This window comes from Esox lucius, chromosome 13 (assembly GCF_011004845.1).
Source record: "Esox lucius isolate fEsoLuc1 chromosome 13, fEsoLuc1.pri, whole genome shotgun sequence".
Classification (NCBI taxonomy): domain Eukaryota; kingdom Metazoa; phylum Chordata; class Actinopteri; order Esociformes; family Esocidae; genus Esox; species Esox lucius.
Genome location: NC_047581.1, coordinates 18686576 through 18808471, shown reverse-complemented (window position 1 = coordinate 18808471; position 121896 = coordinate 18686576). Strand labels below are relative to the sequence as shown.

The 121896-nt window shown below is 45.5% G+C and overlaps 2 protein-coding genes and 1 long non-coding RNA gene across 9 annotated transcripts; all 3 read left to right on the top strand.

Moving 5' to 3' along the window:
* Nucleotides 1-688: 688 nt before the first annotated feature.
* LOC105014266 (phosphatidylinositol transfer protein beta isoform) lies at nt 689-25109 on the top strand. 5 transcript variants are annotated; one of them, XM_034296439.1, is made up of 12 exons: nt 689-823; nt 4743-4773; nt 8263-8408; nt 9650-9741; nt 9964-9971; nt 10527-10601; nt 10708-10791; nt 12586-12663; nt 15225-15335; nt 18271-18393; nt 20261-20325; nt 20389-20712. In XM_034296439.1, exons 1-12 carry the CDS (start codon nt 804-806, stop codon nt 20576-20578), a joined length of 1023 nt encoding a protein of 340 aa, XP_034152330.1. In that variant the 5' UTR covers nt 689-803; the 3' UTR covers nt 20579-20712. The 5 variants fall into 5 exon arrangements, with proteins under 5 accessions (XP_034152330.1, XP_034152329.1, XP_010874739.1 ...); XM_010876438.4 differs by lacking the exons at nt 20261-20325; nt 20389-20712 and adding exons at nt 20719-20797; nt 22490-25109 and having other exon boundaries at nt 696-823; XM_034296438.1 differs by having other exon boundaries at nt 20261-20712.
* A 5490-nt stretch (nt 25110-30599) lies between these two features.
* Nucleotides 30600-46995, top strand: mn1b (meningioma 1b). Of its 3 annotated transcripts, none has more exons than XM_010876442.4 (3): nt 30600-35272; nt 40602-40672; nt 46732-46820. In XM_010876442.4, exons 1-2 carry the CDS (start codon nt 31708-31710, stop codon nt 40655-40657), a joined length of 3621 nt encoding a protein of 1206 aa, XP_010874744.2. In that variant the 5' UTR covers nt 30600-31707; the 3' UTR covers nt 40658-40672; nt 46732-46820. The 3 variants fall into 3 exon arrangements, with proteins under 3 accessions (XP_010874744.2, XP_019908427.2, XP_010874743.2); XM_010876441.5 differs by lacking the exon at nt 40602-40672 and having other exon boundaries at nt 30601-31499; nt 31630-35272; nt 46732-46995; XM_020052868.3 differs by lacking the exons at nt 40602-40672; nt 46732-46820 and adding an exon at nt 35971-36171.
* A 58600-nt stretch (nt 46996-105595) lies between these two features.
* LOC114840704 lies at nt 105596-114090 on the top strand. The gene is made up of 3 exons (XR_003782809.1): nt 105596-106195; nt 113783-113877; nt 114051-114090. It is a non-coding gene; the product is annotated as an uncharacterized LOC114840704 (long non-coding RNA).
* Nucleotides 114091-121896: the final 7806 nt, after the last annotated feature.

Genomic DNA, 121896 nt, shown 5'->3' with positions numbered 1-121896 from the left:
GCCATCTGCCCGACATCTGCTAACCGTTAACTGATAAATAATAGCTTCATTATACAAATCACACTTTCCATCTCCCTACATATGCACATCAACTGTAAATAATTGTAAATTAATGTATAGGATGTATTCTCATCTCTTACATGCTGTGCCTTCATATCAAATGCTCTCCACACGATTTAAAGATAAATTCTGCAATTTTTGGCTGTAAAAGTGGAGGTGTCAGGGTATACAGTTTTATGTACATTATGTGTTGATATGTGCCTCTTGTCATCAAAACCACTCATTTTCAGTTTGTTAGTGTTTCTATGTAGATTATGCACTTATAATGCACATATAAACAACAATATTAATTGTCCATTACTGATCCAAAATGTTTTGTTAGTTGAGAAATTTGCATCTTTGTATCTTTAAGTAGGTTTAATGTATTCTGTACCAATGTTCTCGAGCATTAGCAACACCTTCACACCAATTAAAATTCGGGGAATGTGTAAGTGTACTTAACGAATAAAGGAGATTAATTCTAAGCAAGCGGCTTACTGGTTAGGTTGAAGCTTATTTACAGGTTAGTTTGTCAGGGCTCCCCTCCTTCACACAGCTTTTGCCCCTGCACGTTACGGGTGAATCCCCGGTTCAACACGGGCTTGCTTAATAAAACTCCATCAATGAATGTAGCTCACTTCGCCCTGAAAGGCAACTCGCATCTCCACTCACCAATCACAGACGGTGAGAGGAGGAATATGGGAGTTGTTATTAAGGGCATATGACGTCAGCGGTAGTACGTAGCCGCTACCCAAAAACCGACGATGGTTCTCATCAAGGAATAGTAAGTATTTTATTTTTATTACTTTACTGTACGCACTAGACTCTGATATATAATATTTTAATTCCCCTATTATTTATTCAGGCTCTACCAAAGTAGAACATTGTAGCTAAGCTTGGGAACGCATGTGTTTGGAAGGTGGGATTGTTCACACTTTTCAGGTCTGGCCTTACTACCGGTGACAGCGAGTCAGCAGATGCTAGCCGACGCATCTTTCTGATTTTCGCTGCTAATGTGCTAACTAGCCAGCCGCTTGGATAAGAAACTTAAAACATGGAATATATATCCAGACTAGACGTTGTTAACCATTTAGTGAACGGTATGGTGCATTGTATGGATTATGTCTTCTAAGACGTGTACTTGTTTGTAACTGACTGTTTATAACGGTAACTAGCTTAGCTAGCTCGCTAACATTAGCTAGTTAGCGGAAGGGAGACTGCCTGCCTACCTCAGAGACTGTAAGTAGTGGGGTGCACGCCTAGGCCAATCACATACTGGAGTCACACGGATTTTAGCTTCAGTAAATCTGTCCCTATTGACGCACACATTTTCAGGGTTACACAACGTCCACTCTTCTCCCCTACAACCTTTAATCTTCCGTCTTGCTATAACGCTTTCGTTTAGAAACTTTAACTGAGAACGCCTTGTAAACCTGCTCAAGTCATTCTTACAGACTGGTGATTCATGAACTTTGACCGAACTGCTGACTAAGGAAAATAAACTTGTCAATAAAATTACAATCATTCCCCAAACAGTTTTAACCGTCCAGTTGTGTGCAGATTATTTTCAGTCCCAATGTTCAATAGGCCAACGCCTAGTCGAGTATGACTCAGTATTTTGTTTTTACCTCATGTCTAAAGAGGTAGAATGTGCCCCTATTTGTGTTGATGGTCAATTGGCCACTCCACTTGTATTTGACTTAATGGGGTCTATATCCTTCAGTTGCCGCTAATACCTACCTAGTAGGTTGGTGATACTGTGTTTGCCATCACCTTGACTTGAAAATGAAACCGTGTGTGTTTAAGTTTTCAGTTGATAATGTATGTTTGCAGTAGTTGGTGGTTATAGTCAGATCCTCTGGATTTACCTCGCCACATTCCCGAATACAGAACATTTCTCTAGAGAGATTATTTTGTTAATCTAGGTAACACTAATCTAGTGCAAATTTGAGCAGCAAACCGTAAAGCATGGAATGTGCTGAACATGTCAACAAACAAATTAAATGTGACTGGAGGGAGTGTGTAGCCTACTGTAAAATCCACATTCTCACTGAAAGTGGTGTAGTCACACACGTGTTTTTTTCAACAGTGTTTAATAATTAAAGTGATTATAATCAGTCACTGGAGAAGGTGGTGGTCTCGTTGTTGTTGCCTTCTGCGGAAGTACGTTCCTTGGGGGGGGGGGGGGGGGGGGGGGGGGGGGGGGGGGGCTTGCAGTTTATGCTTTCTAGAAAAATACATGTAAAGTGTTGGTCAGACATTTATCATACACACACACATTTTATCTAACATTTGTGTGCACCCATTTCTTGACATTTCTGTTAGTTAGCATTTCTTCTGTCCTAAGGAGCTGAGGGGAGCAGGGAATAGGACCGTTTGCAGCCTAGTTGACTCACACTAGCCTGATATTTCAACTAACTGCTTGTTATGCAACTTTTAATTCTACGCTTTCTCCCCTTCTATCCGTTTTGATTATTGTTCAGTTTATATTGTAAATTCATCTGGATTTTGTTTTCTTATTCGGTAACATAAAATGTAGGTTAAACGTTACCAAAGTGATCATGTGGAGTGATCAGTGCGGATTTTGGTTATTTAGCTACATTCCAATGTGATGGCTGTGTCTGGCTAGGTCCACTTGCTTTCAAACCTTGATGCCTACCCTCTCTCACGTTGTGACAGCTGAATTATGTTGAATCCGCAGTTCGTAGAACGTTCTCATCAGACAATAATATTAGGAAAATCACAGCTAATGAATCTTTTCAAGTAACAACAGGAAGGCTATATGCTTGCATATGAAACAGAGTTCTGTTCAGCAGTAGGAAGGTTAAACCACACCCACCACAGACGGCCTACACTGGTTGGTGCAGGAGATGTGATGAGAAGTGACGGCAGGCACGTTTCTCATCATGCACATCTCTTGCACAACACTTGTTTCTCCACAGCTTACCAGCCACCAGTCGTCCTAGTTATCAAAACAATACTTTTAATTTGTTGCCCCTCTTTGGCTCTGATTTATTGTTTTATGTATTGCCTGTGTCTGCCCGTGTCTGCCCGTGTCTGCCCGTGTCTGCCCGTGTCTGCCCGTGTCTGCCCGTGTCTGCCCGTGTCTGCCCGTGTCTGCCCGTGTCTGCCCGCCTGCATGTGTGTCTGCCCGTGTCTGCCCTTGCCTGTCTGTGTCTGCCCGCCTGCATGTGTGTCTGTCTGTTTGCCCGCCCGCCTGCATGTGTGTCTGTCTGTGTCTGCCCGCCTGCATGTGTGTCTGTCTGTTCGCCCGCCTGCATGTGTGTCTGCCTGTTCGTCCGCCCGCCTGCATGTGTGTCTGTCTGTTTGCCCGCCTGCCCGTGTGTCTGTCTGTTCCAACCTGCTGAACTCAGCAGTGCCCTGATTGCCAGGCAGTATGTTATAGCTGGAGCTGTGTCATCTGACTCAGGAAGTGTGACATGGACTCATTTCCTGTTCCCTTACACTGCTGAAACCTCTCATGTGCTGTGTTAGAACCTGTCATTCAGTTTAGTCCCCTACTCCCATGATCAAACAGGCTGACAGGGATTTAGGAAGTTGTGAGACAATGGCCTTGCATAAAGATAGATGACTAACAACAATAAAGAATTCTGTTTTTTTATTAAAGTAAGCTGGCCAATTTAGAGCATACTGTATCCTCAGGATTAACTTACAAGTGGGCTTGTAGTACAGCCTCGTTGTAGATAAGAAGTATTGTCATTGGGTAGCTGGAAAAAGTATTGTACTGGTAATCTGTAAAGTTAAAATGCATTCTGACAGTTGTTTTGGGGTACTGTGGATGGGTGCTCTTATCTTACAACATGTCCCACTAAGTTCAATACAATTCTTTTAAATGTGGAATTTAATTTGTCTGGATTCTGTCTCTGTTCTCTGCATTGCAGACATATAAAGCCGTTTTGGATGTGGGAGCTCCGTCTCCAAAGCTGTGTACTGTAGCTGGTAGACATGATATAAAAACAAGCTATATTGTGATAACACTCTTTCACCAACTTCCAGTGCTTACCATTATATCAGGCGAAGTAAGCCCCGGAGAGCCCACCACAGAACGCTGTCGGCGTGGCGCGTGGGCGGGTACTCACCTCTGGAGAACTAACCCGGTAGCTTTGCTCTACAAACGCGTCTGAAACCGCATCTCGTCTGCGTTGCCGTATGTAATGGGGAGGTCCATGTGTGGTGTAGGAGCGTCAGTCAAGAATTAGCCTGGGTCAACCGGGAGGCTCCTGCAGTTTACCAGCTGAGCCGATGTCTGAAAGGTTTTCTTACAGGAAGCCCTGAACAAAACTCACTATCAGGGACAGTAGTTCTCTCAACAACGCCAGTGGCCCTGCCAAGTGCTGTACCACAGATACGTTATCACTGTGTCCCTTTATCCAGAACATTCCGTTAAACCGACTATTAGACATGAGTAAAAGAACCATGTCATACGTTGTGCTGAGCTCTCATTTGTGGTCTAAATTGGCTTTAAAGCAATTGCATCGTGTCTCAATCCTGAAGATTAAAGGAGGCCTCAAAGGTGTTCATCAGATTAGCAACCAGCTGGGAATCCTAGTAGCCTGGAGGAGTAGCCTTGTTCATTGTGATCCTGTTCCTGTCATGGGAATTTGAAGCGTAAGCCTAGATGTGATTAAGATGTGTTTGTCATGGGTCCATATATCATCTCTCGATCCTCTCCTCTTTTTCAGCCGCGTGGTCTTGCCCTGTTCCGTTGAGGAGGTGAGTACAGCAAGCAGCTTTCCCTCATTCACCACTTATGCCTACTAATTACTGTGTATATCATTTCCCCACGTCAGACCTGTCCTGTCTTCTAATCTGGATTGGTAATCATTGTTTGAATTCATCTGGTCATGAGTAGCTTGCCATGTGGAATAACACACACCACACACACATGCAATTTTTTCCATTGCCAATTTATTCTGTGTTGTCTAAACTACAGAGGGGAGTTACTTAATGGAGACCAATGTCAGAAGCCCTTTCTCTATATCTGTCTTCGTAGCCAAAACCAATGCAAGTCCAGTGCATGACACTACAAGGTCAGCGCTAAAGACAGTATAAAGACAGTATAAAGACAGTATAAAGACAGCGATATACTGCAGCAAATATTTAAATATAACCTAATGCCTAAACTACAGCCAATCCGCATAACATTTGTTTCAGATGACGTCTAGTAGAATCACAGATTTTTTTTTAAGAGTTTGCGAGACAGATAAAGATGACTGGTGAAAATGCCGGCTTCTGACCCCAATTATATATGCAATATACAGTGTAAAAATATACAATTAACATATTTGTCACTAAAAATATAGATGAGCGCAAGCAGCATAGCCAAGAAGCCTACAGCTGAAGGAATTCGAGAGAGGAGGATAAATACAAGGCAACAAGGCTGTAATATATAGACCTACAGTTCTGATGTGTTTTTAATGCAAGTCAAATGAACAAGAACATGGTATAATAACGATAATAGACAACAATCACATGGACCGTGATTAATCATAACTTGATGGGTGATTTCATATTTTTTACATAATTCCTAGATCTTCTAAAAAACATTGTTTTGATGCTTAGTGGCAAAATGTTTTTGGGTGGCTCAGACATAATGAAGAAGGAATGATATTCTCTGTATGCTAGAAGCATTGTGGAGCCAATGTGTTTGAGCCAAGCAGAAACTATAGGCTGGATGCACAAAAATCCTACATATGTAAAAAAAAAAAAATAGATTTCTTGCTTGTTTTTTGGTTGCTTTTGTATTAGGGAGGACATTGTAATGTGCATTCGCTGCTAAAGTGGACATGGACAACAGGGCAGATTTAACACTAGAATAGTTTTCTTTTTCAAGTGGCAAGATATTATATAAAGAGTACCATAGGGGGGCATCTGGTAGAGTGCAGGGCTGCAGGGGTTGGGGAACCACCTTTGACAAATGTTCAGCCAGGAAAAACCCTGACAAATGTTAGTGTCTTTTCAGTTGTCAACTGACACTGGGGATATAGTTATAGGCAATGCACCAGGTTATGCCCAGTGTTCTGGGTGTTAAGTACAAGAGACTCATTCATTTAAACTACAGTGAACGACATTCAAATAGGGAAATGTCTGTTGACAATAGGCCTAATGAGGCCTTGAGTGATGTGTTTTGAAGACTGCTGGTGTGTTTATGCCAGCCGTTTTATGAATGCGTTTCTGCGCACACGTGGTGTTTATAGTATGGACCCTGTCACTTGATAAAGCTCACAGAATAAAAAGGCAAAGTTGTCATTACTCAATCCAAGTCCTATATTCCATGGGCTACTACATGTAGGCCCCTTGTTGGATCAAGACTGAGATGGTTCTGGCTTAAAATGTGTTTCATCTCGGTGAAATGTACTTGCTGTCTTTAGAATGTTTTTACCAAGTTTTAATGTAGCGCTGCAGTGAGTGTTCTGTGTGAGAGACAGACCGTTTAAGACTGGGCACCTCCCTCTGATGATCTGTTTCTGTGGTTCTGGGTTTGTGTTGTGTTCTGGGAATCTGACCGTGTTAGTCATTCCTTTGATTCCTTAGTATGAAGAGGGAGGTGGGGGCTCTGGTTGCTCTGTTTGTATTAGTTACACTATATAACATTTGGACACGCACTGTGCCCTTATATGGCAATGTGTTCACTTGGAGGCAGGTTGTTTTTACAACCAGAGTATAAAGCCATATACTAGGTATTTTGTCATTTCCCTATTGAAATGATGACCTGTTTTCAGATATCAGACATATCTGCCTGAACAGAATGATGTAAGTTCAGAGGGCAGTATAAAAGACCACAGCAGAAAGGCTGCTTTTTTGCCTAGCAGTGAAAGAAAGGTATGATGCTTACCATGATTGAATCAATTGAACTATTTCCACACAAAAACTATTTTGTGCTCATACGTAGAGCTCATAACTGCATTCAAAGGTTTGTTTTAAATTAAGAGTTTTGAATGGCATTGTTTTTTTTAACAATTTAATTCCTAAAATGCCCGTAACATAAGGAAAACCAGGGTTCCGATTCAGGATGTTGAATCAATGATTATCCTAAAGCAAACCTCAGCAAATGACTGAGGTCAGCTTTAGGCCTCAGTCGGCTTAATGAGCTGTTGATCTGAATGGGCAGCGGGTGAAAGAGCAGGAAAGAAACAGTGCTGCAGTGTTTATCCTGAATGACTGGTTTAATTAATTGCACAAATGTTTATAAACAGTGATCAACTGTAGTTAAAAAAAAACAGGTGCTTGTTTGCATTTCTTTGTCCAATTCAGGACAATTAGTTTGCCTCGTTTAATCTGTGGCCCTACTGTTGGTTCGTTAGGAGAGTTGGCTAGCGCTGTGACTGGACCTGCTCTTGCTTGCAAGAGAGGTTGTCTCTGGATTTAAATATTCATGTTGCATCAGCTTAAGTTGGATGCTTACTTGGGTTGCACGATATTGGAAATAACTGTTATTGTGATATTTTGGTTTTCTGCGTTATGAAAAAATATAGAGAAAGAGCTTTGGCTATCAACCTGACAGTATGTATCCTTCATTCTTCCCCAGCCCCATCCTCTACAATTCAAATGGATGAAACTCATGAGAATTGTTGAAAAACGGGTTGCTAGGTAATAATATGTAACAGTAATAGTATATCAATAGCAACAGTAGTAAAATGGAATGTGCAATTGGGCATCACTTATCAACTGCAAGATGCAGTCTGTGGCCAAAGCACTGCAATCTGGTCCACTTGTTCAGGTGCCCACCTTCACCATGTTCACGGCATTGTCTGTTGTTATACAGACTAGACGACTCATCTAGGCCCCAATCAGCTCAAGCTTCTCTCCCAGTTTGCAAACAGTGACTTTTCAGGTGGAAGTCCTCATTAATAAAGTGTACTAACAGACTTATGTAGGGCTCCGTTGTCTGGCTGGACCACAAGTCTGTTGTTGCTGTATAATATTCCACTTATGACAGCTCTGTTTCAACTTGTGCCTTGCATTTCTCGTACAGCTCTGGGATGGCAACTTGAGAAAAATTGTTGCGTGATGGCATTATGTAACACTTGGCAAGCCTCTAAAAAACATAAATAAATATTCCAAAAATATTTCCATGACGATGCATTTCTTTTTGCCTGTTCCTCGCTCATCATTTTGTCATGTTGTGTTATATAAAGTTAAGTGTGTGTGTGTTTGTTGTGTTATGTAAAGTTGTTAACAGTTTGTGTTTGTTGTTTTCAGTATCAAGTGGGCCAGTTGTACTCGGTTGCAGAGGCCAGTAAGAATGAAACTGGCGGCGGAGAGGGCATCGAGGTACTTAAGAATGAACCCTATGAGAAAGAGGGCGAGAAAGGACAGTACACGCACAAAATCTACCATCTGAAGAGGTAACACACACACACACACACACAAAAGCAAACTATTTTGTGTCATGCACCACAAAAATCTGAGGCTGCGTAATCAACAACAATATCGATTGGTGTAGTATGCAAGTAGGAGTATTTATTTATCCATTACCTGAGACCTGGAGTTGTAATCCTCATGCCAATTATAAATAACAAATATCTCCATTCTTCATTTTTAGAACTTAAATATATACATATTATTGGACCGGAAGGTAGTGAAAGGTAGTTTTTGCTGGAAAATAAGTATTTCTGTTAGGTGCAAAAGGCCCCTGCTGAAACTCTACCATGTGAAGAGGTTATACACATGATCAAAGTCCTGGGTGGTATCAGACTGACATACCGCTGTCATACAGACCTGGGAGGTATCAGACTGACATACCGCTGTCATACAGACCTGGGAGGTACCAAACTGACATACCGCTGTCATACAGACCTGGGAGGTACCAAACTGGCATACCGCTGTCATACAGACCTGGGAGGTATCAGACTGGCATACCGCTGTCATACAGACCTGGGAGGTATCAGACTGACATACCGCTGTCATACAGACCTGGGAGGTACCAAACTGACATACCGCTGTCATACAGACCTGGGAGGTACCAAACTGACATACCGCTGTCATACAGACCTGGGAGGTATCAGACTGGCATACCGCTGTCATACAGACCTGGGAGGTATCAGACTGACATACCGCTGTCATACAGACCTGGGAGGTATCAGACTGACATACCGCTGTCATACAGACCTGGGAGGTACCAAACTGACATACCGCTGTCATACAGACCTGGGAGGTACCAAACTGACATACCGCTGTCATACAGACCTGGGAGGTATCAGACTGGCATACCGCTGTCATACAGACCTGGGAGGTATCAGACTGACATACCGCTGTCATACAGACCTGGGAGGTATCAGACTGACATACTGTGTGAAATCCTTTTATATTCTGTAATACCAGCACTGAACACAAAGGGTGCAATTTTCAATCCTACTGAGCCTCTGTTATCCCTAAGTTAGCAATGCTAACAAGTTCATGTTAAATCCTAGATTGAATGCTATTTAAATGCTAATGAGGGCCTACAACCTGTTTTCCCCATTTGTAATAACAATTAGAGTTACATTGAATATATCCCATTCTAGAACCCATTTCATTAGTGTTGGTCTGTAAGTGACATTGTGTGTTTATCCATCTATGACCCATACCTCGTCCCTGGCTTCCACAGTAAAGTCCCTGCATTTGTCAAGATGATTGCTCCTGAGGGCTCCCTGGTTTTCCATGAAAAGGCCTGGAATGCTTACCCTTACTGCCGAACTAGTGAGTCCTCTCCTGCCTGCCTGCCCGTCTGCCTGCCTGTTTGTCTGCCTGGCTGCTGTCTTACACCCAGTGCACTCTGATCCAAAGCCTGCTTTATAGGAATGCTCTGATAAAAGGACTCGTTGTTGATGGAACCAAGAAATTATTGACATGCATTGTCTGTTTCTTTCTTTTTTCTTGTCTGTCTAACATGATATCCCCTCATGCTTGGTCCGGGCCCAGTTGTAACGGTGAGTCATTTTTTGTGAATCTATTTAACAATTCATGCCTTTTGAATTTGGCGGGGGTCTGTTTTCATATATAGAACCTGATAACATACTGCTCTGATTACAGTAGAATTATATATAGAATTTAGCAGTTAAGCCCAAATGCTTGTGTACATACGTGAATGATTTGGTGTTTATATAGTGAGTCACATTTGCAGAAGCACAATACTTGCGGTTTTGATTTATGAAAGGTAATATTGCTGTCATTTGCCATTGTATTTCTTTACTGGGTAGGTTTGGAGACAGATATAACATGTCCCCCTTGTGGCCGCTGTCTGTAAGTGCGTCCAGATGTCAGTATCCACAGTACAACTTCTTATTAATAATCGTCCTTTCCCTTGACCAGCCACCTCTGAATGTAGCCTGGGAAACAGACATCAGTGTGTTCATGGATGCTGTGATTGACTTGTTTAGAGAGTTTGAGTGGCTGGTTGCTAGTTGTTGTCCCTCACTTTTGCTTTAGAAGGTTTGATGGTTATGCTTTGAGCTACAGTATTAACCCCAACCTCTTTCTTCCAGAATGAATATATGAAAGAAGACTTCTTCATTAAGATTGAGACATGGCATAAACCTGACCTTGGCACCGTAGAAAACGTGAGTACCTTCTTTGTCATTGTGATCGTATCCCAGATGAGTCTTCAGCCAGTGTCTGAAGTGTACCTCAGAGGTTCTGACCCAGGGGCCCGTGCTTGATTGACAGGTGCACCAGCTGGACGCGGCCACTTGGAAGACGGTGGAGGTGGTGCCCATTGACATCGCCGACGGAGAGCAGGTGGCCCCAGCCGTGAGTACTGTCCTCTAACGCTATGCTACGCTACAGCCAGCAGCAGAGTGCTTCCTCTGAAGTCAAGGGAAACTGTTATACTGTCCATGTTGCTTCAGGTCCACGTTTCTTCAGTTCCAAGCTGAACAATCTCAGATGATTGCTTCTTGATAGCTAATGTGCATGGTCACCTAATGAAGACGGGTTTCTGGTTTGGCAGGTAGCGTGTCATGTTGGCATGATGCTGATGGTTAAGTAGCAGGATTCTCACAGACAAGGCCACTTCAGTCCTGGAGGCCCAAAACACTTCTGGTTCTTCTTACTACCTGCTAGTTTTTTGCTCTTAGTTCCCCAGGTCTCCCTGAGTCTAGCCTACTCAGTGCTGAGTTTGGCTCCACCGTGTGGAGATACATGGGTATTACAAAGCCAAATATTATTTAGGTCTGCTGTGATGTGTAACAAACTGCCTCCCTACACTCCATCCATGTGATGAGTTTCCAACATCAGTACGATGTTGGAAACTCTGCAATTAGAATAGCTATTGGTTAAATGGATCTTCCTTCAGAATCCATAAGATTGCTGGTAGTGTTGCCTGCCTGCTGTGTGTGTGTGTGTGTTTGCCTTGCGGTAGATGTCTAACGAGGCAGGCAGGTTTGCCTTGCTAGGGGAGGCTTGTATCTGAGGGCCCTATCAGGTCTGGGCCTCTGGCATGGCTGCAGGGCCTGGCCCCACCGAGGGACCACAGATGAGTTTGTTAGTGTAATTAAGGCTCACAGTTCTCCACACTCTGCGGAGCGCCCACACACATACACACACACACACTCCGTCAGTGAACAGCAGCTCCTCTCCTCCGCCCAGCACATTGATTCTCAGAGCTCATTAGAGCAGCACTGTCTTCTTCTGGTGGTGGAGCTTTCAGCATTAAAACAGCTAGATGAATAAGTAGGCTGTGTGGGTGTGTGTTTGTCTGCTTGTTTGCCTCCCTCCTGTCGGCCGATAGCCCTGAAAAGCAGCTTTTAGCTGCAGGCGCATCATGATTTATTTAAAATTGCTGGGCCCTTGAGCTGTTGGTAATTTGAAAGGTGTTTCATTTATCTGTTATTTTTTCACACTAGTTGTTTCAGGTCGACTTTGCACATCTCTCTCTCTCTGAGCTCTTTACAATGAATAATGCAACCCCAACTGGAGACTGACACCATTAGCAGTGAGCATGTATTTGTCTGTGTGTGTCTGTGTGTGTCTGTGCGTGTGTGTGTGCGTGTGTGTGTGCGTGTGTGTGTGCGTGTGTGTGTGCGTGTGTGTGTGCGTGTGTGTGTGCGTGTGTGTGTGTGTGTGCGTGTATTATGCTGCACGTTGTGTCAACTCTCCCACTGTTCTACTAAGTTAGGGAAGAACCACTAGGTCATCTACTGCCAACAGGCTGCTGCCCAACACACACAGAGGCAGACACACACAGAGGCAGACACACACAGAGGCAGACACACACAGAGGCAGACACACACAGAGGCACACACACACTGTGGCATCAGCCAGCACCTTCTGCCTGTAATCTCAGCCAAGCCATTTGCTGGTGGCATCAACAACTTGTAACCTAACAGCCTCCTACCCCCACCCTGGCCCCTTCTCAGCCCTGGCAGTACCCGGGGGGGGGCGGCGGCATAGGGTGCACGCAGGGCTGAGTTGGGTGGGGGGTGGATGCCTCCTCTCTGCCAGGAGGGGTCAACAGTAGTGCAATCAGGGGGTTTATTTGACCTCGTAACTGCAGACCGTGGTCAGGCTGTTGAAGCCTTCTTTGTTCTTCTATTCCCTTTTCAGGACTACAAAGCCGAGGAAGATCCGTCTCTGTTCAAGTCAGTCAAGACGTCTCGAGGGCCTCTTGGACCCAACTGGAAGGTACCCCCTCTCACTGTGACGCTGGGATTGATCGTGGGAGGGTTAGTTGCAGGTCAAACACAGGAAATAATGTATACATGGTACAGTTGTGACCTAAATCCAAAGTAGCGTGTGAAAAGGAGAACGTGAGCCTGGGGAGGGGAGAGGGCTATCTTAGTGGCAAAGCTGCAGTTTGATGAAGACAAATCACCTCTCTCACTCTGCTAATTGGCTGTAATAGAAATCACAAGTGATCAGGCTAGATTAGTCCCTGGTGTCTTGGCCCTATCAACAACCTCACACACTCCCCTGTCAGCCACCCTAGAGGATGAATGTGTGTTTGTACACGGCTGTCTGGATGAAAGGCGCGTGCGTGCGCATGCATGTGCGTTGACCCTGGTGTAGAAATGCGTTCCTCTGCTGTCTTGTCCTGTCATTATGTTTCTCATTTTAGCCAGTAGAAATCAGACACGACTTCCTCGGTCTAAAAGCCCGCCTTTCCCCGTGCACTTGGTGTGCAAGTTTCCATAGCAACAGTTTTGTTCTCCTATTGAGAAGCGGGAGTAAGCTTGCTTCATCTGGGTAACATTACTTTTCCTTCCCCAGCTGACAGAAGGTGTGTGTTAAATAGTGTTGAAGACCTGGAGAAGGTGTATTTCTGTGTATTTCTGTCTGGAGAAGGAGAAACAGGGGATCTCATTTACAGTGTCCTAAAACAAATTCTGCACTGATGGTTTCTATCCTTAAGGTGATTGCCTGACAGCTGTGGTATATTAGTCCGTATATCACAGGGATACATTTATAAAAATGACCACTGTGGTAACTACATTAGTAACCGGTTCAGAAGAGCATTGAGGCATGTCAGGGTTTTGTGGTATATTGTCAATAAACCACGGCCAATCTCTGACCCAACGCAACGGTTTTGTTTCCGTAACAGCTTAGCTGTGGTATATTGTCAATAAACTACGGCAAATCTCTGTCCCAACGCAACTGTTTTGTATCCGTAACAGCTTAGCTGTGGTATATTGTCAATAAACCACAGCAAATCTCTGTCCCAACGCAACTGTTTTGTATCCGTAACAGCTTAGCTGTGGTATATTGGCCATATTCCACAGCCCTTCATGCCTTATTGCTTATTTAGAACACAAACAAGTACTGCCTGTTCCTGTGGACTGTTGATTGTGTACGTGCATGCCTGCCTGTGTGCGTAGTCTCTTAGTTTGTTAGAGCAGTACAGTGTAATGAGCATTGATGGTATTTCTTTTTAAAATAATGAAAACGGGGCTCCTCCTGTGACCATACAGTTGTTCTCCCTAAGCCCTCCGCTACAGCCCTTCATGAAGGCCAGGATCCAGACCACTTAGAGGTCCACACAGAAACTGAGTAGATGGCAACCCTCTGAGTTCACTCTGGGAATGTTCCTACTCTCCGACATCTCGCCCAAATAAAAGCTGGCTGAACAGCTTTCTAAAGTCTGAATAAAGCACAGCAACTTTTTCAGTTTATTTTTATAAGATTACTTTCCACCCCCTTGGACATGGAAACATGCCTTTTAGAGAGAGAAATCACAGTTAAATTGATAGAGAACACAATTTGTGCCAGCTTCTCAGTGCAGGGAAACTCTTGCCTATCTCTGCATGCACAAATGCTTCCGTATTGGGACACTTTGTATTTCTGAAAACTCCTGCTCCTTTGAGCGGGGCGACGGGAGAGGGAGAAGAAATGTCACTGTAAGTGTTTTGATGTCGGATCCGTTTTATGTGAAGTTCTCCTTTAGCTGTGACAACTTTTCTCGCTAAACCCTACGCAAATTTAGAATGTTTTTCATCGCTCTCTCTCTGTGTGTGTGTGTGTGTGTGTGTGTGTGTGATAGCATCAAACAGTGGTGGAATGGGGGGTGATTGCAGCAGGTCTGTGGCATTTCTCCATGCGCGCAGCACTAGAATGAAGTGATTAATTAAATAGGGTTTCTGGAAGTGTGCGTTCTGTGGGCGAGCAGATCCTGGGTGTTAATAATGGAAGCGGCTTTGCGCTGAGCCGCCGTTATCGCTGCGTGATGTGAGCCCCATTTTATCTGCCTTCCCCGGCCACAAAGGCATGCCTGTCGGGAACGGTGTCACTGTCAGGGTGGAGCGAGACAAATGTCCCTTCATCTGGAGTTTATCCACTTTGCTCCCTCTCCCTCCTCCTCATCGCCCCTCTTCTTCCTCTCAGGGAAACAAAGTGCTCCATATGGATTTAAAACACTTCTGTAGATTTGAGGACTTTCATCCACCTACTGCATATTCTTGTGTCGATAATTATTTTGGCTTTGTTTCCAGCGTGTTATGTATTAATGACATTTTAGTGGTTAGAATGTCACAGGTTTGTCTAAACCCTTTTCTTTTCTTCAAACCGCACTGGGCTTTCTTTTCTTTGAGATTTCCGTTATTGGAAAGTTGGCATGAACTTTGCTTATTTCCATATTCACAGTTTTGTAATATGTTGTGTTAATGTAAATTATTTGGTGCTGGATGATTTGGTGTGTCTTCTTGCTGTGCAGTAATGTCTCTGTGTGTGTCCTGTTGTGTTGCTGCTAACAGAAGGAGCTGGTTAGTAATGCTGACTGCCCTAGGATGTGTGCCTACAAACTGGTCACAGTCAAGTTCAAGTGGTGGGGACTGCAGAACAAGGTAGAGAGCTTCATTCACAAGGTAAGGATGACGTTGTTTTAGTGTGTCTAGAAGTGTCCTTTATAGTTTTTTACTACACTATGTCAATATGGATTTGTTAATGTTTTTCTGCAGAACTAGTGGCAGTTCTGAAACTTGAATAAAGGTCTATGTTTGGAGGAGATGCGGTGTTCATGGCAAATAACGCCACTGCAATTAGATGCTCAGTTTATATTATTCTTGTATTTTTTTCCTCTTAAACCATATGTCCACTGAAAACCCATTGACAGTAAGGACAGAGATAGAACTAGGAATAATATGTACTGGGCCCTCCAAGTTTATTGGTGACAGGATTCGGGAACGGGGTCCTATCGCAAACTTGTAGTTGGGCTTTTTCTTCCATTTTATAAAGGTCCAGATTCCGACCCTTGTAACGGTATAAAATATAATACTGTTTGATAAGGTTATGGGAACGATATGCTGCTTTAAAAATGTATAATCTGCTCTACTTATTTCTGAGACAAAAGGCTTGAAACATTTTCTCCTGTGCCAGAGAGCTGGTCGTTGTTGATGCCCATTCAGCATAGTTCACACCCTCTTGGGCCTTAACCCCACCCAGCTATTTAAGTATTCAAATGGGGACACTGGCCTTATACTGGTCTGGTTAGTCTCTAATAAACACATACTATATGAAACAAAATTAAATTCGTTTTTTCACATGCACTTGATACATCAGGTAGAAACACTACAGTGAAAAGTGTCTTTGCCGCAGGATTCATGATAAATAGTAGCAGCAATGTAATTGCAGTTAGAGTGCAAATGGACAGCCACTGAGCCGTTTAGCAGTGTTACTGAACTGATGGACCGGGTCGTCCACATCTCTCTTTAGAATCAGATGCCAATGCTGTCTTACTGTACTGATGGACCGGGTCGTCCACATCTCTCATCAGAATCAGATGCCAATGCTGTCTTACTGTACTGATGGACCGGGTCGTCCACATCTCTCATCAGAATCAGATGCCCATGCAGTCTTACTGTACTGATGGACCGGGTCGTCCACATCTCTCATCAGAATCAGATGCCCATGCTGTCTTACTGTACTGATGGACCGGGTCGTCCACATCTCTCATCAGAATCAGATGCCCATGCAGTCTTACTGTACTGATGGACCGGGTCGTCCACATCTCTCATCAGAATCAGATGCCCATGCTGTCTTACTGTACTGATGGACCGGGTCGTCCACATCTCTCATCAGAATCAGATGCCCATGCTGTCTTACTGTACTGATGGACCGGGTCGTCCACATCTCTCATCAGAATCAGATGCCCATGCTGTCTTACTGTACTGATGGACCGGGTCGTCCACATCTCTCATCAGAATCAGATGCCAATGCAACAGGGGCTTGTTGTTTATCATCTTGATCCTTAAATATGAAACCTGACCTTATAAGTAAAACCTCCAAGGAAAAACATACCAACATACTTCAAAGAGGGTAGTCTTTTTTTCTTTTTCTTTTTGCTTGAGGTTTATTCGGTTTGTTGCAAAATCTATTTTTGTGTCATTTGAACTGGGAACTACAATTTTGTCTGGGTTCTAAAAGGTTTATCAAGTTCCAGGCACTGACGCTTATATGTTGAGAGGCTTTCTTCTGACAAGGTGTTCAGATTGCTCTGTGGCATGGAGGTGGAGTATAATCATTTTTATTGGAGACTTGGTGATTCAACCAACTTCTGCAATTCTCTAGCCGTGATCGATGATCTTGGCGTGGGGCAAAATCCATTCTATTCCAGGCAGAATGGAAACCTGGCCGTTCCCTTCCCGTAACTTCTTAGTTCTTGCCTAAATAGTGAAGATGTATACTTCCTGACACTGGTGTAGTGTGGTGACAATGGGCCCGGGTGTAAGATGTCCTTACGGGCACCTCCTGCACACCCGATAGTTACGCCACTGCTTTCTGGAGTGTAGCTACACATTTCTCCAATCATTGCTTAATTCTATGAAGGACTGCGAAGTTTAATCTATTTATAATATTTCGACATTGCAACGTTTCAAACTGCATTAATTGTGCCAGTTGCATCCAGTAGAGGACATCGTTATGCAACACAATGGACTGTCGTGTAAACAATGGTGAACTCTTTAAATTAGTTTGAACATTGTTGCACCAATTACACAAATGATATGTAGGCCTGTAATGATTCTAACGTGTGAATTCCGCCATCCTATGGCAGTATAGAAAGTTGTCTATACATGAAATGAAAGTGCATTGTCTTAACTAGTATAATTGTGTACTCTGAATTAATTGCCTGACGATCTGGCAATTAATCTGACTACTTTACCAAGTTTACTTTCTATTTGTTATTTGACAAAAATATTCATATGTTCTATAATATTATACAATGTGTCTGACTTTGGAAAATGGTTTCCAGTCAGACGGAGCTGTTTGACAGTGGACTCCGCTCCATAGGCTACTGCGGGTATTTTGCACATGCAGGTTAAGTTGGTCAGTGCTCCAAGATTCATGTTACATATCTTGTAAAGCATTTTGAGATGTAGATGATGCTCTGCTGCTATTTTTCCTGTGGAATTCAAAGGAGGCTCGTGACACTGCTTTGTGTGTTCCACCCCATTTTCTTAATTTACCAAATATGTTCAAATGTCTTTTTTCATTTTTTCTAGTCACCTCAAACAATGTAAATTGCCTTATGGATAACACAAATTCTTGTTCGGTTTTATTGTATTATTGTTTATTTGTATTGTTTATTTGTGTTTATTCTAATCGTGTTTACACATTTAAATAAACATACATTGTGCAGATGAATAGCTTTAACCCAAATGAGTTTTTTTTTGCTTTTGATTACCTGTTAATAACAGAATATTTTGTTAACTTCACTGAAGTATGGTAGGTTTGCAACTGTATTCTTGGACATTTTCTGGTTTTACCTGAACTTGGCTCTATCCATCTTGTTCTCTCCTCCAGCAAGAGAAGCGTATCTTCACTAACTTCCATCGCCAGTTGTTCTGTTGGATTGACAAGTGGGTGGAGCTGACCATGGAGGATATCAGGAGGATGGAGGCGGAGACACAGAAAGAGCTGGAAGAGGTATGTAGGGGACTACTGTTACAACTGGTGGTCGGTCAAATACTGACCTGGGCTTCATTAACTCCAAACCTCAAACTTCTATTCCTAGTGTGCCATCAGGAGGAAAACATGTTGGCGTTGTCTTTTTCGAAGATCCTAGCATTTAATGCTGCAATAAAGTGTTGCTCTGGTGTGGTTTTTTGCCATAGTTTGAAAGCAGGCAATCTTGATCTGTCTGTGGTGTCATTCCTCTGAAGGTACCCACATCATAGGCTCTGTTTGCTGCTAGCAGAAGTCAGCTAGGAGAATGTCTGTGCCTCGCGTACTCCTTAGAAAACACCCTTGCTTGAAAAACAGAAATCAGAAAAAACATGTATTACTTTGTTTCTTTTCAGACACCATGCAATAACTTAGTCAGTCACCCCAAATAGTCCAAATGAATCTAAGATGAATCTCGAGGCTTGACAAGACCAATGCTGTCACTGCAATTTATTGTCTGTAACAGCACTGTAATGTTTTTGAAGCGATTGTTTCATCTCTGCTTCTTGTGGAACAAAGATGTTTAGGGACAAGCAAGACACTGAAATACATGTAAAAACACAGGAAATATTATTTTATGCTACAAAATTGCATACATTTCCAAATTGCATACATTTCCAAATTGCATACATTTGACTGGTTTTCAGGAAATGAAAAGATGTGAAAACAGCCAAAAACATTTAGTACCAAAACATGCCAGTGTGTTCAGGGGAGTTGAAGATCAAGGTCATGCCCTATTGAAGATTTTTCCTATAATGCTGTTCTACTGCTTATCGCACTGGTAGCCAACCAGGATATAATGTCTATTCATAAGCCCTTTGATGCGTATTTTATGTGATTGACATGCTCTCAGCTTTTGAGGCAGAAACAGACCCTTTACAGGCAGTTCATGCCTAACATATAGCATTCCCAAAGAAAGGCTGTTTTACTGCAGCAAATGCTTAATTCTGCAGGGGCTGATATAATATTAGGCTTTATAGTTACTGTTATAGTTACTGTTCCAACCAGTGGAAGTTGACGATAGGCAGATAACAGGGCAGGCCTTATTCTGCTGTCTGTGTATGTCTTCAGTGAGACATCTGCTTTCTGACAGGTCGACAGGTCACACACCCATTGCTGCACCATGAAAACCATGGTGACCTGGTCTGGCTGCTATACTCCTCACTGGATTAGTCTGTTGTGTGCCCTTTAACAGGCATGTTTAGTGCAGTATTTCACTGATTGAGAACAAACCCTTGATGACATGAATCCAGTCCATAGTTCCTGTTCTGCCACCTACCAACCAGATTCTCCATGACTCCAGACTAAGGAAATATGCAGGAAAGATCATAGCCAACCTCTCCCACCCAGACACCCCCCATTCCAAACATGACCCTCTGGTAGGCAGACACTACCGGTCAAACATGGCCAGTAGAATCTGTTTCTTTCCCCAGTCAGTGACCCTCCCAACTGACCATCAGGGGCATAAGAGACTAATAGGACCATGCTCACCACATCAAAAACCAATTCCAAATTGTAGCAGTCTCCAGTTGGCCTGGTAGTGATTCTGGTTGGTCTGTTCTTCATTAGGGATGCCACTAATACCCACTGCATTGACTCCATTCTTTAAGAAATGAAGGATGTCCTCTTTCACTTTACAGCTTTTCATGTGTTGACGACAAACTCAAACCATGTTTGATTTCATGACATTGTAATTGTGCCGGTCTTATTTATTGCATACTTTTGCAGTATTTTTCAGTATTTGTCTGAAGCCTGATGACTACCGTGTTGACTGTCTTGTGTGCCTCCTCTGACGGATAGCTTTTTGTATCCCGTTTGTTTCCTTTGACCATGTGTACTAACACTACAGGCCAAGAGGGATTTGGTGCTGGAATTCAACATTCCTAACATCTGCTCCCTTCATTCCCTACCCTGGTCTGCCTGTCTGTCTGTTCGTCCCCTGTTAACATCCCCTCTCAGGGTTCATTCCCTACCCTGGTCTGCCTGTCTGTCTGTTTCTCTCCTGTTAACATCCCCTCTCAGGGTTCATTCCCTACCCTGGTCTGCCTGTCTGTCTGTTCGTCCCCTGTTAACCCTCTCAGGGTTCCCACATGTGTATTCTGAGGTGCTCAGGAAACAAACATTTGTTATCTCAACTGTGACGAGAAAGAACAATCATTATATTTAGCCGACCACTTCGTGTGCAATTAGGCCTCTGTTTTGGAATCTAGTATTTTTCCCCATTAAGCATCATGTGGGAACCCTGTCCCTTCTACTCCAATCACTCACTCTACCCCCATACTCATGATTCTATCATTTTACATCTAGATGCGTAGGAAAGGTTCTGTGCGAGGCACGAAGGCTTCAGACGAGTAGCTGCTCCAGGTGTAGGTCTGAGGGAGGCTGTGTAAGTGCAACTGGTAGTGGAGTTGAGCCGATAGCAGCCATATTGGCTTCTCCTCCACTACCTCCCATGGATTCCTTGTCTTCTTCCACTGGGTTGTCTTTGCATTACTGCATGGCTACACTGCTTTCACTCCATATATGTTTATAGCTGTGTGTGTGCGTGCGTGTGCGTGTGTGTGTGCGTGCGTGTGTGTGTGTGCGTGTGTGCGTGCGCACTTCTCATGTGAACTTCCATAACTCTGATTGTATTAGTTCATCAATAACACCAGATCTCAGAGAAATATGAAGCATTTGCCGGATCGTTAAGGTTTTTGCTGACATGGAGAAAAGCTTTCTGCCTTGTGTAAGTGCCTACTCAATCTCCCCATGTGAAGCCAGACATCTGTGCAGCCTGTTGTTCGAACCGAGGAAAGAGAGCAGCTTTTCAAAAGGCTCTGGCAGTTAGTCAAGGCCCGACATAAAGTCAGCACCGGTTTTTAACCTTGTGTCTGTAGAAACGCCATGGAGAATATGGAGAACAAACACACCAAAAACAGTTAATTCTGCCACTGTGGACTCTTGTCTGTTTATCACATTCTTAGTAAGACCTCTTAGCCCCTTCAAAATATTAATCAGAGCTCTTTTGGCCGTGTAGAGAAATGGAGGAATCCGGGCTGGACTGGCTAAAGTAGACCCTGCTCGAACATTCCTTACCTGGCACCAACGCCGATCATTTGAAGCTCTGTTTCTTCCCCCCTCTACTTCTCGCCCAGTCCTGCATGTGTTTCCCATTTTCTCCTGGACTAAGAAAACAGGCGGGTGCCATCGAAGAGGCCCTCGGCCTGGAGAAGTGCCTGGCCTGGGCTTCATAGCTGAAGGGTTTCCGGGGTCACTACCTGTACTGTGGGGCTCCAGAAGGGTCACCAGGGTTTCTCACATCACCTTTAAACTGTACACACGTGCTAAAAGGGAATCAGGCTCAAACAAATGTTACCTAGCATTGGCATATCAGGATCTCAGAATAAAGGTGTTGTGGTTCGGTTAGTCTGTGTGTGAAAAACCATGTTTTGTAGATGATGCACTAACAGGCTTGTCTGTTTGCTTGTTTGCTAATATGTGTGGGGTGGTGGCGGTGAGTGGAGAGGGGAGGTGCTGGGGAGGGAGAAAAGCCTCTTCAAGATGGCTTCCTCTGCCTCATTAACATACAAATGGAATTCTGCAGTTGAAAAGGAGCCTGTGCTGTGATTGAGAGGGAAGGAGGGATGTTGTGTGGTAGGTAAAATCCTCATGCCATTCCATCAGATGTCTGGTCCTATGTTTAGGGCCAGTGTATGGCTGGGCTGAGCTTCTATTAAGGTATGCTGCTATCAGATTTAGCCATTAATTGACTTTCTAAACCATCAGCCTTAGGGTGTGAGGGCCTTAAACCAATGACTTGAAGACAAGTAAGGGCCTTGATGAGATCCGTTTTCGGGATATTCATCATGTAGCTTAGGGAGCTTCATTTTTGTCTTTGGACAGTTCTATGGGCATTCAGGGCCATATCCATTCCAGTCTCACCAAGTGACAAGCACATTTTCTCCCAGCAGAGTTCCACTTGTTGACGCATGCTCGTTCTAAACCCGCCTCCAGTTGTTTGGTCTGTAAAGATGTAATAAAGGTCTGTTTATTTCTCCCTCCCTGCCCGTCCCCCTTCCAATCTCCTCCACCTCAGCTTCGCAAACACGGTCAAGTAAGGGGAACCAGTGCTGCCGACGCTGAATGAGATTGAGAAGCGATGAAGAGTGAAGGTGATGATGAAGAATGCGAAGCGGGCTCCCTGCGTGCCATCTTTCCTGATTCAGGATGTGGAGGATGAGGGCTATGTGCCAACTGATCAATAGACCAGCCCCCTGACCTACCTGCACCCAATCATAGATGTTCTATCCACAGAATAATTGATTTGTAGTGACACGATCCCAGCTGATAAGGCTCCAGTTTATTTTGATCTCCTGGGCTAAAGACAATATCAATGACTTTGTTAAAGCCACCACCACCACCACCACCATGCTGTTGAAAGACCAACACCTCTACTCTCTCTGTAGATTATTACACATTTTATTGGTTGTTGATAGAGGTGAATCTTATCAAAGCATTCTATTGGCATGATTCCATTATGGCAAGTCTTGGACGAAAGAGTTTGTTTCTCCAATCAAAGAGGGTCCTTCCTCTGTTGCTTTGGCTGTTGTTTGCTTTCGTTTTGTACCCTTGAATATTTTCTCCAGATCATTCCTTTCCCTCTGCTCATTCCTCAGTCCTTCTGGTTGCTCAGAACTCGGTGGGTTTTCCATTACCTGGCGATGGAGAGTCTGTCAGTGTGTTCTCCATATACATGTCCCTTCCTGCCATGGTGGTCATTAAGAGATTACTGACACTGTTGGCGCCTGTGCCCACCCTAATCTGTCCCCCTCCCTTTACGTCTTATACACACTGACAGTCTTGTCCACACAGGTACTTCAGTCTCACTGCCATAGAAATGAACACAAACACATGCCCATAAACACCAGCACAAATACAGGCGTGCGCACGCACATGCGCACAATCACACACACGCATGCACAAACACACACACACACACACGTAGGTGTGAATGCTTCTGCAGTGACTGTTCTGTTCAAACCTAAAGCTGGGCAGATCCATGCAGGCTCCTTCAACTGAAGGGGAGTGGCTGTTGTTGGAGTGTTTAGTCTCACTGTTTCCCCAGCCCTCCCCATCCTACACACACTCTTACGTCCCCGCAGAGAAAATGCACTAAAATACTGTCTCCAGTCTTATTCACACACTGCTCACCCCACCTGGCTCTCCTCCCCACCTGGCTCTCCTCCCCACCAGGCTCTCCTCTCAGTAACCTGCCTGTCTTACTCCTATGACTCTCTGGGTGTGTGTTCTGGTGCTGGTCGAATCCTGCTGAGTAGGGGCAGCAGGTAGACAGAAACCCAGGCCAGGCCACCAAGCCAGGCCTCTACTCACTCAACACCTCACTGTGCCTTACTGTACCTCCAGTCTCTGAGCTGCCCCAGTCTGGGGGTCTGCCTCTGGGAGCTAGCTAGCACCGCCTTGCCTTTCATTGTGGCTCCACAACCTCCAGCCAGGAACCACAACTGGGACAATGATCGGCAGGGTCTTCATCCATTGTAGACTGGGGAGATGAGGCATTATCCATTTGCAATGACTTTATTACTCCTGTGTTTTAACTGAATGCCACCATGTTTTCAAGGTCCTGATACATGGCACTGATGTGTGTCACTTGGGCTGTGATCTGGGGACGCCCCCCTACAGAGACACTGTGTTTTTGTAGACAGATGAAGTCTCCAGCAGCCAGTCTGTGGGACAGGGCCATGCTGATTCTGGAAGGCTGCTGTGTTCATGCTTTTGGGACAGTAAACAATGAGTGCATCTTACCTTGGCGTTCAACCTCAGCCATTCTGCCTTTTTTATATATACATGTATATCAACAGTCATGCTTGCAGCCGAGACAGATGGAATATTTTTTATGACGAGCTTAGTCTTGATGGTATATTTTTTTATATTGTATAAGCCTCACAGGGGGATGTGAGAACCTTCTCAGTGATGGGTTTAGTGCTCACCCAAAGAGTATGAATGGATCTGGGTGATAGAATTCGTTTACATGCTTTGTTCAACCCCTGGCTCTTACCTGACAAACACTTCCCATGGGCAATACGGCAATACTGACCTGCACCCTGTTTATACCTGCTGTTAACGCATCCTTTGTCTGGAACTTGTCCAGATTTTGACAATTGAATGAATTCAGATCAGATTGTGATCAAATCTTATTAAGTGTAATCGGACAGGATCAGGACAAAGGACCCGGGTATGAACAGGGCTTTAAAAGGCCAACTGAACTCTTCCGACATGAAAAGTCAAGGCCATAACAGGACTGATTAAGTCCAGTTTTCGTCAGTGACTGTGTATGCAAACTGCATCCTCTGTCTTACATTGGATGGAAAACAGAAAAACAGAATCGACCCAGCTCTCATATCAGAGGACATAATGGTTTACCATCTGTACTGTAGAGACAATGATATGCTGAACGGACAGAGGGGAGGTAGTCCTTACAAAAAACTGTGTGATCATGATTGATAATCTATTGTTTAAGTTCTAGAAGTAAAAGTAAATGTGCTTTTAAAAAATGTCTGATCATCCATTCAAATTCAGGGGACATGGTAGTGAATGTTTTTCATTTTGTTTAGCCTTTTCTGTCTGTAGGGTTTTGTGCTGTGGAAAGTACACAATGTAACTAGCTAAATACCTAATAAATTTCAACACAAAATCAACTGCTTCTGCTTTGATTATTCTGCCCTAGTCTGATGTTGGTTCTTTTGTTTTTCGCTTTGTCTCTTTCGTAATTTTGTCTTTGACGGTATAGGTTTCAGATTCAGAAGAATGCCAACTAAACAGGTCTTGAAATTAGAGAACTGGGTGGTTTTCACTAGAAGCCAAACAGAAGAAACATGATCAACTGCGTCAACCCTGTGACGCTGTGTGCTGCTAATCTTCATGGCTGACATTCAGGTGAGTGATGCTACATAGGACATCTGTAGCAGTGTTTAAGTCCATTTTGGAACATATTTGTTACACTAATGCCTCTTTCTCATTGTTTTTCTGTCTGTCGGTATTCCCCCCCCCCCCACCGACAGGACTGGACGGTAAGGGCTGCCTGTGGTACCAGGGAAGATGGTTTTGTTTTCGAACATATAAAGAAAGTGACAACTTTTTGTCCCTAATATGGAATTCAAAGTCAACTGAAAATGATATTCCTGCTCTGATCTATTTTCAGCTGAAAGTGGAAACTATTAATGAACTCTTATATACAGCAGTGAACCTGAAGGATTCCTTCTCTTTTCCTCACAATAAAAAGTGCCAGCCCACGTCTGGTTTTCTTATATACTTCCTTGGGTTAGAAATGATATTTGTGGTTTCAGAAAGACTGCAGAGTGTCACATCCTGGAGGTCAGTTGTGTCACACAGCAATGGGGTCTATACTGGAGAGCAGGAAGAGCAGCCTGTCTGCTGGCTGAGATATCCGCTCTTTTATTCTTGTTTGTGGAGAATGGTCACATTTGCCCGGTGCACGGAAACAAGTCGTATCTGCATCAGAACAGGCAAATAATACTGTTTCCAAAAGGGGACGTGGGCAGAGTCAACCAGACACTCCGGCAGCTCACGCCCATGAGCACGCACAGGCAAACAAGAATGGACCAGGCATTGATGTCTGTTAGAGGCCACCAAGGTTGAGGCCACCATTTATAACACCCCTGCGAAATACACGATTCTGGTAAGAAGTTATGGGTTCACCACTTGTCTCCAGTCTCAGTAATAGATCTGAAACAGCAGCACACAGGTTATTTCTATACATATGTAACAAATACGTAGTATGAGAGACTGTTCAGAAGAGGAATAGGCAGGGTGGGCCTTGGTCCCTGCATCATGATGCCCTGTTTGTCTAACCCCCCTGAGACCGGATTGGCGCAGGGGCCACAGATCTTCAAGGGGTGGGAAGTTATTTTTGGCCTGTGTTGGATGGCAATGATGTCAGTGTTTCCTTGTCTTCCGGGCGGAGCCTAGCCCCAGAGATTCTCCTGAGGCTTTCCTGTTGTGCAGAAAGGGGTGGAAGAGGTGGGGACCTTTAGACAGACAGAGAGCTCTGCCCTCCTCCCCCCCCGACACAATGGCGTTCCTCTGGATGACAGATGCTGCTTAACCCTGGTGACCCTGTGTGCTGAGATGGCCAAGCTGACTGACAGGACAACCAAGGACAGGGAGAGACTGCTTCACAGATCCCCACTGCACAGGACGCTGGCCCTAGAAAGGGAAGGAACTGTCTCTTTGGGCAGCCCCCTAGTGATGCATGTCTATCTGAGGAAGAGCTGTGTTAACACCATGCATTAAGTGGGGAGAGGAGGGACATTCGCTTTGGCTATCTTGTCTTATTGGGCAAACTATTGAGACAAATTGACTCTTAAATCACAATAGAAATGAGTCTTGTAGTGACAGTGGTGACAAGCCTCAGGACTGTCCATTGTCATGGGCTGGGCTCAGCAGAAGCTCGGAGCCGGATTCATCCTGGGGGAAAACGACTTGTTCGGATCACTCATCATGTCAGTTTTTATTTGTGTTTGGCAATTCATTTGAGCAGTTGTGAGGCATGTTAGAAATACTGAAAAATAAATGATCATGTAAATCAGCGTAAATAGACATTTCTGGATTTTGAAAATGACTAACTGTTAATCAACCACTTTTATATGACAATATTTCAGAGTTGCTCTAAAAGCTCTCCCCGATAACACTGTGCCACGTTCACTGTTTGATCAGGTGGAACAGTAATATAAGTGCATCCTGCCGACCCTCAGAGATCATAATGGGTGAGGGGATTTGGTGGCAAGGTGAAGCAGTGGGAGAGAACAACATCTTAGAATCCTTTTCACTGTTCCATCAGCCTTCATTCTAGTCATTTCATCATCAACCACACTCCAAACACCCTGACATCCAGCCCCCCAGTCTGATATGCCTCTACAGCTTTGCCTTTTTTACACTCTCGCTCACATCTCTCGCTTTCTAGCGTTCTGTCTCTCTCCAAGCGCAGTGCTTCTCCCCTTCACTTAACATCCTGCCTGTGCCCCAAGCACCCTTGAGCCAGCCTGCTTTCTCCCCTGTCCCTACCACTGGCAGCCCCCTGGTCTGTCCACCACTCTGCTCGTAACCCTTGCCCTGGCTCACAGACCCCTCCCCTGGGCAGAAAGTGGGGTCTGGTGGAGGGCTCAAGAACTAGATTTTATTTTTCTTTAGAGTAATGTCATGAGACAAAATGTGTCCAGTCCTGCTATTGTTCATCCTAGTCTGATTGTTGCTTTATTCCCTGTCTGTTGGGAGTTACAATCCTCATAGACATGTTAAAAGGAAACCACATATTTTATCCCTAGCCTGACTTTTACCAGAAAAAAAGGTTTTGTGAAACCTCTTCCAGTTATTTAATTATATGATTACATTTATTTGGGGATTCAGTGTGGATAAAAAATGTGTTTGGGCAGAGTGATGTTTGAAAGGAGCAGGAAACCTGACAGCACTGACTTACTAGCTTCGCTCGCTCACACGCATACACAAACGTACTAAAAAGAAGAGCCAAGCTCCCCAAGTCTAAACTGTGTCAGTCTTTGTGAGGTATATACATGGTTATTGGTTATCATTTAACATTTAATGTCATCACACAGATGTAAAAGTTATTGAATTAACTGTATGCAACCTTTTATGACTTGTAAATATGTAAATATCCTCCGATAACATGGGTAAAAGGACTAGCAAAATAATCTCACAATGTATGGTTGTTCTCGCGTTCAAAATGACAGGCTCTTGACGCTTTTCAATACATTGTTCTGATGTCTAGCGCTAGGTGGCACTGTGCCTTTTTTATAGAAGTGAAATATCCGCTCCTTTTCACCCCTCGAGGAACTAGTCCTATGGTGACAAACATTTCACCGTACCCTAGAGAAAGGCACAAGGATGGATCTATTAGGCATTCATGTGTTAGGTTTTCCACTGTTTATATATGAAACACGTGAATGCTTTACAAGCTATATTCTTTGCCTAGTAATTCGCCTATTGGTAAACACTATAATATCATATGAAAAGCAAATATGCAACACTATATCTCTATGCGTTCGAGCTCCATAACAGCAAGACATTATATGAATAGAATACCTTGGGGAGTTGTTCAGAAATCCGGATATGAGTACTGAAAACAGGCCTACCACGGAGCTGACAAGTTGTGTTGATGTGTACACCTGTACGTCATCTTTTGCAAAGCTACGTCAGTCATATTTGGTTTCATGTAGCCTAGCCTAATCCATGTCTTTTGTTTTGTTCAGGGAGTGAAAACATCCTCAATGGAAAATAGGGCTGTCTACTTGAAGAGCAATCACAGCCAAATCAATATTTAATCACCAAGCTGAATTCTTAAGTTGCAAAGGGAAAATACCAAAAGTCCCTATGTGTCTGCGTGTGTGCGTGTGTGTGTTTCTGTAACTACAAGGCAGGCGTCAGACCATACATTTATTACGTGCGTCTAGGTAGGCTACTTATCAAATGGGATGCTGTATTTCTGTCCCACAGAGCACTCTTCGCATGCCACGCGTCAGAGAACGCCAGATCAGATCCCACGCACGCCACAGGAAACAAAGCAGATTTGAGTTGTTTAATTTTCATCATTAGGCAAACTATTTCCATTAATCCTCTTAATTTATTGGACGAAGCTTTTTATGATCTACCTAGTGTAGTCAGTGTAATTGCGGAAGCCCGTGTCTAAACTGATATTTAAATAACCCATTAATTTGGGCAATTAGCTGGATGTCATTTGAATTTCAGAGTTGATTTTATAAAAACACAAAGGTAGGCTAAATAGTTTTGTAGACTTTTGAGGATATTAATGGAGGCTACAAAAGTTGATAAGAACAATTAATTTCTAATTGGTGCCCTAGCTTAGCAACTCGTAAAATAACACAAAACTAAAGCCAGGCTAATGAATATGTCGATCATTTCATGGGTCAAATTATGTTCCCAGTTGTCCATGATCAACTTACCCCGGCGTTACGCCTTTGGACTGTGCACATTTCTATTAATAAAATACAGCCCAGGGGTAGCCTTGTAGTTTATACATTTATCCCCGAGATGAAAACGCTAAATGTGAAAACATTTAGCCAATAGATAAAACATTCTGAAGTGCAAAAGATTGTTATTGATTATGGTATCATTACCATACTATTGTATAACAACAAAATCAAGTAGATTTTCGTAGGGTAACCATTCAATTCTCTCCACTCTCGCCATGCACACAACGTGGCTCTCTCTTTCTCCTTCTCTCGCTTAGTTTATTTAGTATATGACAGAAAATACATGAACATGCAATTTCCCACAAAGTCTATAATAATAAAATAACAACAGTTACACAGCCTGTGGTTGAAACAGATGTAAAACCTTATTTAATCTCAATATATCACTTTTCAATGGATCTTGTTTGTTTTTTATCTGATACATCTTATCTCTAATGGAGCAGGCTTTAAATAAAAAAAAACATATTGTGCTCAACAGTCCTTTTAAAAGAGACCATCGTCGCATGATTAGCTTGTTTGCGTATGTTACGCTTATGAAAAATCGTAAGGCACACAACCTACATTTGATAGTTATTTTCAAGTAATTGTTACAGTAACGAATAACCTAAGTTTAAGAAAGGTTGAGTAAGTCCATTATTTTGGCCACCCCTCCCTTCGTGCCAATAAACAGAAGATAAATGGCTCTTTAATTGATTCCTTTATCAAGTAAACTGAATTATGGTAGCCATAATGGTTAGTCTGAATGGAAATGTTAATTTGCTGTTTAAAGTGAGTTGACAATACAAACTCAGGGCCAGTCATGTGCCCCGACATTTGTTTAACCAAAGCTATTGTGAGACCATGTCCCTTTCATTGAGCTTAAATTAATGTCATACATCTTCATTTCTATCAACAATTAAGGAAATAACCAAATAAAGGCTACTAACATTCACACATCTATTCAATAGCATATGTGGGTCAATGTGCTCTAAAACAACAAACAGATTGTGAAATTAAAAGTTAAAATGGACATTGGCTACTTAGATCGTATATTTAAAAAATATTGGAGTAAGTAACACACCTGACGGTTGGGGAGAACTGCGCCCTTGATAAGTTGATGTTACTCGCTTTTTCGGTTTCTCATCCACATCTTGGACCACCTTAAAAGATGGTCCCTCCCTCCGCACTGGTGCTGCACAGCCTCCGATTGGCGAGGACTTCATGGATGGAATTGGTTGCAGAAATGCAAAACTTGTTGCTGGTTCCCTGAACGCGTTGAACTCACACAGCGCCAAGCGCCAGACAAGAGTGTGATCTATCTGTGAATCGCTCCCAGCTGGAATAGACCACACCAGACTCCGGAGCAGAAGGAGTGCGTTATACAGTGTAAGAGAGCGAGGGAAAGAGCCGATAGAGGTTCTGCGCCTTCTGCGCGCTTGGAGGGCACATGACCAGGACCGGTTGGACTATGCTGCCAAGCCGCTCAGTGGTGGTGGAGTGCGGGTAGTGCGTGCCCGAAGCTCTGGAACACGGTGGCGCAAATACGGCTCCCCAGATAGCCTTAATGACAGGGCTGGATTTTCCCTCCGGACTTTCTTTCAGACTTGTAGAATTGTTAATGGTGTAGTTTGAAGACATTTCATCCAGAACTGTGGGACATTGTTTATTTAGTGTTTAAAACTACGACCAATTAACATTCTAATTGTGCAGGTTGCCGGTGGATTTCTCTATAATGGGATCTCGAAAAGACACGCCAAATTGTGCGTCCTGACTCCTGGGACATTTAACAAGCAACTGGAATTATAAAGTGGACGAAGAAAAACTATCTATGATCAATTAGGGAAGTATTTTTATGAAGTTTGTAAAGAAGAAATGTGCCCAGAAAACTTTGGAATATGATATTATACCGAAGTAACATTGCAAGTGCACACGTTTTGTTTTATTTGTAAGTTGTAGGAATAAACCATACGCCACTAAACACACGGGAACGAGTAAGCTTCATTGCAAATATGTCCCTTTTTTTCGTCGCCACACTTGATGGACACATTGGATATTCGAAAACACAATGAGTTTACTACTTGGGTGAGTGAGTAGATTTAAGATCCATTATCTAATTTCTAAATCATAGGTTTTTATGATATGGAAATAGCCTATATGGTCTCCTGAGACATTCTTTTATATTCGTTTTTATCCTCTTTTTTTTCTTGTGGAGACGGACGGACAACATATTTAAACTAGATTACCTAAACCAGGCGTGCTGGCGGTCATGCGGGATTGATAGCGTGGAAGTATGTTTGGGCTGGAGCAGTTTGGTTCTCAGATTATTAGCAGAAACCCTGTCCAGTCAGAGAGAAACACAAACCAGCCAAGACTGAACATGAGCTCCCATTACAAAAGCCCAGGCTTTCATGCCGGAGTCCCACCGAGAGAGCCGGGCATGGGCCCACTGAACGAGCCTCCGATGCTCGGGCTCAATATGAACATGAACGGAGGGGAGCAGTACGGCGGTTTTCACCCACGGGGCCACTCGGACATGCATGCAGGCAACGGACTCCAGCAACAGCAAGGACCCATGCATGGATTTTTTAACAACCAACAACCTCATCAAGGTCATCCTCATGGCCACCAGCCTCACCCTCACCAACACCATCCTCATTTCAGTGGGAACTTTGGCGGCCCAGACCCCGCCTCATCCTGTCTGCATGGTGGCAGGCTTATGGGCTACAACAACAATGGCATGGGGCCACAGCAAGGCTTTGGAGAGGGCTTTGACCCCCTCACTGAGGGCCAGGCAGGGGACAGCTTCTCCCAGCAACAGCAGCAGCGATCTGGGAACATGCCTGAGTTCCAGCACCACGGCCCCCCCAGCGGCAACCACGCGGTCCCTGCCCCCTGTCTACCTTTGGACCAGTCTCCTAATCGGGCAGCATCCTTCCATGGTCTGCCTTCCTCCTCCTCTTCCTCTTCAGAGACCCATGGTCTGGAGCCTCGGCGGATTCCCAATCAGGGTGCTGTAGAGGGCTTAGAGTATAATTTCCCCAGCGAGCCCCCATCTGGACATTTTGACGTACCTGTATTTTCCCCCTCAGAATCAGAGTCTCAACTGCCCCACTTTGGGGCAGGAAGGCCAGTGGCCGGTGGCAGTTTCCCTGGAAACCCAGCCATGGCTCGAACACCGGCTATGCAGGGCATCTCCAAAGGGCACCAGCAGCCGCCCCCACCGCCCCAGCAACCTCAGCCGCCCCCACAGCACGGTGTGTTCTTTGAGCGCTTTGGGAATAGCCGTAAGATGCCCGTGGGGATGGAGCCAGGGGTCAGCGCTAGACATCCTCTCATGCAGCAGCAGCCTGGTTTGATAGCACGACAGAGCACATGCCCCCCTGGCCTCCCCCGGCCCCCCCAGTCTGAGCCGGGCTCCACCAATCCCAACATGCTGGACGGTGGCGTCATGATGCCTGGCCAACACAACCAGTTTGAGTATCCTATTCACAGACTGGAAAATAGGGGCCTGCACCCCTATGGCGACCCCATGTTTAATATGCAACAGCCGGCTCCACCTCCTTCCGCCCAACAGCCTCCGAATCAGAGGCTGCAACACTTTGACTCTCCTTATATGAACATGGCTAAAAGGCCCAGGTTTGAGTTCCCCAACTCACATGGAGGGGAGAACTGTGGCACCTGGGGTAACAGCATGCACAACGCACAGGGCATGGAGAACCACCTCTCTCCCTCGGCCTACCCCGGTCTACCTGGGGAGTTCACCCCGCCAGTGACGGACGCTTTCCCCCCGGGTCCGCTTCAGCATCCCGGGCCAGACCAGCAGTCTCTTCAGCAGCGTCAGAATGCGGCCATGATGATCAAGCAGATGGCCTCTCGGAACCAGCAGCAGAGGATGAGGCAGCCCAGCCTGCAGCAGCTGGGCCACCATGGCGACGTGCCTCCCGGCCCCATGGTTCACGGTGGCCCAGTGGGGAACATGGCTCAGCCCAGCTTTGACAGGGAGAGCGGGGGACGGATGCCAAACTTCGAGGGTCAGAACCCTCACATAACTCAGGAGACCTGGTTCCCCGGGCCCCACCCACCTGGAGAGATCATGTCACGGCGTATGGGAGGAACGGGAGGAGAGACCGGGAGCCACGACATGGGCCTTCCGCAGAACGGAGCTGGAATGATGTTCAGGCCGGGCATGAATGGGATGGGCATGCAGGAGGCAATGAGGATACCTGTAGATGGCCACGTACAGGCCCTGCACTCGCCCGGCATGCACTCCCAGTTTGGCAACAACATGGGCAACCTCTCCCAGATGCAGTCCCCCGGCGCCGGACACCCCAACGCCCCTTCAGAGAGGCGGCCGGCTGACTTCCCTACTGGCCCACCCATGGGAGCTCAACCAACGTTTCCTTATGGAGGGTCTAATCGGCAGGGGGCACCTCATAGCAATCCCCAGGGGGTGAACACCTCACCGGGGACCTACCCTCCACAGCCTGAGTTTCCACCAGGTCAGCGCTCCTCTGTCAGTAAGCTAGGGGCGCTCTCCCTGGGGAACTTTAGCAAAACCAGCACTAAAGACAATGTTTTCGGTCAGAGCTGCCTGGCGGCCCTTTCCACGGCCTGCCAGAACATGATCGCTAGCCTAGGGGCCCCCAACCTGAACGTAACATTCAACAAGAAGAACCAAAACGAGGGCAAACGAAAACTGAGTCAGACGGAGCAGGACATTAATAGCAGCACAGCTAACGGGACTGGCAGTGCTGGTCCTGAATATTTTCAGAGCGGCACTGGTACTACCCAGAACGGCCAGATGCCTGGCCCCGGGAATAGCAACATAAAGCCTGCAGGTCAAAACCAGACGGTGCAGGGGGAAGCCAGTGCCCTCTCCCCAAATTACAACATGGACGCTACCCCATGCAATGAGGGGAAAGCAGCAACAGGGAATGGGAGAGGGAGAGGGAGGAGAAAAAGGGACAGCGGCCACGTGAGCCCCGGAATCTTTTTCTCTTCTGACAGCGGAAACCCTGTTGTAAGTCCAGGCCAGCAACCCCCTTCAGCTGGCATTGGGGAGAGGGGTGGGGGTACGCCCCATGAGAAACCCCTCCCGTCCCCGTCCTGGGGAAAGGGAGGTGACCTGATGCTGGGGGACCAGGCGGACTTGATGTCGTCTCTGGACAGTGGTATTCAGAGTGTCACAAAGTCTAACAGCAGCTCGCCGCACGTGGACTTTCACGACGACGTTAGCGCCCACTATGGCAACGAGGATGAGGTGTCCTCTAGCTCAGACGCAGGAGGTGCTGCCGTCTCCAAGCCCAACCGCAGCCCGCACATCACCAGCTCACCCAAGCTGCAGAGGGCTGAACATGGCCTGGTTAATGTCCAGAAGCCCCTGGGCATACAGGGCATCGCTAATCACACTACCTCAACACCCGACAGCTATGGACTGAGTGCTGGTGGGGGAACAGTGGGCAACGGGGTCGGTCACCCGGGTACACCTGGGATGGAACAGGTACGCACCCCATCCAGCACCTCTGGCCAGGATGAGATCCACCCTCTGGAGATACTGCAGGCCCAGATACAGCTGCAGCGGCAGCAGTTCAGCATCTCCGAGGACCAGCCCCTGGCCATGAAGAATGGCAAAAAGGGTGCCGACTGTCCCTCACAGAACGCAGACAATGAGTTGGCGAGCTGCAGCCCGGATGCTGGGAAGGGCTCAATGGGCACTATTGACCTTGACACTCTGATGGCAGAGCAGCATGCCACCTGGTACGTGCCCAGCGACAAGGCCATGATGGATGGGCCGGAGGATGACAAGGCCATGGCACCCTGGGAAAAAACTAAGAGCCAGAATATCAGCAAAGAAGGTAATTGAAAAAAACGTATTTGCCAGTTTGACTATTTGTCTGTTGCTGACTTATTACCACACAAGCATAGTTTTCATTCAGAATATCAGCACATATTCTTGTTTTGCATCTTGGATGTGTGGAAAGTGATATGAACGCAATAGACTGCAATGAGTCACCACGACTTCCTGTATGTCTGTTGCCTGATTGACAGCAGTTATTTGGAAATGTGTCAGGGGATATGATTGTCTTAATATGGTATTTTAGTATGGAAGAAATCGGTATATAGGGCTCCCGTGTAATTGTATACGTTTCTTATTTTAAGTTGCATGAGTTGAGATGAAGACCAGCAGGGTCACCGCCGTTTTTTTTGTACCGAGACGGCATGAATTTTCAGAAAATAGAATACGAATTATCTATTTTTCACATATTGAAATTGAAACATATATTATTATATAGATTTTTATATATATATAGAAAACGGTGTGTGCATATGCACAAGGGATGGACGGTTGGACCACAGGCTATTTAACGAAATGTAATTACATTACTCAAGAAAATCAAAAAAAGGAACCTAGTAAGAATTTTTTTTCTAGGCTAAATAATTCTTAAATCATAATTTGGTGCATGTTATGGATTATTGTCTTGTAAAGGAACTTCAAAAGAATAGCCCGAGAAAAGTAAACATTTCCTGTGGTTTTTTTTATCTGGGTTTTCAGGGTGAACAACTACACGGAGAAGATTAATAGGTTTCAGAGGAGATGCGTTTTCACAGCGGGGTTTCCCTTCTACACATCTGTTTGTTTTGCTATTACTACGGGATAATACAGGCCTAAGGGTCTGAAGACAGTGGATTGATTTTAGATTAGCCCATATTGGGAAGGGCGGCATTGCCAGCATGGATGAATAGTGAAATTATTATAATAATATCTAAAGCTTTTATTTATTAACTTTTTTGTTTCTTAACATGTCCTCGAAGGAACAGATTTGCATTGATAGTCCGTACAGTGATAATAATTACGACCACTACGTAATATTATTAATAATAACAACAATGCAGATATTCAGGCTTTATAGGGCCTATGTATATATTTAGAAACTAATTTTTTGCTTGTCTCTTTTCGCCTCAATTGGTTCAAGAAAAATGACCTCAAGACAATGCTTCTTTCTGTGTATAATTTCGCGAACAAATTCAGATTCCAGTATGCCACGAAAATTATTTTCTTCTGTCTGGATTACAGGTCACATTCCCAAGGCGTGTATTTTATTATTTCTTAAGCAGAAATTGAAATAAAAGAATATTGACAGTAGTAATAGTATTTATTATTATTACTAGTTATAATAATAGTAATATCAATAATCATAATAATATGACGATGTCCTTGTATTGTTTATTTTAGGACTACAGTATGTCATACCAACAACAGGGATGTTTTCTAGTTTGGTTTTATCGTGTGTTAGGGACTTTTGGTTGACTGCTCCTCCATCAATCAAAGAACGAACGTTCATATTGGCATTTCAATAAATGCAATTTTTCTTGTTTATATTGGCTTATAATCGTTATTTGGAGTATGTTTCTTTACAACTGTAATTTCCTTATGTGTCCTAAAGTATTTTCTGGACCACGGTACGATATTACAAAAGCTATAGGCTACATAAATGGAAATTGTAGTCACTGCTGCAAAAGGCGGTGGTCCGCGGTGAGACACGCATAATTAAATCCCCACGGCCCCAGACGAGCCACCAAAACGCCTTTTCTCACGTGAATAGGTAGCCCCCAGCGCGTATTCACTGTCTCTTTGTTCTGGCTAACTGCGGAAGCAGAGAGGGGTGGGAGGCACAGGGCACGGAATCTGAAGTCAAGACGCATTGTTTAGGAGGCAGAGCAGTCAACCAGTCCAGCCACATTCTAGCTCTGTCCATAGTTCATAGCCTACGTCTGAGAAAGGCGCACTTATTTTACAGAAAATGTACAGCAAATGCGGCCACCTCGATTTTGTTAAAGGATTTCTCTCCCGTCCCTCCTCATATCTCCGCTCATATTTTCTCTCTCTCTTCAATTCCCCTCCCTGCAAGCATAAAACGCATCCCGCTCGGGCGCAATCAATAGCACAAATCACGGCTCTTGACAGTTTCTCATTTGAGTGCTGCGGACTGCAAAGATGAAAAAGGGTTGAGGTGTGTTGCTGGATTTTGAGATCGAATTGGATGCGTTTCAAGAGACGCGCAAAATTATAACCAGCCAAAACGAAAAGGTTAAGTTTTAGAAAACATAAAACGGGCCTAATGATTTTAGTTACATGCTGTAGGCTAAAGTATACATCTTGTCGCAATAAAGGAAAATGTATTACCTTATTTAACATTCTCATAGAAAATGCATAAAAATATATTTTCAAGATTTCTTAACTTCTAGTGTTCTGTGTTAAATTTGAAGTTAAACACACTTCAATGAATGAAGTTGTGTAACCTATCTATCTTTTTACTGATGTCTAGCTGCAAGTCCACCAGCTGGTCAACAGATGAACACTGGTCATTGCCTGTGCTTGGAGTCCGCCCATGTTGCTAAGTTACAGTGACAGTAGATTACATAGTTCTGTAGTTGAGCTAGGCGATATGGGTAAAACCAGAAATTCCCAGAATGTATACTCTAATGAAAAATGGAACAACACTTTTCTAATATTATTGTTTTCCATCACCCTGTGAAATACTTGTTTGATTGTTGTAGACATCAAATTACCTTTGAACAGTTAGCCATATTAATGAACGTTTAATTTCAAACTGCCTATTTCTATCGTATACTTGTGTAATGAAGTATATCAGCATAATGTCTTCCATAAGATAAGTGGTCTGTATGGTCGGTGCTATGGTGTGCATCAATGAGTTTCTATTTGTAGTACAAGCTTTTCTCTGTAGATTTGCAGTTCTGTAATTCTGTAGATTATTTATTTTCAAGCTGTGTTGGTAGTTATCAAGGTTCTTATTAATAGTATAAGCATGGCAAACTTATACATTAATAATAATAATCGTGATTATGCTAATTATAGGTCAACAATTTAGAAATCCCTTTAAACTTTTTAAAATTACGCAATTTGATCATTTTATGATGCAGTTAATGAATTAAAATATTTCAAGATCATATTTCACTTGGCAGCACAACACATCTTTCTGTACACACAATATAATCTGAACCTATTTCTGTATTGTATTCAAGTAAGGTTTTTTTCTCCTGCATTTTGGTAATTATTTTATATCACCCTCTAGGGCCGGGAAGACACCAGTAATGCAATGCTCGTTAGTATTGTGTCAAGGACACAAACGCTAAGTGGATTTAACGTCTTTAGGAAAACAGCCCTAATGTTTGAAATAAACATAATTATGTTCTCATCCAGTCACTTTTATTCATTTTCCAAGCTATGAAACGTGATTTTACATACAGTAGGTTTGAAAAGGACCAAAGAGTTTAGTCCTCCTTATGTTTTCCTTTTTTCCTTGTAGACATATTGCGACACTGGTATTGTCACACTCAGAGTAGATCATATGACGCCCTTCTAGGTGTTGTGCACCAGTGGTACATCATGTTCATTTAATTTAATGTTGTTGCTACCCGCTCCCTTCTCACTGATTCTGAGGCCCCTGTTCTACCCCTCATCAGTGTCTTGAGGCTGAGGAAACTGGGCTGGAGGTGGGGGTCTGCGTAGGTCCTCCAGACACCCTTTAGTAGTGGGAGTCCTGTATGATTTCGTTAACTGGGCACTTTATAGAGTCAGTGTTTTTACTGGAGATCACGTTTTACCACTTTATCAATACCAGTGGGTTATAGGCCTGTGTGTGTTTTGGGAAGAGAGAGGCAAGCAGGGTCATTGGTCATTAGGCCTCCCTGTGTCTGTAGCAGGTGGTAGTTGCCTGGGAGAAAAGGAACTGTGGTGGTTTGTGAGTAGGTGCAGCGTGTGGACATCTCAGAACCAGCCTTATTCTCTGGTATAATGGTAACATAGACAGAGGAGGTCTTGGTGTTGCTTTCTGGGCAGGATCTGGTGCTTCATAGGATATTGACAATTTATTAGTGGAATTGAAGCATTGTGGAGGCTGTTATAGCGTAGCGTCTATGGTGTAACTATAACAATACTGTCCAAGGAAATTACGAACAAAGCGTGTTGCATTTCTGTGTTTTATGTCTGTTCACACAGCGTCTTAGCTTTCACACTGACGTCCCACATTGGCTGTTTGGATAGTGACATGTTCTGCCATAATGCCTCCGGTTGGACCCGGTCTGTGTGGGGCGTGCAGCCAAGACACTCCTGTAAGCATGGGGCTGAGACCCCGTTTTAAATAAACCTAGCCTCCATTTGCGCAGTCTCAGTTTCTTCTTGTATTTTTGTCCCTCTCTGTGCATTATCTCACAGCCCGGACCTGCCCGTTTAAAAAAAAAAGAAAGATATGCACATTCTTGATAACAAGCGCCTTGCCACCATAGGAAATGAGTCAGTTGGCTGTACTTTTATTTTTAGAGTTTTCCCTTCAGTTTGACCCGACTGTGAAAATAGTTGTTCTCGTTATTTGTGGGGTTTTTTTTAATCACATTGTACATGCTGTGTGAGGATCTCTCCCGTGAATGAACATGGTGTCCCGTGCAGCGTGCCACACAATGATGGCTCTACTGTTGCTGGAGCCGACACTTAGTTGGTGCATGTTCTGGCTTACTGTTGGCAGACAGGAGAATTGTGGCTGGAGGGGATGTGTCATGCTTACACACCCTGATTAGGAGGCAATTTAATCAAATGCAACAGGCATATTGACATGCCACCTAAAGAGACCTGGAAAGGAATCGGAGAATATTTCTGCAAATTCCCACCACTGTTGGCCTGTTCAAGCCTATTTCACTCTGGTGACAACTCACAAATCACGTGAATCATTTTTATTTCTTATTTTTTCTTACTTAAAGCCGAAAGTAGATGTGATTGACATTTTCTTGACTGAGGAGAAAACAGCTCGGGGCGTTCCATTGACTTCCTTAACAACACACACCCAGGAAGCATAGTGCTGTCTGCACTCTTCCACACTGCAGTTCTAATAATTATTATTATAATCATAGTGATTAGCCCTGGTATAATTGTTGCCAAAATTGCCAGTTCATCCTCTGGCACCTCCTGTGAGTTGACTTTATTGACATATTCTGAGAGGTTAGCAAAGTAGAAAAGTAAGGTGTGTGTCTGTCTTTGTGTTTTTTGAGGAACCGATCCATAGCCGTAAAAGTGGCAAAAGTATAGACTTTGAGAAATGTGTAGTTGATTATACCTTTTCTGGTATAATGTGTTCATTTTCATTTGTGTCTTTGTGGATTGATCCCTAGGATTTAAAGAATATCACACAATTCCTACGCTATCAGCCAGAATCCGAGGACATTAGGACAGCTTTAACCATGTAAGTGTACGTGTGTATGCACATTTTTGTATGAAAGGACATTTTTATTTCTGTTGTAGATTGATAGATGTTCAGTTCATGCAGACTTGGTCACAGACGTTTGGCTTCAAACCTTTGCTAAGGTTTCTTGTATGTTGAAATAAACACTTGAAAAGGCTAAAATTGCGGGTGCAGTTTTAAATTAGTTCTGTCAGGGTACATCACAACTTATTTTAGCTCTAACTTTCACTGGGCCAAAATGGCACTCGTTTAGTGTTGGAGAATGGTGTCCTGTTCTTTCACTGTACACGGTCTCCTGCAGCTCATGGCTTCTGTATGTAGCTGTCACTATAAAATCCAGTTTGAATATTTAGTTTCTACTGGATGATAGTGCTCATGTGTGTATCCACTGTGTGCTGAGGCCTTTGCTTCGCAAGACTTTAACCACCAGTGAAAAAGAAGACTCTTTTAAACGTGTTTAACTGTCAGGGACAAAGGGAGGAACAAAGATGTCAGGCCTTTTACTCGCTGGATTTCGGACTCTTCAAAATAGCAGCTCATCTGATGTTTTGTTTTCCCTGGGGATGAGCGATGAAATAAAATCAAGCTGGTCTCAGCGTGTGTGGGATGAATTTGTGTGTGCTTGTGTGCATGTGTGGTGAATATTCTCTTGAATGGAGTATGGAATGGAAGATGGGGAGGGATGAGGTTCTTAATAGCCCATTCCTCAGAGAGGCTTGGAAGCTTCCAATATTACTGTAAGAATCCAGAAAAGTGCCAGTCCGATCCTAATCTGAATGATTATTAGCTGATTGATAAGATTAATCAGGTTTCCTACCACTGGAGAGAAGAGACACAGGTCGGAGAAACAAGTTGCTCTGAAACATACTGTAATCCTTCACACTCCCTCTGTTCATCAGAGGTGTGCTGTGTTAAAGCGTGCGTGTGTCGTGCGTGTGTCATGCGTGTGTCGTGCGTGTGGCGAGTGTCGTGCGTGTGTGTGCAGCGGCGGGGGGGGGGGGGGGGGTAGTGTATTGTCACGCTGCCAGCAGCAGTTATGTTATTTGGCATACAGGTAGTCATCAGGCGTCTTTAATTTGTATAGAAAAATTGACAGATGAGTTTTGACACCAGAGCTGTTTCTCCTGGGAAAGAGGCAGAGAGACTGATGGAGTGATAGTGATAGCAAAAGCGAGAGATGGGAAGAAGTTTCCTTTCTTTCCATGAACATCTTAGGTTTCGCTGGCGGGGTGCGCAAGATGATAATGGTTGTCATTTGCATCACTATAAAGAGAGAAAATAAATCTTTCATTTTCTCCATAGTTTCATTCTCTGGACTCTTATATTTAGCTCATTTTTTTAGGTCAGTTTGGATGTTACAAACAATAGTTCAGATTTTTTTCAACAATGGAACTGTCATCAGTGATGCTTTGTACTGTCATTATCCAGTACACTTCAAACCCCATTATTATAGGCATTTGGTTTACTGTTTAAGGTGTTTTTTACATAGCAAATTTTAATACTTAGTAAATTTGATATAACATTTTCTGGCCATTTTTTTTCTTTTGATGCAGTGTTCTTTTGAATACATTAGTATATTCATTTCTTTATTTTCTTCTATTAAATATCAATTTATTCAGTCATTGGGGGATTATTGTTTTAATTATTTTTAGAAATCATATATTCTTAATAAAAAGCTAACTTTCCCAATCATGGACTAGGTGAATTAAGGATTGTGTTTTAAATGTTGTGCCTGAATCCCCCCTGCAGCCACTCTCTAACAGATGCTTGTAATCCCTAAATTCTCACTGTTTCATGTGGGGTTCCCAAATAGGTCAAAACTACATAAACAGCGTGTGTAGTGACGGGCTGAAACAAAATGAAGAGCAAGAAGTAGATCAAAATGTCACCTTCTCCGATGACATGGAAGACAGGTCTTGGACATGCTCTTGATTTATGCTACAGGCACTTAATCACTTCCCACCTTCCCATTTGTTTCTAGTTTCCTGAGCATGCATTGTGGGCTGTGGGAGGGTGTATGTGTGCAAGGGGTTAGCTAAGGGACGGGGGTGTACTAGTTTGGTGAGCGGGAGCAGAACCTGCCTGCCCCAGCGAGGTTCTCCTTCTGGTCGGAGTCCAGGGAACAGAGGATATTCAGACCAAAATAACCCCTGTGCCCTCGCAAGAGAAATGTACCCGCTTCTCCACAGGTCACTCTGTTTCCATTGGGTGGAGTCAGGGTCAAAGAACCCCCCCCCCCGGACACCATGGGAGCCAATAGATCATACTACTGCTGGGTTTGGGTGAGCGTAGGAGCGAGAACACAAGTCTCAGGATCTCAGGTCGTACTCTTTAAAGACCTAAACAACCAGTCTTTGAGCTATAGTGAAGTGGTAGTGGTCTAATGCTTTCTCAGCGCATCCCTGTTCCATCACTCCTCACATCAGGGAAATTCAGACTCTTCTGTGTGTTCATTGTGCTTTCTAACATAGAATCTTCTCTCATGGCCTCAGTGTTGTTATGCTAAAGGAATCTGACCTGAATTCACACAGCCATAGGAGCAGAGGCCTTTGGGTGTTTTTGTCAGAGCGTAGAGGCTTGATTGGACTGGCTTGTGTTCAGTGAGGACGGGGGTCGAGCCCCAGGGAGCGCAGGGTTAAAGGTGAAGTGTGGTCATGGATGTATAGCTTAGGATAGAAAGGGCAAAGGGCTACCGCATGGCATTCTGGGGCCTGGGAAATCAATGTGACGGCTAGAACTCTGGCTCTGAAAGAGAAGCCAGTGAATGCCAAAATCCACACATACAAACTGTCTTATTCTTGAATTTACCCCTATGCTTGCCTGAACATCCTAATAAACATCATACTAATTTACAACATTTTTTTTTTTTTTTAACATAGTTTGGTCTTGTAACTGAATGGTTGCTAGTTTTAATCCATTGAGCTGACAAAAAGGTACAAAATATCTGTTGCCTTGCCTTTGAGCAATGCACTTGACCCTCTATAGTCTGGAGCAATGCGTCTGACTGAAATGTAATAAATGTGTTCTTGTTCAGTGAGGATTCTTTCCCAGGTTTGTTTACGGTGACGGTATAATGTTCACCGGTGCCCCGCGTCGGCGTCAGCCAGTCAGAGGAACCACAACAAAGCAGGGCTCTGTGTGTTCTCCTCATGGGACGCTAGTGGAAAGCAATGTTGATCTGTGTAAATAGTCAGTAGAAGTGTGGTTGCGCTTGTGAGACTGTGAACTTGTAGGAGTCACACTGACAATTACACAGGATTACATCACCTTCAGAGAGAGGAGGTGAATAGATGTGTTATAATATAACTGAACATGTACATTGGCGTGGTAATATTCTGTAGGGTGTAATATGGTTAGTGATGTTTAACTGTGGATCAGCTTATAGTTGCGGTGTTATTGTTTTATTTTTTATGAGGCATCCCTCAGCGTGTTGATGCTAAACACTCCTTCTCCAAGATGAATAGCTTATCACTGAGATATTACTGGAGATATGAACAGTAGGCCGCATGGCAATATAATGGGAGTCATTTAACAGCCTTTACAAGATAGGTTTTATTGAAAAAAAGATCCCACAGCTTGTAAAATGTCACAGTGATTTGGGATTTAGGCCTGTGTGATGTAGAATTTCACACTGCCGTTTCCACTTTTGAACAGAATTTGTGCCATGGATAATGCTTAACATTTAGATTTTCCACCAAAATCCCATCTCTCAGGGCTGCACGGGTATTACTTATAACCATACATAGATAGCGTAATACCATCTGGATTGGAATACTATGGCCTGGTTAGAGATTGTATTTTTTCAATCAAAATGAGAAAGATATATTTATTTGCTTATAATATCCAACTTGCGACGGGCATGGTTTTAATCATTCAGTCATTCTGGAGAAATCACACCATTATTTTTTACCGTTAATAACTGTAATAATTACATTTGGATGAAGGCCGGTCACGTGTTGGGCCTCTGTTTACTTTCCTTATCCTGGCGTGTATGAGGCTGGGCGCCATGTCAGTTTGAGTCGTGTGTGTGTGTGGGTTTGTGTGTGGTGGGCGGGGGGTGGTGTGTGGCAGCAGTAGTGGCAGTGGTTGGCGGTGTATTTTGTGCCTGTGTTGTCAGATTGCTGTGTGTCAGCAGAGAGCCAGGGGAACGCTTGGCTGCCTATCCAGGCCGGTACAGACCCTGCTGTGCCCAGCTATACTGAGCTGTGGGTGGGTGCTGGAGGGCACCGTTCTGGGGGAGGGAGTGGGCAGGAGCGGTGGTGGTCCAGGCTCACCCAGTATGGGTGTCAGCCATGCAGAGGTGTATGTCAGGGCCCCTCTGGCCAACGCTGGCCCCTGCCACCATCGCCACTAATCCCTACACCTCCCTACCTCCCCGCTCAGTCCTCCAACCCCCCACTGACGCTCCTCTCAGTCCTTTGGCACTTTCTTTGGAGGAGGGGAGAGCTTGGCTGCCTGACCTTTCACCAAAGCCTTCCGCTTTTCCATTCCAGTGGTCACAGCCCAGATTGGCTGGGAGGCAAGTGGACTCACTGTCCTGCTAGTCTGTCCACTGTGCCTGACTTTCCCTGGCTCCTCTCTGCCTCCTCTCTGCCTCGTCCCCGGCTCCTCTCTCCCTCCTCTCTGCCTCGTCCCCCGGCCCCTCTCTCCCTCCTCTCTCCCTCCTCTCTCCCTCCTCTCTGCCTCCTCCCTGGCCCCTCTCTGCCTCCTCTCTGCCTCCTCCCCGGCCCCTCCCTGCCTCCTCCCTGCCTCCTCCCTGCCTCCTCCCTGCCTCCTCCCTGGCCCCTCCCTGCCTCCTCTCTGGCCTCCTCCCTGCCTCCTCCCTGGCTCCTCTGGCTGTGTGTGAAAAGTGTCATAGATGCTCTAAGGGGAGAGAAATGTATACAGAGAGGGAATCCAAAGCGTGTTTGGAAGAGAGCGCTAAATGTGTTGGTGACTCAGAGACGGGGGTTGGAGGTCAGAGGATTCTTGCAAAACACTCTTCCGTCACTTTGTTGGGCAGCGAGGTGGACCGGTGTTCTGTTGATGTTCAGGCCCTGTGCTCAGAGCCGAGTGTGTATGATAGCCTGTCTGTTTGTAATGCCTGGGCTGTTTAGTGCCTGTCTGTCTCCGTGCCTGTCTGTCTCCGTGCCTGTCTGTCTCCGTGCCTACGCTCAAAGGCCTCAAACGTCTTTGTCAGTAGTACCTTAACAGGGCAGAGGAACATGGCAGCTTAGTGTTTTGAGACCTTTGGACGGATGGGAATCACCCAATTGATTTTTAAGGCAGGAATTCCGGCACGTTCACACACACTTCCTTTTGAAGGCTCAGAGCGGGCTTTGAGGCAGACACCAATAGGACTCGCTGAAACCAGTCTGACAACCTCTGCTCTATCTCCCTGGTTCTCTAACTCCTCGCCAGTCGTCTTACCCCCCTCCCCCTCCAACTCTGGCAGTAGGCTGTGGGTCTATACCACGGCAGATGATGCATGACGCTGTGCTTTTACGTATAGTTTAGCCTAGCACTTTTTGTCCTCGTCAATCTTCCTCTCGCTAATTTTTTCTTACGCAGCACAAGCGGTTTGACTAGGAGGGTGGGCCATACATCTCCCCAGCCGACCGTCCCGGGTCCCCACAGATCCGCGGGGCCGATTTTTATACGACCTTCGATAAACCTATGTATGGATTTTCCGGAAGCTTTGGTGCCACCATTTAATATGAGCTTTGACACCATCGTGACGTGGGGTCGATAGCACAGCAGGGCCATTATACCAGTAAACTGGGTCAAGCAGGGTCGGGCCCCTGACTGCCCTCTGACCTCGTGACTAAGGAGCACAAGCCATTTGCGCGGACGACCGGGGCTGAATGTGTGTTTGTGTGGTCACCACAGGCGAGGCGAGTCGGAGGTGGAGGATGGCTTCAGAGCAGTGCTCCGTCTCAGCCTGGGGGATTGGGCAATTCTAGCGTGGTCCACGTATTGACGCCCGATATGTTCTTCATGTTGTTTGCTGATGTTTAGATCATTTCTTTTAAAAAGCGATTTCACTAACCCCTCCGCCTGGGCTGTTTCTTCTGTTGCAGAATCGGAGCTGTCTCAGAGCAAGGCCGGGGCGGGGCCCCCGGGGCCTGGAGTGGGCTCCGGAGGGAGCCACCTGCAGTGCCTCTCCGTCCACTGCACAGATGAGCTGGGGGACAGTAAGGGCCGAGGGGGGCCCGTCTCCTCCTGGCGCTCGCTGCACTCTGACATCTCCAACCGCTTTGGGACCTTTGTAGCCGCCCTGACCTGAAAACAACCAGGCCAGTTGAGGAGATGGAGGGAACATCCAAGGAAGAGAGAGAGAGAGAGAGAGAGAGAGAGGGAGAGATGGAGAGAACATCCAAGGAAGAGAGAGAGAGAGATGGAGAGAACATCCAAGGAAGAGAGAGAGAGAGATGGAGGGAACATCCAAGGAAGAGAGAGAGAGAGAGATGGAGAGAACATCCAAGGAAGAGAGGGAGAGATGGAATCAAAGGCAGATGAAAATGACGACGACAGCAATTATGATGATAGTAATGTTTATGATGATGATGACATAATGGTGTTGATGAGAGGACTGTTCAGGGAGAGAAAGACATTCACACTCATGCACACTAATACACATCAGCACGTACACACTAATACACACGTCGACACGTATACACTCATGCTCATATACACACACGTACACACACACACGTACACACAGCTACTCTTGGACACACACTCATCCATAGCACCGCTGGACTTTACAGCTTGGGCACTATTCAGTGGAGCTGGAAAACCTCAAATTAGTCTTTTTTGATTTTTTTGTTGTTTTTTTTGAAGAAAACAGGAGAAATGTCAATGGAGGAAACAAAAGAATAAAAAATTAAAAAAAAATACTAAAATACAAAATATTGTTGGCTGTATTGGGATAGCAGTGTTGAGTCTCTGTTAGGTTCTGAAGACATGACAACAGCCTGATAGTATTAAGGACCTTTGTGATGAAAAGTCCATTCTTGCCATTCCAGCTGTTCCCTGTACCTTTTCATAGTGGCTGTGTCTGTGGGCTGGTGGTGGTAGAGGCCCCCACTGAGCCTGGCCCAGCCAAAGTCCCCCTGACCCAAAGTGACCTGCTGAAGGACTCGGTGGGTGGGGGGGCTTTGGCATCCAGACTATAGAGGACGTGTGTGTGTGTGTGTGAACCATGCTCTCAGTGATGGAGGGGGGCAGCCCGTTTATCAGGTCCTCTACCCTCAAACCACCGCTCGGACCGAGGTGTTCTGTTGTCAACCAGAGACCGAGGAACCTGAAGAGTTGCTGGCCCTTTGAGTCACTGTACCTCACAGCCACAGCAGGACACCCTCCTGGTCCAGAAGGACCCTGAAACGGGGGTGGGAGACAGGGCGGGAGGGATGGGACGAGGGAGAGAGGTGGAGTGATACATTTTGTTTTTCTGGGGGTGGGAGAGTAAATCATCAAAAAAGGGTTTTCTGAATACAAATTTGTCTCTTTCGCTTCCATTTAGCCCGGGGTCCAACACAGGTATACCACACAGCCAAGAGGATCTGTCGGGGGTCAAGGAACCGTTTAATAAGGGAATTGGAAAAAGAGTATTGGTATTGCACATGTAAAATAAGAGAACATTTGCTGTGTGTTAGGCAATCTTGTAATCTTTAAATAAAGCTTCTGTTGAATTTGAACTTCTGAAACAATAGATGGAGGACTGTGACGGCAACTTACGAACTGAGTTTCTTTTTTTGTTTTCTTTTTTTAATAATATGTAAAGTGCAGTCGTCTGTTTTCCTGCATATTGTATATATCTGTATATGTTTTATTGAGTAACTAAATAACAATAAATATGACGTTAATGGTGAATTTGGTGATTTGTTGTTCTTATTCATGCTGTGTCGTACTATATGGCTGTCGTTATGTCACAGTCACAGACTTCATATAATGTTGCATTTGAGTATTGAAATGTAAATACTTCTCTACTGACGATATATCTCCCCCTGGAGTAGGAAGCATAAAGTTTGACTGGGGGGAGACTAGTGTAATATAGCAACATAAAATAGCAGAATGAAGCTGCCGTTAGAATGTTACAGAAGGTTGGTAATTATATAATTGATTACAGAACACCGGTGGTCCTCACTGCCTGTCTCAACATCATTCTTCTCTGCCCCACCCTCCACCTCACAGCCTCCCCCCTCCACCCTGCAGTCTGTCCCCCCCTCCGCCCTGCAGTCTGTCCCCCCCTCCGCCCTGCAGTCTGTCCCCCCCTCCGCCCTGCAGTCTGTCCCCCCCTCCGCCCTGCAGTCTGTCCCCCCCTCCGCCCTGCAGTCTGTCCCCCCCTCCACCCAGTCTTCTCTAACTCACCTGCTCTTTATGGGCCATCTGCATGGATGGTTAATGGTAATCAATAGCTCCCCAGTGTGCCAGCCCTGAGGTGGAGACGTCAATGCTGTCTCACAGGGCTGCTGATCAGCCTGCATCCCTGCTATTGGCCTGCCTGCCTACCTGAGGGAAACACAATCACATTTTGCTATCTTTGTGGGGATAGTACAAACATTATTCCCATTCAAAACCAAACCTAACCCTTTTCACTGAACCCAAGTCTGTGAGGTAATTTCCCTTAATTTTGCCTTAATTGGTGTGTACCAAGTTAATATATGGAATGCCTTTAAGCTGAATTTACCACAGAGCAATTGATCAATTTTGAATATGTAGGTTTCCTTTCCAAAATGGAAAATAGTTGATTGTAGTGAAATAGCCTTCTGTATTGTTCGGCATATACAAATCTACAAAACCATTGATGTGTTTCCCCAACAGATTTGCGCAAAATAAATCTAGGTCAACTATTACCCTTCCAGATCCTCTTTACCCAGTAGTTCTACTGACCTTTCTGTTGACAGAACAAGTTGAGGGCGTCGTGCAGCAAAAACGGAGATTATTCTAGAAACATTTGAGGTTACTTATTTTTCTAGCTCCAATAACACTGTACACACACACACTTGTGTTATATGTAGATACTTATCAGTGTTTGGATGACAGTGACATTTCATACATTTATGTGTTCTTGGGTATGAGGCTTACCAGTTATTTTTAGCGGTGTCAATTCCAAAAATAGGCCTATTAAAAGGCCTATCAAAACATAACGTGTAAATGCATTGTTTGGACTAGTGTGAAATGGGGGACAACTCCATCTTGTGTGTTTAGTCATGTGTAAGGACAAGAATATTGTGACAGCCCTGGATATTACTGGTTTGACTGGTATTTAGCAGTACTGGTGACACCTGCTTGCATAGCATAATGTTGATGCCTCCAAACATACCAGTCAGGGTTGGCTGAATGCTGCTCTATTGTGGACTACTTCATGCCTGCTATTTCGTGCTAGATGTCGTCTAACGCTGTATGCCGACCAGCAGACCTGTCTCACTTTACTGTGCCTGTCTGTCTGGTTTACATGTCTTACCTCACTGTGCCTGTCTGTCTGGTTTACCTGTCTAAGTATGCCTAGCTGTCTGGATTACCTGTCTCACTGTACCTATAGTGGCAGTCACACATTGTACCACCAATTGTATTATGTTGTGCACATAGGAACACTGAAGTAGCCTCTCATGTACCTTTTCACAGCAAGCCTGTGGTCTGACGAGTCTCCTCAAGTACCCCCGTCCATAGTCCCAGTACCCATGGTAGGGGACCCCCATTAAATGTCCCCAGCTGACAGAAACATAGTAGCTCAGGACGTGATGGATGTCTCACTGATGACAGCCTGCCTGGATGCTGGGCTTGGAATATTGGCTGATGTCTGGGTGTTTGGGTTTCCTTCAGTGGTCTGGGCTGCATGGCGGCCATCTTGGGAGGGAGAGACTGCTGTGTGGTAAGCCTGAGAACTCTGCTGTTTCCCAGACAACACGCATCTAAAGAATAACAATTTCACTAACCATGAAGACGATCCATGGAGCCAAGGGGCCGTGGCCACAAACCAGAGCCCAGCCAAGACTCTCCTCTCAGGCAGCTCTCCGCGCACTCCTATAAATATATCTTATTTGTACAGAGGCGATATGCATCTTTGGGAAAATGCCACTGTGTTGACATTATTTCACCCTCCTTGCCCTCTTCACTTTCTCTCCTCTGTCTCCTCTTCAATCCTCTCCTCTTTTCACTTTCCCTCTTTTCTCCCAAGAGAACAGGAGAGAAATAGAGAAAGTGGGTGAAAGCATATGTGATAAAACGACAGAAAAACCAAGTCGACCGTAGAGGAGGAGGGGGAGAAGGAGAGGGGATAGATTGGAAGGAGAAGGGGAGGAGGAGAGGGGTAGATTAGAAGGAGGAGGGGGAGGAGGAGTGCGAGAAAGTGTCGTCCTCTCTGAGGCCTCCACGGTCTTTAAGCCACTATGCCATCCACTAGAGCCCTCTCATACACTGGTACTCTGAAGGCCTTTGTCCTGTGAGAAGGGGGTTTGGCTGATTTGGGGTGCATGTGGATTGGGAGGCGGGCTGGTTTTGGGGTGCTTGTGGATTGTGGGGGGGGTGGGCTGAGCTTGGCGTCATATATCTGGCTCCCACGTCTCCATCACTGGAATGGCCCGGCAGCGGGGGAGAGAAAAGGGAGGTCGAGGGGCAAGGGGGATCTGTTTTTTTGGGAGAGTGGTTTGGACGTCTTCCAAACGGTGCCTTTTTGCTTTCAAAGAAAGGTCCACTTGTGCTCTTTGTCCTACGACTATTGTTTGAATAGCATTGTGGGCTTTCTGTGGGAGGGGCTTGGGTGCGAGGGGGCCGTTGCGGGATGCAAGGGGGGTACACATAAATGGTTTGACTGAGGAAGATGGGGTTCTGGAGGGATGAAGGTGCATGTTCTGGTTGCTGCACACACACACACACACATACACAGACGTCAATTACACAGACACACGCAAATGGACGCACTTACGCACGTGCGCGCACACACACACACACACATGCACACACACACATGAAACAGACAGACACACACAAAGATGAGGTACAGCTGTGTAAAGTTCACAGTGGTTTGATCCACCGTCTGAAGAATGTGTTACATTAGTAACGTGGTAACAGCAACCTCACATAGATGTCATCTTGGATCTAGAAGAAATAAAACAAGAGAAAGTAAAAGAGTAAAGTTCAGCAGCAGTCAGAGATTGAAAGTACAATATTCCCATTACCCTAGGCTAGGATTCCAGACTTCACCAGCTGGTAACAGATAACAGGAGCCCTGCACTTTGCAGAGTGTTTTCCACTGTGGTCTTCACCTCCAATGGCTGGTATGATGGAGCTGGCTGCCTGGGTTCTCCTATAAAGGGGATTCATATCAGAGATGAGTGTCTGGATCCGTTCACTAAAGGGGATCGATGACTACTTCCATCTGTCTGCTCTTACAAAACATGTCTGACAGGTTGAGAAGAAACACAGCATTTGCATGTAAGAGTAATGTATGCACCATTTACTGAGAAGCAGTCTAGAGTGTGGTCACTGCGGTAAGTTGATGTAAGGAGAAAGAGAGAGTTTTAAAGTGAGAGCTGGCCTGCCCTCAAACCGGAACACAGAGAACCACTGATTTGTCTTGTTGGATCCCCTAGTTTGTGGTTCTACACTTCCAGAGCTAGGGTCCACTATTTTGTGGTTCTAAAATTCCAGAGGTGGGATCCACTAGTATATGGTTCTACACTTCTCTCTTCCTGTGTTACATCCACTTCACCCATCTTATTACATCGGCCTACAAGAAGAGATGTCAGCCCTGGTTGTGAGTGTATGATCGGATCCCTCTACTAGCTGGACCTGTACACCAGCACCCAGTGTGTCAGGGAAAGGTAATTGAGCAGAGCACCATGCTTCTGCTCCGTCCGTCTTTGTACTTGGGGACGTGTGCCTGTGTCAGGGACCACAATTAGTGGGGCGTGTCCGCTACCATTAATCACTGCACTGACGCCACTGACACCAACTCTGCCCCTGACTCGGAAGCTGGCTCAGGACCAATCAGAGCCCAGGGATACGCTGACTCCCTGTTAGAACAACAACCATATATTAACATTCTGCTCCAACAACTGACTAGCTTGTTACGTCAGCCCCTCACACTAACCAGCCGTTAGCAGTTATCGAAACTGTAATTAAGCAATTATGAACAAATTAATACAATGGGTGGAACAATTAGCAACACCCAAACACCTTGTCTGAATAGCATGCCAGCACTCACCTGCACTTCATAGACTGCATCATGAATTAATTTTATTGTTCTCACACAGATTATGACGAGAGAAGGATACACAAAATCAACGCACTTGGCTCTTATACCTATTGGTTAATACTTTAATTGTTTGCTAGATGAGTTGACATTTTTAAACTTTACAAATGCATTGAACTTTCTTTAATTGAACCAAACCTCCATACCCACAGACATGTCTTTATTCTATCTCTTGTACGAGTGTCAAGATGTTGCGATAAGACCCCAAAGACACGTTCAGCTTCTTACAGATGGAACAGACTGAAAATATTTCCCATTGAGCCCGTTTCAGCCATTACCGAAGTATGTTTGATAGGTCGTTACAAACAAGCAAGCTACAGTATTAAGGAGTTGCTGTAGTAAAATGACAGAAATCAATCCAACAAGGTTTATATTAAATGGATTTTGCAGGAAAAAGATATCTGAAAGAGAAAACTCCTACAGTGAACAGGACATGATTGTTGCTACTCAAAGTTTTAGTGTGAATTTCTCTTTCACTCTGGGTATTAGAATCAATCAATCAATAATTCAGCAGGATGTTAAATATTTGTCATGGGATGATCACACATCGATGGAAGCAGTCAATACATGATAAGAAGGAATAAGAACAGGCTAGCTGCTTGTTTAGCCTGTTCCTCAGGGAGGGGAGAGTCAGATTCCTGTCTGACTAGGGCTGAGATTGTTCCCTAGACGTACACATGTCTGCACACACAGTTTTCCTGTCTTTCCTGCATTTTCTATACATTTTTTATTATGGGGATGCATGGATTTCACTCTCTGTCTCCCTTTCATTCTCTGTTTCCATCTCACTCTCTGTCCCTCTCAGTCTGTCTCCCTCTCCCTCTCTGTCTCCCTCTCACTCTCTGTCCCTCTCAGTCTCTGTCCTTCTCACTCTCTGTCCCTATCATTATCTGTATCCCTCTCACTCTCTGTCCCTCTCAGTCTGTCTCCCTCTCCCTCTCTGTCTCCCTCTCACTCTCTGTCCCTATCATTCTCTGTCTCCCTCTCACTCTCTGTCCCTCTCAGTCTGTCTCCCTCTCCCTCTCTGTCTCCCTCTCACTCTCTGTCCCTCTCAGTCTCTGTCCTTCTCACTCTCTGTCCCTATCATTATCTGTATCCCTCTCACTCTCTGTCCCTCTCAGTCTGTCTCCCTCTCCCTCTCTGTCTCCCTCTCACTCTCTGTCCCCCTCAGTCTCTGTCCTTCTCACTCTCTGTCCCTATCATTCTCTGTCTCCCTCTCACGCTCTGTCCCTCTCAGTCTCTGTCCCTCTCACTTTCTGTCCCTCTCACTCTCTGTCTCCCTTTCACTCTCTGTCCTCTTACTTTCTGTCCCTCTCACTCTCTGTCTCCCTCTACCTCTCTGTCTCCGACTCAGTCTGTCCCTCTCACTGTCTTCTCTCTCCCTCTCACTCTCCATCCCTCTCACTCTCGGTCCCTCTCACATTCTCTTTCACTCTCATTATCTGTCTCTCTCACTCTCTGTCTTCCTCTATGTCTCACATTCTGTCCCTCTCATTCTCCATCCATCTCACTCACTGTGTCACTCTCACTATCAGGCCCCTCGCAATCTCCATCCATGTCACTCTCCGTCCCTCTCACTCTTTGTCTCACTCTCTTACTCAGTTGCTTTGTAAAAAGAAAGAAATGAAAAGCAGCCAGATGGCAGCTAAGTCCAAATAGAAAATCAATAGGCTCCCTCCTAGAGAAGGTTACAAAAAGAACATTCAGACACTGAATGCCAAAACAGTGTTCTCTGGTCTCTTTCTCTCTATGTCTATACCTTTCTCTCTCCCATTCTATGTTTTCAATCTCTATCTCTGTCTTTCTTTCTCGGTCTCTCTTTCTGTCTCTATGTCTATCTTTCTACCTCTAACTCTGTCTTTCTACCTATATGTCTATGTTTTTACCTCTGACTCTATCTTTCTCTGAGTCTTCCAGCACAGGCAAACACACATAATTCACACAGGCACAAGCACATGTACACACTCAGAAACATTCACCCCCCCCACAATACACACTGGTCTTCCCCAGCCCTAACTTTTCTTCCCCAGCCCTAACTTCTCTTCCCCAGCCCTAACTTCTCTTCCCCAGCCCTAACCTCTCTTCCCCAGCCCTAACTTCTCTTCCCCAGCCCTAACTTCTCTTCCCCAGCCCTAACTTCTCTTCCCCAGCCCTAACTTCTCTTCCCCAGCCCTAACTTCTCTTCCCCAGCCCTAACTTCTCTTCCCCAGCCCTAACCTCTCTTCCCCAGCCCTAACTGTCGGAATTGCTCCTCCATGACGTTCCCTTGAGAGTTAGGAAGGAGCCTAAAGTTGTATGTTTCAGTATCAGAATTTAATGACTTGTCGTTGTAACACAAACGGAGTGAGGGAGGAGAAGATACCTTCTTTGAAAAGGAAGAGGTTCAGGCCACGCAGAAGTCATTACACTAATAATAATTAGTACAATGAGTAAGCAGAGGGACACGAGGGAAGAGGCCAATGGGAGTTGACTTGTCACCTGTTTTCTGACATTCCACCTAACAGGGGACCATGGCATTCTGGGTACGTCCCAGCTAACAGGGGGCCATGGTGTTCTGGGTAGGTCCCAGCAAACAGGGGGCCATGGTGTTCTGGGTAGGTCCCAGCTAACAGGGGACCATGGTGTTCTAGGAACGTTTCAGCTAATAGGGGACCATGGTGCTCTGGGTACCTCTCATCTAACAGGGGACCATGGTGTTCTAGGAACGTTCCAGCTAACAGGGGACCATGGTGTTCTAGGAACATTCCAGCTAACAGGGGACCATGGTGTTCTAGGAACGTTCCAGCTAACAGAGGACCATGGTGTTCTAGGAACTTTCCAGCTAACAGGGGACCATGGTGCTCTGGGTACCTCTCATCTAACAGGGGACCATGGTGCTCTGGGTACCTCTCATCGAACAGGGGGCCATGGTGTTCTGGGTAGGTCCCAGCTAACAGGGGACCATGGTGTTCTAGGAACGTTTCAGCTAATAGGGGACCATGGTGCTCTGGGTACCTCTCATCTAACAGGGGACCATGGTGTTCTAGGAACGTTCCAGCTAACAGGGGACCATGGTGTTCTAGGAACATTCCAGCTAACAGGGGACCATGGTGTTCTAGGAACGTTCCAGCTAACAGAGGACCATGGTGTTCTAGGAACTTTCCAGCTAACAGGGGACCATGGTGCTCTGGGTACCTCTCATCTAACAGGGGACCATGGTGCTCTGGGTACCTCTCATCTAACAGGGGGCCATGGTGTTCTGGGTAGGTCCCAGCTAACAGGGGACCATGGTGTTCTAGGAACGTTTCAGCTAATAGGGGACCATGGTGCTCTGGGTACCTCTCATCTAACAGGGGACCATGGTGTTCTAGGAACGTTCCAGCTAACAGGGGACCATGGTGTTCTAGGAACATTCCAGCTAACAGGGGACCATGGTGTTCTAGGAACGTTCCAGCTAACAGAGGACCATGGTGTTCTAGGAACTTTCCAGCTAACAGGGGACCATGGTGCTCTGGGTACCTCTCATCTAACAGGGGACCATGGTGCTCTGGGTACCTCTCATCGAACAGGGGACCATGGTGTTCTAGGAACATTCCAGCTAACAGGGGACCATGGTGTTCTGGGAACGTCCCAGCTAACAGTGTGTCAGTTCTGTCCACTCTGGCAGAGCTGTGTCCCTGGTGCCTGGGCCTGCAGTCAGGGTGACAGATAGTCTGGGGAGGGAGGGGACGCAAGGCTGTTTAGGTGATCATTAAAGAGGTTTTATCTTAATTTGAGCTGCTACTCTCCATCCTCTCCTGTGATTTATGAGGCAGTGGCCAGGCACTGCTCCCCTGCTCTGCCCCTTAGCACTGGTGACAAGAACAAGAGGCACACTCACACAAACACAGACTGCCACACGGTGCCGGGAAACACAAACACTTGCCTCTGGGTACAAACACACATGGACCCAAAAACAGACAGACCACAAAGATGCTTACAATTACACGCATTTACTGGCTGAACTGTAATAAAGAACATGATGTTTTGCTGCTAACACCTATATGCATTGCATTCCGTGTTTGATCTCCTTAAGCTTTATGGTAATGAATCACCCAGGCAAGCAGGCACAGACTGCAGCGTTAACCTCTTGCCTACTGACCCAGGAGACACAGAGGAGAGGAGGATCGGGTTCCAGCGAGGTGGAGTGACCGCAGGCAAGAGTTAACTCAATCTTCAACTGGGTTGGGTACTGGGGCGGGGAAGGGGCGGGGGGGGGCAAACAATGCAGGCCACTGTTCTCCACCTAACATCCCCCCAGGGTCACCGAGTAGAAGACAGGCTGGTGCAACCTCATCTACCACTGTCTCCTCCTCTGTGGTGTCTTTCCACACAGCCACTGGTGTGCTGGCCTGTTTCAGAGCCTGCCTTTATAATCCTACAGGTATTTGGCTGGAGGGCGGAGGAATAGTGTTCACACCTCATTCTGTGGAAGGTGGTGTGGGTGTGGACAGAGGCAGTAGCCAGGTGAAGATGTTCGTCACAGAAAAACAAGAACTCAATCTGCTTTCGTATCTCTCGGCTTCCTGTCGGTCTGCATTCAGGGGATGTTTCTAACACCTTCGTGCTCAGGTGAGGGAGTGGGACAGAAGCTTCAACTGCAAGGTGCTGTGTCATGAGCTATTTAGTGATAGAAGATTATTTTAACAATGGACAGGAAGTATACCGGCATTAAACCACATTATTGTTGCAAAAACACACTTTCACGCTGATTAATAATTTCCTGAAATGTATCAGTGAACGACAGTAATCCATTAGCATAACTTCATGGGCTGGTTTGCAGACATAGATTAAATCTAGTCTAGGACAACAACAAAAAACAAGGTAATTGAACTCGATTTTTTTAGTCCTAGACTAGGCATAATCCGTGTCTGCCAAACCGGCCCTATGTGTATGGATGTTTTTAAGTGTGCGTGAGGGTGGGATAGGTGCTGCTGGAAGTTCTTGAATTGACCCTTGACCTCCCTAAGACAGGGACCTGTTTGTTTTTCCAGACCTGTTCCTTCCTCTCCGCCCTTCTTCTCATTCCTGTTCTTCCTCCTTCTGTCCTTCCTCTTCTCCTTCCTTCTCATTCCTCTACTTCCTCCTGTCTTCCCTTCTTAGGGCTTGTTAACATTACACTACATTTTCCAAGACATAACAAATAAGACACAAGACGCTAGATTATGATGTTATCTAAACTTGCAGATATCGATAGCTCAAGGTTGCGTGCGCCACATTTTCCATTGAGCCCCCCAGAGTTTTGCAAGTGTGAAGAAAGATCTCTTGGAACTGGATGAAGTTTCTGTGCAGTGCACACACATATCACATGATTTTCCTGCAATTCACGGCCACAATCCTGCGTGATACGTCTCGAACATGCCGTGTAAACGCTTTTGAAATGATTATGCAAACCATGTTATGTCTAGCACTTTACTCTCTTTTAATGTAAACAAGCCCTTAGCCCTCCCTCCTACATACTCCTCTCCTTCCTCTCCTCCCTCCTACATACTCCTCCCCTTCCTCTCCTCCCTCCTACATACTCATCTCCTTCCTCTCCTCCCTCCTACATACTCCTCTCCTTCTTCTCCTCCCTCCTACATACTCCTCTCATTCCTCTCCTCCCTCCTACATACTCCTCTCCTTCCTCTCCTCCCTCCTACATACTCCTCTCCTTCCTCTCCTCCCTCCTACATTCTCCTCTCCTTCCTCTCCTCCCTCCTACATACTCCTCTCCTTCCTCTCCTCCCTCTCCTCCCTCCTACTTACTCCTCTTAATTTCTCCCCCGTTCCCTCTCTGAAACTTAATTTCTCCCCCGTTCCCTCTCTGAAACTTAATTTCTCCCCCGTTCCCTCTCTGAAACTTAATTTCTCCCCTGTTCCCACTTTGAAACTTCATTTCTCCCCTTCTCCCTCTCTTTGACTTCATCTCTTCCCCTCCCACTCTCCGAAACGTAATCTCTCCCCCCTCCCTCCCGTTTTCCATCTAGACTCTCACCTTTCACCCCTGAACCGTCACACCCTCCTTCGAGCTTCAGCAACAACAGAAGCAGGAGATTAGGGACACGTAGAGCCCATGTGATGGTAACTGTCGGTTCAACTTGATCTGTGGCCGAGGTTTGCTTTCAGTCTAGTTTGTGTACACATGTTGGTCCTGTTTTGTGGACCCAGCTCAACAGCAACAGTAACAAAGGTACTTCTAAAATATTGACTCTGATGTAATTCTCAGACAATACATAGAAACCTGCAGTTTTAAAGTACCCCCTGAGAAATAGGAGTCGTCTATCCAGAAGAGGAGCGGCTACTGTTTGTGAAGCCAGCTGCCTGTCTGTCCCCTATGAGCAGGGCTCCCTCTCCTCTATGGAGACATCCATCTCAGACAGGAAGTGGAGAAACGGCACACGTAGTCAGAGGAGCGAGTGACTCAGGGGGCAGTCTGGCCCCAGAGCCCGGCAGGAAGTTGTCACTGAGCAATGCCACACAGGGCCCAACATGCTCGCTGTGGCGACCCACAGGTGATAAAAGCTTTAACTGGACACCAGGCTGAAATGAAAGAGGCTACAAGATGTCTGGTCACTGTTGAAGATAAACATACAGGGCTCAATCCTATGAACTCCAGAATTTTTTTGGGGGGGATAAGTGAAAACGCAGAATTCCTTTTAAATCTCGCGAGGGAATGTTTAGATTCATCCAAAATATTTTTTTTGTTTGTTTCTGTGTGACGACAAAATAAATGTAAGGAAGCACATATGAATATGTATTTATGTAAGTTATTTTCTTGCAGAATTTATGTTGCTCTTAATTGTACAACTATACAACAAGCTTTGCAACATTTGGCCCTCCATTTATTTTTTGGTGGGGGTGGGAGTAAAGCTAAAAACTTAATCAGCTCTGCAAATGTAATTGTAGCATTGTTTTACATCTTACCAACAATATGTAACCAAACAATTGTATCCCCACATCCAAGCAAAGAGCCAAGTCTCACACACCTGCATCTACTTATTATGGTCAAATTCTTCTTCCAGCCCTTCTCGCTCCTCCCTCTTTCACTCTCTCTCTTTCCTCCCCTCCATGTAGGGCCACCTTGGCTCAGGGATTCTGGCCGTGTGTCAAGACTGTGTGCTGGACCCTCCACAAGCACGTCTGCTAACCGTTAAGCCGTTTAGCCCCTAATACCGACAACAAACAGTCTTTCTGTGCTGGGCCTGGGCACAGGCCACGGCGAGTGAGGTCAGACATCTCTATAATCTGATTCTGCCCGTCTGCCCTCTGTTCAAACACACCCGATGGCAAGCCGCTCCGGCTTCTTGGCAGGAGCCCTGTAGGACACTGGGATTCATATGCTTTGTGGTGACACTGGGCCATTCATTAAAGAGCTCAGGCTCCAAATGATAATGTATACCTCACTGAATGGTTCGGATGCTGTGCATGTGCGCGTGTGGCCTGTGTTCGTTCGTTAAGGCGTGCGTGTTTAGGAAGTGCAAGTTTAATTTGACACAGACTTATGAGCGCGCAGAGTGGCATCTCGGTAGAGATGCCCCCCCACCCCCCAACCCCCCAGCCCCCCAGCCCCCCAGCCCCCCAGCCCCCCCAGCCCCCCAGCCCCCCAGCCCCCCCACCCCACACTGGAGCTGATTTTAGTGCCTCTCCCCTGGATCTCAGGATCCAGCTGGTGTTGCGTCTCCACTCCGCCTGTAGAGCATCTCTCCCCTGGACGTGCTCCGCCAAGCACTGCTCCGTGCCTCCAGGGCGTGTGGCGTTAGGAGGGGGAGGAACCTAGCGTTCCATGCACCCAAACACCACCAAGGTTTCATGGAAACCGCCTTCTGGTGAACGAGCTTCCCTGTCTATCTTTTCTCTCCTTCCATTTCTGTTCACTGAGATGCGTGTTGTTCTCCACGCGACAGTGTGAGCTGCGATGTGATTGGCTGCACCGGGTCCCTGGCGGTCTATTAGCAGTCAGAGGTAATGCCTAAATCACTGTGGAACGTTCAAGTCTGGATAATTTTGTACTTTCTGTTGCTGAGATGAGACAGCCCTGCTCCAAGTGAGTGAACACACAAAGCCCTTTTAACTGCTAATTTCAACCAAACTGATATTGTTTTCAGTTTTCCCAAACAGGGACACGGCCAGTTGCTGTGGCTTACAGCGATGCAGCCTGCCTTTGTCACAGGTCTGATGGGACACTTCAAGGATTTAGTGTTCGCTTTATACTTCAGCTGTGGAACATTACTCTTCTTAGCGGTTTCCTAGTCAGAAAGATACGGTTACACAATCACGGATGTTTTGTCTTTTGCCTTTCAAATTGGAAAGGTTTTAAACTTTGGAACCTCAAACAAATCCCTCAGTAAAAAGCTACAACAGCTCAGGAAAACGAAAAGACTTGGTATTATCTGATTTTTTTTGTTTGTCCCCATGGGTTTGTTTGTTGTTTGTTGTTGTTGGCATGTCGTTCGTGGGCCAAAATGCAGCATGTCCTCTGCTGATCTGTTCTAATAAGCCCGCTGGGTCTGAAGCATCTGGAGGAGACCAACTGGACCTGGCTGAAAGCAGCAGGGGAACAAGAGAGGTACTGACAGCAAACCCTTTGACCTCTGCCCCCTCCCCCCACCCCCGCTCCCTGTCTTCATTCACTGCCTCTGTGGAGAGCCTGTTAGAATGAAAGTCTGATTTTATAGAGCCAAGAGGACAGTTGTACTGGCTGTTTGGACCGAGCAGGCATGAGGTTCATGACGTGGTGGTCGGAGGTGCTGAACAGCCACACCAAACCTTCTAAGGGAGGGCTCATGGGCCTGGGGCCACCTCCTCTCTCCCTTTACCCAGGGTCACTACAGCTCAACACAACCAGGGAAACAGTAGAGGGAGATTAACTGCATTGTAGCAGTATGGGTTTTTGCATGTGCTTGCTTGCCTGTTTGTGCAGCATGTCTGTCTGTGGTGAGCAAACTGTCAGAAAACATTCCAAGTGAATGAGAGTGAAAAAAAGCTTGTTGTCCTCCTCTTTTTGTAACCCCCCCGACCCTCGACCCCCCCCCCCCCCCCCCCTCCCCCCGACTTGCCTGAGGAGAAGGTTTCCGGCCGCTGCTCTGGCCTGAGGTTCCCTGTTTGTGCTCCGTCAGACACAGTTTCTCTGTGCTGGGAGAGAGTGAGGGCATGGAAGGGGGACAGAGAGAAGGAGAGAGGGAGAGCATGGAAGGGGGACACAGAGAAGGAGAAAGGGAGAGCATGGAAGGGGGACATAGAGAAGGAGAGAGGGAGAGCATGGAAGGGGGACATAGAGAAGGAGAGATGGAGAGAGGGAGAGCATGGAAGGGGGACATAGAGAAGGAGAGAGGGAGAGCATGGAAGGGGGGCATAGAGAAGGAGAGATGGAGAGCATGGAAGGGGGACATAGAGAAGGAGAGAGGGAAAGCATGGAAGGGGGACATAGAGAAGGAGAGAGGGAGAGCATGGAAGGGGGACATAGAGAAGGAGAGATGGAGAGCATGGAAGGGGGACATAGAGAAGGAGAGAGGGAGAGCATGGAAGGGGGACATAGAGAAGGAGAGAGGGAGAGCATGGAAGGGGGACATAGAGAAGGAGAGAGGGAGAGCATGGAAGGGAGACATAGAGAAGGAGAGAGGGAGAGGAAGAGAATGAAACAAAGCCAGAGAGGCAAATAGAGAGAGGGATAGTGTGGAGAGAAGAGAAAGAGGACACCTCACTTTCCTGCTCTCCCTCTTGTTCTCTCTCCCTTACTCTCTTTCATCTCTCTCTATTCAATCTCTTACTCTCTTCTCTTTCCTTATTCTCTCTCCTTCCTTTCTTTTTACCTCATGCACTTGCTCTCGTCTCTGTTTTGTGAGATGGTGCTTCTCCCTCTGTCTATTGCTTGTGCTCTCTCACTCCACTTAGCTTCATACACACAAACACATAAACAAACTCAATTAGCTAATGACACTGGGCTGGCCATTGGGTGGTCCTAATTAAGGTTTACAGGCTGCCTAATGTCAGAGAGCTCTCTGTCAGAGATGAATAATGCCTAGTGGGTGCCACTGAGCCTCCCTCCCTCCCTCCCAACTTCCCTCCCTCCCACCCTCCCAACTTCCCTCCCTCCAAAAAGGATGTAGTAGTGCTAGTGTCACAATAAACTACTCACATATATCATATGAGACTTATGTTGTGGATGCATTTTTCATTTGAGAATGTTCTGTTCTGCAACTTGCTCACTGTACCTGCCTAGAAAGGAATCTACAATTTATCAAGCGATTGAGTGAAAAAACATCATTATTCAGTATCACCCCACATGTCAGGCACCATCGAGAGGAATATTCAGTAACATGATAATAAAAACACCTCCTCTGTCAAAGGCACAACAGTCTGGTGGTGACTGTTATGTGGTGCAGAGGTTCTCCCCAAACGTATTTGTCCCAGAAGATCCTGTAAAGACCCAACCAATCTGAGAACTAGGCCTATGGGTTCCTCCTAAGGGAATTATTCTGCGGAGTCAATCAAGGGTTAACGTCTGTTGGACTCCCAGACTCGCTGTGCGTGACGCACTGTCTCGATGAGGGAAATTCTAACAGGAAAAGCAGTCTAAAAAAGGTCCCTGTGCAGCCAAAGCCCAATGCACGTTTTCTTTGGCCCTCTCCTCACATTTTTGCACTTGTTTTTCCAATTTGCTTAACTACAGTTCAATGGTTTTCGGATTTGGAGATTGTAGAGGGGTTCCAATTTTTATTCCGGCGACGGAAGCCTCGTCTTTTATTGCCATTATGGGATTTACTCTGTTTTCTGCAGGTTTTTGGCGTGGGTCCCTGTTGCCAGCCCTCCGAGTCTGCTGTGTCGTACTAGCTCACACGTCCAGTCCTCCGTTGAGCAAGCCACAATCAAAAGGGTTTCATATTGGAGTTTAGAGCTTTATGGAGAAATGAGCGTATAGTGCCTGACCCAAACACTCACTGCGTGTGTGTGGATGTGAATGGGGTCAGTTGGGAGGGTGGACAGAGCAGTGACAGGGCTTCATATGTTAATATGCTGCACATGTGGCTCTGGCATTGGAGGCCTGTCAGGGTCAGAATGACCCCCCATCCATTCCCACCCCATCCCATTCATCCCCTCTGAATGTGGCTCTCCATTCACGCTGATTTCACAGAGGAGGGAGGAGGCGGAGTGGGGAGGCGGGGGGGGGGGGGGGGGGGGTTGGAGAGGGGAAGGAGGAGGATGGAAGGGGGGGACAGTGGCCCCAGGGAGAAAGCGAGGTGGTCTTTCTCTCCTCCCTGGCCCAGAGAGATGGAAAAACAATTGGTGTGCAAATGGCTCTCTCTTCTTAATTCCAGAAGGATCCGCCCCTTTCCCTCCCTTCTGGAGTCCCTGCATGTGAAGGGAGAAGAGGAGAGGGAGAGAGCTTCTCTGTGGGTTTCTCTCTGTCTCTGTGTGTGTTGGCCTGTCAAAGCTGTGCAGCCCCCAGTGTCCTCTGAAATGTTCATAGGTCAGTGGTGACAATGGCCACTTTAATGGAGAAGCTGTGGAGATGGAAATCAGCAAATGGAGGGAGACAAAACAACTGTCCTCCCCCTCCCCCATCTCCTCAAAAAAGAGCAGAATTTAGGTTTGAAAGAAAGAGGGAGCAGGACACTCCTCTTAAATGTGTATGTGTGTGTTGAACCAGCGGAGATGGTGTCCCTTTTAGTGTTAGGGTTTTTATGTGTGGCAGATAGGGGGTGGGGTTGGGATGTGGGAGGCTTGGAGTGCGGGAGGAATGATTTCAGCCTGTCTGTTTCATCCTTGGGAAAGTTTGTCGCATCTTCTCTATTGCCAGGCACCTGGAGAGGATCTCTGGGAAGCGGGACAATGGCTGTGGGGTTGGTAGGTCGTAGGAGCATGGTCCTCCTTGGCTGAAGACAGAGACACGCTCTGGGCCTCTGGTAATCTCACTACATTCACTACATTACCTCCAGGCGTCCCCAGGGATGAAAAGGCACTGTGGAGATGGAAGGGAGGACAGCGTCCTGCACCAGAGCCCCGTTTAGGTCAGGACATTGAAAATGCTTGTGGGTTACAGACCACATTTGATCAATTCTGTGACGTTGGGGTTGAGGAGGGCTATGTTACACATGAATGAGGAGGGCTATGTTAAGCGTGGATGAGGAGGGCTATGTTACGCGTGGATGAGGAGGGCTATGTTACACATGGATGAGGAGGGTTATGTTACATGTGGATGAGGAGGGCTATGTTGCGTGTGGATGAGGAGGGCTATGTTACACATGGATGAGGAGGGCTATGTTACATGCGGATGAAGAGGACTATGTAACACGTGGATAAGGAGGGCTATGTTACACATGGATGAGGAGGGCTATGTTACATGTACTGTTATACCGCAGTCTGAGCTGTGGAGCTGAAACAGAGAGACTCCGATGAAGGCACACAGTAACACATTAAAGACCAAACAAACCCATCTATGCGGTCCAAAAGAGATGATCTGCAGGCATAAAAATACCACTACTAATGGCTGCGTGGCTTTTGTGCCCTGGGGAAAAGGGTGGATGGAATTCTCTCTGTTTCTGAGATGGGCTGACATGTTGCCTATGCGTGTATAACTGCTGGTTGAGGGCATGAATGGGCTTGAGGGAAGCCCAGGAACGGTACAAAGAGCCCGGTGAATGTTGACGAGCGTTGAGTCACACACATATATCTCCACATCCTCGCATGAGGTTCTCAATGTAATGGTGTAAGCATGAGGCATTGGTCAACCACAAGCGTGTGTGTGTGTGTTTGTGTGTTGATGAGTGCGTGCGTTGATGCGTGTGTCCATGAGTCCAGGGAAGCAGCATGTTAGCAGGCTGGGGCGGTGTGATGTTGTGCGTGGGAGTAGGAGGGAGCGGTGAGGCAGGCAGTGGCCGCTGATGAAGAGGAGAAGACCCAGGGGACATCCAGCTGACGGAAGAGCTAGGGATCTGTCAGAGGCTGGTCGGACAGGTCTATGAGAGAGCTATATGAGGCCTAACCCAAACACAGACAGCATCATCATTGACTGGCTGGAAAAGGTCCGCAGAGACCGTGTACAGTTTAGTCTAAAGTATCTGAAGCTGTATGATATTGAATAACTTATGCTGACACATTCTTTGATGGTGTACAAATTAGAAACATGTTCTCATGCAACCAAATTTTAATAATGATCATAAACAGTTTGACCGGTTTGAGATTTCCTGTTGGAGTGAACAAAAACAAAGGGGTGAAAGCACCTGTGTGAATGACTGGTAGATAACTTAGTTCCAGTGTGAGCCAAAAACCCTGAGGATGTTCTCCAGTGACGACGTGTACACCACCTGTGGGAACAGTCCTTTAAACAGCCATACTGCTGATGACTAATGGAGACTGGCACGAAACAGGGGCAGTTCAACACAGTGCAGTGTACTGAATGTGCTTCATTCAGTGCATCTTGTTTCTAAAACGCTTATTAAAACCCTATAGTTCTGTCAGGTCCAGAGTATCATTTTGTGTTATTGATAAATGACTTTACAACCTTTATGAGGAGCAGTTAAGTATAGTCTTCAGCCACTGGGCATAACAAATGAACATTACTTCACCATTTAATGTATTGCAATCCCCCAGGAAGACCCAGTTAAGGAGTCTATGGTGTCATCGTTTTTTTTCCTTTAGGTGAGAAAATGTAAGTTGCCTAGCCAGGTATTAAGGTGTTCACAGACCAGGACAGGGACAGAGAGGTAAAGACAGAGAGAAAAACGGTGAGACAGGACATTGACAGAGACAGAGGGACAGAGAGAGAGAGAGACAGAGAGAGTAACACAGAGACAGGGTGGCGGGCCGTGGTAAGCTGTGTGAGAGTTTGTTCAGTGTCCATGTTCTGTGGGAGAGTAACACACAGAGAGACCTCTGTCTGAGGTAGCTGAGGAAGAAGAGCAGCAAAACCATGGTGCTGAGGAGTCATGAAAAAGTGTCTTTGTGTCACAGGGTTGAAAAACAGCCCATTTGGAGTGGTCTGCCTATTAACTGAACAAAGGAAAGGATCTGTTTCAGAAATCCCTTGCAAAGACTATTTAGTATGTATACTGTATCAAGGAGGAAAAACAGGATCTTCTCTTTGCACCAGTCTCTGGTCGTAACCCCCCCCCCCTTTTTGTTCAGCAATGTCTTTTCTCTTCTCTGTCCTGAGTCTGGGACCAAGCTCTCCCTTCCTCTCTCCCTTTGTTGTTATTTCTCTCTGGTGTGCTCTCCATAATTTCCCTCCAAATCCTCAGAATCCTTGTACAAGGATAGAACAGAACAGTACATAGTAGACCAGTACAGTATAGTACAGTACGTAACAGAACAGAATAGTACAGGACAGATGTATTTTCTATGAGGCCCCAGGGCAGATATGTCCTCTCCCTACCCCTGAACTCATGCAACGTTTGCACACATAAACAGGGTAGATTCGAGGGGCCCTGGTATGGGTTGAGGTGGAGCAGAGTGGCCCGGGTATGGTTTGGGGTGGAGCAGAGGGACCATGGTATGGGTTGAGGTATATTTGAGGGGCCCTGGTATGGGTTGGGGTGGAGCAGAGGGACCATGGTATGGGTTGAGGTATATTTTAGGGGCCCTGGTATGGGTTGGGGTGGAGCAGAGGGACCATGGTATGGGTTGAGGTATATTTGAGGGGCCCTGGTATGGGTTGGGGTGGAGCAGAGGGACCATGGTATGGGTTCAGGTATATTTGAGGGGCCCTGGTATGGGTTGGGGTTGAGCCCTGGTAGTCAGGGGGCACTTGAAGGTATGAATTCAACAGCAAACAATCTACACTGATTTCACTATAGATTGTCCCAAGGGGCATCGGACCATTAGGGGGCTCGGGGTACCTTGTAGCCTGAGGACCCTAATGGTCAGAGGACCCTAATGGTCAGAGGACCCTAATGGTCAGAGGCCCCTGGGGCCAGGCCCCATTTGCTTGGTCCTTAATCCGATCCTCTATAGAACAGTAGAGAACAGAGCAGTACAGGACAGAACAGTACAGGACAGAACCCAACAGTTGGTGATGGTGTCCCCGGAGGTGTCTGCTGATGAACCCCATCTTCCTCTCTCTACCCCTCCCTCCCTCCCTCTCCCCCTCTCTCCCTCTCTCCCTCTCCCGTTGTGTACACCCTGTTCCTTCCTCAACATCCCAACATCCCCCTGAAGCTGGTCCATTCCTTTTTTAGTCAGCTCAAGCCAAGAAGGTCCAGACTTTACAGTCCCTGCTTGTAGCGATAAATGACAAGTGCATTGGCCTGTCATTTCCTTGACGCAGACGTCTTTGAGGAGCCAGAGGACGTTACTGGTAGTTTGTGCCACAGCTGTGGCCTGTGCTGTGTAGCATCCCTGACATGTTTATTGACCACAGGGCACTTCAGTCATGTCTTCAGATTGTTTACTTGTGGTTACATGAGTGTGGCAAGGAGCCCACTTCTCAATAAATGTTTTGTAGAGGAAATCACCTCATGTTGTGGGCATGTTGATTATGTCAGAGCACGTCTCATCCCAGGACCTACAGTAGTGATCAGGGAAGGCTGGCCCAGGAAACAAAGAAATATTCTTATGATGATGCAGTTGGCAACATGTAACTTAGCAGGGTGGAAGGGTGCATGCTTTGGCTATGTACCCATTGATTTGGAGATGAGGCTTCAGAATTGTTTGGGCTCAAAGTGTTGTGCCACACCTTGATATGACTTTTGAGATAGAACCCATCCAGTAACCAATGATTACTGGATCACACACACACACACACACACAAAGTTGTGCCAGAAGCTGAGAAGAATTGCGCTGTGAGAACAGTGTGAATACACACCAGTTGTGCTCCTGGCTGTTGACGTGTGGACACCTGCTACAGCGCCACATCCATGTCAGAGGATCAGCATCTACCAGGTAGCCTGCGAGCTTCTCAATGTATTATGGTGTTTTAAATGTGGAGGATTTTTTCACTTTGCCTCACATTAACTTAAAGGAATTAAATCGTCTGTAAGAAGAAACACCGCAGGAATGTCAGTTGAGTGTGTGTGTGTGTTTGTGTGTTTGTGAACGAGCTAACAATATTTGCGTAGCATTCCACGGTCTCCATTGCAGACGCCTCTGTATGGACTCAGCTGTGACTAATTAGTGGTGGCGGCAGAGAGAGGAGGCAGACTATCCACCTCCTAATAGGATCCTGGAGGAGTGGAGGCTCAGGAGGTCTGTCTGCCTGCCTGTCTGTGTGCCTGTCTTTGTGTCTGTCTGCCCGTTTGCCAGTCTGTCTTTCTGTCTGTCTGTGGGCCTGTCTTTCTGTCTGTCTTTCTGTCTGCCAGTCTGTCTGTGTGCCTGTGTGCCTGTCTGTCTGTGTGCCTGTCTGTCTGTCTGTGTGCCTGTCTTTGTGTCTGTCTGCCAGTCTGTTTGTCTGCCTGCCTGTCTGTGTCCCTGTCTGTCGGCTTGTCTGTCTTTCTGTCTGCTTGTCTGTCTGTCAATCTGTTTGTCTGCCTGTCTGCCTGCCTGTCTGTGTGCCTGTCTGTCTATCTGTCTGTGTGCCTGTCTGTCTGTCTGTGTGCCTGTCTTTGTGTCTGTCTGCCTGCCTGTCTGTGTGCCTGTCTGTCTGTGTGCCTGTCTGTCTGTCTGTCTGTGTGCCTGTCTTTGTGTCTGTCTGCCAGTCTGTCTGTCAGCCTGCCTGTCTGTGTCCCTGTCTTTCGGCTTGTCTGTCTTTCTGTCTGCCTGTCTGTCTGTCAGTCTGTTTGTCTGCCTGTCTGCCTGCCTGTCTGTCTGTCTGTCTCTGCATCTCTATACTGATGATCGTCTCTTTCCCACACTAGCTTTATCTATTCACAGGTTAGTCTTGTGATATGCCTGCTCGCTGAGGTAGGAATAGCCTCCACTCCACCACACACAGCAAGTCAATGTGGTGAGCTGTTTGGCACATAATGAATTCGCTCAGGGCAGTAAAAACCTCCCCAGCAAATTGTCTTGTAAATGTTTTGTAAGGTGAGCATTTTAGGATAAAGATGTTAAGTACTGAAGTTATGAAAATGCTCTAATGGTAAACAGACCATGAAAGTGTGTCAGTTTATTAACGTCCAGGTTTCCATTGAGTCCAGTGACTTATTGGTCAGCGACAGAATGTGGACATGGGGAGTGATTAGCTCTATAATGTAAAATGCACTGTCAGATGTCACAACCTGCACAGAATAATCTATACCGCTTCTCCCGATGATTGTCCACCCATCCACCCACCCACGCACCCACTCACCCAGACAGACACCCACCTGTCCACCCACCCACCCATCCACCCACTCACCCAGACAGACACCCACCCATCCACCCACCCATCCACCCATCCACCCATCCACCCATCCACCCATCCACCCATCCACCCACCCATCCAACCACTCACCCAGACAGACACCCACCCATCCACCCACCCATCCAACCACTCACCCAGACAGACACCCACCCATCCACCCACCCATCCACCCATCCACCCATCCACCCACCCACCCATCCAACCACTCACCCAGACAGACACCCACCCATCCACCCACCCATCCACCCATCCACCCACCCATCCAACCACTCACCCAGACAGACACCCACCCATCCACCCACCCACCCATCCACCCATCCACCCACCCATCCATCCACCCATCATCCTTCCATCCACCCATCCACCCATCCACCCACCCACCCACCCACCCATCCACCCATCCACCCATCCACCCATCCACCCACCCATCCATCCACCCATCCATCCTTCCATCCACCCATCCACCCATCCACCCATCCACCCATCCACCCACCCATCCACCCACCCACCCATCCATCCATCCATCCATCCATCCAGTGGCAGAGCTTATAGAAAAAAGAACGGGGATGAATAGGAATACGCCAGAGAATAGAGGAGTGGGTGACGGAGTCCTCTCCAGAGTGAGTGCATGAGAACATGATGTTCACTTATGTGGTTTGTAGTTCTTCCAGTTGCCCTTTATGCTCATAGATTTTCATATGATGTTAGGAAAGGAATCAATGGGACACAGTCAGGAGCAGGAATGCCAGTCCATTGGTGGAAAGCTGCAGTTAGATAGTATTGGGAAATAGATTTTCTGCAGTTCCTCTCCATCCCCCTCTCAGCCCTTCCTTTCAATACACACTGCAATTAATTCACAAGCCATGCAGAAAGACGGAGGACGACTTGGCAGAGAAAATGTGAGATTAGACATGAGTGCTTGTGTGAGAAAGTGTGTGTGTGTGTGTGTGCATGTGTGCGTCTACACGCTCAGGTGTGTCTATGTGTACTCAATCGCAGATGTGCGTTCACTTCCATAACAGTTTTTTTTAAGGATGATGATCAGTTACCTTGCTATTTTACTTCAGATTACTCACACAACACACATGAATAACAACAATGAGGACATTCAAAAACCTTTTTCGGTAACATTCCAAACGTGTTCAGGCATGTGCTTTTGCGTGCGCACACACACACACGCGCACACACACACACACATACACTGTCCCCATCTCTCTCTCTCTGCAGCTCGAGGCCTCTGTCTTCCATTCTCCTCCACTAATTCTCTCAGCCCTTATTCCTCCTCTCCTGCTTCACTCTGCAGCAATAAATTACACACAAACTCAATGTACATCTCTTTGTTCTCCCTGCCAGATAATTCAATTCATTTTAGCCAGGCTCTGCATTCCCAATGATGAATGCATTGACTATGTAATTAAACAGGCCTATGCATTAAAGCGCTCCTACTGCACTCCTGCACACACACACTTACATACACACACTCGCTCACATGCAGATAAAAACTCAAATAGACACAAACACACATGCAAACACACATATACACAAACAAACACACACACACACACACAGTTATTCACACACTGTCACTTACCAATTCTCTTGTAACACACACTTATTCATGCTCAGGCAAGCATACCTTGTACAGGCGTGAACAGAGGGTTGTGGCTAAGCAGGCTACAGTTCCCTCCCCAAACTTATATACAACCATGACATGAATGCACTCAGGAATGTCATTTATAACGACGATGGAACATTAATAAAACCTCGCCCGAACCACATTCAACTTTCAGTTTGTCAAACAAACCCTAAGAGTGATGTAGTAACTCAGACCACATGCTTGTTTATTGCTTACACCACTTTTTGGTGAACAGGAGAAAAATATCGGACATATCAAAAGGTGCTTCTATTCTGCACCATTTCTGTCCAAAAAGGAGTATTTGTGGAGGGATAGGGTTTGAACGAGAACCATTTTATATCTCAAGAGCCCTGTTTTGGAGAAGGGTTTTGTAAGTCCAAGAATTCTATTTTAAACTTTTAACTTCCTAAGAACCATTAATGGATAAACGTTGATGGATACAAATATGTGATCATTCTTTGGAGGGAAATAGGTATTCTACATAAAACCTTGTGCTCTACTGAATGGGGGATTTTCTTAAATTAAAAATAATTACATTTTTATGTTTAAATATCTTTACTTATCATGTAAATTGATTTAGGTGATTACTACTAACAAGACTACTAACAGTTTTCTCTCCAATCAGTTTGTGGTTAGATTTATTGTACCTGCTACAGAGATCTTTGTTCCAGTTCAGATGCTTGGGCATACAATGTCCCCATACCCTGTTAGTCATTTGAACGAATGTTGTGGGTAATTAATTACACTTTTCTACACCTTGACTAGAAATGGCCATTCAGAGTATTTTCAACGAGTATTTTCATCTGGCGTTGAAAGCCAGCAAAATGTAACTAGCCGGCCTGATGTGACCTGTAAACCTATTTCACTATGTGGAGAGGTATAACAAGGTCCTCAGAGAACGACCTTACGATATGTAATGCATTCTCATGAATCATTTTATTTTTGCTAACAAGGTTGCTGGATACATTCTTAGAGGGTTCTAGTAAAAATCTTCTACGTACATGGAAACACGATTCAGGACATGCATTCAATGAGGATTCAAGCAAAAGTAAATGAAAAAGTAGTTAAATGAATTCAATGAAGGGTTTTACGTAGAACCATTTGCGCCCTTTGAAGCTGGCACCAAAGAGCCATAGGTGGGGATGGGTCCAGGATGAGGATGTTCCATTGGGATGGTCTGTCTAAGCCCTGGATTTACAGCATTTCAGTTGGTTTTCTATATGCTTCATTCAGGTCTGTGACCGTGGGTGGACTGTCTGAGCTCAGACTAGGTCAGAACAGTATCATATGCATTTCTGAAACCCACTTATAGCCCAGAGATACATATATAAGCCGTGGACAGCCTTGGGAGGAAGAGATACAAGTGGAATCAAAAAGCAAGCAAAAGGCCAAAGGTCCGGGCATCTCCATTAGAAGAGAACAGAGATTTACACTGGCACCCGAGCAGCTCATTGTCCCCACCACGAGCACCCACTTTAAATGCTGGAGGATTGTGGGAAGGTAGTACGTGATTAATGGGGCGTGTGTAAACAAAGTCCTTGAAACAAAAGCCAGAGTGTAAGAAAAGAGATAAGGCTCGACTCCAGTCAAGTTTGGCATCATCCTTCTTCCACTAACGACCTCTACTGTTGCCCAGTGATGGCGGGAGCAGCGTGGATGAGGGGGGGAGCGTGGAACCGAAAAGAAGAGAGAAAAAGACACCCTGACGCACACATTCATTCTTTAAAGGAAAACAGATAATTGTGAGGAACTGACCTGTCTTCCTTCTTTGAATAAATAAAAACGCATGACCTGCTTGAAATATGGACAATGGCATTACTGATTTAATTTAAATAGACCACTTGTTATTGTACCGCCCAGTGTCTTGCTGTGAATGCTAAAATGGCTGACGTGAGTTAAAGCAAGGGGAGGGAGATAGATCCAATCTGTGTAGGAGGAAAATAAAGTATTGCAACAGTATGCAAAATAAGAAAAACAAAAAAATCATATTAAAATGTTTCATCTTACTCTGTCACATAAGCTAACAGTTCTTGAAGTACGTGAAGGTGGGTAAAAAAAGAAAAAAAATTGTGCTACATATTGTTTTCCATTTAAGGATTTGGCCAGCTTCAGATTATCTGTACTTGTTGGAGAGGACACTTGACACACACTTCCTGTGTGGATCTGAGAGTCCTTCCACTGGATGGGATGACTTTCTGGAAGATCAGGGAAATCCTCCCTGTTTGCCCGTTATCTTTGGTCATGTGTGACTAATGTGGCCGGAGGCATCTTGGATCACAGGTAGGCTCAATATTCCACTGTAGAACCGTAATGCTAAGAATTTAAAAGTGCCTCCTTGTCAACCTGTGGTTTTATAGCTTGGTGTTTACATAATGACATAATGGAGGAGATAGCTGCCATGTCCTCCCTTTCAAATTCTTTAGATAGGGCCCCTTTCCACTCCCCCTGGTCCATATACTCTATCTTGGGGCTTTGTGCCTCATTCCGCCCAGCGGTGCTCCGCACATAGCAAGGCAGCAAAATCATCCGCAACGCATCACGGCTAATCCCCAGGAAGGTCTCATGAACTAGCAGGTCAGATTGGGGGGAAGTAATTCTGGGTCCAAAAAATGAGATTGAAATAAAGAGGTGGAGTTGCTCAGGCTTAGAGCTGTAGCCAGCCGGCTACCTTTCTTGTTGACTGAACACTAACATTAGTTGCATGGATCCTGCCATCTCCGTCTCCCGTGCCTCTGGCGTGCTCATGTCAAGCCTGGCAGGTTCACAGCCAGGTCAAGGAGAAAGCGGAGCAGCCATCTTATTACCACATACAGTGATAAAACATCCATCCCAGCTCTAGGGACAGTGCTTTGATCAACACATCACACTGCACCACTTATGTTTGTGCATTAAATCCCATCGTATTAACCGTGCAGCACTGCTGACTGACTCTGGCCCCTGCCCCTTGGTCCTAGATGTCTCTGACCTTGTTGTAGGAAACTCACTGGTTTTCAAACCTATCCGACACAGCAAGCTGCTACGTAATTAACACCATATTTATACTGTCCCTCATTTTTCTATTAGCCATTATTGGCCTAAAATGGCAAAACCTAAAACAATATCCAGAAATTCATTTCCAGCTAAATTCACAGCAAGACCCATGAATACCAAGGAACTCTCTGTAGATATCATAGATTGTGGCGAGGCATAGATCTGTGGAGAGCATTGAGCCCCAGGAGCTACAGTGGGCTCTATTTTTGTGAAATGGACTACGTTTGGAACCACCAAGACTCTTGGTAGAGCCAATCATTTGGCCAAACTATGTAACTGGGCATGAAGGGCCTCAGGAAGATAACCAAAACCCACCAGCCACCAACCACTCTAACGGAGCTTCAGAGTTTCAGAGTTTCTATGCAGAGGTGATAGAACGTGCCAGAAGGACAACCATATCTGCAGGCTTCATGGTACAAATGTTAGACGGAAGCAACTCCCGCCACTACTACAAGTCCTGAATGCCAAGCCCTATGTCTGGAGAAAACTACTGCTCATCACCTAGCTAACACCATCCCTACACTGAAGTGTGGTGGTGGGAGCATCATGCTATGGGGATGCTTTTGGCATGGACTGGGACTGGGAGACTGTTCAGGATTGATTTAATTGAATAATTAATGGAGCAAAACGCAGATGTCCTTGAATGCAGTGTGCACAGAACCTCAGAGCAAAATACATCTTAAAAACAGTCTGAAGAACACAGACTGAAGAACACAGACAAAACAATGCTGGACTGGCTTTGGGACAAGTCTGTGAATGTCCCTGAGTGGTTCAGCCAAAGAATGTACTTGAAACCCATTGAACATCCCTGGGGAGACCTCAAGATTGAGGTTCACCAACCCTCCGCATCCAATTTAACGGCTTGAGATGATCAACAAGGAGAATGAGAGTAACTGCCCAAATTCAGGTGTGCAAAGCTAGTATAGACATACCCAAAAAGACTCAACGTTGTCATCGCTGCCAGAGTACTGAACAAAGGTTCTGAATACACATGTACTGTGGCATATTTCTATAAAAAAAAAAAAAAATCACAAATTTCTAAAAATTGTTATGTCTGTGACACATCAAAATGTGGACAAAGAGAAGGGCTCCAATGACACTGTAGCCCTGTTAGCGTAAAGCCTGTTTGAGTGGTCATTTCTCCATCGTTCCATGTTTTGCCAGGGTTACGATAACCATTCCGTGGGTTGACAGAAATACTGGTCATAAAAAACTGCAAAGTAGACTTGCTTGCCAGTACTGTCTATCATGACTAAGGATATCATTTGTATGTGTTATTTGTTCATTTTGCAAACGTTGCCGTGAAATTAGCTGCAGCAGTGCAGAATAATTATAAGACCTCTACATTCCTCTCTCGCTAGATGAGCAGCAGCAGTAAAGAACCATGGCTAGTCCTCTACACTCTTCTCTTGCCAGCAGAACAGAACCATGGCTAGTCGCCTGCATTCCTCTCTCGCTAGATGAGCAGCAGCATTCAAGAACCATAACTAGTCCTCTACACTCTTTCGCTAGATTAGCAGCCTTTCCATATTGCTAACAAGGTTTGGGTTTTTCCGGTCCTGCAGTGTCAACCAGCCAGATGAATGTGCATTATCTCCTTGTGATCGGTTCCCTACTGTGAGTGTCCTGAGACAGGACCCCTGTGTGTTAGAGCGTAGTGTGTACAAACACGGCCACCAGATTACTGCTCTATTTATACCAGGTCAGAGACAACACACTGCATTAACAATCACTGGGTCTGTTGCTGAAAAGAGAAATGTGTCTGCTTGGCTGCCCCATTCCTTCTGGGTACTTTTCACGCGTAGAAAGGTCTGCATCTTATTCATGGCGTGGTAAAATTGACCGCGTTCAGGCTTAGTCTGAATCACAAAAGGGGTACAGTATTACTCCTCTTCTTCTCTTCTATAAACTTCTGATACCTTCTGATGTCGTGTGTTGCCACGCATGTGTTGTATGTGTCAGTGCGCTTCAGTGGAGCGAGCTGCCCGTCCAGCCGACCACTTCTCACATCCACCGCACAACGTTTCCCGTCTCTTAGCAACAGGACAAGTGCCTGTGGCCGGCTGATACCTTTTTGGCCCGGGCCCTTCTCCTGCTTAGAGTGAGGTGACTTTCATGTTTGACTTGAGTTTTGAGAGATCCCTCCCTCTCCATCCTTCCCACGCCCCTTTGCAGTGATGCTGCGGGGGGTGTCGTGGGGTGGGTGGAGCAGCCTGTTGTCGGAAAGCATTGGTTCTGATTCCTGTTCTTCATCTCCCCAGTGGCAACAGCTCTTTGAAATAGGCAAGACTTAAAAAAGCACGATCACAGTGTCTGTTCACTGACGCTATAACTAGTGTTAGTTCTGAGAAGCCCACTGAGGAGTCAGGCAGGGGATGAGAGGGGATGGGAGTTTGGAGAATAGAAGCAGCCAGAGATGAGATGAGCAGAAAGAGAGTTTGTATCTACATCTTAAAATCAGTTACTCCAAAGGCAGTTATCTGGGCTATAGCAACAGTTATATGTCCATATCAGCTGGCCCGTCCTGTTGAAAGGAAGTAGTACTGAGGAATGGAAGAGCTCTCCGTGGCAACGGACATTTTCCTCACTTCATTCACACCAAAGAGCCACTTCAATAATTCATCACTCAGTCTCCTCACAGCCCCTCTCTCCAGCAGGCTAATAGTTTTCATCACCCTTTAAACCCTTCACACACATGCATGCGTGTACACACACACACACACACACACGCACGCTAACGCGCACACACACATACACAGTAACCGTTTTGCAGGAAGGAACAGAGGAATAACCTTAGTCATTAACCTAACTCTAATGCTAACCCGAGCTTCATGTCCGCACCCTGGATCAACACTATACAGTAGCCATTACCCTACTATTACCCTACTGTTAGTTATACTTCAAAGAAACAGTTAATTACCAATCCAGTAGAATTGTATTACCATAAAAAGTTACACAATTATTTGTATGTGGTTGAATTACATTTGTTGACTGTACTCAAAGCCCCACCTGACCAAAACAACCCAGGATGTATTTCCAGTAGACCTGTGGTGTCCGAATGCACTGTTAATTAAACCGTTGCACCGTACTGCTGTCATACCTCTTTACATATACTATCTAGATGGAACTGGATGTCTGATAATATGTACATCCAACAATCCCTTAGATCTTAATGCTCTCATTGCCTTGGCCTCATGTCCTCCCTACTTGGTGTTATGTATATAAAATGATCAACTGAAAGTAGATTTTGTGCATCCTGTCCCTATACATTTTCTACTAAGTAAAATTCAGAGTATGTGTAAATGTAATTAGCTATTACAAGCAATTCTGATTCTGATTTATTCGCAAATTGGGAAATGCTTTTCAGGTGATTCTATGTCATTTTACATACCTTGACACTGCAGAATATTTTACTTTGACACCTTTGACACCTTAACACTGAGAAACAAATCAAAATGAAAAACAACATGGTCTTGAATGAATAACCTGGTACTAGAGTCTACAGACTCACTTTGTGTGCTAAAATCTAAAAAGGATTGTATTTGAAACACTGAGAAAGGCCTGCATGCTGTTCACTGAGAGATGTGTTACACTTCCTGACTGTAGGCTAAGCCTTGTGATTGGGCTACACACAGTTTACATCTAGTTTATTTTATTGAAAGTGGCTATTGATCCTCTGTGGGAAAATTAGAGGCCTACTCCTGGTATGATACTCTAAATTATTCTGGTTGTATAAGGAAATAAATGATGAACTGCTGAGGAGATTAGGGTTGCAAGCTCATGTCAATCATGCCGTAGAGCATCAGTGCGTGTTTTATCTGAATAGTCATTTTTCTTTCCTTTGTGAAAAAGAAGTGTGCATGCTTTTTTTCTATCACCACAGCAACGGCCACACGTTGGTTTCAAGCCTATCTATTGTTCAAGTTAACGAAGACTCAACTCAAATGAACTTTGGTTGTTTCAGAAGCCCATTCACACTGGTTTTCTACATTACATAATTTGTCCTGACCTTGTTAGAGTAGTTGTATTGTAGTGTTAGAGTAGTTGTAGTATGCATTGTTGTGGAGGTACAGTGAGTAGAAGAGGGGTGAAAGCAGGTTTCCATGCAGCACTCCAGTGCTGAGGGATAAAGACTCTGAAATAGACTCGCCCATCTTTGCACGTAATGACCTGTGTGATTCAGGAAGTCATTCATGGACATGTTAAGCTGGAAAGGTTTGTCTTGGTTTTGGGATGATGGTGTTGAACACAGAGCCTTTGGGTTATGGTGGAGTTTGGGGATGTAGAGGAGGTCCAAGTTAACAGAACACAGGCCAATCACATTTGATCTTTTCACATCAGATTTTTCCAGAGCCCATCTGATTGGTCAAAAGCCCAAATAGTGAAATAAATATTAAAATTGGGATGCCTGGGAAAAGGCTGCTATAGTAGAAGACATATTTTATGGCTATCTTTGAAGTGCAAAACGGTCCTGACAACAAAAGCATATGCTTTACATTTTGCCATCGATCACACTGACAAATCAGGCTGCAAATGTTTTCTCAATTCTAAGCTATCTATGATCCCACCATAAATAAGAAGATAATGGCCTTCATCAAATCATTTCTAAGTGCTTCATCCATACTAAAACAAATGAGTAAATGAGTGAAGACATTTCCATCCATTTTTTTTTTGTACATAATTTTGTTGGCTTGAATTTGGGTTGTATTAAACGCTACCGGATTATAAAGGAATGGAAAAAATAAGTATCAACTTTGCTTTAATATGTACTAAGCAAATGGACTAAAAGATGAGAATTACTTGTGATCTCCTATGAGGCTTTGTCTCCATCCATCATTGTTCGCCCCAAAACATTTCACCCTGGTTCATTTTAAATGAACTTAAATGGTTCAGTTTGCATACAGGTATATCAGTCTATTTACCCTTAATTAAAAAAAAATAACTTTTGTAAGGATATATCACAGATCATTGATTTGCTGTTGTCCTACCATCTCAATGTTTTTCCTCTGGTCTCATTTAGGCCGATACTAAATAAGATGCGAGAGCAGCTAAAATAAAAAAACTGTGTGACAAGTGCGACACAACAAGAGAGCAATGTGACAGGTTATTTACAACACAATATTAAAAGAATATAAAGACTAATACGAAGACAACATAGGCCTAGACGAACAAACCTGCTAAATCCTTTGTGGCATTCTGAGATGCCAATTTCTGATTCAAGACCAATGTGTGTATAATGGCCTGAGTGTCATTTTAATTCATGCTCTGTGTTAGTAGGATTTTATAGACACTCAACTCATTTCTGTGGGGAATCTTTTAAGGAGCGGGGAAATTCTCTGTATATTCATTTGTAAGGCTGTGGAAAGGTAGAGCATTGGGATAATATTAAGTCTAATCTTTGATCATTGGATAACAAAAATAGATGGTAATGATGAGAGTAGTAATCTATAGAAGTGTGCTGTTTTCTATCAAGACAAGTTGGAACAATTTGCATAAAGTAACTAACCAGGGAATCTGGTCATAATGCATCAGTGTGCCGATAAGAGAATTATTTGATCATCTAACTGCTGCAAATTGTGATCAGATAGTAATTGGACCCTCTTCATCTGATGAAGATAACCTCATGTTAATACAAAGTGCAGAAACAGCCAGAGTATCATCTTACTGTCCAATTGGGCTCGAGGAGGCTCAGGCCATGTTCAGCCTTATTATGTGACTGTACAATGTGCCGGGGGGATATGGCTTTGGAAAAGCTCATTTGGGTATACCAGCCACACCGAACTATCATTCTGTTCATTATAGCAACAAGCCACACACACATAAAACACATACACACACACACAAAAACACACACCTAAACATGCAATAACATTACACAAACAGTACACACACACACACACACTACACACACATACACGCAAAACTGTCTCACTCAATGTGTGTGTGTTTTGTAAATGAACAGTGCCATGGTGTCCCTAGCTGGTTGTAAAGGGCTGTGAGTATCTCTGTCATCTGATCATGTCTCACAGCTTAACCTCCCTCAACTCTCCAACATTCATCAATGACTGCAGCACTGAACCCAACATCAAGGCCAAACCAGTCTGAACCCGCCATGTGACTGGCTCTCCATGTAAGCGTCTACTGCATGTGCATGCCTGTTGGTGAGCCATTTCCGCCAATGTTTCATGGGTTAGAGAACACGATGGTAGGGTTCACATATTATTCCAACGAAATGTTACAATTATGGGCTGCCGTCTTCCATTCGAACAACAGGTTTTTCTGTACAGGCTACACTGCATGCAAGGATGTCCTCTGCAAATGCAAAAAAAAAGGAATGCAATTTGCTGCTAAGTAGGCTGCTAATATTAGGAGCTAACAGTGGACATTGTTTGCATGTCATTTATCATTTGAGGGAGAGTGCTAAACAAAACAAAAATCATCAATTAGTTTGAGGCACTACAGAAGCAGTATCACTCTTCTGCAGCATTAATCTAAAATAGCGCATGAACAACACCATCCCTACTTTGCTCAATTCAATGATCTGAGTCAGCTATTTGCAGTCAGGTTTGATAACTCACATGTGTTTTACGGTTGGGATAGACCACCCATTCGAAAGTGCGTGATGAAGTTACTCTTGTACTGACTGTAATTACGTTGCTATTGAACTTGCAACGCAAATTCTACAAGCTAGCTATTGTCTATTTAGGTATTAGCCTGAAAAACAATAAGCATTTATCTGTGTATCTTTAATGCTGGCTAACTACATGTTTTCAACCTGATAGCTGTGAACCCAAGCTGATAACAATCAACATCCATAGCTAGATAAATATTTAGAGCCAGGATACATATTCCTCATTCCAAAGTTGGATATTCGCAGGGCTACAGCAAATTGGCAAGTCAGAATACAGTGAAGGCTTTTAAAACCAAAAATATCTTGTTGATTTTAAATAAAACACATATTTTTGTTATACTCAAATTGATAGTTAAGATTAATGCATATTTTGCATCAAGTCATAAAGGTAAATGTGTGTGTTGATTGGAATTAGGATGATAGTCATGGAGAAGTGTAGAAATTAAACTACAGAGGGATAAGCCAAGAATCACCCCCTCTACTAGAACATCCATAGGCAAGGCAGAGGCTTAAACAAGTTTAAACTGACCCAAACCAGCCTTTTTTCAGATGACAAAGTGATTTTTTTCTCTTTTTCCCTTTCTTCAGTCAGAAGGCAATTTTTTACTCTCTCTACCTGTCACTCTTTGTTGTTTAAACAGTTGCTCCTGATTAGGGTTCAGTCAGGAGCTCTGGAAAGGTTGGCGGGGGGAGTATGGAAGCATCAACGCCACAAATAGCTTTTCACTCCTCTTTTCCCCCCTTTTCTCTTTCTCTCCCTCGTACTCTCTTCTCTGCCGTTTCCACCTCTCTCCATCTGCAGTCTGACCTCTGCTATTCTTCACTCTGATTCTTGCGTGTTCAAAGGCAGCAGGATGTCAGTAATTGGAAGGGATGTGATGGAGCGGGGGGCCCCTCCTACGGGTTGAGGGGCCCCCAGCGCTGGAGAGGTCAGGGAGAGCCTGTCTCACTCTGACATGCAGGCCCGGACGGCAACAGCCAGCCACAACAGGCCGCAGGCAGATAGACAGACAGGCAGGCAGGCAGTCAAGCAGGCCCCAGGCAGACAGACAGACAGGCAGGCAGGCAAGCAGGCCCCAGGCAGACAGACATACAGGCAGGCAAGCAGGCCGGTGAGCATGTTTGTCTGCAGCCGCCCCTCACCAGTCAAGGATTAACTGAACCTTTGAGAGGTTTTATGCTGTATTCTGTTTTCTGTTCTTTTCTCTATTCGGGGTTATGCTGAGAGCCAGGAGGAGATAGTCTGGGTTATGCTGAGAGCCAGCAGGAGACAGTCTGGGTTATGCTGGGAGCCAGGAGGAGACAACCGGGATTATGCTGAGAGCCAGGAGGAGACAGGAGACAGTTGGAGTTATGCTGGGAGCCAGGAGGACAGAGTCTGGGTTATGCTGGGAGCCAGGAGGACAGAGTCTGGGTAATGCTGAGAGCCAGGAGGACAGAGTCTGGGTAATGCTGAGAGCCAGGAGGACACAGTCTGGGTTATGCTGGGAGCCAGGAGGAGACAGTCTGGGTTATGCTGAGAGCCAGGAGGAGACAGTAAGGTAGATGAGCGTAACTACTATTATTCCCACACACACACACTTATGACCACTCCAATACAGATGCAAACGATTACAGTAGCTGAGGCTCTTACTACGAGTGGCCGATGCCATGTTAGCCACATGCTAATGCTGCTGTCTCTGCCCCCTTGGTCCCCTCCCTAAGATACGGCAGGGCGATTAGCACACCTCTTCACAGAGGCTTAGACCACAGAGGCGTGGAGAGGCTGGTTTAAGAGATTGCCTAACCACATCGGCTTTAAATAATGATGTCTGTACTGCATCAACATCAACAAATACCCCTCCTGAGCACACACACACACGCTGCCTTCAGCATATGTCATTTCTAGCAGCTTGTTGAGGTTGAGGGCTGATGCAGGATGAGGCTCCATTAGGAGAAAGGCCTGGCCATGCCTCTCATCCAGAAAACCAGATACGGAAACATAGAGAGACAGTGAGACATGGTGAGACACAGACAGAAATACATAGAGACAGACAGAGACACAGACGAAGAGACAGAGAGACAGAGATGTAGAGACACCGGGAGACAAACATACGGCGACAGAGATACAGAGACACAGAAGGAGAAACAGAGACACAGAAAATGGGATAGATAGCGAGAGAGACACAGGGAGATGGACAAACAGCCACCACATACTAAACGTCACCTGGGGGCGTGTCTAGGTTATGTCGAACTACCCTGGGACCATGTTAGCACCATCCTACACCCCCGAAAAGGTCTGCTGCTGTCTGGCATTTACACGAGGACAGGGTGAGGAGAGGAAGGGAGTCTGGTGCCTGGCACCGTTAGCATCATGTTGCCCTTCCATGGCTATCTCTCTCCCTCAAGGACATGCCGAACTGTCCCCAAAGACCCCCATGAGGAAAATGCCTCCCTCCCTTCCGAGCGTTCATCCGCTCACGTCAACCAGTTGACCCCTCAGAGTCTCCGCAGATTCTCTCTCCTAACTGATTACTCTCTCCCTGTCTTGGGATGAACGGTAGGATATGGCCGTTTACTGTGCAGTTAGCCTGTGTACATGTCATTATATATCTGGGTTTGTTTTAGAGCATTATCAAGTACAAGGCCACATGGTTTATAATTGTTAGATGTATTAAGTTTCAGAGAGTCTCAAATGTTTCTTCTTTGTCAGGCCGGCCGTTCATGCTGAAGACCGCTGATGATGGCACGGTATGGATGACAGGCACAGGAGGGCAAAGTGTGAGGCATGTTACACCCTTTGAAACAGGAGCAGAGGGGCTGAGGGAATTCAGGACACCCGAGCCGGAAACCTTAGCCTGAAAGAGAAACCGTTATCCCAGGGGAGGGTGGACGAGGGAGGGGAGCTGGGTCCAGTTTAGATGGGACAGACTGGGGCCAACTGCAGGGGAAGGCCATGATGATTGCTTTCACACACACACACACACACACATGTACGCACACACACGCAAACACACACACTCACAGACGAACACTGGGTTGGGGTTTCAAGAGAAGAATATTTTTATTGGGGGCGAGGTAGAGTTGCTCATTACAAACTTACACACACACACACACATACACACACAGTCACATACTATTCTCATTCATACCTACATACAAGTGCAATAACTTATATTTCCTTCTATAAAATTGTTCAGACAAGACGTCTTAGTGGTCCAATGCTGTATGAGACTGTATGAGACTGTATGAGGTTATATGAGGCTGTAAGAGGTTGTGTGAGGCTGTATGAGACTGTATGTGACTGTATGAGGTTATATGAGGCTATATGAGAATGTATGAGGCTGTGTGAGGCTGTATGAGGCTCTATGAGGTTGTATAAAACTGTATAAGGTTATATGAGCCTGTATGAGGCTGTGTGAGGCTGTATGAGGCTCTATGAGGCTGTATGAAACTGTATACGGTTATATGAGCCTGTAAGAGGTTGTGTGAGGCTGTATGAGGGTGTATGAGTCTGTATGAGGTTATATGAGGCTTTAAGAGGCTGTGTGAGGCTGTATGAGGGTGTATGAGGCTATATGGGGCTATATGAGGCTGTATGTGGCTGTATGAGGCTGTATAAGCCTTTATGAGCCTGTATGAGGCTGTGTAACGCTGCATGGGGCTGTATGAGACTGTATGAGGTTATATGAGGCTATATGAGACTGTATGAGACTATATGAGGTTATATGAGGCTGTAAGAGGCTGTGTGAGACTGTATGAGGCTGTATGAGACTGTATGAGGTTATATGAGGCTATATGAGCCTGTATGAGGCTGTGTGAGACTGTATGAGGCTCTCTGAGGCTGTATGAAATTGTATAAGGTTATATGAGCCTGTAAGAGGTTGTGTGAGGCTGTATGAGGCTGTATGAGACTGTATGAGGTTATATGAGGCTGTAAGAGGCTATGTGAGGCTGTATGAGTGTGTATGTGGCTATATGGGGCTATATGAGGCTGTATGTGGCAGTATGAGGCTGTATGAGACTGTATGAGCCTGTATGAGGTTATATGAGTCTGTATGAGGCTGTGTGAGGCTGCATGAGTCTGTATGAGCCTGTATGAGGTTATATAAGGCTGTATGAGGCTGTGTGAGGCTGCATGGGTCTGTGTGAGTCTGTATGGGGCTGTATGACAGTGGGCTATATTGGAGTCAGTGAAGCAGAGAGAATGTGAGGTATGTTCAGGGAGCTGGTGCTCCCTCAAACACTTGAAGAAAGCCTTGTCCTTTCCCTCAGTGTCTTCCTGCTAGTTAGGGTTCTTCACAAATGCTGTCTCTCGCTCACTTTGTACGTTTCTCTTTTTGTATGTTTCTCACGAAAGCATTTATGTACAAACACACACACACAAACACACGAGCGTTCACACTGCAAAAAACAGCAAAAGTGATAATTATATAAAACGTAATTAGTTTCCGGGGATTAAAACTGTGCTGATTTGGTGAGGGAAGGAAATGCTAACAGCTTGGAACCATGATTGCGTAGGTATAAACTGGGGTTAATACCTGAGATTAAACAAATGGCTTAAAAGTCCCAAACCTCTTTGAGCCTGACAGGGGATTCCAGCTGCATACTAAATACAGTGCCAACACAACAGCAACACACAATACAGAAAATGCACTATTTACTCAATAGAATATTTTTATTTTATGTGGCTTAATGGACCACTGTACTTCAATTGCAGCACATAAAAGATGATAGATTGTATGTTTAGTAGTATCCTGCTGAGCTGGAGGAAACACACCACATGGTTCAATGATGAATGTGGCTTTATTTGTTTTATTCTAATTTTGCCTCAATCCTCTTTCTTCTGCCATTCTATCCTTGTTGGTTGTGCTGATTTAGCACTGAGAAGTCTACATGCAGTGATTCAGACATTAGGTGGCTCATTTGGTTAGCTCATTGACTGCTTTCAGATGACAGGTCAATGACCTTAATGACCAGGGAGCAGCACATACCAAGGATGGAGAGGAGGAGGAGAGGAGGAGGAGGAGGAGGAGGAGACCAGGAGGAGGATAGGAGGAGGAGGAGAGGAGGAGGAGGAGATGAGGAGGAGGAGTGCAGGAGGAGGGGAGGAGGAGGAAAGCAGGAGGAGGAGATGAGGAGGAGGTGTGCAGGAGGAGGGGAGGAGGAGGAGAGGAGTAGGAAGAGAGCAGGAGGAGGAGAGCAGGAGGAGAGGACGAGAGGAGGAGGAGGAGAGCAGGAGGAGAAGAGGAGGAGAGCAGGAGGAGGAGAGGAGTAGGAGAGCAGGGGGAGGAGAGCGGGGGGAGGAGAGCACGAGGAGGAGGAGGAGGGCAGGGAGGGGATGATGTGAGATTGGGTTTGTTGCAATGTGTTGTGTTATGGGTGTTATGTTCACCTTTGTTTTGTAGTTTGTTGTGGGTGTTGTGGCATGTTGTGTTGGGTTGTGTTGTGAGTGATGTGGTCACTTTTGTCTTGTAGTAAGATGTCGGTGTTCTAGTGTGTTGCAGGTGTTGTGTCAGGAGTGTTTTGCGGTAAATTGTGATGTATTATTTAAGAGGGGTTACGGCAAGTTTTGGTGTGTTAACGTGTGATTAATTACGGGTATTTTTTGTGTTGTTTTGTGTTATGGTTAGTTGTGTTAGAGTGGTATTCTGTTGGGTATAGTGCTATAGTTGTTTTGTAGTGTGTTATGTTGTGTCAGATGTTTTGTAGTGTATTTTTTTTTGTGGTGGATTGTGTAAGTGTTTTTTTGGTGTGTTGTGTCAGGAAATTTTTTATATGTTGTGATGTTTTATGTTGCAGGTGTATTGGTGTGTGTTTGTGTGTTGATGTGATATGAGATTAGTTGTGTCAGGGTGGTGTTGTTTTAGGGGTGGTGTGGTGTGTTGTAGTGTGTTATGATGCAGGTGTTATGGTGTGTGTTGGTGTGTTGATGTGATATATGGTTAGTTGTATCAGGGTGGTGATGTTTAAGGGTTGGTGTGGTGTGTTATAGTGTGCTCTGTTGGGGGTGTTAAGATGTGTTATAGTGTGCTGTGTTGGGGTGTTGAGGAGTGTTGTGGGCTGTGTTGGGGGTGTTAAGATGCGTTATAGTGTGTTGTGTTGGGGTGTTGAGGAGTGTTGTTGTGTGCTGTGTTGGGGGTGTTGTGCTGTGTTATAATGTGTTGTGTTGGGGTGTTGAGGAGTGTTTTAGTGTGCTGTGTTGGGGTGTTGAGGAGTGTTGTTGTGTGCTGTGTTGGGGGTGTTGTGGTGTGTTTTAGTGTGCTGTGTAAGGGGTGTTGAGGAGTGTTGTTGTGTGCTGTGTTGGGGGTGTTTTGGTGTGTTTTAGTGTGCTGTGTTAGGGGTGTTGAGGAGTGTTGTTGTGTGCTGTGTTGGGGTGTTGTGGTCTGTTTTAGTGTGCTGTGTTGGGGTGTTGAGGAGTGTTGTTGTGTGCTGTGTTGGGGGTGTTGTGGTGTGTTTTAGTGTGCTGTGTTGGGGTGTTGAGGAGTGTTGTTGTGTGCTGTGTTGGGGGTGTTGTGGTGTGTTTTAGTGTGCTGTGTTGGGGTGTTGAGGAGTGTTGTTGTGTGCTGTGTTAGGGGTGTTGTAGTGTGTTTTAGAGTGTTGTGTTGGGGTGTTGAAGAGCGTTGTTGTGTGCTGTGTTGGGGGTGTTGTGGTATGTTTTAGTGTGCTGTGTTAGGGGTGTTGAGTAGTGTTGTTGTGTGCTGTGTTGGGGGTGTTGTGGTGTGTTTTAGTGTGCTGTGTTGGGGTGTTGAAGAGTGTTTTAGTGTGCTTTGTTAGGGGTGTTGCGATGTGTTGTAATTTGTTGGGTTGGTGTGGTTGTGGTGGTCTTAGGCCATTCTCTTTTAATCATTAGCATGTTGCTGATGGGGGGTCAGCAATTGAGTGGCAGAGTATAGAGGGCAGAGCAGCTCTGCTCCTGTCAGGCCAGGTCATTAAGAAAACGATGGGTCGGGGAATATAGGAGACAAGGTTTATTGGTTTTCTGCAGCAGTCAGCAACAAACAGACATACAGATCACAGCCTTGCCTTCCTGTCTGCAGCATCTCCTTGCCTAGTGTGCAGCACCGCAGACCTGTAGACCTGGAAAAGACAGCGCACTGTCTTCACCCTGACCGGGGCAGAACCTGCAGTGGTCACGACAACAGCAGCATGGTGTTACCTTGAGCCGGAGCTTGGGGCTCAAAAGGGTTATCTAGGCCTTTGGTGCAGTCTGTCTGTCTGAACTACCTGTCTACCTGTCATTCAATCTGACTGACTGACTGTCTCACTGTCTGTGTTTGTCTTGCTTTCTGTCTGTCTGATTGCCTGTCTTACTGTCTGATTTGGCCTGTATTTAATGTTTTTAATAAGTGTTACACGTGAATGCGTGTTACCAGAATATGTACAGTCAACGTGCTATGAAGGATCACTACACAATATCCTGATTTCCCTGTCAGATCATTTGGAAGTGAAATCATGATTAAAAAACTGTTGAGTTCAAACCAGTTACCCCACTACCAGACTCCTGATACGTCAGGATTTGGGATACTGTCTCAGCTATCCCTATGTAGAGGCTGAGAGAAACCCTGAGGTTAACAAAAGTTTTCCTCAAAGGTCAAGCCTGGGTTTGAGTTGGGTTGTGTTGTGGTTGTGTGGTGTTTGCGAGAGGAGTTGGGGGTTGGGAGGGGTTTTTCATGCGTGCATGGATGCAATTCTACTGTGCATCCATCTTTGCCGTGTCGTCTTCTGTGAATGTCAAACCCATGGGGCTCTGACACGCTCTACCCCCCACCTCCCACATCCCTACTACCCAGCCCCCGCCACGCCCAATAGCTTCCACGTTTTGAACCCCTCCCCCCTGCCCCCCTGCCCCTGGGTACCCATGATGCCTATACCAGTGTTACCTCAAATGTCACATGCATGGGTATTGAGGTGTGTGTTGAATGGGGAGTGGGGCTTCTTCAATACAGTCCCCCCAACACGTACGCACACACACACACACACACGCGCGCACTTTCCCTTATTGAAATAATCAAGTGCATGAATGTGTAAATGTACCACTTAACACAATATGCTCGTCAGTAGACAGGGACTAGATCCTGACGGACAGATCTTTTCTGACTGACAGGTTCCTGTTGTGGTCTGGCTGTGGGTATCAATGACACATCCCAGATCCCCCACACCCAGGACACTCTCACCCGCTGACATTCAGACGGACAGCCCTCACAGCACCTATTGACAGGCAGTCATGATAACAGTCACACACCTAGCAGGGATTGCTAATGCACAATACTCTGTAATTGCTAATAGGTCCTGTCCTGGAGGTGAAGTGGTGTTAAGTTCTGATCAACCCCAGGTCAAGTTCTTATGAGCCACGTGGAATTAATTAGGCTTCTCCATCTTCATCATTGGCAAACAGCAGGTCTGGCAATTTCCCAGCCTTGACAATGACAAAGAGTGAAGCAGAGGGGAAGAGGCAAGATACACTCCTCTAGGAAATAGAGGTCTTTCCTATGTCTTGTATTAGACTCACTGACACTAGTGATAGACAATCATTGCCTCATGTGGGGGCTGCTGATTGGTTATGTGACAATGATCCTGGTGAAGTCCCCGCCCAGCCAGCCGGTAGGCCCCGCCTCTAACAGACGGCATGGTGGTGGGACTGTTAACTCACGGTGGCCGCCACAATAAAACACAGCCCACCAAGTGGCAATTAAGCTGTTAATGGATAGCTTCATAAAGCCTGGAACCGGAGGGAGGGAGAAAAACCACCGACCCAAACCGCAACAGATTTCCAACACTTCTAATTAATAGGAGCACAATTAAAGTGTAATTCAAGTGTTTCCCTCTGTAGCATTCCTCTGATCGCCTTTTCTCACCTCCCTAAAGCGCTGGAGAATTATAGCACTTCTGTGTGTTTTATTTCTCCATTATGGGCCCAGTTGCTGACACCCCTGACACGAGCCCACAGAATACTGAAATGCTTTGTTATTGTTGAGCCTTTTAATGGTACAGGCCCATAGATCCACCATTGTCTGCGTGTCTCTCTCTCTCTGTCTTTCTGTGTGTGTGTGTGTGTGTGTATACCCAGTATGTATTGTTGTGTGTTTGTGTGTGTGTATGTGGTGTATCAACAGGGCAGGCAGTGTGGCAGGGCAGGTGAATGATAGCAGACTGTAATTACTGAGGCGGTGGCTCCTGCGCGGCCCTGCTAACGAGCCGACTCGTCAGGGATTCCACGGGGCCGGGCGCAGTGGGGAGGACGCAGAAAAACAGCTCTAATTGGTGGGGGGCTATTTATAGACAAAGCACCTTCTTCAAGGTTGTGGGTTAAGTCTGTGCAATCCTCTATGGGGGACAGTCAAGACGGGTGGCAACAAACAAACTGCTGCCAACACAACCTCCACACGCCCCACCTCTCTGGGGTGCACACACCCACACGCACACACACGCACACACGCACACACACACACACACACACACAGACCACAAGCACAACACACACACACGATCATGACAAATCCCATACTCTCAGACTGCCATGTACAGAACAAGGCCTCATGGCCTCCCACATAGTCTCAGCCTTCCTGTTGACACTTGTTTTGGTTGTGGCTGGTTGTAGGGAGGGAGAGAGAAACAGAGAGAGTGAGAGATGCACAGAGAGATAGGGGTGGGTTTTAAATGGGTTAAATCCCTCATTGAACGTGTCTTCATCTGGCCGATCCTCCCAGGGACTGCTACTTCTCCATTTCATTAGTTTGTCAGCCTGCTTGGAGTATTGTGCATTAGGCCTTTAATTTAGTTGATAGCCAGGGGCTTTCTGTCTGTCCAGTGCTCCTGCTCAGCTCCTATACACTGGAACCAAAGATCACCTCACCTCAGCCCAATAAAGCACTGTACTATTATTATGTGTAAATAATATACTACCCCAACATATGTAATGTGCATGACTATGCAAATTAATTAACGAAGCCTATATAAGACTTCAAACATTCTAATGCCAGGAATGGTCACAAGAATAGAATAATTTAAAAAAAAGTATTATTTAATAATTTTGTGTGATGATTGATTTCATTAAACAAGGCATACAGCTTAAATTACATCAATTTCTTAACAAAGTATTGACTTACCAGAAATACAGAGGCCTATAAGACTAGGAAAATATAATTTATAATAAAACCTTTCCATGGAGAACAGCACTAGAGAGTCTGCCCTGTTTGTTCAAAATTCAATTGTTGACATACAATAGACCAAACCAGAAGTAATACAATTACAATATCCAACCCAAATGGACTGGCTGACATTCTCAGAAAAGGGGTCACAGCTTTTGGTATAGAGGAACAGCTGCTGGCTGGTGCATTGAAAATAACCTGGAAGTCAACAAACAACAAACAACCAGTTTCAGACAGAGACCAAATGGGGATTTGTTAGCAACGCTTGAAATGGTATAAAATAAGTGCAGGAACTGACAAATCGCACATTAGACCATGTTCATCAAAATGTATGTGTTAATGATGCTTGTTCCATTAAAAATGCCTTTTTAGCCCAAAAAGGAACCGGGACACTGTCTGCCTAAAATTAGAAGTAGCCGTTCTGGCTCAAGTCAAGTACATCTAGTACTATGCTGTAGTATCATCAGGTAGCCTGTTCTCCTCCAGTACTACAGCTCCACAGAAAATTAAGAGACCACTCCACCTTTTTATTTCCTTTCCAAAAAAGTTGAAAAGGAAAGTTTTGAGTGAGGAACAGAAGGGTTCAATTTGCAGGGGTCTCTAAATTTAACCCTTCTGCTGTTCCTCACTCAAAACCTTCCTTTTTGAAATTTTTGGAAAGGAAAGAAAAAAGTGCAATGGTCTCTTAATTATCCTCTGGTGGGGGGGCAGCCCTGAAAGTCTTCTGGCCAGGCTGGGGGAGTTTGAGATGCAGAGGTGACAGAAATCACATATGTTAGGGCCGCACAAAACACAACACCACACCTCTCAGAAATATGTTTTTACAGTTCAGGTTGAGTTACAGCAGGAGTTCACCTAGTATCTTTAAAAAAGACTAGTGGAAAAACAAAGCAGAATATGTACATTGAATTTAAAATCAACATCTGACATACACATTATTCATGCATATTCATTGGTACAGGGACTTTAGAATTTAGACTGAAATGAACGGTTGGTTAAATCTGGTAATCTTCTCTCCAGTATACTGGCACTTAGGTTGTATTAGGCTCAGCAGTGAATCCCATGAAACACTTGTTGTTTTTGTTACAGTCGTTTTTGTCATATGTCTTCTGTTTTTTGGTTCTTCCTGCTAATATCTGTGAGATAAAAATGCCTGAAGAGGCCTCAAACCCCCATTATAATAATGTCCTGTGTACCACTCCTTCACTTGCGACGCCGTGCACCTCATGGTGCTGATGTAGAGGCCTCTGAAGTGACCAGGTTTAATATGTAGCTTGGCTGCTAATCCTGGACAAGAAGTTAGAGTCAGAGGGATAACTGTTAGCCTGCCTGAGAGGAGGAAGATGATGAAAATGTTGATGATCGTGATTGCTTGGAACATCAAAGGTCTGTCTATTTGCTCTGCCGTAGACCGGGGGACTGATAGTTGGTCTATCTTTCAGTGTCACTCAGGACATTGATCCAACAATGTTTTCACCACACTGACAGACTGAACAACAGTGTCAAGGATCTGTTTGGATGTGGGAGGACTTGTAACGGACACTGAGGAACTCTGACTGCAGAAGACATCAGAACAATACACAGAAAATCACACACCAGCATCCCTGTGTAGAAACACACAGTCACAGGTCTAGAATCACCCGAGACAAAAGGCATCGACAAAGCCTCAACAGAACAGAGCCGTCCATCTGATGCCTCACATGAAATATCCCCCAACATCTTTCTTTAAAAAAAATTATATTATCCCCCATTTTGGTCCCCATCCCCCATGAACCCCCTCTGGCCTCTCCCTCCTCCCACCCCATCTCCATTTCTCCCCTCCTGTCTGTGTCTGACGGGCCCTGGTTTTCTTGGTCAGGGGGAGGGGGTTTTCTGGGGATGGGGGGGCCCTTCTTTTGTTTCCTGTCACAACACGCGTTTCATTGGGAGGCCTGGCTTCTGACCCCGCCGAGCACACACTGCGCCAGCCCTGGAAGCTCCGAGGGAAAGGCCCATCTGTGGCATCCATCAGGGCCGCGCTCTCCTGCTGAGGTACTGTCAGAACCCGGACCCCGCACCCCGTCACAGGGAGAGGGGCCAGGCCTGCAGGGGGAACGGGGGAGGGTGGGGGAGGATGGGGGAGAAGGAGAAGTGGGGGTGGAGATTTAAGGGAGAACAGCAGGGCGAAAAAAAACAGACGCAGGACACACAGGGCCCTTCCAAATTCCAAACATGGTGGATGGGGGGGACGGGGGACTGTGTGTGTGTGTGTGTGTATCTGTGTGTGTGTGTTTGGGTGTGTGTGTGTTTTGGGGTGTGTGTGTGTGTGTTTGGGGTGTGTGTGTGTTTGGGGTGTTTGTGTGTGTGTTTGGGGTGTGTGTGTGTGTGTTTGGGGTGTGTGTGTGTGTGTTTTGGGGGGGGGGGGGGGGGGTGTCTGAGCAGAAAGTGATCAAAAACACTCATCATGGACCATAGAATTGCTGTTGTTGGAGCAGGGTAGATTGACTTCCTCCAACTGCCAACTGTATCAGACAGTAGAGGGAAGAACTTAGTCAAAACACTACAACCATCAGAAAAGATAAGAATCCCAAGAATGGATTGAATATGGAGATGAATATCTCAATCCTATTGTAACTGCAATATACATGTATTTATACAGTATCTCACAAAAGTGAGTACACCCCTCACATTTTTGTAAATATTTGATTATATCTTTTCATGTGACAACACTGAAGAAATGACACTTTGCTACAATGTAAAGTAGTGAGTGTACAGCTTGTATAACAGTGTGAATTTGCTGTCCCCTCAAAATAACTCAACACACAGCCATTAATGTCTAAACTGCTGGCAACAAAAGTGAGTACACCCCTAAGTGAAAATGTCCAAATTGGGCCCAATTAGCCACTTTCCGTCCCCGGTGTCATGTGACGCATTAGTGTTGCAAGGTCTCAGGTGTGAATGGGGAGCAGGTGTGTTAAATTTGGTGTCATCGCTCTCACACTCCCTCATACTGGTCACTGGAAGTTTAACATGGCACCTCATGGCAAAGAACTCTCTGAGGATCTGAAAAAAAGAATTGTTGCTCTCCATAAAGATGACCTAGGCTATAAGAAGATTGCCAAGACCCTGAAACTGACCTGCAGCACGGTGACCAAGACCATACAGCGGTTAACAGGACTGGTTCCACACTTTGGGAAATAGACGTATGAGTGCTACCAGCATTGCTGCAGAGGTTGAAGGGGTGGGTGGTCAGCCTGTCAGTGCTCAGAACATACACTGCATACTTCATCAAATTGGTCTTCAGGACTGTCGTCCCAGAAGGAAGCCTCTTCTAAAGATGATGCGCAAGAAAGCCCGCAAACAGTTTGCTGAAGACAAGCAGACTAAGGACATGGATTACTGGAACCTGTGGTCTGACGAGACCAAGATAAACTTATTTGGTTCAGATGGTGTCAAGCGTGTGTGGCAACATCTAGATGAGGTGTACAAAGACAAGTGTGTCTTGCCTACAGTCAAGCATGGTGGTGGGAGTGTCATGGTCTGGGGCTGCATGAGTGCTGCCGGCACTGGGGAGCTACAGTTCATTGAGGGAACCATGAATGCCAACATGTACTGTGACATACTGAAGCAGAGCATGATCCCCTCCCTTCGGAAACTGGGCCGCAGGGCAGTATTCCAACATGATAACGACCCCAAACACACCTCCAAGACGACCACTGCCTTGCTAAAGAAGCTGAGGGTAAAGGTGATGGACTGGCCAAGCATGTCTCCAGACTTAAACCCTATTGAGCATTTGTGGTGCATCCTCAAATGGAAGGTGGAGGAGAGCAATGTCTCTAACATCCATCAGCTCCATTATGTTGACATGGAGGAGTGGAAGAGGACTCTAGTGACCACCTGTGAAGCTCTGGTGAAATCCATGCCCAAGAGGGTTAAGTCAGTGCTGGAAAAAAATGGTGGCCACACAAAATATTGACACTTTGGGCCCAATTTGGACATTTTCACTTAGGGGTGTACTCACTTTTGTTGCCAGCGGTTTAGACATTAATGGCTGTGTGTTGAGTTATTTTGAGGGGACAGCAAATGGACATTGTTATACAAGCTGTACACTCACTACTTTACATTGTAGCAAAGTGTCATTTCTTCAGTGTTGTCACATGAAAAGTTATAATCAAATATTGACAAAAATGTGAGGGGTGTACTCACTTTTGTGAGATACTGTATATATACATATATATTGCAGTTACAATAGGATTGAGATATTCCATTCTTGGGATTCTTATCATCGCTGATGGTTGTAGTGTTTTGACTAAGTTCTTCCCTCCACTGTCTGTTACAGTTGGCAGTTGGAGGAATTCAATCTATCTTGCTCCAAGAACAGCAATTCTATGGTCCATGATGAGTGTTTTTGATCACTTTCTGCTCAGACACCCCCCCCCCCCCCCAAAAAAAAACACACACACACCCCAAACACACACACACACACCCCAAACACAAAACATACATATATATATATATATATATATATACAGTATCTCACAAAATCTACTGCTGAGGGTGGAGGAGGCTCCTGAGGTTGTAGGAGACAGCTGAGGGTATAAGAGACAGCAGATGTTTCCCCTGTCTGCTTTCATGGAAAACCCTGTTATGTTGCACGCATACGTACGCTAGCAGAGGGAAGAAGTGGATGTATTTGAAGGTCAGTTTAAATAAAAAATACAGCCAGTATGACAGTCAGTGTGCACACTGGATAAATGCAGAGCTCTAATGTCAGCACTCTGAGGCTGATTGATTGACTTGTTAGATGTCATGAGCAGGCTGGGAAGAAAAAGAGAGAGATGGAGAGAAGGATATGGCCACTATACCCAAACACACACAGCTGGGCAGGCAGGCAGGCAGGCAACTCTGGCCTGGTTCTGGTCAGTTGCCCAACGGCAGGAGGGAGCGGGAGTCAGCTGTCAGCCTGTGACGGATTGATACAGACACCCCCACCCCTGCCCCAGTCTCACCCCTCCCTCCCTCTCTCCCCCATCCCCCACTCCAGCAGCTAGCCAGCTTGCCCATGCCTGGTGGGCATGTTTGGGACTGGATGGTTTGAGCAGGGGTGACTGTTGCCTGTATTAGAAAATAGCATCCTGTCACCCTTACTCAGCCAGGCAGCTTTGTTCATATCTGTTAGCAATGCTTTCTCTATCACTTCATCTAAAATGATGACAGCAATGTGGTGGTCTGTCTCGGCATGGTACCCTGCTCTATGTACACTGGATGGCTTAGTCCCTACAAGGCTAAACTAAAGCACAAATGTGTGTTTTTTGATCAAATACTCCCACAAAGGTTTCATACAGAAGGATAATGATATTTGAAAAAGACAGTTGCAAGGAGATGTGTGAATACTATGCATGGTCTTACTTCCCTCCCACCTCTGACCAGTGTGAGCTGTAATTGAAGGAGCAGTCTTCACACGGCCCACAGGCGTAGAGGGGACATTGTGTTCGCTGTGGCGGGAAATTAACCTCTCTGCTTGTTCTTAAAGCTGAAGTTGGTGTTCAAGATTCTTTCGGGGCTATTTGAGCCCACTCTTTTTCTTGAGGCTGAAATCTGTTAAGCTGACGTTTACAGCCCTTGTGGTAATATTCCCAGGATTCTTCAAGTGTTTGTTGTCATCCAATGAGAGTTGAATGGTGTACACTTAATAAATACTCACATCTCCCCTCTTTCATTTCAGTCCTTCTCATCACTACCCAACTGCTGCATTTCTCCTTCACCTGTACTCCCATTTGGTCAGTTGGTTAGTTGGTCAGTTTTTTAAGGGGTTAGTTAGTTGGTCAATTGGTCAGTCCTTTAGTCAGTTGGTTACTTAGTCAGTCAATTAATTTGTCAATCAGTTATTTGGTCAGCCAGTTAGTCAATCGATAGTGAGCCACTTGGTTAGTTGGCCAGTCAGTTAGTTGATCAGTTGGTCAGTCATTTAGTTAGCCAGTTAGTTGGTCATTCATTTAGTTGGTCACATAGATGGTCAGTTGGTGAGTTTGTTTAGTTAGTCAATCAATAATATAAAGCAATTTATTCAGTGAGCCAGTCTGCCACTCTAGTGTGCCAGGTGAAGCTTATCTGTTTCTCATGTAAATAAGTGTAGGGAGATAGAGGACGAGAGTCAGGTTGGTGCAGATGTACTCTTTGGGACAACAGGAAGTGACACTGTCACTGTGGTAGGTAGTGAGTGGGGGATTTGTGTTGCCTGGAGAGAGAGAAACAGACACTCAAAAAGAGGGAGAGGGTGAGTAAGAGGGTGATGAAGAGAAGAGGAGACAGAGGGGCGAATGAATAGGCAGAAAAAGTGGGAGAGAGAGTGGTATTTGGGCTGAGATGGAGGAGCGCATGCTTCATTAAGTGAGGAAGTAATCCTGGCTAATTAAGCCTCTCCATGACAGCACTGTCAGGGATGACTGATCCTTCAAATGGTACCCCCCTCTCCTGACTGACAGCCAGCCAGCGTACACACACTCACTGCTTTGAACGTGAGAACTTTCTTACATATTCCTGCTCTTTTTTCTGCCTTCTGTACCTCTGCTCCATGCATGCCTCTAATCATCAATTCAAGGTGTTTTTCTTTGTTTTTGAGTTCTATTATCATTTTGTTTTTGTGAGAGCAATGGAAGTTTTTCTGTTCTTGTGTGTGTGTGTGTGTGTGTGTGTGTGTGTGTGTGTGTACGTTCAAACTACCTGGACTGAATACTGGAGGAAAATCAGAGTGACTGGAGAGTGCAGTCAATTGATTACTTGACTAATTAATCAAGTATATTGGCTACATGTGGATACAGAACTATTGAGTTGAGGTCTGGTGGAGAGCCCTTTATGAGGACCTAATGATTCCTCTAGCCTGTAGGGTCACAACCTTTCCTGTATGTCCTTTAGCATCTAGTCCTGGGTGGTCATCCATATTACCAGGCTGTACAGGGACATGTTTATAGAAGGTTAAGGCTGGGGTAGGTGTCTATATTACCAGGCTGTACAGGGACATGTTTATAGAAGGTTAAGGCTGGGGTAGGTGTCTATATTACCAGGCTGAACAGGGACATGTTTATAGAAGGTTAAGGCTGGGGTGGGTGTCTATATTACCAGCTTTAAGGGACATATTTATAGAAGGTTAAGGCTGGGGTAGGTGTCTACTGTATATTACCAGGCTGTAGAGGGCATGTTAATAGACTTTTAAGACTGGGGTAGGTGTGTCCATAATCTCATCTGACTTGTGCATGCAATGGGTTTAACCAACCAATCAAATGGTTTTGAATAGGTTGGATAGTGTGATGTATTACAATAAACAACACACTTGTTCCAGATACGTTGCTTGTGCTAATTAGGTAGAGTTCTCGGGAGGATTACGTGGCCTCAGCTCCACCATTCACTGAGGAGCCACATTCACCGTTTCCTAAAACAGTCAGGCCTGTGGACATGGAGCAGGAACCTGATCTGGAACCAGAGAGGCCCAGAGGATGACCCAAATCAGGCTGTCACCGAGAAGCAGTGGCCTGGCATCCCAAACCCTGCCATAAACATGCCTATAAAAGTCATCTTCGCATTGCTGGGGGGCGGCTCAGTACCAAGCAGAGTCTCCCCTGATGTTCAGGTGGGTGCAGCGATGGCAGGAAAGCTGGGGCATGGCATTCTGCCGGAGTGTTTACATGTGTAGAGAGAGAGACACCTAGGAAGAGTGTGATGTATAGAAGGGCACTGTGTGTCAGTGATAAAAAATTTTTTAATAATACAACAATAAATAATAATACAATCTGGCCCCCTCTGTCATGTAGGTGTACATGCCATTGGTCTATGTTGTTTATACGCTTCTCTGTTTGTACAGTTCCTGTTTGGGTGAGCAGTGATACGGTCCAGAGTGTCATAATGCTTGTCAGGGTGGTGTTCTGTGCAGGAGTATGTTGTCTATACGTTCTGTATGTGGAGGAGTGACAGACACACGGTGGGTATGTGTGACACTGTGTACATGTGTGTCTGACCCTGTGTTTTTATCCTTTACTCAGCTCCTTAGGGAGTTTTTAATGGGTGGCTGCATTAACACAGCCAGGCTCTAATAGCCCCTTTCATTTTTCTTCTGGAGAGCCAGCGACTCCTGAATCTGATGATTTAACAGCGAGACGCCTCTCCATCACATGCTGGGGGGGGGGCGGAAGTGGTCACTGGCCTCCCAGTCCACTGCCACTCTTTCAGCTGATCCGAGACACCCAAAAGTTTAAGGGACCAAGAGCAGAAAAAGAGGTACAGGTCTTCACGAACCCCTCCTCGGCTGTGCTTCTCAAGCCTCTACTTGGGGAGTGCAAGACCTTCCACAATGATGTTGTAGCCATGAATGAGCTCACATGGTTAATATAACCAAGGGCCTGGTGAAGCACACCAGTTGTGTCAGGTGTGCTAATGGTATGCTAGTGGTGTGCTAGTGGTGTGCTAGTTGTGTGCTAATGGTGTGCTAGTTGTGTGCTAGTGGTGTGCTAGTTGTGTGCTAGTGGTGTGCTAGTTGTTGAGTAGTGAAAATACATGGACCATTTTGAGCAAAACACAAAACATTTTTCAACAAAAACGGGTTTGCCAGGAAATGGGCTCACTGCTGTAGTGAATAAAGACTGTCTTTCTCTCACATTCAAAGTCAATGTCAAAAGTCAAAGTATTTTATTTGTCAAGTGCACTGAATAACATGTGTCATTCAGAATGATGAAATTCCTGTGACACGGCACGTGACATCTACGTAGTAATTAAGAAATATATAAAACAAAATATACATAACAACAGTGACAAGAAGCAATTTCAAATAATGTAGAAATCAATACTATAAGTTCTCTTTCTCTTCCCTGTAAGCTCTGTGGTCCCAGAGGGCGGCTGGACTGGTGTTAAAGCATTAAGACCCAGGCCGTTAAAGTTTACACCAGGTCATAAACAGAACTCACTGTGGCCAGCTCACTAAAGATAATGCTAAACACACTGTGATTACAGTGTAGGTCAGTGGAGCCACATTCACCCTGATAATGCTAAACACACTGTGATTACAGTGTAGGTCAGTGGAGCCACATTCACCCTGATAATGCTAAACACACTGTGGTTACAGTGTAGGTCAGTGGAGCCACATTCACCCTGATAATGCTAAACACACTGTGATTACAGTGTAGGTCAGTGGAGCCACATTCACCCTGATAATGCTAAACACACTGTGATTACAGTGTAGGTCAGTGGAGCCACATTCACCCTGATAATGCTAAACACACTGTGATTACAGTGTAGGTCAGTGGAGCCACATTCACTCTGGTAATGCTAAACACACTGTGATTACAGTGTAGGTCAGTGGAGCCACATTCACCCTGATAATGTTAAACACACTGTGATTACAGTGTAGGTCAGTGGAGGCACATTCACTCTGGTAATGCTAAACACACTGTGATTACAGTGTAGGTCAGTGGAGGCACATTCACTCTGGTAATACTAAACACACTGTGATTACAGTGTAGGTCAGTAGAGCCACATTCACTCTGGTAATGCTAAACACACTATGATTACAGTGTAGGTCAGTAGAGCCACATACACTCTGGTAATGCTAAACACACTGTGATTACAGTGTAAGTCAGTAGAGCCACATACACTCTGGTAATGCTAAACACACTGTGATTACATTGTAGGGCAGTAGAGGCACATTCACCCTGATGCTAACCTTTTAAAGTGTGCACATGTTTCTAAATTAGACAAAATATAGGCATAATTGTACAAGAGCATATTATCACCACATTAATTATTAATCTAATGAGGGATATTTATCATGATGCACACTATGCAATGATTGGCTAGTCATGATTATTTTTCTATCCTGAATGAGTTTAGACCACATAGAACCATCCTATGACAGAGCCAGACTCAATTACTCAATGAAGTATAGGTCTGAGTCAATACAGCCCCACTATAATGACTCAATTAAGTATAGGTCTGAGTCAATACAGTGCCACAATAATGACTCAATGAAGTATAGGTCTGAGTCAATACAGCATCACCATAATGACTCAATGAAGTATAGGTCTGAGTCAATACAATCCCACTACAATGACTCAATGAAGTATAGGTCTTAGTCAATACAGCATCACTATGATGTCTCAATAAAGTATAGGTCTGAATCAATACAGTATCACTATAATGACTCAATGAAGTATAGGTCTGAGTCAATACAATCCCACTATAATGACTCAATGAAGTATAGGTCTGAGTCAATACAATCCCACTATAATGACTCAATGAAGTATAGGTCTTAGTCAATACAGCATCACTATAATGTCTCAATGAAGTATAGGTCTGAGTCAATACAGTATCACTATAATGACTCAATGAAGTATAGGTCTAAGCCCATACAGTATCACTATAATGACTTGATGAAGTATAGGTCTCAGTCAATACAGTATCACCATAATGACTCGATTAAGTACACAGCTCCGGAAATAATTAAGAGACCACTGCACCTTTTTCTTTCCTTTCCAAAAAAGGAAGGTTTTGAGTGACGAACAGAAGGGTTAAAATCAAGAGACCACTTTTTGGGAAAGGAAATAAAAATGCAGTGGTCTCTTAATTTTTTCCAGAGCTTTAGTACAGGAGGAGAACAGGTTACCTGATGATACTACAGCTTAGTACCGGAGGAGAACAGGCTACCTGATGGTACTACAGCATAGTACTGGAGGAGAACAGGTTACCTGATGATACTACAGCTTAGTACTGGAGGAGAACAGGTCACCTGATGATACTACAGCTTAGTACTGGAGGAGAACAGGTTACCTGATGATACTACAGCTTAGTACTGGAGGAGAACAGGCTACCTGATGATACTACAGCTTAGTACTGGAGGAGAACAGGCTACCTGATGATACTACAGCATAGTACTGGAGGAGAACAGGCTACCTGATGATACTACAGCTTAGTACTGGAGGAGAACAGGTCACCTGATGATACTACAGCATAGTACTGGAGGAGAACAGGCTACCTGATGATACTACAGCTTAGTACTGGAGGAGAACAGGCTACCTGATGATACTACAGCATAGTACTGGAGGAGAAAATGTACTTGATTCAGTATTATACCGTGTCTTCAGCTCCCCTGTGAGGCAGCCATGTGTGGTGTGTGTGAGCGTGAGAGAGAGACATACTGTGTGCGTGAGCTCACAGGGCCATATTTAAACTCCAGTCACAAGACCCCAGTGTTGGGTTAGCATAGAGATGAGCTCCTGATCCCAGAATAGCCCCTTGGAGCCCAGCGGCCCCCAGCCCTGGCCGGCACTGACCCTGGCCCCAGTTCCAGTTGGCAGCCACTCAGTTGTTGGGTCAGACGTTATTCCTGGGCCGGAGAGGGACAGGTCGGGGGGGAACAAGGTGATGCAATATAGCCCATTTTACCAGTGACAACTGCACTCCACTTTGGCATGCCCCTTATAAGGGGAAAGAGAAGAGGGGATGCACTGTTCGTCTAGACTGTTTCTCTACCTATTTTTATTGCTATTACTCTGTTCTTCTTCCTCTCTTCATGTACCTATCTGCCAGTCCCTCCAAAACGTGACCATCTTCAATGAGCACCTGACCCACAAGCCCTACATCCCCATCCAGTATTCTAGTCAGATTCCACCAGCTGCCCCGTCTGGGCTGTTCTAGAGATCTTTCAGGCAGAACCAAAATACCCCATGCAAAGCCTGCTCATAGAAATACCCCTCCCGTGCTAGGATAGCACAAGCCAAGGATAGCTTTCATGGGGAATTAAAAGATGAAAATAGAGGGATTATTCTGGGTATCGAACAGAGGTCAGGAGAAGGTGAAGGGGTGCGCAAAGGTGGTTACAGGAGCCGTCCAGCCAATCAGGGGACAGAGGAGGTGCGGAATGGTGCACAGTTGGTGCCCTTGATAAAGAACGTGTTTGTGTTAACAGTCAGCTGAGGTTCTGCGAAGAGAGAGAAACTAAGACAGACTGGGGTGTGCGTGTGTGTTTGTGTGTCCGTGTGTGTTTGTGCGTGAGCATCTGTCCATCCCTGTTTTACCATTCTTGTGAGGACCAAAGATCCTCACACAAATAGTACAAAAAAAGATAAATAACGCAGGATATTTGAATGTTCCCCCATGAGGTAAAACTTATCTGGTGAGAATTAATGTTGAGGGTTACGTTTGCGGTGAAGAGTTAAAGTCAGGCTTTGGGCAAACTGTTGTCTAGATTATTCTTTTTTTTCACAGGGATAGTAAAACCTAAAATGTGTGTGTGTGTGTGGAGAGTGAGAGACTGTGGAGATGGTGTGTGACTCCGTTGTGGGATGGTGTGTGTGGAGTGGTTTGGGAGTGTTATATGGTGTTATTCATTTCAGCACCTCACTCCCAGGTGGTGACAGTGCTGTGCTAATGTGTGTGGTAATAGCCAATTGATTTTGTTCTCATTTTTTGGTGGCGGCAAGACATAAATCAAAGCTTCTGTCAGGACCTTGGTATAGTGCACTGGTTGTCTGTGTGTGCTATTTTGTATGTGTGTGTGTGTGTGTGTGCTCTTGGGGTGGAGGGTTATGTTTGGACTGGGAGTGTGTCAACAATTAATCCACACTGTGATCTCAAAGCCACAGCTTTCCTGACCTCTAGTCACAATCAAATTGGGAGTTCAGCGTCACTGGGGGACATCAAATCAGCGGCTCCAACAGACACAAAGCCAGCATATATGATTCCTTACAGCTTTAATGGGACCGTAGGTTTATTGTATCTTAACAATAAACAATGAAGAACTGGTTTAACAATCCTCTGTGGTGTTTTATATCAAACAAAATAGGCTTTACCGAGATAAAAAAATAAAGATAGCAAGATAGAGACGTTGTTTCTAAGAACAAAGGTATGTAGCCACAGTTTAGTCCTACGCTGACTTAAAAGGAAACATTAACGCTGTGATCTCCAGGACAGCTGCGCCTCATAGACACACGGACAGACAGAAAGAGAAGGAGAATTGTAGAGGACACAGATGTGAGCAACACTGGGACCATGTTAATCCTCTTAATTCAATTATGGTAAACAGGGACGGGGCTTCCTTCTAAACAAAACACAATAAGCAGGAGTACTGCAGGCAATTGAGGGGTAGCCTCTGATGTAGAGAGGCCGGACAGCGGGGGGCCTGGCAGGGTCCGAGTCTCCACTGGGATACCCCTCACCCCCCTACTGGGCACCCCTTCCTACCCCCCCCGCGCTCCCCCAGGCTTCTCCTTCTCCTCGCCTGCATTGCCCCTGGGGATGGGGTGTCAGCCATGGACAATGGCCCCAAGACAATGGGCCCGAAACCCCACACACAGCGTGTCTACTGTGTCCAGCTGTGGCCATTCCAACACAGCTCTCGTGTGAGGCAGGGAGAGGTGGGGGAAGAGAGCGGGGAGAGCGGGGGGGTTTGTCGGTTATAACGCTGAGGGCCTGGGCCTCTAATGTTAAATGTCGGTCTGCCAAAGTGCTTTGGGGCCTGCCTAGCTCACTTCTGCAGAAAAAGAGTCCATGCGTCTGTAACCTGCTAACCTTGGCCAGACTGACACCGGCACCTCCTCTCCTCTATGAAAGAGAATGTCTGTTCCTGGAGATGAACGCAGGACATAGTGGGGGCGGGGGGGGGGGGGGGGGGGGGGAGTATGTTTTTGAAGCAGTTAGACAATCTGTTTGGATTAGGAGGACTGCTGGGGAGACATGGAAATGATGGGCAGCTGGGACGAGGGGAGGAGAGGAAGAGGACACGGAGGGGGGGGGGGGCTATACTGGGGAGAGAAAGGTGGTGGTGTAGGGGTTGAGGAGAGGGGAGGGAGAGGAGAGGGAGAGGGGTCATAGACTGGAATTTCAGGATCTAAAGCTCTCTCAGCTTGATGATTTCCAGATGTTGCAGCATCTCGTCCGTCCCCCCCCCTCCCTCCCGCCCGGGCTCCTCTGGTGAAATGAATACACAGGAGCCCAGCCATGCGGGGCTGGTGGGTCAGTGCCAGTTAGGAGGCCCGGCCTCCCGTGGTCCGGGGGAAATGGAAGGTGAGTCTTCCTCCACAACAACCACACGCCCCGCCGACTGGGGAGACCGGCCAGCCATGTTTGCTTACGTCTAATCTGTTTTGGCAACCCGTGTGCATTTGCGCGTGCATGTGCGCGTGCGCGTGCGTGCATTTGAGTGTGTGTGATTCTTTATCTCTGTCCCAGGAGTCTCTACGGTGTAGAACATGTGTTCTGTGTCCATCGCCACCCCACGCTGCTGCATGTGTTTCAGTCTGGCTTCCTGCAGGTGTCTGCTCAGACTGCAGTCAGTGCCGAAATGCAGGCGCTGGTAAATTTACAGCCCCTGGCTGCAGCTGGTCATGTTTCAGAATCATGGCGTGTTCTCGTCTACCTGTCTGCTAAAGCGCTTCCACCCTTCCACATGGCCGAGTTCCCGCACCGGACAGGTTGCTGCAGTATATTAGCGAGTTGTTGACTGGCCGGTGAAGAGCACATTTGTCAACATATTAGAGTGTGTCAACACTTGAACATCAGACCGTCAGGCCACCCAGCCAATCCTCCGACACAGACTGACATCAGGCTTCAGTGCATTAAACGGTAAGGAACCTACGCATATAATATCTGTAATATGTGTGTGTGTGTGTGTGTTTGATTTTGGTGTAATGATGTGTGTGGTGAGGGCTAAGGTTTTCCATGGTATTGACATGACGTACAGACAGTATGAGGGCACCCATTGCCTCCAGTGTCACCAACTACACTCTCACCTCCGTGGGTTTTTAACATGGCCTCTGCCCGGGGGTGTGGTTAGGCAGCGGTGCGGGTTCATGAAACAGAACTCCAATGCTGACACATTGGGTTAGGGACCATGGGCCTAACAGGAACTGTGGAACCTCTTAACCACTGTTTTAGATTTCGACTCAAAAAGGCAAAAGTTCAACATGTCCTCCACCCTTATTTTGCTCTACTGGTCAGTTCCTTTGAGGATAATTGTAACCATCCATTGGTGAATTTAGTGGGTTCCAGGGATCAACAGAACTGAAGTCATATTAGATCACTTAGAGTGCCTGAAATCCTCTCAGCTTAGAGGTGTATTAAATGGGGAGCTGAAACTCCCCCACCATTCTGATCTTATACATCTGAAGCCATAGCTGGTTGGCTCACAATCACACTCCTCTGCTAAGCTCCAAGTCAGTGAGGGGTTTGAGGTGGCTGTTGTTTCATGTTACAACACACACTCACGAACACGCACACACACACACGCGGTCTTGTCTAGCCCCAGGATTTTCCTCTATCCTTCCCCTTGCCTTTAAAACACTGGGCCACACGAAAATAATATTTCACAGAAGCCTCGGTTTAATTTGTGGTCACGGTTGCCAGATAAGGAGAGAGACATTCTATCCCCTCAGAGATGAGTGGATGTTTTTTTCGGAGGGGTGGGGTTTGGGGGGGCGGGTGGATATTTTTGGAGCATCTCGTGGCTGTCACTGGAGAGCTGGGAGGAGATGTTTAAGAATGGGGGGCTGAGGCAGGGATTCCACAGCTGGCTCATGTCACTCCTTGACCCCATACGCCAGCCAGCGCCCCCACAAAATCCCAGTCTAGACTGGCTGTGTACGGCTTCACGGGCAGAACCGGCAGACGGACCATAAACAAAGCTGTAACTTTCTCTGCGCTCCTGGACCTCAGCAAAGTGCCCAGTTCAAGAGGCTCCCGCCACACTGTGTTGACTCTGAACTCTGGGAAGACAGGGTGTCTATTAAACCCATTAATAAGTAAAGCAAGGCAATAGCGCCACCAAAGAAATAGATATCCCACTATTACTTATTTAAATGCTCAGCTGAATTATTTAATGTTTATTCCAAATGATCTTGTTTTTGAAGTCTACACTTTCAGAGAGGGTTGCCCATGTGGTGCTAACAGTATGATGTATTGATGTAGCCGATAGTCAAGACCAGCCCGGCTGTGAGTTCAGGGGGCCCCGGGATGTGTGAAGGTATGTATAAAAATGATGGTGCCGGGCAAGGCCACGGTGATCCTGTTGCTGATAGCTGCACCACAGTCAACGGCCAAGCAATCAGAAACATGCTGTCTCTCTCACGCTCTTTCTCTCCCTCTTCTCTCTCTCCCTCTTCTCTCTCTCCGTCTTCTCTCTCCCTCTCCTGCTGTCTCCCTTGCTTAGACACAGAGTCCAGGGAGAGAGATAAATTAGAGGCCTAGTGGCTTTTTGAAGTCTGTTCGGATCAACACCAATAAACGCTAGCCATGGCCCGCCTCCGTGGTCCTAAATTAAGTCATTATTACCCCTGGCGTGACTTGGCCGTGTGGGCCGTTACTACAGAAGGCTTGGCCGGGCTGGGAGGGTCTGGAGCCTGTGGTCTCTGCCTGCCGGGAGAAGAGAAACACTGACAACATGCTGAACATATGTCCACTGTCACTCATGAAATAAAGACCTCTGCTATGTCCAGCTAGAATGATTTACGTCGCAGCGATACCATACGACGACTGCCAAGTAAAAGGGTTTGTGTGACCTCTTAATATAAGGGTCGCTAAACTTTATGGTGGATACAAATTAAGTATTCATAAATTAAGTCATCCAAAAGGACGCTCAGTGGCGATCCAGCTAGGGTCCGGTTTAAAAGCGTTTCAGCATCGTGTGAAGTGATCTCAGTAAATCACAAACCACCTACCTGACCTGAGCACCACCCGGTTAAAAAGAAAACACTCCAAAACCGGAGAGAAAAGCTCTTTCAAAGAGCAGTCGAGTGAGAGGATGAAGTGGCCAGACCGCTCTCTCATCAAACACTCTTTAAAGTTGTGCCAAGGCCTTTTCCATTACTACTGCTGGGTCTCTGCATCCAGGCAGAGAGGAGCCACCCTCCTGCCTGGTCTGGTCCAGGCGTTGCGGCAGGGAGATTGTATAACTCAAGTGTGTAAAACACTATTTTACAGCATTGTAAAGATTTACTATTGGAGTAAATAACAGTGGGAGAACAGGGCTTTTAAAAAAGAGCCCAGTTGATGACAGAGAAGGGGGTCAGGAAGTGTGTGATGCCTCTCACAGGTGGACCAAGCAGTGACGGGGATACAGAAACCCTTTTCCATGACCCACTGCTCACTGTGTCATAGGTGTTGGGTCTTTGTTCCTAAGGAGAAGGCAAAAAGCGAGACAATCAAATGATAGAAAGTCTTGGGCTGGATGTCAAGATGGTAAGAAGGAGGATTGTTTTTTCATTAGTCAGAATAAAGTATAATGTTTTCATTAGTTAGTGCATAGTATAGTGTTCGGTTTTTATTTGTTTCTGTGTTTTCATTACTTACTGTCATGTATAACTTTGATATTGTTTGGGTTCTAATCTTGCCACAGTGATCGTCCTTGTATCGATCCTTGTATCCAATTATTGCATCCATTTTTTTCTCCAAGAATGTCTTTTGGAGTCAATATATTATAAGGACAACTCCTATGTGTCATAATTAAAAATGAATCATGTTGGAGGTACAGTATGAGGTGTAAAAAGATAGGCTTGTAAAGCCTATCACACACACACACACACACACACACAAAGCGAGGAATTGCATGTCACCTGAAGATACTTGTATACACATGTGCACACAGGCAGACTCAACACAGAAAAGCCTACATTAAATAAATTCGGAACACTTTCAAAGCAGCGTTTGTACACACACACACACACACACACACACCCATGCTATGACAGGTGAAAGAGATATACTGTACCTTACATGTATACCACTGCCTATATGAACTTGTGTATGTCCTGGCATTAATTACAATGTCACTAGCTAACCGCGGCAACAAAGACACCACTATGGTAGCTAGCTGTATTGCATGTAAAAAAAACACTTCCAGTCCTCATGGTTAGGGTGTGGAAGAAACTTGTGGAAGAACTCCTGGTTCATACAGGCAACTCCCGGTTCATACAGACAACAGATTCCTTTGGAGCTGCGCCTTCTACTGCATAGAAAAAATATCTGTATGTGTTTACACTCGTTCGGTCGACTTGGTCGGTCATCTCCACCAGCCTACTCAGCGTGTATACTGACGCTACTTCTATATGTGTATATGAACACCTATATAGAGGAATACCCGTTTGTATAGGCGGAGGTATGCACGTTAGGTAGTTCATATCTCTTATTAAAGTCCTCTTTCAACTGCCACACACACACACACACACACACACAAACTCTCCCTCAAACACGTTCACACATAGACACTCAGGCCTCATGAGCAATAAATCGCAGAGCCCATCTAACAAGTTCATTTCCGGAGGCCGGAGAGGATGGGTCTTCTGACTTTGGAGTCAGCAGCCTTGTGACGATCAATGGCAGGAGACGGAGAGCGAAGGGTAGGGAATCGAGCTGAGATACAAAAATCAATCAGCAATTTAATCGCTTCAGGGAGGGGGAGAGAGAGAGAAAGGGAGGACAGGAGAATTCCAGCGCTTTTTTTCTTAAAAAAGCACCACTTTGATTTAACCCTTTGACATGTAGTACACATCTCTCATTTTTATTGAAGATTTCTATATGACGGTTGAGGCTCCTATGAGACTGGATCTACTTTCAGATAGGGCCTTAGTCATTTAAAGGAACTGGACAAAAATGCTGCAAAAAAGTCACAGGAGAAGAGACAAAAGAGGAGCAGTTAGAGACCTAGTTGAGGTACTGCACAAAAGCACTGCCATTATCTTTTTTACAAAGTTCAGTGAAAGGGAAACATTTTGAATATTCACCACCTTAAGTATGAATGTGTTTTCTCTGGGATGGGTGGCTATACAATGAGTAATCATAATCTATAGTGCAGGTCCTTTCACCCAACGATGCAGATGGGAGAATCCCACTCCGCTGTCAGTGCGCCTGGCCCAGTCAGAGGTCCAGGTCAGGATGCTGCTGATGGCTTCAACGCTCAATCAAGAAAAAAAAGAATTGTTGAGGAAATGGTTGATTTGGGGCCAGGCGTTGAGGAGGAGCTCATTCAGGTCAATGTCCGAGGCTTGGAATTGACACTATTGAACCAGTAAGCCTTCCGCTAATAAAATGACTGACAGCCTCTGGCCGCAGAATCGAAGATATGGATTGCTGGAGGGGAAAAAAGCCAGCCAAAGAAAGGAAAACATAGATGCTGGTCCTCACATCGGCTTTGCAGGAGGAAAGGAGTTCACAGAAAATGAGGGAATTAATTGAAAGCTGCTAGTCTTTGTGTGAATTCTAGGCAGAGAGATGGAGTGCATGTATGTGCCGAGCAACTGTCTCTGTTGATGATGGGTCTGTGTGTTCACGGGATCAGTTTGTCCTTACGTGGAACAGCTCCGTCTGTTTTCGTGAGTGTATCTCCCTATTGATAGTTTTAGGGGCTCCGTGGTGTGTATGTGTCTGTGTATATGTGTGTGTGTGTGTGTGTGTGGCAGATTAGTGGGGCGGAACAGTCTGATTCCTGCAGAACTCAGGCTTTGCTGAAACTTAGCAACAGGAGCCAAGGGCCTCCCTCCCCAGAGAGCCTTACTGCATAGACACATTTATTACTAGCCCAGAATCTTGGGCTGGATTAAAAATTCATGCTGTTTACAACAACAAAAGCCCCCCCCCCCCATTAAAGAATATGAGCTCTTCTGAACAATGGCTCCACCAAACCGTGAGCAGATCACTGACATCTCAAAGGAGAGTGTTGGGTGCATGTGTGTGTGTGTGTGTGTGTACACATCGCCACTATCTGTTAACGTTGTGCTTTTTCAGTAGATACACTATCATAGCCAGTGCTGATATAAATAGTGATATTATTTTCTGCAGCAGCCTCAGAAATCAGCCTGAGGGCATCTGAATAAGGACAGAATTTCTTCAAAGTCATGCTGTTTTCAGCCATAATGTACGTTTGCATTTGTAATGCTACCTACTGTATGTGCTTAGGACCGCAGGTGTCTCTGAGTTACACTCTCTGTGCTCGTCTTCCATTGGTTGTCTTCGGTCAGAACACTGACAGATAGATGCTGGTGGGGCAGTGCTGAGTCGCTGGCTGTGGGACAGTGCTCATGAGCTCTATTCAGTGTTAATTAGCACACTCCACAGCGATCATTATATCAGGTTCCCGTGGTGACGTCTGATTGCATTGTCCCTGTGGGTAGCTGAAGCGTTAGAGATGGGGGACCTCTACACACACACACACACATATTTATATACACTCACCTAAAGGATTATTAGGAACACCATACTAATACTGTGTTTGACCCCCTTTCGCCTTCAGAACTGCCTTAATTCTACGTGGATTGATTCAACAAGGTGCTGAAAGCATACATAGAAATGTTGGCCCATATTGATAGGATAGCAACTTGCAGTTGATGGAGATTTGTGGGATGCACATCCAGTGCACGAAGCTCCCGTTCCACCATATCCCAAATATGCTCTATTGGGTTGAGATCTGGTGACTGTGGGGGCCATTTCAGTACAGTGAACTCATTGTCATGTTCAAGAAACCAATTTGACATGATTCGAGCTTTGTGACATGGTGCATTATCCTGCTGGAAGTAGCCATCAGAAGATGGGTACATGGTGGTCATAAAGGGATGGACATGGTCAGAAACAATGCTCAGGTAGGCCGTGGCATTTAAACGATGCCCAATTGGTACTAAGGGGCCTAAAGTGTGCCAAGAAAACATCCCCCACACCATTACACCACCACCACCAGCCTGCACAGTGGCATGATGGATCCATGTTCTCATTCTGTTTACGCCAAATTCTGAGTGGTACCCGGTGGGGTCTTCTGCTGTTGTAGCCCATCCGCCTCAAGGTCGGCCCATTCTCCTCTGACCTCTAGCATCAACAAAGCATTTTCACCCACAGGACTGCCTCATACTGGATGTTTTTCCCTTTTCACACCATTCTTTGTAAACCCTAGAAATGGTTGTGCGTGAATATCCCAGTAACTGGCACCAACAACCATGCCACGCTCAAAATTGCTTAAATCACCTTTCTTTCCCATTCTGACATTCAGTTTGGAATTCAGGAGATTGTCTTGACCAGGACCACACCCCTAAATGCATTGAAGCAACTGCCATGTGATTGGTTGATTAGATAATTGCATTAATGAGAAATTGAAATTGTGTTCCTAATAATCCTTTAGGTGAGTGTATATATAAAATGCCTTGTTGATGCTAGAGGTCAGAGGAGAATGGGCTGACTGATTCAAGCTGATAGAAGAGCAACTTTGACTGAAATAACCACTCGTTACAACCGAGGTATGCAGCAATGCATTTGTGAAGCCACAACACGCACAACTTTGAGGCAGAAAGTTTTGAGTGAGGAAAAGAAAGGTTAAAATCAAGAGACCACTGCATATTGAACACTTCTGTTCCCCCTCAAAACTTTCCTTTTCAACTTTTTTGGAAAGGAAAGAAAAAGGTGCAGTGGCCTTTGAATTTTTTTCCGGAGCAGTATATATATATATATATATATATATATATATATATATTTATATATATATACTGTGGTTTGAATTTACACATGTTAGATACATATTGAATGTAAATTCAGAAAACCTACACATTCAAATCAACACAGCTGAAAAAGTGCCTACCATACCGAAATGTACCAGAACAGACGGAAGACAAACACATAAGGAGACAAAGAGGGGCAAAGACAGTCTCACAAAGCCGGCTTCATTGTGCTGCGCACAAAACAGGTGCAATGTCAAGCCACTATGCCAATTATAGATGAGTCTCATCATTCCCTGAAACAGCTCTCTCACGGTCACTGTTTACGGTTGTTTGCTGTTTAGATTACTGTGACGTGGTGGGGGTCGGAGAGCATGTGTGCCCAGGTCAGAGAAATCCCCTGTGTGTGCCCAGCCCTGACCTCTCACCTCTGTTCTCCTATAGCAACCGGTGGGGACTGAAGGGACATTGTTGTACTATCATGTCCTGATGTGTTTGTGGTCTGTGTGTGGTTCTAGATTCAACCTATATTCTATTTTATTAGGTGAATATTTGACCTTTTATAGTTATTTATTGTCAGGATGTCTGTTTATTTATTTATTTTATTTTTATTCAAGACCTATTGAGACCAAGGCCTCTTTCATGGGAACCCTGCATGAATGTAAAAATGTAAGCATTAAAACATTATGCAAAAAACATATACAATAGTGCAATCAATACAAAGTGCATATCCATTCTTCAACAGTGAGGTCCTGCAATAACAACTTGAACTTGAAACGGCAAGGTGGGCATCTGACTAGTGTCCAAAAAGTCCCTGCTTCTAATCCCACTACAGCCAAGGTGAAAGCTATGTTGTTCTGTCCCTGAGCAGGAAAGTTAACCCTAACTACTACTGTTCCCCTCGTATGTCACACCCTGATGTGTTTCACCTGTTGTTTTGTCCCCGCCCCTCACCAGGTGTTCCCGGTTCCCTATTAGCCCCGTGTATTTAAACCCTGTTCTCTGTTTGGCAGTTGCCAGATCGTCTTGTCCCGTACAGTCGTTTCCAGCGGTCTATGTGTTCATCAGCCAGTCTACCTGTCCTTCTATTCCCCGGTTACGACCCTTGCCTGTTTTCCGGATTACGAGCCTGCCTGCCCTCTCCTGTACCTTCGACCATCCGAACGCCCGAGAACGAACACTGCCTGTCCCTCACCACGAGCCTGCCTGCCCTATCCTGTACCTTCGACCATCTGACCGCCCGACAACAAACCCTGCCTGTCCCCTACCACGAGCCTGCCTGCCCACTCCTGTACCTTCGACCATCTGAACGCCCGATAACGAACCCTGCCTGTCCAGCACTACGAGCCTGCCCACTGCCTGGTTGTTCAGTAAATACTTTGGACCGCCCTCCTCTGCCTCTGTGTCCGCATTTGGGTCCCCACCCGTTCATCGTTGTGATATCGTAACATTTCCCTACAGGTTGTTGGTTCCTAAGAAGAACTGGTTACGAATAAACTTGCCTGGGTAACAGGACTGAAAAAAGAAAAACATCATGCCAACTAAAATGCAAATGAACCGAAACCGGTTTTAGCACACAACAAACACTGTTAGACCACTAGGCTGTTTCTCCAATTGGCTTGGGCGGGACTAGAGGAGGTGTGTTGAAGTTTGGGGGCAGGGTTTATGAGACAGCTGAGAAGGGTCATTTTATCAGAACACAGTGTCCTGGTCACTCTTAGCTATCCCTGAGATGCAGTTGGTTGGCTCATAAACATGAATGCATAGCTGAGTTATGAAGGATGGCTCACCGTCAGCCCCCCCGGCCCGTTGCTCCATGGCACCCGATGCAGGGCACCTGTTCCCACAGGGGCTGCTTCAGGTTACAGCATGCCTGTTTGTCCCTGAGCTTTGAGCGTGCCAACTGCCGTGTCCCAGCCCAGAGCGCAGGCAGCTATCCAGCCAGAGACAGAGTGACGTGATAGGGGCTGAGTCATGTGCCTCGCAGCTCTGAGGACCCCTTATCATGGGTCTGTCAACGCTGTGACACCGCTGGTGGAATATGAGTCTGTATGTCTGCCTGTTTGGATTTATTTGCACGTACGTGCGGCCTACGTGGCTTAACATAGATGTTTGTGTTGCTAATCCTACACCAGTGTTACGTTTATTTTGGTCGGCCAAAATGTCCCACTGCCTCCAACAATATACTGTACCCCTGCAGGGAATGTGTGAAGTGTGTTAATGGGAGGCTATTATTTTATATGTAATAACATTCTTTGTATGGTTTTAAGAAACCATTACTGCAACGTTTTGTTAACTGCCTGTATTTCTTTTTCAAAGAAACGACCCAGTTTAAATGGATGGATTTATCTAGAATAACAAGAGCTTCAGCGAACAAAAACAATGTATTTACATTTAAAAGCCGAGTATTATCCTACTTAAAGACTGTGGGCATAAGAATGACAAAATGAGACCAAGTGATACCGGGCTAACTCAAACAGGGCTGTTATGCAGTCTAGTTAAAGTGACAGTAATGTGTTTCTACTAATCACAATTAATGGAAAGAGTTGCCTGGAGGACGCTAAGCTCAATGGTGAAGGCAGCCAGGCTAGCCTATCCATCACAATGTCACGGGTGGAGGCACTTGGTCAGGCGGTGCGGTTATGGTTCCCCTCACGCAAGGCCCTTGGGTGGGATTAAAGCTCGACCATGCATCAACAACGACCACCACCAGCGGCACCCTTCTTTCCAAACACCCACACACGCACGCATTCACATGCACACACGCACGCATTCACATGCACACACGCACGCATTCACATGCACAGAGATGGCATCTTAAGGCGTCAACAGGGATTCAGTAGCATTTACCGTGTGTGAGATTTTAACAGAACAGGTAGAACAGGGTGAAACTCTTTCTGGTTTAGTGTTGGTTGAAGACACAGAGACGTCACAGCTGGAGTGAACTCCACCTAAGGGACCCTGTAGCAGGGATACAAACGATGAGCAACAACAGCCCAACTGCCATTCTTGTCAGGTGTGGAGGGTGGGGCTTCAATCACTGGATGAATGGCACTGCGATAGTTCCACAGGGACTGTCCCGATGCACCCTCTGGGATCGACATTCCCGCCATCGCTCCGTTTCACTGTCCCCTGCTTTCAGCATCAGCCAGCCCTACCTAAACCCAAAGACCTGAATCACACACCTTGAAAGAGAGAGAAAACGCACAATTTTACACTCGCATGCACACAAACAAATAAGACAGTATTGATTGGAGCCATGACTGCATTTTCACTGATGCTCCTCTCAATAGATCAGTCACGCTTTTGCGCAGCTTCCCTTTCTGCAGCGTGGAGCCTTAGTCCTTTGCTCAGGGACACATTCAATCCACCAAACACACTCCTAAATAACAATTTTTACTGTAAAAAAGGGCCTCCTTCCCATTCCAAATGTTTTGATGGTAATCTATTTTATTCTATTTTGGTTGATGTCAAGTACTATTATTATAGTATTTTTTAAACATGGAATGCCACATTTATTACTTATTCTGTCTTTCTCTGATTGTGTATGTGGAGGAGTAACCTCAAATCATCTTCCCACCACCATTCAAAGATTGAGTGTGCGACTTCAATCGTAGGGAGAGTGTCTATGCTTGGACTCATCCCCCTTATCCATCCCTCCAGCCCTTCCCCAGCTCCATCATCCCTCTCGCCCTTCCCCAGCTCCATCCCTCTCACCCTTCCCCAGCTCCATCCCTCTAACCCTTCCCCAGCTCCATCCCTCTAACCCTTCCCCAGCTCCATCCCTCTCACCCTTCCCCAGCTCCATCCCTCTCACCCTTCCCCAGCTCCATCCCTCTCGCCCTTCCCCAGCTCCATCCCTCTCACCCTTCTCCAGCTCCATCCCTCTCGCCCTTCCCCAGCTCCATCCCTCTCGCCCTTCCCCAGCTCCATCCCTCTAACCCTTCCCCAGCTCCATCCCTCTAGCCCTTCCCCAGCTCCATCCCTCTCGCCCTTCCCCAGCTCAATCCCTCTCACCCTTCCCCAGCTCCATCCCTCCAGCCCTTCCCCAGCTCCATCCCTCCAGCCCTTCCCCAGCTCCATCCATCCCTCTAACCCTTCCCCAGCTCCATCCATCCCTCCAGCCCTTCCCCAGCTCCATCCCTCCAGCCCTTCCCCAGCTCCATCCATCCCTCTAACCCTTCCCCAGCTCCATCCATCCCTCTCGCCCTTCCCCAGCTCCATCCATCCCTCTCGCCCTTCCCCAGCTCCATCCCTCTAACCCTTCCCCAGCTCCATCCCTCCAGCCCTTCCCCACCTTCCTGGGCCTGAGAGAAGCCGTCTGAGGCTGCATCTGTTGCCTACGTGACTCGTCTACAGATTAATGACCTTATTAAGGAGGACCTCTTTCTGGCTGGTGCTGATGTCACACACACATGTCTAACTCCAGCAATCTAAATGAAGATATCAAAAGAAGTCCCCTAAAAAATCTAATTTGTACTAATCCTTAGCCTAACATTAACACCAACATTTGAATGCTTTAACATGTTCCCACTATAAACACACAACAGACTTCCACCAAAAACACACACAACAGACTTCCACTAAAAACACACACAACAGACTTCCACCAAAAACACACACAACAGACTTCCACCAAAAACACACACAACAGACTTCCACTAAAAACACACACAACAGACTTCCACTAAATACACACACAACAGACCTCCACTAAAAACACACACAACAGACTTCCACTAAATACACACACAACAGACCTCCACCAAAAACACACACAACAGACTTCCACTAAAAACACACACAACAGACTTCCAGTAAATACACACACAACAGACCACTAAAAACACACACATAACACACTCCCACTAAAAACACACACACAACAGGCTCCCACTAAAAACACACTTAACAGACTCCCACTAAAACCTAACGCAACAGACTCCCAATATAAACACATACAACAGACTTCAACTACAAACACACACAACAGAGTTCCACTAAAAACGCACAAAACAGATTTTCCCTAAAACCCACACACAACAGACTCCCACTAAAAACAAACGCGTAACAAACTCCACCAAAAAACACGCAGACAACAGACGCCCACTAAAAACACACAAACATTTAAAGCATAGGCCTACACCTTGTGGTGTAACAAGAGGGTGTGACTGCGCAGTTGGAGATCCAACCGAGGACCAGGAGTGGTCTTGAACAGGAAGGGACCATGGTGATTTACCATTCACTGGTTATAAATCCCATCATTCACCACTCACCCCTCACCTCGGCATCAGGCTGACACAGTGATCTAGGGTGAGGAATAAAGATGTAATCGGATAACCAGTAAAACATTCTAGAACCTAGCGCGCTACTGTGTGTGTGACGGCTGGTCATTGCTCCCCGCATGCAAAGCTTCCAGGAACCACGCAATATTCAAAATGTCCTCCAAAACGTTACTTTGCTCTAACAGAGGTTGTTTCACTCCATTAGCTATCACTACTTCTTCGCCTGTCTTTCCCTCTAGTACTCTTACGTCTTTCTCTCTTTCTGTCTGTATGAGTAGTCCTCTCTAATGGCCCAAAGAACTGTTCTGTTCTAGTCTTTAACCACTAAACAAGACCATATCCCACAAGTACAAGATTAAGACTTTTTTGTCCGAGCAGGTGTCTGAGGGCCAGGAACATAATTATAACACATACACAATATTCTATAAAAAACGTTTCCAGCTGATGGTAGTAGAATATCTTTACCAAAAACAAACGTATATTATGCACAGTATACTAGATACAGTGGGGAAAACAAGTATTTGATACACTGCCGATTTTGCAGGTTTTCCTACTTACAAAGCATGTAGAGGTCTGTCATTTTTATCATAGGTACTCTTCAACTGTGAGTGACGGAATCTAAAACAAAAATCCAGAAAATCACATTGTATGATTTTAAATAATTAATTTGCATTTTATTGCGTAACATAAGTATTTGATACATCAGAAAAGCAGAACTTAATATGTGGTACAGAAACCTTTGTTTGCAATTACAGAGATCATACGTTTCCTGTAGTTCTTGACCAGGTTTGCACAGCACACACTGCAGCAGGGATTTTGGCCCACTCCTCATTCCCAGAACAGAAGTGTGTTGACCACCATCCAATCAAGGACGTATCAAAGCATTTACTTCAGCTATCCACAAACATTCTTTTGCATGCTAATGGAATGCATTAATGTACCATTCAGTGTTAACTATTAACTTAACTAACTAACCAGCTATGCAAGACTGAATAACACTGATCAGATTTTGCCAGTTCAGAATGTTCACGTTCCACCAGTGGCCAACTAAGCACTGGCTCCAAAAAAAAAATCCTATATTTTTTCCTTTTTGATTCTCCAAACCAATCTGAATTATTCAAACAGGGCTTCCAAAAAGTCTGGTAAGTTATGATTGATATAGCAATATTACTGTGCAACTAACAGGAATCCCCGGGTCCAGGACAGAATCCCATACAGAACTCCCATACATATAACAATAAGGAGCGTTCAACTTTCACTTATAGAGAACGATGTATTTTGCTAAATTGCAATATATATGAATAAGCCTATGACAAGGCATACGATTCTTCTGTCGGAGGCTTTGGTGCAACATTCCCATTATATTTTCTTCCTATTTTAACCCCTATACACATTGACTTGACTTGGGCCGGAATGGTTTGGAATGGCGTTCTGGTACTTCTAATTTTAGGCAAACGGCATTCCAGTTCTTTTTTTGGGCAGCATGTATTATTATAGAGTTTGGTACAATGTTATATTTTGAGCCTTGTTGGTTTAGGTTTGCAAACTTCTGCTAGTACTGCTGGCTAATGAGGAATTTGCTTAATAACTATCACTTCTGTTCTGGGAATGAATGAAACATGTAATATTTATAAGTAACATTAGCTTATATAATATAAAGCTATTAATAATATTTCGCTTTTGTATTTAACTTTGTAGTTTGAAAGCAAACACAAATATATAACGCTATTGTACCAGTAAATGGACAATTCAGCCAACTCAGCCTCAAAGCATTGGCTAACATTCATTGGCTTGCAAACAACAAATATTACAATAGGGTTTGATAATAACTATTAGCTTAAATAACAAGTAAAGCTATCAGGCCTATGCATATTTATATAAAATAAGGATAATTAGAACATTTGCCCAGTAACTGAACGTTTTTTTGTATGAATCCCATGGAAAAAAAATCTACAGAGGAATTCACAGAAAGACAAGGTAAGTTACTCAAAACCTACTGAGCGTTGAAAAAAAGTTTCTCCACCATTCTATTACACAGCACCAACATGAAAAATACAAAGCAGGGTCATAAATATACGGAAATTGTTCTTTAAACATATTTGCTCCTGGAAGTAGCCTTGGAGTGAGTAATGTATATGTACCGTCATTGGACACAGAAGATATTTGGGGTTTTCAGCATAGTTGTGGTTCTCAGAAACGTGGACCAGCACTGAAATGCGAGTGGTGGGCTAATTTCACAGTGTTTATGTTTCAACTCGGTTCTCCTCAGGTTGAAGCACATCCCTCCCTGACACCCAGACAGAATTTGGGAATCTCCCGGCCACTGGCACAATCATTGTATCCCAGGGATTAAGTCATTCTAGACTACGTTGTGCAACGTCCCTATTTTAGAGTTCAGGAGATCCACACTTGTTATTCTTTATCCCGCTTCCAAAAAAGTTGTAACGCTGCATAACATGCAAATTCAAACAGAATGCAATGACATACAAATTATGTCTCCCTAATTAATTGAAAATTGTACAAAGACAACATATCAAATGTTGAAACTGAGAAATGTTATTGTTTTTGGAAAAATACATGACCATTTTGAATTTCATACTGGGAACACATTTCAAAAAAGTTGGGACAGGGGCATGTATACCACTGTTTTGCATCACTTCTTCTTTTAACAATACATAGTGTTTGGGAACTGAGGAGACCAACTGCTGCAGTTTTGAAAGTGAAATGCATTCCCATTCTTGCTTGATATAGGATTTCAGCAGCTCAACAGTTTGGGGTCTTCTTGGCTATATTTTCCATTTCATAATGTGCCAAATATTTTCAATAGGTGAAATGTCTGGACTGCAGGCAGGCCTGTTTAGCTTCCAGACTCTTTTACTATGGAGCCATGCTGTTATACATGCAGAAAGTGGTTTGGCATTGTCTTGCTGTAATAGCAAGGCCTTCCCTGAAAAAGACGTAATCTGGTTGGCAGCATATTTTGCTCAAAAACCTGTATGTATTGATTCGCATTAATGGTGCCTTCACAGAGGTGCCATTCACTCATGCCATGTGCACTAATACACCCATCACAGATGCTGGCATTTGAACTGTGCGCTGTTAAGAAGCCAAATGGTCCCTCTCCTCTTCAGTCCGGAGGACGCGGCGTCCATGATTCCCCAAATTCTTTGGGGGGGAATCAATTTGTCAGACCACAGGACAGTTTTCCACCTTGCCTCAGTCCATCTCAAATGAGCTCTGCCCAGAGAAAGTGGCGGCAGTTCTGGATCTTTGTTAATCTATATGGTTTCTTCTTTGCATGGTTGATTTTTTACTCACGTTTGTGGATGCAGCGACGTACTGTGTTCTCAGACAGCGGTTTCTGGAAGTATTCCTGAGCCCTTGCAATGAATTCCACTACAGAATCGTGTCGGTTTTTAATGCAGTGCCGCCTGCGGGCCTGAAGATCACAGCCATCCAGTATTGATTTTTGCCCTTGTCCCTTGCATATAGATATTTCCCCAGATTCTTTGAATCTTTTAATGATATTATGTACTGTAGATAATGAGATTCCCAAAATCTTTTCAATTTTACA

What these genes read in the sequence shown, in the direction of transcription:
- LOC105014266 (XM_034296438.1), top strand. Translation starts at nt 804, where the DNA reads ATGGTTCTCATCAAGGAATA. An exon ending in ACCTTGGCACCGTAGAAAAC is followed by an intron (nt 10,602 to 10,707) that starts GTGAGTACCTTC and finishes CTTGATTGACAG; the next exon opens with GTGCACCAGCTGGACGCGGC. An exon ending in GAGAGCAGGTGGCCCCAGCC is followed by an intron (nt 10,792 to 12,585) that starts GTGAGTACTGTC and finishes TTCCCTTTTCAG; the next exon opens with GACTACAAAGCCGAGGAAGA.
- mn1b (XM_010876441.5), top strand. Translation starts at nt 31,708, where the DNA reads ATGTTTGGGCTGGAGCAGTTTGGTTCTCAGATTATTAGCAGAAACCCT. An exon ending in CCAGAATATCAGCAAAGAAG is followed by an intron (nt 35,273 to 46,731) that starts GTAATTGAAAAA and finishes CTTCTGTTGCAG; the next exon opens with AATCGGAGCTGTCTCAGAGC.